General features: G+C 44.7%; 3 protein-coding genes and 1 long non-coding RNA gene across 8 annotated transcripts; 2 read left to right on the forward strand and 2 right to left on the reverse strand.

The window, feature by feature from the left end:
* The first annotated feature begins 7,557 nt into the window (after window positions 1-7,557).
* On the forward strand, window positions 7,558-46,781 carry Zdhhc13 (zinc finger DHHC-type palmitoyltransferase 13). 3 transcript variants are annotated; one of them, XM_041659606.1, is made up of 17 exons: window positions 7,558-7,676; window positions 13,261-13,406; window positions 16,748-16,870; window positions 18,620-18,697; window positions 20,235-20,379; window positions 21,849-21,913; window positions 24,063-24,225; window positions 24,454-24,579; window positions 25,814-25,947; window positions 28,958-29,058; window positions 35,002-35,126; window positions 35,947-36,009; window positions 36,624-36,717; window positions 38,336-38,419; window positions 42,396-42,553; window positions 44,619-44,716; window positions 46,219-46,781. In XM_041659606.1, the coding sequence occupies exons 1-17, from the start codon at window positions 7,650-7,652 to the stop codon at window positions 46,355-46,357; spliced, it is 1,869 nt and encodes a 622-aa protein (XP_041515540.1). In that variant the 5' UTR covers window positions 7,558-7,649; the 3' UTR covers window positions 46,358-46,781. The 3 variants fall into 3 exon arrangements, with proteins under 3 accessions (XP_041515540.1, XP_041515550.1, XP_041515556.1); XM_041659616.1 differs by lacking the exons at window positions 7,558-7,676; window positions 13,261-13,406 and adding an exon at window positions 16,949-17,057 and having other exon boundaries at window positions 16,773-16,870; XM_041659622.1 differs by lacking the exons at window positions 7,558-7,676; window positions 13,261-13,406 and having other exon boundaries at window positions 16,855-16,870; window positions 18,637-18,697.
* A 6,215-nt stretch (window positions 46,782-52,996) lies between these two features.
* Window positions 52,997-70,593, reverse strand: Csrp3 (cysteine and glycine rich protein 3). Its single transcript, XM_041654984.1, has 6 exons — window positions 70,505-70,593; window positions 62,442-62,578; window positions 57,702-57,870; window positions 56,054-56,186; window positions 54,900-54,993; window positions 52,997-53,302 (listed from the first exon to the last, which is right to left on the reverse strand). The coding sequence occupies exons 2-6, from the start codon at window positions 62,551-62,553 to the stop codon at window positions 53,226-53,228; spliced, it is 585 nt and encodes a 194-aa protein (XP_041510918.1). The 5' UTR covers window positions 62,554-62,578; window positions 70,505-70,593; the 3' UTR covers window positions 52,997-53,225.
* A 22,578-nt stretch (window positions 70,594-93,171) lies between these two features.
* Window positions 93,172-108,949, reverse strand: E2f8 (E2F transcription factor 8). 3 transcript variants are annotated; one of them, XM_041652155.1, is made up of 13 exons: window positions 108,812-108,949; window positions 107,657-107,785; window positions 106,136-106,411; window positions 105,630-105,786; window positions 103,148-103,462; window positions 102,700-102,861; window positions 101,119-101,256; window positions 99,723-99,926; window positions 99,326-99,413; window positions 98,177-98,708; window positions 94,874-95,006; window positions 94,360-94,760; window positions 93,172-93,975 (listed from the first exon to the last, which is right to left on the reverse strand). In XM_041652155.1, the coding sequence occupies exons 2-13, from the start codon at window positions 107,669-107,671 to the stop codon at window positions 93,793-93,795; spliced, it is 2,604 nt and encodes an 867-aa protein (XP_041508089.1). In that variant the 5' UTR covers window positions 107,672-107,785; window positions 108,812-108,949; the 3' UTR covers window positions 93,172-93,792. The 3 variants fall into 3 exon arrangements, with proteins under 3 accessions (XP_041508089.1, XP_041508078.1, XP_041508099.1); XM_041652144.1 differs by lacking the exon at window positions 108,812-108,949 and adding an exon at window positions 108,065-108,409; XM_041652165.1 differs by lacking the exon at window positions 108,812-108,949 and adding an exon at window positions 107,485-107,585 and having other exon boundaries at window positions 107,657-107,677.
* A 10,229-nt stretch (window positions 108,950-119,178) lies between these two features.
* Window positions 119,179-132,200, forward strand: LOC121448286. Its single transcript, XR_005974360.1, has 3 exons — window positions 119,179-119,373; window positions 127,745-127,846; window positions 132,158-132,200. It is a non-coding gene; the product is annotated as an uncharacterized LOC121448286 (long non-coding RNA).
* The last annotated feature ends 10,731 nt before the right edge of the window (window positions 132,201-142,931 follow it).

A 142,931-nucleotide genomic window follows, 5' to 3' on the forward strand; every position in this document is an offset into this window, starting at 1 on the left:
ATGTTCTGTGTCCACAGATCCATTTTACAGGGCAGGAAACTAAGACTAGAGACTGACTCTCTTGTCGGAGACTGTGTGCCAGTGATGGCTGTGTAGACTTAAAGGGCATAGGGAATCTTGCCCAGTGTTCCTTCACCTGCCGCACACAGCTCCATCACCAGGTTCAATTGCTGCATCTCTAATTGAGGAGGAAACTGACCTAGGAACAGGCACACTGTGGTTCTGTGAGGTGGCCCAGCTCTGATCACAGCTTGAAGACTGGCCTCTAGTACCCTCCATCCAGGTAACCTCGTGACACAACCTTTCTGTTCTACCCTGGGGACATATTAGTTGTGTGACCTCTTCATGGTTCTGTTGCATGACACTTCCAGACATTTGAGTTCTTCGTGTGACTGGTTCTGGCACCTGTACAGTGGGCTTCCACCAGAAGTCTGCAGCTCCCTGAAGAAAGGGGAAGGTGGACTATTCTTCTCCTGACTCAGCCCTGAGGGGGCAAGGACCTATGCAGAATTTGAAAGTGAGTCATGTGACTATCTGAGTTGGGAGTTCTGGGTTAACTTCTACTTTCTCTTTGCCCACTCTGCCTCTTCAACCACGTCTTTAGGATAGAGTTGCTGACCAGTTGTATCCGCTTCACCCAGCAAGCATTTGTGAGACCTAGGCTTTCCCAGTCACACGTTGGAGGCAGTGATAAGACACAATACAGTGAGATAAGCCCATTGCAAGAGTGCCTAGCTATGGGGCAGAGGCAATGGCGATCCAGGCCCCAGCTAACTCTTCCTCCCTTTCAATCTTTCTTTCCCTTTCCCTGTCTCACTCATTCTTCCCTTCTCCATTTTGCTCTCTTCCCTGAGTACTTACTATTTCCATTCTCCTGCACGGGGTGAGATATTTACTCTGGATTCTTGTGACTCATATAGTCAAGAATCCATTTTCTCCCAATTTCCTAACATTTTCGTTTCCTCCCCCTCTCACCCCCACCACCAGGATCCCAATGGCCTTTACTGTCTCTCAGGTATCCAGAGCCCGTCATGATCTCATTATCTCGGCCTCTGTCTCTAGAAAGCACTTCTTATCTCGTCTGACTTCTAACTCATTTCTCTCTACTCCGTCATCAAACATGATGCTATTTTAGAACCTCTCAGATGGATATGAATTGGGTGAGATCTCACTTCCTCCCCTCACTTTCTGATGTGGGTTGAATTGTGCCCTCCAAACACAGGTGTTCAAGGCTTAAGTCCTGGCACCTGTGACTATGACTATATTTGAAAATGGGGTTTTATAGAAATAATCAAATAAAGATGAGTTCACAATGGGTAAGGGTGGAATTTACACCAGTGACCCCTGCCCTTGCCAGAAGGGAAGAACAGTGCAGAGACAGGAACCATGGGTATATGGCATGGAAGAAGCAGCCATTGAAAGGATACACCTACAGACACAGTGTGCAAGGATTGCTAGTGACCACCAGACACGAGGAAGGGTCAAGGGGGCCCTAGAGCTTCAGGAGACCATAGACCTCTTCACATTTTAGTTTAGGGCTTCTAGCCTATAAAACTATGAGGAAATGATTATATGTTCTTTAAAGTCACCTGTTGTATTATTTTTCTCTGGTGGCCCTAGAACATTGATAAATGATCCTGAATGTGTTTAGATATGAGTGGGGGGGTGACTTTTTTAGGACTTGAAATTTCTAATGCTGTAGGTTCCCTTTCCTGGAAATTGTTCTTTCCTAAAGCCCTGGGAGATCCTAGCAGAAACAAGATACCCCAGCACAGCTGTGTAGACAAGATGGATAAGTAACTGGAGAACTCAGAAGTCACTGAATAAATAACTACAAAGTCGCTTCTCTCTTTGAAGAGTCTGAATAAAGATACATAGTAGATTCAGGGATGAGCAAGCAATATGTCATGGCCTCATGAGATGCTACAAAGTCAGAGCTGTTCCCTGTGTTCTAAGAGAAAGTATACTGTCTTCATTTTATCCTCTGTGAAGTGGGTACTATTGGTATTCCCACCTTACAAATTAGAACATAGAAACCCAGAGTTGCAGGGCTTTTCTAGAGTGAAGCAAAGAATAGGCTCTAAACCCATTTCTCATCTTCATTCTCCAGAGGAACTGGGAGCTTGAGAATGTCGCTGAAAGCACCTGGATAAAGTTCTGAAAGGCTCTGACCTTGGAGCTAATTCCTGGATTCTGAATTTAATTCTCCCCAGTGATTGTGCTGCCAAAGCCACAAGCAGGAAACTGTGCTGCTCAAGCCATTGGATATTCTGTCAGAGACCAGCTCTGACAGAAATACCATTTATCAGGGAAGGGGCATGGGGATCAGAAAAGTTGTAAAGAGGATGAAGACATGAATGAAAATAATAAAACAGGAAACATAGGATAGTATCTAGAGGGAGCTCCAGTGAAATCCACTGTGTTTAATTTTCCATATACTTGTATACCCCAATACAACAGGGAAGAAGGCAAAAGACCGCTTTAACAGGCTACAAAGGACAATTAGAACAGTTACTTCAGTACTTTGAGATATCAAGTCATTAGCATTCTGTTGTTTAGGCAGTGAACCCACCCTCGACTAAATCCTGAAGACATCCACTCCCAAGGTCAAAACTCCATTATCAAAAGAGGAGCAGAAGTAGGCTTGCACAGCCTGACCATTTGTCAGGGTGGAGTGGATCTACCTGTGTGGGCCATCTTAAAGAACAAAGAACCAAGCAGCCACATCCTGGGTCAGGACGGACAGCTCTGGTTGTTGTCAACAATTTTGAGCAACCTCAAACTCTGACCTTCAGACTAGGTGGAAAAGGCTCACATTTTTGGACCTCCACAGTATTTTTGGACCTTAGCTTTTTGATATTATCTTGCTTGATGCTCTTAGATACCTGATTATCCTTCTGAGGCACATAACAACTCTAAGTCTATTGTGGGGGAGGCTGATCCCTGCTCTGCCTGTTCCACAGTCTTGTTGGAGCCTCAACCCAAGTGGCAGTCAAGTAGTTTGCAAACTGTACAGAGGGTTCTTTAATGTAGATCAATGTTTTTGAGTACTTGGTAATTGTGCTAGCTTCCAGAGATATAAATGAAAATGACATCCTCGTTAGTATAGTGGTGCTTAGTATAGTGGTGAGTATCCCCGCCTGTCACGCGGGAGACCGGGGTTCGATTCCCCGACGGGGAGCCAAAAAAAAAAAAAAAAAAAGAAAATGACAGCTATCTGATTTTGCACTCAACAGCTGAAGGTTGAGCAGTTCCCATTGGCCCTGTACTATGATGTATGTTGGGAATAAGTTTATATTGAGACAATTCAGGTCTTGTGCTCACGAAAACTGTTCATGTTGTGTAGGAAATGTTAGGTTCAGGGGGCGTCGTGCAAAAATGGGACAGACCACCAAAGTCTAATAAACCAGAAGCAAACTTTATTCCAGAAACAGATTCCAGAAAAAAAAATTAAAAAATTTTAAAAACTCTCCATGGGGCACAAAAAGCTTATCAGCTAGCTGAGAATACAGCCAGAGACGGATTTTGTAAGGCTGTGGCAAAGGTTGGTTTTTGAACCCACCTTTTTATACTAGGGGCAGCAGGCATTAGGTCTGAACAAAAGATGTTTTACAATCTCGAGGTAAAACTCAGATACAGATTGCCTTTCTTTACAATCTCCATTAACAGAGTTTTTCAGTTAAACTAGTGTTTGTACTTAATCTATTATCTTCCTTGGTACTTCCAGGTAGTGCTTACTGAAGCCTTGTGCTCTCCCTGTGCTGTACCCTTTGGAGCTGTCACTCTCACATAGCAGAGAAAATGTGTAGCCCTGTCTCCTAAAAGTTAACTCAGCTCGTATCTGTTGTTTATCAAGGATGGCCGGGGGTGTTAGGCTCTCAATTTGTAGAGAGATGCTTCAGCCTTGTAAAGTAGAGCTATGATTGTAAAGCCGAGTAACCCACTGTTGATAGTTAATCCTTAAACTGCTGAGAAAGTCGCTGACAGTCTGCTCTCATTCTTTTAGGCTTACAACTTTATATTTTTTTTTATTTCTACATTCTTGTTTTTGGAATCTACATAGTCTTATTCTTGGACCCTTCAGGGAAGATAGATGTTCTAAATGTGAACGCAATGTAGCCATAATGTTCCATGGATGCTGTGATAGAAGTATTAGGATTCCAGGATCTCTAAGACAGATCTCTTAATGTTTGCTGTCTGCTGTGACGAAAAAAAAAAAAAAAAGCCACCATGACCAAAAAGCAAGTTGGCGAGGGAACGGTTTGTTTGGCTTACACTTCCACATTGCTGTTCATCACCAAAGGAAGTCAGGACAGAAACTCAAGCAGGGCAGAAGCCTGAAGGTAAGAGTTGATGCAGAGGCCATGAAAGAGTGTTTCTTACTGGTTTGCTTTGCCTACATTTTTTAGAACCAGGACCACATGTCCAGGGTTGGCACCACCCACTATTGGCTGGGCCTTCCCCCACTGATCACTAATTGACTCTGGCTTGTCAAGCTGACACACAAAATCAGCCAGTACAAAATCCTAATATGAATTCTCAATTCAAATAATTTCTCAATATGGTGAAATCAGCACTTAGTACGATTTGTGGATCTGAGCCACTTTTGATGTCACCCTTTACAGACCACTTTTTACATATGGTTGTTTGTATGTTTGAACACTTCTTGTTATCTTTCAACACTTGTCAGATGTACAAAGCATGATAGAGGTGGGGGAAATATGGACGTTCACCAACAGCCCATGGCCATGAAGAAAAGTAATGATCTACTCAACAATTACCCCAACTATAAGAGGGGAGTCCTGGTGAGTTGGTTATAGAGTCTTTCTCTTTGTGCTAGACAGTAAGCCATGGGGATCAAGAGAACAATACTCTTGCTTAGGAAAGTTACATAATCAAAACTAAGAGGAACCATAAAAACCTCAGCTTCGAGGCAACTTACATATGAGGACACTTAACAGAAAGGGGAAATGGTTTGCTCAGAATCACACAGGGTTGTGGGCAGAAGAATGCCCTGCCTCTGTCCCTCCATATCTGAAATCTTAAACTCCAGTGCTTCAAAATGGAACTGTATTTGTCTATATGGTTTCTTTTACATAAGAATAGTAAAATAGGGTCAGGGTGGGCTCTAATTCAATTTAACTCCTGCCCATACAAGAAGAGCGAATTAGGATACAATACACGCAAAGGCAATCACGTGAAGGCACATGGAAAACATGACCATCTCCAAGCTAACAAGATCAGCCTCAGAAGAAGCCAAGCTTGCTCCAGACTTGTCCTTAGGCTCCAGACTTCAGATCTATATGACAATAATTCCCTGGCACCTTAGCCACTCAGTCAATACTGTCTTTTTCTGTGGCAACCCTGGGAATCTAATACACACAGAAAGTGTAAACTAGAAGCCAGGCTTGCTGGATCTCTATCCTTCCCCCTTTACACAACAGCACCCAGCTGGTCCCATCCAACGCTCTCCCAGTCCCATTGCTGAGGAAGAGCATGGAAATTATAATAAGCAGTCCATTGACAAGTTTAGAGTTTAGAATGTACCAAAGCAGTTTTGGTAGCATGCACACGCATTTATGCTTTTCTACTGAGCCAAGTCTACAGTCATTTCAAAGGTGAGAGACAGTGACAGCACTCAGCAGCATCCCTAGGCTCGCTGCCATAGAGGAACTAGACACGAATATGCTTATCTTAATCTGAAGTAGCTTGTTGGGGGCGGGGGGGGGGGGGGCGTTGAAGCTAATGGCAGAGTGGAATCAGGAGCCTGGCTAAGAAATGGGGCATTAAAATGTATTCGGTACAGACTCTTCCAGTATTGTAGGTCATCAAAACAAAAGCATGGAATAGAAGATTTCAAGGCACCCTCAAGTTCAACAGCACCTTGTTAACTCCTTAAAGATGAAAGAACCAAACCACATTGGCCATAGCACCAACTAATAAAAGAAATGGGATTGAATCCTCTTTCTTCCACTCAGTAGCCAAATGACTTGGAATTTATGGAATCAGTCAGAAGCAACTCATGGATTAGATATAATGTATGCAGAACACTGGCACAGTTGCCAACACACACTAGACAATCAATAACTAAATAAATCATTACCTGGTTAGGTAATGAGTGGGAAGGACCACACCAAAAGGTTCTCTCCTCTTTAGAACCCTCCCCACGCTTCGTCCTCCCAGCTCTGAAGGAAGTCCCTTGCCCTTCCTTCTCTTTGTCATTCAGTTTGTTCTGCATGCCGTCTTAAAAGTTGATGACACATTCGTACATCCACCCATCTACTCATTGTAATTATGGTAAATAATTTCGAAGTCTCAGTGATGTTCTTTGCAGTGGGAGTTCCAAGACAAATACAATATGCTTCCTATCTTCACTGGGTGTAGGTTTTGCGGGCATGCCCAATAAGTAGGGCCATTGACAATAACAACAATACACTTACAATCTTACTGTTTCAAAGTAATACTTTCCTCCTGGGTAAACCCAGCACTTTATTTCCAGACACTTATTTCATGCTTTATAGGATTCTGAACTAGCTTCTAAGGATCTAAGTCAGCTGACTTAGCAGGAGACACGTTGAGGAATTATTACAAAGCACTGTGTTGAGTGCTGGCCCAGGAAAGCCCTATTGTTTTCTGAATGCTGAGGAAGGAGAGCTCGCCACCGGTAGGATCCAAGAGTTGTCTTGTTTCATAACCCATCAATCTTTGTAAGCCTTACACGCTAGCTCCTCCCTGCAGTCCACCAAAAGCGGCAGGGTAAGACTTGTCCAGTTTATCTGCACCTTCCCTGTGGAATTCATATATCTTCTACTATAAAACAACAACTTGTTTTGTTGCATTTATTAATTTATTTGTGGGGGTTCTGGTAAGAGAGCTTCTCTGCGTGCGTGCGTGCGTGCGTGCATGCGTGCGTGCGTTCGTGTGTGTGTGTGTAGATGAGGACAATTTTGAGACTTTTTCCTTTCTGCCATGAAAGGGAAACACACCCGGGGACCACACTTGGGTTGTGAGACTTGTTGGTAAGCGCCTTTGCCCACTGAGCCATGAGGAAATAGGTCGTGATGGTAGAAGTGCCTCCCTTAGAGCACATGGCTCAAGAGCAGCAGATATTTTAACAGTTAACATCCGTGAGCCTGTCCATGAGACAGAATGCACTTCATTCGCCAAACCTCAGCTGAGGGACGGTGCATAATTTTCCTCAGTTCATCCTCCAAACGCTTAGATGAAGTTGTTCTTGACTCCATTTCACAGTTGGGGAGACTGAGGTGAGGTAGAGATTTCCACAAGTACATCTAGGTTTGGGGTAGCCCACTCGTGGACATTGAAATAACAGCCTGCACAGAAACCCATAGGGCCACCAGAATGGGAACCTAAGGTTTGCCAAGGGTAGGGCTGAAGGAAATAGCATAGCGGGGGCGGGGCGGAGAGTGGGGCAGGACCGGCCGTTCCCTAGAGACGAGAAAGCCCCGCCTCCGTGCGAGAGAGGGCGGGGATTGGCTCGGCGTCGCGGATTGGCAGCGCGGGGACGCGCGCAGCTACGGGGGCGGGGCGCGATCCGGAAGTGAGCGAGAGGCGGCGAGGCGTGCTGGCGGGCAGAGCCGCGGACGCCACTCTGCGGAGGAGCCGCTGCGGGGCGGGCGCCGGGCGTGATGGAGGGCCCCGGGCTGGGCTCGCAGGTGAGCGCGGCATGGCCGGGCGGGGACGGCGGGCGGTGGGGATCCGAGCGGTGGCCAGGTGAGGTGGCTCCGCGAGGGTGGCGGGGCCCGATGCTGCTTGTCCTCTGCTGTGGCCGCGAAGCGAGGGCGGCCGCGCCTGCCGCTTCCATTCGGCTGCAGGGCGTCACGCACCGGCCCCTGGGTCGACTGGGAACGGGAGGGTTTCAGGTGGCACACCTCGGGCGGCCCCGTCAGCCTGAGACCTCGGCCAGCAGTCTGAGAGATTCTGATGAGTAGTTTTCAGCCTAGGCTGCCGCCTTCCCTCCACCCTGTGCTGTCTTAGCTCTCGTTCCCACCCACATCCTTCCTACTCCTGGGAAGGGAAGCCTTGAGGCTGTGGGCGCAGGAGGAAGGGAGCTCCTTGGTGCGGTGTACAAAATCCCAAAAGACTTCCCAAGCTAGGTCAGCCCCAGGGGCCACGGGGGAAGCTGTCAAAGCCGAGAGAACTAAGAATTTGTCCCTTTGGGTTGTGACCTCTAAAAACTAATAACTGGCCTTCAGTAGATGCTCACTGAGTATCTCCAGGCTTATTCAGTCCAAGAGCGTCCTTCACATCTCTCTTTTTTTCTTCTTCAACCAGTTTGGTGTAGGTTTGGATAGAAAATAACATGCTGACGTGTTTTTATTGGGAATCCTTGCATTTTTAAAAGAAAAAATGCTGTGCAGGGAGACTGGATTTTATAAAAGGGTGTAGACTCTACATAAAATTGTCTCATTATTTTCCTCAGACTCCAAAGTTGGCAAGAGTAGCCATCGTTTCTTAATTGCCGTCACTCTATAATAAAAGCCCGTAAGGGCTAAAAGTTTACTCCTGCCTGTTGAAGGGAAAATGACCCTGCCCAAGGCCTGTGACTTCAGAAGGGGGAGGATGATTTTAGAGGTTGGAGTTGGCAAGAGAGATTGTTGTTAGTAATAATTGCTTCTGGTACTTTCTTCGTGAAGAGCTTAGACTTTGTAGAAATTCCCAATACCTGGTCCTCACTACCCACTTGTTGGCCAGGAAAGAGTAATTATTTCTAATTTTAAATGTGAGAACTGAGACTCAAGAAAGTGAACTCACAGCTATAAGAGCAGCTGCCACCAAGATTCCATTCATTTTGCAAACGTGTTTTGAATGTCCTCCAGAAGCTCGGCTCTGCACTTCATGAACAAAACAGACAAAAAACCATCCCTTTTATTGAATTTGCTTCTTAGTGGTGATAGGTTTTTGCCAAATTTTTTCTACCCAAGATTTTTCTGGTTCTCGGTTACATTTAAGACTTCATATGTTAGATTTGTTTGTTCAGTAAACTCCCAGCTACACTGGGCTCCAGGCTGTTGTATTTGTTTGCTCTGTATATCCAGTGCATTTCTGTGCCTTATTCCTCCATCTCTATAATGTCTTCAGACAAATCTCACCTCCATGTAGCATTTTTCATCCCTCTTACTTAAAACTGCAAGCCTTTCCATTGTCATCACTAGCAACAGCACGCCCTGCCCTCCTTCCTGGTTTCATATTTCACCCAGCATTTAATACCATGCGATAGATAGAGTCACTGATCCTGAAGATGCTCTCTTTCCTCTCTGACAGAAATAAGTGCTATGTGGCCAGTGAGTTGTATCAGATGCTTTCATTACTTTGTGTCAAGCAGAGAAATGAGAGTCTAACACTGGTATTGTTCAACCACTAGTGAAGTTAGAAACTTAACTCTGATACTTCTGTTAATATTGTGACAAATTTTAATGGTTTTCTGTCATGGCTCCCTATCCCATTTTATTTATTAGTGAGGACAATGACCCTCACCAGAGTTTTCCAGATCATGGTTTTCTCTTAAAGCCCATTATAACGTCAAGAGTACTTACTGTTTTTAAAATAGTTTGATTGCATGGTGAGTTCCCTGTAGCTTAAAGATGCTCTAATTATGTGCTGTGGTATAACAAACCACTCAGAAGCATAATGGTATGAAGAACGGCCTTTGTTAACTCATGGATCTGTGTGTCAGAAGTTTGAGAATACTGCTCAGGTGTTTGTCTTTGTGTTCCATTGTGTCTAGAGACTAGCTAGGGCTGGTATCCAGGAGTGTCTTCACTCACAGATCTGGCATTTCATGCTGACTCTCAACAGACATTTCTGTGTGGCATGTGACCTGGTCTACACAGTATGGTAGCTGGACTCTAAAAGAAGTGTGTCTTAAAAGAGACAGAAAGAGGAAGGTACCAGTTTCTAAGGCATAGACTTGCAAACTGGCACGGTATTATTTCTGCAATATTTTATTAGTGAAGCAGTTCATAGAGCTTGACGTCAAGAGGAAGTGGCATAGACCACTCTTGATCTTGAAAATAAGAAAACTTGGGAGCCTATATTATAAAGATTGCCACAGATGTACTGTATGCCTCTTATATAGTGTTCCTATTTCAGCCCCTTTCTTTCCCGTGAAAAAGTAATCAGCTAATTACATCTTTCTTGTTATTCCTTTCCTTCCATTTCTCCCCAACAACCCATGTATCTTATAAAAACAAGAAACAAAACATGTTATCCTGGTACCTTGAGTCATTTGCGAAGTGGAATCCTAATGAATCAAAATCATAGACTGCTTAGAGCCAGAGATTTTCTAGCTTTCGTCCAGTTATATAGATTATAATTACTGATTGACAAAGAATCCTAAAAGGTTCTTACTTTCATTTTACTGTAGCTAAGTACATGTTGCTTTTGGCTATGTATGACTTTGTGTTTGATTTTTTTTTTCTTTTTTAGCAGAGAGCCAAACAGACCTATTAAAAAGATCATTATGGTTCTGGTTCTGGGTAAAATGAACGGGTGGAAAACACACCTTTCTCTTCTACATCTTCAGGACTCTGGAAAAGTAAATGGTAGAAAGCAGATTGAAATGACCAAAAGTCAGACTCTACCAACCCACCAGATAATTTACGGTTTTTTGCTTCTGGTTTACCCCTGGTGTAGACTTGGGCCTTGAGAGAGGGCATCTGGGTAGACAGAACTCCATAAGCAATTCGGTTCACTCAAGAGGCAAGAAAAGAATATTCTGGCGGCATGGGTGTCAGAACATTCTTCAGTTGCCGGAAGAATTGTGATTTCAAGAGTATTTCCTGGAACTGAACACAAAATAAACATTCATCTGTGAAATAGCAAGTTGAAAAACTAGACATGAAAATGTAAAACTTACCCCATGAATGATTCTAGGGAACATATTTGCAAGTCACATATCTCCAGTACCATATCTAGATAGTTTAAAGTCAAGAACTCTTAAAACTAACAGTAAGAAACAAATAGCACAAATGGAAAATGGAAGCTAATCATGTTAGCACATGCCTGAAATCATAGTTCTTAGGAAGCTGAAGCAGGGGGATCACCACAAGTTAGAGCTGAATTGTATGTAATGGGACCCTGTATCTAAAAAGGGAGGGTGGCAAAGACATGAACAGAAACTTCATTCAAGATACGCAGAAGACAGATTGTGATTTGTGGGCTGGTTTTCTTTGTTTTATGTTTAAAAACCACTTATGAGTGAGTACCTATGATAATTATCTTTCTGGATCTGGGTTACCTCACTCAATATGATGTTTTCTAGATCCATCCATTTGCCTGCAAATTTCAAGATGTCATTTTTTTCTGCTATGTAGTACTCGTGTAAATGTACCACATTTTCCTTATCCATTCTTCAGTTGAGGTGTAGTGATGAGGCGAGCAGACCTGCTTTTCGTCTCATCCGGCTCTCGCACGGCTAGCTTAATACCCGAAATAACAACACACAAATTGTATTCTTTTAAACACTGCCTGGCCCATTAGTTCCAGCCTCTTAATGGCTAATTCTCATACAGTTGAGGGGCATTTAGGTTGTCTCCAGGTTCTGGCTATGAGAAACAAAGCTGCTATGAACATAGTTGAACACATGTCCTTGTGGCACGATTGAGCATTCTTTGGACATATACCCAAAAGTAATATTGCTGGGTCTTGAGGAAGGTTGTTTCCTAATTTTCTGAGAAATCGCCAAACTGATATCCAAAGGGGCTGTACCAGCTTGCACTCCCACCAGCAATACAGGAGTCTTCCCTTTACCCCACATCCTCTCCAGCATAAGTTGTCATCAGTGTTTTTGATCTTGGCCTTCAATGTCATTTCTTAGCATAAGCAATAATACATTTATTGACATTGAATACTTTATTTCTACTTGAGAATTTGAACAGTTTAAGAGATTGATTAGATTGGTTATCTTACTAATGAATGCTGTACATTTAGAATCTTTTTTTAATTTTAGAATACATACAAATAATATCTTTGTTGTCAAGAAGCATTGAGAAATGTTGAAAAGTGTCTGTAATCTTCAGCTGTTAAGAGTCTTTCTCTCAAATAAAATTAGATCTTTGCTTTGGGGACATTACAGTGACTAAGTGAGCCTCATTTGATTTTAACCCATTTCCAATCTCTACCCTGATGCTTGGGCATCTGATATTTTAATAAAGTTGTTGGCAATTGTCAAGTGTGCCACCACCTAGCTCATAGGCCAATCTTGATTGTTAACTTGACTACACCTGTAATCAACTAAAATCCAAGCAGCTAGTCATTCCTGTGAGAGGTTTCTATTTTTATAATTGTTAATGACTTATCCACTGATGTTTTGCTTGCATGTATGTCTCTGTGAAAGATCGGTCAAGTCCCTTGGAACTGGAATTACTAGGCCTGAGCTCAGGCCTGGCTGATGGGACTCCTTCCCTGAACTCTGTGGTCACTTCTGTACTGGCTATCTGTTGCTGTACAACAAATGACCACACCTGTAATAGCTTAAAGTGTTTATTAGCTCAGTGTTTCTGCTTGTCAGAGGTCCACATACAGCTTAGCTGGATCCTTTTTTCAGGGTGTCACAAGCTGGTGTCATGGTGGAGCTGTGTTCCCTTATGGAACTTAAAGAGTTCTTTCTCAAGCTCATGTGGTTAGTAATGCAAGTTAGCTCTTTGTGGATGCTTGATAATTGCTTTCATTTTCTTGATGTATGTCACCAGGGGCACTTTCAGTTCTGGAAGCTACCCCCCAACCTTGCCACTTGGGCTTCTTGCCATCCCTTTTGTTTTATAGCAGCCTGCTTTTGCAAAACCATTAGGAAGGAGCCTCTGCTAAGACTCTCATATCAACATTGTCATAGAAGGCATTGTCCCGCCACCTTTGCCATGTTCCTTGCCACAGGGTGTTTCCATCTTCAAAAAAAGGGGAAAACACAAGATCTTGATTCTTGAGGAAGTGGGGAGAATATTTTTAGGGTGTACCTACAACTCTTAAAAATAGATCCTCATAGTGTCCCTACAGTGTCAGTAGCCATGATCCTCTATTGCTACAACTACCAAGGCACATCCTTGCCTTTTCTGATAACCTGTTCTTTGACAACATTTATAATGTGGGTTTTTCCAATAGTAAGTATCTAAGATGAAATCTTTTCCAAGATACTCCTGTAAGAGATTAAAGCACAGGTATTGATAGTTGAATGCTTCGCTACAAAATTGAATTATGACATTGATTCTTTTACATGCTTTGTCAATTGCTCTTACTCTTCAGTGCAGGAATCACAGCCATGGCTCCCACTTTCAGGGATTTGGTCGACCCAACGTCTGTGCACACGAAAACCAAGAACTTGCGAAGGCAAAAGAAATTCTTCCTCTTATAGAGGACTCGAGTAACTGTGACATTGTCAAGGCTACACAGTGAGTCTACTAGATGCTCTGTTTTATCTGTACAGCCTGTTCAGTTCTGATCACGTGTGTGTAGTTGATGGTACTTGATGGGCACTTCCCTACTGTATCCTACAGCTCAGCGCCAGCACCGGTGTATCTGCCATTTCAGCATCAGAGTACTCAGTGCAGTGTACAGGCTGTGCATCAGGCACTTCCATTCGATAGTGAGCAGCTTTTTAGCAAAACTAAATCTCCTTTATATTTGTAGCCCCATCCGTCTTTTATTCGGTGCCTGATAAAATTGTTTACTGAATGAATGAGTGAATGAATGAATGAATGATTTGGGACAAGACTAAAACCAGACTCTAAATTTGAATTTAAAGCATGCTGTAACCTAATACAGGAGTGGGATGGGAAATACCAGCTCATGTTTATAGATATTAATTGTCAATTATTATGTATTTCCTATTTTTTTTGTTTGCTGGCACCAGAGGACAAGATAGTTAGAAGTATACTCTTGATCACTTGAAGCAAATAATGGGTCTGAAAATAGAAATGCATCTGAGATATTTCTGCTTGCGTGGACATCTCTGACATCGGTTATTGCCAGTGTTTTCATCTTCGTAGAGCCTGTTCGTTTCAGTAGCTGTCTCACCTCTTGCATTTGAGCATATTTTGAAATACATTGTCTATCAGACAGAATTCAGTAGTTATTTATATTGAGGTAATCAAGTATAAACATTATAATGTTCATTTAACATAAGTCACACTCATCAAATCATCATTAAAAAAAAAAACTAGTATTACCAGACTATCTTGGTATGATTTCTGTTAAATCTCTGGTTGGCCTTAACACTGACTAAAGTTTATATTCACAATTCATATATTGACAATTACTTGAGTATCCTAATTACCAGTGTTTATAAAGTTTAGAGGCCCTGGGCCCACTACATTGGGTGAATATGATTTAGTAGTTTGTATTGCTATGAAGACAAGAGTGTTCGTAAGGGGAATATTGGCTTTAATCAGAATGGGAATACTGAAATGTCTCTGTCACCTGGAAAACTCTGTTGTAACAAATGCTAGATAGATACCCGCTGCATTCACGAGGAAGCTCAGTGAGAATTCATCTCTGATGTCCCGTTAGGTCTTGGACCTTCTCAAATGACTGTGGAGACATCTTTAGTTAGTTGTTTTGGAAGGAGAAATGAGCAGAGAGAAAGACTTTCTAAACCACCAACAATGTTTCTCAAATAAAAGGAATATTCTTTTCCAGTAAAATAACCCAGGTGACCTTCAAAAGATGAAGCACACAACTGTGACGCTGTGCCATTATCAGAAGCCTCCACATACTGTTCTCACTTTGTATTGACAAACATGTGCCTCCGCTCTTGAAAATGCTACGAAGGCTTGTGCACATTTTCATTTAACAGTGTGGAAAAGTGAGATCATCTGCCAGTTCGTTTGATTTTTGACCTCTGAGAGCCTGTTGATGTTTTCAGGTCCCTTCTAGATAGAAATGAGTTTCAGAGAAAGTGCCAAAGATAAATGCTGTGCTTAGTTTCTGTGGGAGAGAAATGTTGTGCGGGTGGTGATAGCACATGCCTTTAATCTCAGCACTCAGGAGGCAGAGGCGGGTGGATCTCTAAGTTCAAGGCCAGTCTGGCCTGCAGAGCAAGTTCCAGCCAGAGCTACAGAGAAACTGAGGCAGGGGGAGTTGCTAATGAATAATTTTTGAAGTTATGAAAGTATTAGAAGAAATACCTCAGTAGGTTGACTATCTCCTAGGTGCACCTTTTGCATTCCTGTTGTCTGCCTCACACTTTAGGTTCTCTGCCATCACCCCTTTGTTGGTCTCTGAACTCTGTTCTTAAGCTGATCTGAGTAGCTTCCATATTGCCACTAATGTAATCGTTCTTAAAACTTAAATTCCCGGGACTTTTCTTTTCAAGTTACTCTCTTGGTTTCCCACTGAACTGTAGAGTCTTATCTTCTTCTACCTTGAGTGGTCTTGCCTCTTGCCCTTCCTACTCTTCTCTTCCTCCTCTACTGTATTGTTTGTGCTCAGCATTGCTGAGTTGCTTCTGTTCCATTGAACATGTGTATAATATTTCACATCTCAGTTTTTATACATGCTGTTTCTCCTGTCCAGAATGTCCCCTTTCTTAAAATACAGCATGTCTTTCATCTTTTAGTTTCTCCAGGAAGGACTCCTCATTCCGTCCTTGCCTAGATCTATATTTTGGTCATTTCTTGTTGAATTTATTCCATTCCAAGTTTGATTTTAGGGTTTTGTCTGCATTGTGAGGTAGTTGCATAGGTGCACTTTGCTTCAGAGATAAGTCAGGAGGATGCTGTAAAATCACCACAGTCTTTAGCCGTGCACAAACAGAGGTCTTGTGTGTCGGCTGCTCCACTGCCCTCTGTCAGCCAACAGGTGGAAAAGCAAGGCTGACAGAAGGATGTTCCTTTAGGAGGAAGCAGCACTTAAAAACATCTGATTCGAGATGAGTGGGAACCATCCCAATAAACACATTTTGGATTAAAAAAAAAAAGATTAAGTCAGGAGCCAACACGATATATACTTAGACAAGTGCAATTATTGAAGGGGGCAGGTGTGAGCACTAAAGTTTAAGAAAGTCTGTTTCAGCTCCACATGGATTAATCCATCAGATCATACACTGAACTTACTTTGGCTTTGCATTATGTTCTTTTTGTGCATTAATTAGATTTGGACCGTATCAAACAATTCTCCATTGTGAAGTTAAGTAAGCATAGTTTCAACCAATCTTGAGTTAAAAATGTTTTCAAGAGCCGGGCGGTGGTGGCGCACGCCTTTAATCCCAGCACTTGGGAGGCAGAGGCAGGCGGATCTCTGTGAGTTCGAGACCAGCCTGGTCTACAGAGCTAGTTCCAGGACAGGCTCCAAAGCTACAGAGAAACCCTGTCTCGAAAAACCAAAAAAAAAAAAAAAAATGTTTTCAAGAAATACTGCACCAGCACTCGTCCTGTACATTCATAAAATTGTAAAGCTTCGTCTTGGTCACCTATACAATATTACCATATGACATGACAGCTGTTTACATGGCATCTATATTGTGTGAGTAACCTATAATTGACTTAAGTATGTAGGAAGATATGCATAATTATTATATATGACACTGTTTTATGTAAGGTACTTAAATATGCACAGATGTTGGCATCTGCGGGGATTCCTCTAAGGATACTGAGAGACTTTGTATTTACATTTGATTAGAGAGTTGTGTAGATTTAAAATAAAAATAAAAAACAAAGGTCATGATAAAGGGAAGAAATTTTACACATAAAATTATTATAATGTATTAACTATACTTTGCTTTTTCTTATTTAAGATATGGAATTTTTGAACGATGTAAAGAGTTGGTAGAAGCAGGATATGATGTCAGACAACCAGACAGAGAAAATGTGTCTCTTCTTCACTGGGCTGCCATTAACAACAGACTGGAGCTTGTAAAGTAAGATGGGGGTTTGTGCGCATGTAAACTGGTCTTTGTGGTTCTAGAACTCACTCTTGTCTTGTTTTTTTGTATGAGTTGGGCCACCTATGGTCTTCTATTGTAAATGAATACCTGGAGTATGCAGTCTTACTATAGAGTTGAAGACGACCATCATAAAGGGGATCCATCATAAAGATAAAGGCTAGTAAGTAAAAGCAGATGTGTTTTGAAAAAAAGGACTAGCATTACATCAGTCTCAGGAGAGAAGCTGATTCTGGAAAAAGCATTGAAACGTTTTGTGTTCTAGCAGCAGGAGGAATAGATAGGTAGAGAATTAAACTTTGAGAAAAGTTAAATGTGGAATACATTTGAAGTGAGCATGGAATGGTTTATATAGTTCTTTATAAAGAATGCTCTGCTGCCTACCTGTTGTTTGTGAAAGGTTTTTAATCTGAGCAAAACAATCCCGAGTGGTCCCAGGGGAAGAACTGAAACCATGAGGGGAAACCACGAGGAGGGGGCTTTGAATGCCCTCTGGGGATGGAGCCACCATTTGTGGACTTTCTCAGGGACAGACAGGGTCTGGAATGGGAGGAGAGGGGCTGGGTGGAGCTTCCTAACAGTTTGGTATAACAATTTCTACTTTAGTGTGTAAAATGGCAGTGGGTAGTGAGTATTTGAGTGTACATGGTCTTATCAGAGGACTATATGTATAAAATCCTTGAGGCCTAAAGAACTAAATTTATTAGTTTAAAATCTTCTAACAGATCATACCAACAGACAAACTCATGGTATATTCTTTAGATAATGTGATATTAAAAGCATATCTTTGAAGTAAGAAAATAAACTTCTCTAAACTAGAGATTAAAATTGTTTTTATTACCTTATAGGTTCAATGTAGCAGTACCCCATATTCTGTGTTCTCAAAAATGGAACATTCATGCCAGGCGGTGGTGGCTCATGCCTTTAATCCCAGCACTTGGGAGGCAGAGGCAGGCGGATCTCTGGGAGTTCGAGGCCAGCCTGGTCTACAAGAGCTAGTTCCGGGACAGGCACCAAAGCTACAGAGAAACCCTGTCTCGAAAAACAAAACAAAAAATGGAACATTCATAATTTATCTAAACATTTCTAATTTGTCTAAAATGATTTTAAATTCATTTTTTGCTACTTTAAAAAAATCCTTCTCACATGCTGCTTCTAATTATGAACTGCTAAAAATGATAAAATCTCACCATTCTCTTTCCACTTTTGAAGCTATAAGAGTACTATAGTCATTAAGATGTTCAGGGAAGTTATTATGTGTTGTAACTATGTGGGTGATAGTGGAATGCTATTTATAGCAGAAATAATTATACATGGACTATTGTTTCACCAGAGAATTGTCTGCTGCTGTCCTACATATTTTTGAGACTTCTGTAGATTTGGGCCCTTCAGGAGAGTTACTCTAATTTCTGTTTTATAACATAGTGCTGAGAAAAAGTTAGACTGGGTTGGTAGAGTACTTGCCTAGCAGACACAGAGCCCTGGGTTGGATCCCAGTGTCACATGCAAACTGGATGTGGTGATGCACACCTCTAATCCCAGCACCCAGGAGGTGGAGACAGGAGGATCAGAAGTTAGTTCAGGTCATCTTTACAACGTAGCGAGTTTGAGGCTCGGCTGGGATACATGAGACCTTGTCTTAGGCAGGTGGGGAGATAGAGGAAGGACTTTTCTTTCTCAGTATGAATCTTAAGTTTCATGTCTTGTTGTTGTTGCTTTTAACAGGTTTTATATTTCCAAAGGTGCTGTGATAGATCAGTTGGGTGGTGATTTAAATTCAACTCCTCTTCACTGGGCCATCCGGTAAGATGTCTTTCCAAGCTGACATTAAGCTGTGTGGCTTGTGGGGGCAGGTCTCAACCTCAGCTGCAGGTGGGAGAATGGTTTTCTTTTCTTTTATTTCCTCTTTTCAAAATGAAGTACTGTTTTAACGTTTCCAGAAGAGTTGTTTAGTATTTGGCCCTGTGTTACAGTATGGTTATCATACTCAAATGTATTAGAATTTCTGTTTCGAAACTGGAATGAACATCTCTTCTATTTGGTTTGTGTGAATTAAAGCAGTAATTCAACTGTAAACTCACTCTACAGCCTTTCAGACTAATTTTGCTAGTCAGTAGTGGTGCAGGCCTTTATTCCCAGCACTCAATAGGCAGATGGATCCCTTGAGTTCAAGGCCAGCGTGGTTACAGAGTGAGTTTCTGTTCAGCCAGGGCTACACAGAGAAACCCTGTCTTGAAAACACAAAAATGATAGATAGATAGATAGATAGATAGATAGATAGATAGATAGATAGAATAAAGAGATTTATTTTTCACAGAATAGAAGTAAAGTATATTTAAGATCAAATGGGTAAACGCCTTTGAAGTTAATGCATGATGATCTTGAGTAGGCTGGCTGACCGTGACAGTTATGATATCTAGCCTCCCCGTTTGCTGTGTGATCCACTGATCCTATGACGCTGAGGGAATGAGTCTCTCTGCCTGACCACTCTGTTTGGTGAGGTTGGAACTGAAGTGAACAGTTAGTTGTTACTGCAAAGCAGAGCACTGGATCTGTTCTCCACAGGCAAGAGTTTTGAAGAACCCAAGGGTTACTCTTCTACTTCAACCTGCGGATGTTGTTAGTTTACATGAAAATGAGTTACATTTGGAGATATACGTACATATATGTATCTATGTGTGTATCATATACAAATATGGTTCTTTTTATGTATATGGTTTTTAATATGGTTTATAAACATATATATGGTTCTTAACATTTTCACAATTACACTGATAATTATACTTAATTTCATATTTCTAGCGTATGATTCTGTTTTAGTTTCTGAACCAGCTCCACTGTTGGCATTAGTCATTTGCTGTTGTTGTTTACACATGCTTTAGCAGCATAACATTTGATTTAAAATGTAAGGTTATCAAGTTTATCATTTGCCCCGAGCATGATCATGTAATTCTGAATCTGGAGTATTTAAGTAAAAGATATTTGGGGCTGGACAGATGGCTCAGTGCCTAAGAGCCCCTGCTGCTCTTACAGAAGACCAGACCAGAGTTCTGGCTTAGAACCCACTGTAGAGTGGTTTACAACTGCCTGCAACTCCAGCTCCAGGGAATCAGACACCCTGCTCTGGCCTCCTCTGGCTTGCACACATGTGTGTATACACACCTAAACATAAATAAAGATGTACAACTGCCAGTATTTAAAACATCTTCCTATTGGAGAGCATTCTTTCATCCAGCCAGAATCCCTCATGTAGAAATGTAGCTTCTTCCTGGATATTTTTTTTTCTGCATTAATTCTACTTCCTCAGAACGCAGTACATTTAAAATTGTTCTATTTACAGACAAGGGCATTTGCCTATGGTCATATTATTACTCCAGCATGGTGCAGACCCCACTCTAATTGATGGGGAGGGGTTCAGCAGCATTCATCTGGCTGTCCTGTTTCAGCACATGCCGATCATAGCATATCTCATCTCGAAGGGACAGGTACGTTTTGAAATGTTCCTATATTCCAGGTAGTGTGGTATGAAGGTATCGGGAAGGTTATTGGCCCTAATCTATTCTGACTTTTAAACTATAAGTTAATGGATGTTCACATAATCAGTCAGAATTAACCTTGGTAAGCCAACCTAGCTGTTCAGCACTGGGTTTTCGACTGCATTAAGGGGGAAAGACAGGTTATTTTAGCTCAGCATCATTTAATGTTTCTGAAACTTGTAAGCCTGTAATGGTTTTTCTGACGAGACCAGTAATTTTCAGGGTTTTTCAGAAACATGACCTCAAAGCCTGTATTTTTCTTTTGCTTGAGTGTAGAAATGGTAGTCAGATCACTATTAACCCATCGTTTGCTTTCATTATTTGGACTCACATGGGAGGCCAGTTTGAATGTTTGCATCTTATTTATTGCTCTCTGAGTAATTCCATGAAAATGATGTCCTTCAGAGCACAGGTTAAATTATAGGCTGTCAGCAGTGGGAGTTTCGCTGTGAGCTGTCCTTGCTGGATGGAGTGTGCTCTCTGACAGCAAGGTGGTTTATGTGTTAGCAGTCTTGTCTGGAATGGGTGTGAAAGCGTGTTTGCACAAATGCCATTGGATTGATTGTTCTCCCTCTATAAGCACTTTCTCTCAGACAGCCCAGGGAAGTAGAATAATTATAGCCTCCTCCCGTGCTTCGTATTGGGAAGATGTAGGAGGAGGAGACCTTTGTGCTTCTCCCAAGTTCTGGTTCTCCAGGGCCTTGAGAACCCTCAGTACTTTAGACTCTTCGACGTGATGAGAGCCACTGTGTGTGAAAGGACTGTGTGTCCTTACTGGGATATGATTTCCCTTTTCCTTCTCTTCCAGAAAATATAAAGAGCTTTGAATTTTTCTTGTTTAACTGTTTGAAGCAAGTGCAAAAAAAAAAAAAACAAAAAAAAAGTGACTCTGAAGATAGGTAATTAACTATTATTGGATGAATGTTAGTGTGAATCCATGTGTCAAGGTTTAAATCATATGTCATCTAGATCTCTGTGTCATATTTGATGGTGACTGTCAGCTGTCCTTTCTTCCTTTTGCATCATAGAACACTTTATATCATATATTCAGATTCTCCCTTGTTTTTTTATTTATATATTATGTATACAATATTCTGTCTGTGTGTATGCCTGAAGGCCAGATGTGGGCACCAGATCTCATTACAGGTGGTTGTGAGGCACCATGTGGTTGCTGGGAATTGAACTCAGGACCTTTGGAAAAGCAGGCAATGCTCTCAACCGTTGAGCCATCTCTCCAGCCCTTCTTCTATGGGTTTTTACCCTGTAAAAGCAATCTTTTTTTTGTTTTTAACTTAAATGATATTTGAACTATTTTTGTAGAGCAGTGAAGGGCTGAATGTGTTAAAGTATTTATTTACTAAGAAATGCAACTTTTTATACTATATTCACAGTTTTGCTAATTGATTCCTTTTGACTAGAGTGTGAATATGACAGATGTCAATGGCCAGACGCCTCTCATGCTATCAGCTTACAAAGTCATTGGGTGAGTGTTACTGGATCCCTTCATTCTGCTTCTTGGTCCTTATAAGTTTTCTGTAAATATAATCTCAAGTATCTTGGTCTGTGAGTTGCTAGTACATGCTGAAGATTTTACACATGGTCATGACTGTCTATACTTAAAATGCACCGTTGAAGGACATTGTGTTCTCTTGGTAGCTCTGATGAAAAGTTTGAAAGTTTACAGAGTTGATATTCCTTAGCATATGCTTATTAATTGACTGATTTCTTCTTTTGTACCTGAAAAGATGACAAATTTAAATGTTCTCATAATCATAAATCTCTATGATAAGCTCACTTTTCTGACAGCAGTGAAACTGAGTTTCTCTGCTATTGCTGACTACACTGAAGACTCTGATAGAGCTGGCGTGTGACAAGAGTCTGTTACAGGATGTGATCGGATACGTATTCATAAACAGATTTACTTAATGCCCGCCATGTGGTCCAGCTGTCATCATTCCTTGTACACACATGCGTGTTATAGTTTTCTCCTTATCAATTTGTTTCCAGCGTTGTACTGAATCCCCAGGTCTGCTTATCCTCGACACAGCTCTTGCTGTAGCTGGCCTTGTTAAAGGACCATTCTTCTTCTTTTTAGGGAGCAGTGGGGTCACAGGTAGCATTTGACTAGAAATATTCTTAAAGCTAATAGAGTAATTAAAGTCAGATCTTATTCTTACTGGGTAGATCTCCTGAAAGAAGGGAAAGTACTGATGATTAAAAAAGAGAGAAAAGGAAAAAATATTTCATTGAATTGTTTGCTTGAGTATCACTTTCTTTTTCATTTGTTTGCATGTATGTATGTTTTGAGGCAGGGTTTCTCTTTGTAGCCCTAGCTGTCTTGGAACTCACTTTGTAGACCAGGCTGGCTTGAACTCAGAAATCTGCCTACCTCTGCCTCCAAGTGCTGGAAATAAAGGCATGCACCACCACTGATTGGCTTAGCTTATCACTTCCTAAAATATTATTAGTAATATTTTAGGAAGTAAAAGGTGAACATTCCTAATCTCAGAATCCTAAGTCCTAAATGTTTAAAATCTTATTTTTTTAGACAATATAATGTCTGTATAAGTTGAGCATTACTAATTTTGGAATTCTAAGTCCTAAATATTCAAAATCTGAATTATTTAGACAACATGATCCCTTATTATACCATACATAATGCAAAGAATCATTAAAAATATAACTTTAGATTATAAGATGTATATGAAGCAAATGAATTTCAGTTTAGATTTGTTGCATATCCTTAAGGACTCACGGATATCCTAAAATACTATTCCTTAAGGATGAGCAGCAAAAAGAAAATACAAGATACCCTTCTGGTTCCAAGTATTTTGGGAAAGGAATATCCGGCCTATGTTTGCACCTATTTTCCCTAGTAGGTAATAGAAAGAGAGTATAAAGGTAGCTTTTAGTTTATCTGCTCAAGTAAGACATGCAATTAGTGTTCTGTTGTACACCATTTAATAATAGCCAAGGTTAAATTGACAGTTTTAAAAATACTAATCACTAAATAGAACAAAAACATGAAGAGAATTTTCCTTATCTTCTGGATTGCTAACTAAATTATGTCATTGATACAGCAGGCTGCCATTCAAGAGCTGTCTTGTTTGTTTCCTCTTCTCTGCTAGTAACTAGAACAGAACTGGTCATTTGCTATTACTGTTTGCACATGCTATAGCAGCATAAGGTTTAATTTAGATCGTGAGGTTATCAAGTTTATCATTTGCCCCGAGCATGATCATGTAATTCTGAATCTGGAGTATTTAAGTAAAAGATATTTGGGACTAGAGAGATGGCTCAATGCCTAAGAGCTCCTGCTGCTCTTACAGAAGACCAGACTAGAGTTCTGGCTTAGAACCCACTGTAGAGTGGTTTACAACTGCCTGCAACTCCAGCTCCAGGGAATCAGACACCCTGCTCTGGCCTCCTCTGGCTTGCACACATGTGTGTATACACACCTAAACATAAATAAAAATAGCCCCCTTTTTTAGGAGGAAAAGATACTTGTACAACTGCCAAAATTGTTCTTCAGAATGCTTGCTTGTTACTTGATACACTACCTTAAAATTTCTCTGTTTGCATTTTCTCCTCACATCTTCCTCCCTACTAATGCCTTTATTGTCTTGACACAGGCCAGAACCAACTGGATTTCTTTTAAAGTTTAATCCTTCTCTCAGTGTTGTTGACAAAACACATCAGAACACTGCGCTTCATTGGGCAGTTGCGTCAGGAAATGTCAGTGCAGTTGATAAGCTATTGGAAGCTGGTTCTAGCCTGGACATCCGAAATGCTAAGGTATGACCTGGTGTTCGCTTTTCTAGTTCATTACCTCTTCAGCCAAAGATGGAGGATATTTAATGCACTGGTAGCTATTCATTTGGATTTTAGATACCATAATATAAATATTAACAATAATAGCTACACTTAGAATAAATGTATTGAATATATGAAGCTAATGAAAAAGTGTTTTATTACCCGTACTATATCCAAAAATGAAAATATAATTGATTTTTTTTTTTAAAGGGAGAAACACCTCTTGATATGGCTGTACAAAATAAAAACCAGCTCATTATTCACATGCTGAAAACAGAAGCCAAGAGGAGAGTGAACAAAAAGTTTAGACTTTGGAGATGGCTACATAAATGCGAGGTATACTGTGTGATAAAAGTTTTTGTTAGTTTTTGTTTCTAGGGCCACAGAAGAGGCTGGAGATTAAACTTTGATGGTATTGCTATGGATCTGCTAATGACATCTTTGCCATAACATTAATTCTCAGGTGGATGGCACCCAAACTATGAGTTACCTGATGGATATTTGCTAATTACCTAAGGAATGAATTGAAATGCAAAATGGGGTTGATTCTTAGAGTGGCACCTACTTGACCCCCCAGTTCAGTGTCTAGTAGACATTTGCAATGCGAGGTCTCAGAACTGGCCTCCTGCTCCTGCCCACCTGTGACTAAGCCTTCTGATCTCCTTAGGTAGTATGTGCTATCAGTCATACCCCATACCCGTGGTGATGTGCTTCTGGTTGGTCCTGTTGTCAGTTTGTCTCTAGAACGTGACCTCATCACATCACTAATGGCCACATTCGTCCAGCCCCGTTAGTCTTTATGTAGATTTATTTTCCTACTGAAAATAACTTTTTTTAACTTAACAATTCTTCTATATAGTGTTCTGAACTTAAAGTAAGCAAAACAGTAAAAAATGGTTTAGGAACTTCAGCTTTCTCTCTGATGGCTAAGAAAACTAAGCCATAGTTGTGAATATAACTCACGATGATAAAAATGGGTATTGGGTTGATTAATTTTTTTCTCAAATATGATAGTGTCTTTTCAAGCAATGTTAGTAATTACAATTGCAGGATAATTCTAACAGATGCAAGATTTTTACATAGAAAATCCCTGTGAGTACTATGCTTAGTTTTCAGTTGGGGTGAAGAAAGGGGCTGTTACTCTCCAACTTCTTAGGAGTAGAGATGCCAAGATTCTGTCCTAGAAAACTTTTCTACCCCTTCATCCGTCCATTAAATGATATTTGCATCTTGACTGCCCCCAAATTTCTCTCCAGCATAGACCATCTCGATTACTAAACTAAATCGCCTGTTTGGCCCATCCCGTCAATGTTCAGTTATTTTTGAAACTTTTAATTTTTATTATCACTTTCCTTTTAAACATGCCATTTTTTAAGGAAAAGAAAAAGGAAAATGTCATTAAGCAAAATTTATAAGGTGTATGAATGAATCATATTTTTAAATTTGACAACTATTTGAAGAAAATCTGCTAGTTCGGTTATTTGTTCTGTACTTAGGAAGCAGTTCTTGTACTGAACTAATTCTTGTTAGGAGGTGTGATCCACAGTTGTAAAATCTAATCTCTCAATAGCTCTTCCTGCTGCTGATCCTCTCTGTGGTTACCCTGTGGGCCGTTGGATACATCCTGGACTTCAATTCAGATTCTTGGCTTTTGAAAGGATGTCTTCTAGTAGCATTGTTTTTTCTGACATCTCTGTTTCCAAGGTGTGTATGTTAGTCTTTGCAAGGCTGTTCTAAGTCAACTGGAATCTCCGATTGATGTTGAGCTATAAATATTACTGAATCATGTGACAACATCCTCAGGATGGTAGGAAGAACGAGATTTGGTGGTACAGCTTTGGGCTGAAAGCAGACAATTGTGAAAAATAAATATTGTGGGTCACACACTGTATCGTTCAGTTTGTCAGTGATAAAGTTCTGTTACCATTTTATGTCCTGAATCATTTTACCCATTTTTCACATTTTTTTCTCTTTTAACTGCTAAATTCATTTTATACTAATTATTTTTCCGCATGATGGTTTTAGTTGAAGCAACCTTAATATAATGGGGGGGGGGGGGGAGATAATGAAAGTAAATACATTGTAGTTCTCTTTAAAAATAATCCACAGAGAAATATGCAGGATTGTACTAGTGAGTCAGTCATTGTCTGGATCCAGATTCGGTTTTAATGTATACCAGTCTGATCTAAAACAACTTGTTCTTCCTCTCTGTGCCTCAGTTTCTTTATCTCTAAATGAAGATAATTGTGATGATGCCCACTTCATGACTAATGCATGTGAATGCTCAGAACATTGTCTGGTACACTTTCTGTACTTGGAATTAATCATGTCACATCCCAGTCTCTTCCCCATTCCCCACCTTAGTGGAAAGATGTCAATTCTCACACGGATGGGGGTGTCATCCTTGAGTTCCTTGCATCCTTGGTTCTTCCCTTGCCTTCGGTCCTAACATTTAGCCCTTCGTAAATAATTCCTGCCAAGCCTCCCAGCTGTTCTCCTGCCTTCATCCCTACAGGGTGCCCCCACTTAACAGTCAAGGCAGATCCATTTCTGCCTGGTTTTCTTGTTAAAATCTCCCTTAATACTTAACTGTTATGCTCAGAAAAAAAACAGACCAGATTCCCTCCCTGCTGCTTTCATCCCTTGTCCATCCCCACACTGCCCTTCACCTTCTTTCTACTTCTGGAACACAAGCTTGTTCCCTGAGCCTTGCTGGTGTCCCTCAGCCCTGGATTCAGACCCCACCCCTTGTGAGGCTGTCCTGACACAGGTCTGCTGCATCACCATCTTACTGTCTCCCTAGCACCTCCCTATAATGTAAAGCCCACGAAAGTAGAAGCTTGTCTCTGCTGCTGAACATTTCATTCTGTGAATGAGACAAGCTGTAAAGATAAGGATCCATAGGGAAGAACTGGAAGCCAGTGCAGCCTGCCGGCAGAGACTAATGTGCTCTCCAAGACCTTTTGCTCCCTCCACCTTCTAGAATAAGCATGCACTGCTTTCTGTCATAAGAAAGTCAGTGTTACAGAAATCTTTACTTAGTCACCCAAAGACCAGGATAGTTAGATGGAAACAAACTAGAATTTAAATGTGAAAGCTCAAATTTCTAAAATATAGCAAAATACCTAAAATTGTCGGATTCAGAAAACATGACCTAAAAATACTCATTTTTCACTATATGTTTGAATACACTTTATGCCACACTAGCAGGAATCAGTCATTAGTTTGTTTTTTTTTTTTAAGACTCAGCAAGGGCTTACCTAGCAATCCATACTCTCAACAGGAACATTTTGTTTAATTATTTGAATGTTTATTAAAATCCAAATTATTAAAAAATAATTGTGTGAATAGCTTTGGTTTGATAACTTCAGCCGCCATGATTGTCATGGGAATACATTTCAGATAGGAGTCAAGTGCACCTGACAGGTTGGTCCACTGCCTTAGTTAGTTTTCTCGTATTCCTCTAGAGTTTACGTTTCACGCAGGTAAGCAGCTGCACGCTTCTGTTGTTATTTGGCTCGAGGGGCGATTGCTTCTTGGTCCAGACTTCTATGTCACCTGTCAGAAATAACAAGTTCTTGTGGATTTGGCAGTTCATTGCACTGTTTTATTAGACCAAGTGCACTTTTTATCCCCTGTAAAATCTTAGTTCAGACAAGGAGGTTACAGTAGATTCCATTTTTACCAGACATATACCTGGTGCCAGAGGTTGAGGTCTTTGGTTCTTCTCAGATAGGCTTTTATCCTAATTATGGCTGTGGTCATTGTGGCATTTTTTTTTCCTTTTAACTAACCAAAATTTCAGGTGTTTCTATCATAGGCCTCAGTTCCCAACCCTTGCTTCCACCTCTCCCCCCTTTTTTTTTTTTAAATATTTATTTATTTATTATGTGTACAATATTCTGTCTGTGTGTACGTCTCCAGGCCAGAAGAGGGCACCAGACCTCATTACAGATGGTTGTGAGCCACCATGTGTTTGCTGGGAATTGAACTCAGGACCTTTGGAAGAGCAGGCAATGCTCTTAACCACTGAGCCATCTCTCCAGCCCCCTCTCCCCCCTTTTTTAACCCAGCACTAGTCATTTCCAGTAGAAATTCTGAGATGTATCTAGGTAAAGTATATTTGTTTATAAGATAACTATATTGAACTTGATGTTTCAAGCGTATATTTGATAAGCGTTTTTATGTTTTTCTTTTGAAACTACAGTATTCACCTTTTAAACAAATTACACAAGAGCATTAGCTGCCTGCTGTAGGAATGAGATTGTTGGTGTTATGGTGACATTTTAGCTGATGTGTATTTTCGTGTTGTGACTGCTCCTCACGCTAGTTCATGCATCAGCTTGTACAACTGCTGTTTTATAAGCATAGGGCAGCCCACTTGACAAAAGCTTGCTTAGACTCGAAGGTGAATTTCCACGTATTTCAATGTCTGTGTCTTGGTATAGTTCAAAATTACATGAAAAAATACAGTATTGCAATAGAAATACCGAATATTCACTGGAAAAGTATTGTTATAAATGAAATAATTTTGCGATAGCTTAGAAGAACTGGGATGTGTGCTTTTGGAAGGTTATCGTACAGTTTTCTTGTGTGAAAGATTGAACTGACATTTAAACAGGGGCAACTTATTGTTGGGGAGTTAGAACTGAATTGACATGAAACCACACCAATTCCTTACTTCACTAACGTCTTATGTTTCCTTTTTTTCCAGGTTTTTGGTTGGCTATAAGAACCTTGTGTACTTACCAACAGTCTTTCTGCTAAGTTCCATTTTTTGGATATTTATGACTTGGTTCGTCCTATTCTTTCCTGATATCCTTTAAGCTTAAATGAAACACATATCACGTTTTACTTTCAAAATCAGTAATGCCATTATTAGCACTTTAGATATTAGAAAAAATCTAGGGGCTATAACTTGTGTCTGCACTCACATATTAATTTTGACTGAGCTTAATGTTGAATATAGTTGCTTCTGTTAAATCTGCTTGGTGCTGTGCAGACATTAGTCTCCTGTGTCCTTCCTTCCTCGAGAATGGCAATAGAATGCATAGTGCCTTACCTGAGCCCATAACAATGTGTTGGGTATTTTGAGATTCTTCAAGGTCAGATGGTTCTTTTAACTCAGTCAGCAGTTGCGTTGATGAGTAAGTCTTCTGAGTACCAAAATTGGCTGTGTGGGAGAGATTGGGGAATATGGCTTTCTCAGTAATGCTGAGCAATTCAGAGCTAGTGGCTCGGGCAAGGATTCTCAGAAACATTAAGTGCGCTTTGAATGGGTGTGAGGCAGGTGTCAGAAAACTACCCCTCATGTGTGCTTTACTTTGCTTCATCCTTGGTCCTCTTAAAATTTTAAGTCATGGCCCACGTTATTCTTTCATGGCCTACTCGTGTGGTTTCAATAGATCTTCTGTCTAGTGAGTATGTTTATTCCATGAAGACAGGGACCCAGGTCCTCTTGATGATGATCAGATTCAGCCACCTAAAACCTGAAGGGGGGTTGCTCTTTGGATGATATCCATTTTTAACATTGTAAACATGTCCAGGCTTCTGTCTCTTTCCAGACTTCCTTTTCTCCTCCCTATGAGACCATTTTATTACTGCTTATGTGCCGGGGAAGTGTGGGGGGAAGAGATGTGCTTTTTAGTTTATTGCCTTACTTTCTGTGTCTGTATTTCTTTCTGGTAATATTTCTGAAAGGAAAAAAAGAGGCTATTTATCGAGGTAATGCAAAAGGGAAATTTAAGAATCTTTCCCACAGGAATAAATGGGGTGGGCATATGAGTTCTCAGAGTGCATAGGTCTATAGCCGTCATGCCATGTTTCTCCTTTAATGCTGTTTCATTATTTTTAACATGGTTTGTTTTCGTTTAACCTAAATGAAAAGCATAAATACCATAGATGTAACTGGGCTTTTAAAAGAATTGCCTCTAACCTTTGTCTTGTAATTACTGATTTGATGAGGGTTTTAATTAACACTGGCTTTCGTATCACCACCTAGGACAACATTGTTTCTACTACGTCATTCACAGATGACCCAGTGCTCTTAGATGTTGGGACAGTGGGCATTATACTAAAAAGGAATGATTCATACTTTTGTGTCAATGAGCAATTTTTGAAATGGTGGTTTTTGAATAATTTTTAAAACATAAGCAATTTCAGTTATTCCAGATTTTGCACACCAGATTATTTTGGTTTTGCAGAATCAAAAATTAGCAAAACATATAATCCCAGTGTAATCTATTAACCTCATTTGCAGAAATTCTCACTTGACTGTATCTAAGAACTACTTGGTACTTGTGAAGGTATATTATGTTAGGGGAATTGATTTTCACACTAGATAGAATCTGGGGATATCAGCATGCACACAATGGAATATGTCACATGCTGAACCTTGAAGCACCACTTTGACCATACTGCTATGAAATCATGTGAACCAGTAGGTGGCACACTTCACCCAAGGGTAGTGTTTTCCAAGATGAATGCTACATGCTGCTGGAACTGCCCTGTGGGTTTGCTGCTGTTTTTTCTTGTAGAGACCTCAACTAAATATTTAAACTTGTCTTGCTCAGGCTGCCAGTTAGGATTTACCAAGGGCTTCTTCCTATAGCCAGTGTGTTATCAGGCAGCGTGCTTCTGAATTTCAGGACCTTTTTCTTGTTTTGTTTATTTCAGATGAGGTCTCACTTTGTAGTCCTAGCTGCCCTACTTGGCTGTCATGACAAGGCTGGCCTCAAACTCGCTGAGATGTTACATCTCCTGAGTGCTCCAGCGTAAAGGCTGGCTTTCCTCCCACAAGATAGGCAAGGACACTCACCACTGTACTAACAAGAATTACCTTTTCTTTTTATTAATATGTATCATTGGACAAGTTACTTGACTTCAGGTTTATGTTTGTTGAGGACAGCAGTTCCAAGCTCTTGGAATGGCTGCAAGAATTCCTATACTGTTGATGTCTAAAGGCTGTGCAGAGTCCCCATTACATAATTGGTATTTTTAAATAATACGTTGTGTCTTAGGGACAACTCAGTGATCTTTTTCTGTTGGTCTCTTTTATGTGTTCAGTTTGCTTTTATGAGAGGGACTGGATGAAAGGAAAGAAAACTTTAATAATGATTCAAGCTACAATTAGGACTTGGTAAAGAAATGATAAACCACTGAGTGTTTCCTTTACGATGCTGGCTGTACTAAAGTCTGTTCTGGGTACGTGAAAAGCCCTCGTGGTTTCAGTCAGCTGTCGGTATGACTTAGTTTTTAAGTCAAGTAGCAGAAAGTCAGGAGCTTGCTGTGCTGATGCATGCATGCCTGTCTGTGACTCCAGCGCTTGGGAGATGGGTAGGAGAATGGAAAGCTTGAGGCTGACCTGGGCTATACATTGAATTCAGATCCAGCACAAACCCTGGGTTTGATACTTAGCACCAGAAGAAGAAAAGAGGGAAGAGAGACTTGGGAACTTTGAGTGGCTACACTGAACTGTGTGACTGGGTGACTGAGCTCTGGTGTAGTAGTACGAGGACTTGAGTCCCCAGGCAAAGGACAACAGCTTTTCTCTGAAATGATCAATACAGACCCAAAGTGTGATGCCCTCTTGAATTCTATTTTTTTATTTATTTATTTTTTTTTGGAGAAAATGGTAAGTAATGCAAGCATTTTATTTACAGGAGCATAGCCAGTAAACTGGTATGTGAGAAATAGCCTTGCTGCTACCCTAGAGATGGCATCACTCCTCCCAGTTTCACATGCTGGGAGATGTCATTTGGAATGACATTGTCACTCTGGAGCCATTAAGAAATGCATGGTCTGTCTGTTATGCTAGGCCTTGGCCAAAGTTGGTTGCTTCAATGTTGCAAATGAGACTCTTGGTGATTGCTCAGGCAGCCAATTGTCTCTGTCAGATACTACTCACTTTGGAAGCTGCTTGATTGCATGTCCTGCCTACTTAAGTAATGTTATCTCCCTTCTCAGGCCTTTGATGAGGTTGAAAATTAGATAGTCATAGTTACCTTCCTCTTATAATTTAGCCAAGCTTATTTCTGATGCAAGACTTAGACTCCTTAGGATAGAATGTTTATTAAAACATTTAGCATATATTCCTTGCTTAATATTGTTTATACTAGTTGTAATCTAGTAATATCTAACTTTATACTTGATACTTGTTCCTATTGTATATAGTTTGACATTGGGTTTGGATCACTCTTGTTTAGACAAAAGGGGGAAGTGATGGGGAAGCCTTGTTAACCAATTATCTTTAAGAGGTGGGACCAAGTTAGGGTGTGGCTTTCTGGGACCTGAAGAAAAATGGCCCAGGTACTATCTCTGTGGTTTCCTCACCAAACAGATGAGTTTTGACTTCTTGTTCCAGTTTCGTGATGTTTCCCCTTATAATAAATAAAAATATAATTGTTTATCTTTAAAAAAAAAGAAATGCATGTATTGAGCAAATGCGGGAATAAGCTGATGTCAGGTAACGCTAAAGGAGAGCAGTAGTGTGGACTACAGGCAGGGAGTCTAAGGGATGAAGCCAGGTGGTCATGTTGTAGGGGAGCAGGTTTTAGCCCTGCATCTTCAGTAGTGCCACCAGCTTACAAGGGAAGCCAACACATCTCCAGATACTGTATTTGAAATTCTGAAAGCCATAGAGAGCATTCCTGGGTTCAGGAAAAGGTGAAGTCTTTCAACAAATCTGAAAAGACAAGCAAGAGAGATAACGAAGTTGAGTCTTGAACATTTTGTAATTGTGGCTTTAAAAATAAGATGGTGGGGAATATTCATGGTTAACACAGAAATGAGGAATCTGTCTGCCTTCCATGTGAGGGGTTAAAGTGCAGATCCCTTTATTTCGGAGAGGGAAGCCAGTGATGCTTCTAGGGCTTGTCTTAAAGTTATTTATAGTGGAAACACCAGGTTCAGTCAACTTACCCTGCAGGACTACCCCAAGCCTGAACCAAAGGAATTTTGAGGCTATAACATGTAAGTTATTAGGACTTAGTAGAGGAAAACTGCATCTAATTTTAATAAAAATTCATTTTGTGTATCATTTAAAAGTGTTCCTCTTCATTCAGTGTAACCTTTGTTAAACTTCCATTTCATAGAATTTATTTAGCCTCTATATCTTTCTTAAAAGTAGTCTCACATATATATTAACTGTGATAAACTAAATGTCTTGGTTACGGCTTTTATTGCTGTGATACAGCACCATGGTCAAAAGCAACGTAGGAAAGAAAGGGCTTTTTCAGCTTTTAGCTTGTTGTCCATCTTCCACAGAAGTCAGGGCAGGAACCTGGGGTGAGGAACTGCTCCCAGAAGCCATAGAGGGGAGCTATTTATTATCTTGCTCAGCCTACTTTCTTATAACACCAGGACCTGCCTCTCCTCTGGGTAACACCATAGAGGGCTCCCACATCAATCATCAATCAAGAAAATGCACCACAGGTCAGTCTGGTGGGGATACTTTCTCAATTGAGGGTCTCTCTCTCTTTCCAAATGATTAAACTGGCTCAAGTTGACATAAAACTAGCTAGCACAGTCAGCCAGCAGGATTCATTCTGTCTGTCTGAACCAGGCATGTTTGTGCTAGTCTCTGGATTAGATCAGTGTTTCTCAAACTTCAGTGTGGGATGAAGCCTGTGGAGAGCTCCATAAATCCAGTCTCGGGTGGTTGGTGTGGTCTGTTTAGAAGTTGACCTTAGCTGCCTGACTGTCTGCTTATGTTCTTCCCTTCCTGTTCTTCATTTTTTTTGCTGTTGTTCCTCTTCCTTCTTTCTCTCCCTCCCTTCCCACTTTCTTCCCATTTAGTTTCATTTCTGTTAGATCTTTGAGATAGTGTCTTACTCAGTAGCCCAGACTAACCTAGAACTGCCTCTGTAGCCTAGGTTGGCCTCTACTCAAAAGCCTCCTGCCTGAGCACTCCTTGTCTTGGCATTCAGCTCAAAGTTCATTGCTGGTTGGTTGGTGGACCACACTTTGAATAGCAAGAATTGAACATCTGTTTTATGGCCTCCTTTTCTGTTCTGAAGTTAGCACAAGGTGGCTTGGTAACACCTTGTAAGGCAGTAGTTACTGTGCTAAACCAATAATATTTACACTGGGCACGGCCAGGCTTATTGCTGTCTCGTTGACTTATTACTGCATACTTGTTTCTTCTCTGTAGCAAAATAGTACTTAGTATTTTTTTTTAAGTACCGCTTTAAAAACATTTTAAAGTGGACAGTTTTTAGTCCTTGTAATCTTTTTCAGCATAAACTTACTCCTATTTCCAGTAGTGTGTAATTTGTCCTCATTTTGCAAGAAGGGCGATTATTAATTCAGAGCAGTTAAAAGGACAGGTTACTAAACTCTCCAGTAGTTAACACATGCAGTCAGTTCTGTACTTTATAGGAAAGTGCATTGAAATCTCTGACCCAAGGATTATGAAAGTGGCTTGGAGAATATTTTTCTCGATGATCTGAGGAAATCTGCAGTTACACCTTGAGAAGTTAATTTGGGGAGGCCTAGATATTTCCCAGTCTCCAGAATGATTGCAGCTTTTGTTAGTATTCAAAATGGGCTTCAACAGTGAAGAAGCAATGGTTTTGACTAACTAGGAACAAACTTGTGTAGGATTAGAACCTGGAACAGGGCCACTTTGGGTGGGTGGTGGGTGTCCATGGGGAAGTTGGGAGCAGGTTGCATGAAAGAGAGGTTCAGAGGGACAGTGATAACATTGCTCACGTCACACACTGATGCTTTCCTCAGTATGTTCCTTAACATGACTTTAACATGTAGCAGGCAGCCCTTTCTATGTTGCTTTCATTTTCAGCATCATAGCCTTTCTCTATTTTTTCTACAAGACTTGGGCAACGGATCCAGGCTTCACTAAGGCTTCTGAGGAAGAGAGGAAAGTGGTGAGTCTTTTTTTTTAAAATGTCTTTTTCTGAAAGTCATGGCCGTATTGGCCTTTGGTGCAGCTGCATCTATAGTGCCTGCCACTGAACAGTGTCAGTGTGGGCTGATGAGAGATCCGTCCAAATGGGATTCCTACACAGTTACAGTTAAGTTTTAGAAATGCCTATTTTCTGTAAAAGTGACACCCTACCATACTTTTCTAGAGTTGATTTTTGTTCTTGGATCTCCCCCTTCATTACAGTTTTGGATTAGTGCCTTTTGTCTAGAATGCCTAGCTCCATGAAGGAGTGATGATGCTGGAGTGTAGTGGGTTCCCCCTTCCTAGTAGCTGAGAAGATACCCCCTTTCTTCCTCAAGTATGAAGTGCCCAGAGACATTTGCTCCTGGGGTTTAGAAGTAGGGGAGAACGTTGTCTTCTACTACCTAATACCTGTCCGAAAGACCCAGGCCTCCTGCTTGTAGCCATAAGTTTGGGCTTTTATCCATGAATTTTGCTTTTTTAATGAGTAGGGTGTGTGTGTGTGTGTGTGTGTGTGTGTGTGTGTTTCTTTGTCCCAGCAGGCTATAACTGCCATTTGAGAGAAGGTAGTAAAGGGTGTGGGAGTATAATTTTTATGCAGTCAGATTTCTTGGCTGCTGCCTGAAAGAACACCTTGAAAAGTCACGTTATTTCAGGAACAGAATGGTTGGGTGGGGAGTATTCCAGATTGTGGTGCTGGCTGCTTTTGAAGCTGGAAGTGAAGTGAGAGCTGTGAAAAGTGCGTACCATGTATGACTGCCCAGGCAAACGCACCCTAAGGCCAGACTTGTGTCTTTCAGAGTATTGTCACCCTCGCAGAGACTGGCTGTCTGGACTTCAGATCATTTTGCACATCATGTCTTGTGAGTCTCTTCTGTTACTACTTTGTGTTCCATAATTCTTAGTAGCGTTGCTTATGTAAGCATTTGTCAGTTTTTCATAGCATGTGTATACACTTTTGTTTTTCTCCCTGGCTCTCATTTTGTATTACTGTCAGATCAGTTTTCTGCCATGAGCCTATGAAAGAATATTTATAATCTCATGAAGCTCCCTGTGGTTAACTCTTCGTAAATTATCTGTAGTGCTTTTATTTGCTTTTCCTATCATGAAGTGTATGTTAGAAATCACTGTAAGTCAGAGGCACCTCATCATCTCAAACTGCAAACGGGAACCTCCTATTTTGCAGTTGACTTGAGGCTTAGAAGAAGAGAGCAAATGGTCGGAAGAGCCTGGAAGGGAACTGAGGTTTCCGTTTTTCTTACTCCAGTGCTCATGCTGACTGTGTCACTGCTTGAGCTTCCCTTAGCCTCCTGGAGGTGCAGAAGTAAATACTAGTAAGGCCTCTCGGGGCTTCTGTGCGAGTGAGTCATCTAGTTAGGATTACTTATGCCAGTCTTCTCTGACATAAGATTAAAGGTTTGCTTATGCTCTGTTACCAAAGACTGTTTTTGCTTAGGCCTCTCTTAATTTCCCTCAGATAAGGAAGCCTTTAAGGTCACTGCATTGCCATGTATGCAACTCTTGTGTGGCCCGATTTGATCAGCACTGCTTCTGGACTGGACGCTGCATAGGTGAGAGACTTCATTTTTTCCTTAACCTCTTTGGTGAAGTTAAGTGTATTTAGTTATACGTGTGGCTCAAAAAGAAATGGAAGGCTTTCCAAGGTCTCCATTTTGTAGCTGCTCCTCAAGAATCTCTATGGTTAAGACTTGGGAAAATGATTAACAGGTTGCTGATGACAGTTGCTGTCATTTGTGTAGCATTTTAGAGTTTATGAAATACTTTCATAGGTGGTGTCCAGTTTGGTCATCTGAGCGTACCTGTGAGGTTGTTATTACTATTTCTATTTCAGGGCAGAAGGTGTAAACAGTTGAGATTATTTTGTAGTATTCATTTTCCACTGCAAATGTCACACTCTTTTCTTATGTTGTGACTTACCTTCTTCACCTGCCTCCTTCAGTGCTCAGGTGGGAGACAGAAGCAGAGATGACAGAAGGGGCTATGAGGGATTTCAGTAGGGATTTTCTTTTATCCCCCTAAGGAACTTGAGGCTTCAGGTCAGGCAGATTCCTGTGATATATTCTGATGTTCTCTTTGCTTCCTGTGAAAGGTAGCTGGGTGATTCCTGGGGTCCCAATCTTCCCAGGCCCCATTCTCTCATAAAGATTAGATGATTGGCGTTATGCCAGTCAGATTGAATGGCAGCAAGAAAGCAGTTCTATGTTTACCAAACTGCATTTGATAGTGTTTCCACATGCAGAGTCCTGTTTGCTTACCACAGGCCAATGAAGTGAGAGAGGTCTTATCTCCTCTTGTTATTATAAATGAGACTGCAGGATCAGAAAATCCAGTGGTGTTAGCTACAGTAATACAGCTGATAATCATAAGCAAGGGTCGCTTGTTGCAGTGGGTACATTCAGATGCTATGAATATTGCTGCTTCACAGGAAAATGACACTGAGGAACATTCATGTTGTTAGCACCAAAATGTTCCCACCTCTACCATCAAGCAACTAACACATTGTAGGAAGAGCTTTGGTTGCCTGGAGCCCCTTACCCCTTCCTTCTACAGCCTGTTTTAGGCCGTGTTCCCCCACTTTGCTATGTAGTCCACCAAGGTAGGTTATGTACTTGCTGCTCTTCAGTTTTGCTGTTTCTGTTCCCTTTCACGTTAGTCTTTGATGCCCATAGGTTGTTCTTACCTAAACACATTCTGTGAGAAAGGAACCAGATGTGATTTCACCTGTTCACCTCCCACTAGTAGTGTACAGCGGTTCAAAGGTAGTTTTGCCTAGTTAACTTTGCCCTATGCAAAGTGTCTTCTTTTAGGCTAGTGGGAAGTTTTTTTCTTTTTTTCATTTTTGATTTTTTGAGACAAGGTTTCTCTTTAGCTTTGGAGCTTGTCCTGGAACTAGCTCTTGGAGACCAGGCTGGCCTCCAACTCACAGAGATCTGCCTGCCTCTGCCTCCTGGATGCTGGGATTAAAGGCATGCACTATCACTGCCCAGCGAGAAATATTATTTAACACAAACACCTGACTGTCCTATCAGAGCTGTCTGGTTTAGTAGTATTCAAAAGCATAGCAAGCCTGTTTCTTCTGTTTGCTTTGAAGATATTTCACAGAAGAGTAGTCTGGGGAGTCATTAGGAAAGGAAAATATTAAGTATGGTTTCTTTCTTTCTGACTCAGGTTTTGGCAACCATCATCATTACATCTTCTTCTTGCTTTCTCTTTCCATGGTATGTGACTGGATCATTTATGGATCTTTCGTCTGTAAGTATAAATGTTTCTTACAAGCTCGTGCACCTGTACCCCGTTCTCTTCCTTATGAACCCTTGTCTGCCACACTCTGGCCAGTGTGTAAACCTTACCCCTACTGAAAGAATGAAGTCGGGCCTTTAAAACTTTCACACTGGAAAGCTGCAAGAGCTGTAAGAAGGAGGTAGTAGCTCTGCCATACTTGGGAGAGTGCCTGGGTGAATCAGAGTGATCAGAAAGACACCGATTATGTCGCGTGTAGACATGTCCTCCTGGAAGAGAGACCTGGCACCCGAGTGCAGAGCAGCAGGTGGGGAGTAAATGAGGCAGAAAGAAGAGGCTGGTGGTGAGAGGTTGAAGGACGTGGCCACAGCAAATCAAAGAAAAGATTCTGAGAGTACAGGCCATTTGAGAAGAATCACACTGAAATTGAGAACAGAGGGGAAACTGTCACCCAGGAGAAATTGGGAAGAAAATGCTAGCTCACTTGTTCTGCAGTCCTGGATGAGAAAATAACCTTCAGTAGCATGTTTTAAAGATGCCTAGGTGTGCCGTGCAGGGCTGTTCTGGGGTGACTATTAAGGTCAGGGTTTAATCTGAAGCATACAGGACATTTTGGTGAGCTCTTAAGAATTGAGTACCTGCACTCTTCACACCCTGAAAGAGGTCGTCTAAGGGAAGAACCTGTAGTGCTAGTATTTCTTATCTATGTATTTATTTGAACTTTGGCTTTTAACTATTCGTTGTTTATATATTTTGAAGACTGGGAAAATTTAGACATGGTCTTGACTGTTAATTTTTTCACACCTGGTGTCCTCCTCCTTACTGTTGCCGCTAACGTCCTAGCTTGTTGCTCTGCGTGAATGTCTTCAGAAACACAGTGTTTTCTTTTTCCTCCACATCCCAAGCCCGAGCACTCCTGTCCTCTCAGGCTGTCTCCTCTTTGCATCATCCTCACTTCTATCCCCACTTCCTTGTTTAAGTTTAGAGGGTTTGGGCGGGGGGATTGTCTTACATTTATTTATTTGTGTTTGGAGGACAATTTGCAGGAATCATTTCTCTCCTGAGATCTTCAGGGATCAAACTCAGGTCAGCAGGCTGGCAGCAACAGCCTTAAGCAACTAAGACAGCTCTTTGTGTGTGTGTCTTCCCTCCTGCAAACAGCCATGGTTAGGTTCTGTTGTGTTTGAGTTTTCTTGTTTGGAGGTTGGAGGAAACCAGGGCTGGGTTGCCTCTTGCCCCGGCACAGGCATAGTATAGGCTTCAGCCACTATCAGACCTTTCCCTCCTGACATGGTGGGTGTCTGTTCTCTAGAGAAGGCTTTATAAAATATAACCATGGCCAATTCAGACAGGCTTAGTTCTTGTCCAAATCTATAGCAGCCCTGAGTGTTTCAAACCGTCTTGTAACAAAAAGCCTTCAAGATCTTCACAGAGCTTCTCTGACAGCGGCCTTCTAAGGCTCGACAATGAAACCTGTTCTTGGAAACCTTCTAAGTCAGCCCATGGGCCAGCTTGTCTCTTGGACTTGATCCTAGCAGAAAGGAGCCAGACTTTGCACCACCCCGTCTCTCCTTCACTAAAAATAACCACGTTATTTGGTGTTGAGGTCCAGCACAACACCATGTTGATAAGGACAGCAGCAATTTCCATCGTATTCAGTCTTTTCAAGTTGGTTTTATGACACATATTTATTCTTTCCCTTCATTGTTTTCTTTTTCTGACTTTGACCAGTTTTCCTATGGTTTTTGTTTGTGAGGAGTCACATTGTCTTAAATTCTGTAGACTAGCTGAGCATGCTTTGTGATTGATGAAGATATTGTCTCATTTGTCTTTTTGTCCATACAGCAAGCACAAGCTTGTGCTCCATTTCTCTTAGCAAGAGAGAAATGCCCCTTCCTTGCCACCCACTCCTTGGTTTGCCATTCGTTTGTTATCACTAGAGTTACGTCACACACCCTCTTCCTTGTCACACAGCCTCTTCCTACGTCACACAGCCTCTTCCTACGTCACACACCCTCTCCTATGTCACACAGCCTCTTCCTGTGTCACACACCCTCTCCTATGTCACACAGCCTCTTCCTACGTCACACACCCTCTTCCTACGTCACACACCCTCTTCCTACGTCACACACCCTCTTCCTACATCACACACCCTCTTCCTATGGCCCACTGCCTGCCGCTGCTGCTTCAGCACAGACTCTGTCCACTGCTCTTAGAGAGTAGAAAGAGGTGAATCAGAAAGTCAGCATCCTACAGGGTGTTGGGAGAAAGCATTACATCATATCAGGAAGGGCCGTGTAACTGTCAGAGCTACCTAAAGATGACTGCCCTGGAACAATAAGAATTTGCTGTCAGGAAAGGGGCTGGATTTAGGTGGAGGGGAGGTGGGGAAGAATTGGGAGGAGTAAAGGGAGGGGAAACCATAATCAAGATATATTGTGTGAGAGGACTAAATCTGTTTTCAGACTACCTATAGGAAGGCTGCATTTGCATGGATTAAATTGTTACCTTGCATAAGATAATATAGATGACCACTTGCAGCCATATCTTTGATAAATCCAAAGTCAGTGTGAGCGCTTCACTGTAGGTCATGCTGTTATATTTAAAAAAAGAAAAAGAAAAAGAAAATCCCAGGAGGAAGCAGTAGAAATTCATGAAGACGCTAGATAGACTCCCCTTCTACCTGCTGTGGAAATTATATTCCTTCTTTTTCCTCTTTCCGTCCAGCACACAGGATGCCTCTTCCTTTGCTAACGGAATGAGAAGCTCTAAAATGTGGCGTTTGCTTTGATGTGTTGCCTTGATTGTTACTCGGCTCTTAGGTGCTTTAGGCATGTGTTCATGAAAGATGGTTAGGAATCAAAATGGGGGAAATTAGATGTTCAAGACTGAAATGAACGGCCTCGAGCTCATTTTCTTCCTGTCTCAGGAGATGCTCATGCTTCTTTGGGTAAATGTCTGAAACTGCTTACAGATTGTCAGAGGGCTTTGCAAAACACCAACGTGCAAATCTACAGAATTCTCTCTTCAGAAGTGATCTACCTTTTACCTGCTGTCATGGCACCTGTGAGCCTCATGACCTTGATTTGTTTTCTTGTTTCTGCTGCTTCCTACCTGTTTTCTCCTTGCTGCTGCTCTCAGTTTATGGGCTAGGGGTTAGAATCATGGCCACAGCGAAAGCCTCTTTTAATTGGAATTAGACACCCTGGAGGAGAAAATGATCAGTGACCATTTAAATCTTGCTCTGTATTGTTGTGCTGGACTGGTATATCTGTGCGGCCCTTCACCCTGGCCTTTCTTGAGAACATTATGAATCAGGCTGAAGGCAGAGGTATAACAGACCTGGCTCCCTATCACAGGTTGTGTCCTGGAGGTATCTGAATGCTTGTCTTATGTGTGGTGTTCTATATGGGCAATCCTGCTCATCTGAACCTTTAGTAAGTGTGTATATTCAGTCCTGTACTCAATCTAACTTCCCTTTAAGTGAAGATAACGTTCTTAAATTATTACATTTTATTAGATATCATTATCCTCACTTGTCAAACCCTTTAAAAAAAAAAAAACTCTGGCCGGTGTATTTTATATGCCAAGTGTGCTGTTTTTAGTGAGGGTTTTTCTGGGCCCTTTTTATTTTCACTCCCTCCTCTGTCGGCTGCTGGTGTGGTACCATCAAAGCCTCTCTACAGCTCGGGCCCCATTCACATCTCCAGCCCTGAGCTGGCTTGTAGAGAGTGAACTCCTGAACTTTAATCTGCTTTTGTTTTTTATTTGATTTGTTTTACTTTTGATGCTTGGAGCTTGGACCAAGGACCATATACCCATTAAGGATACTCTCCACCCTGAGCTACTCTTCCCATTCCTAAAGTTAAATTCTAATCTATTCTGTTGTCTGTCATTTCTCCCTAACTGTATAATTTTGTCTTTTTAGAGGATAGCTAGTTTTTTGTCATTGTAATAATGCTTTTTTTTTCCCCTTGTGGATTTACAGACTGGTCAAACCATTGTGCCACCACATTCAAGGAAGACGGACTGTGGACCTACCTCAGTCAGATAGTGGCCTGCTCTCCCTGGGTTTTATACATCTTCATGTTAGCAGCTTTCCACTTCTCATGGTCAACATTTTTATTAATAAATCAACTTTTTCAGGTATTCTCATTATGGCTCTGAGTGAAATTTCCAGGGACTCATAGTTGGGTAGAAAGACTTGACTTTAAAATTAGAAGACAAGCATCCAGCTCGTCCGGGGCACCCTCTGCGGGTCTAGCATGTCATCTCTCACTCTCTTTAATTTTAGTTTCCTTATCTGTGAGCTGAGGACAAGAAAGTCCATCTGTTCTCACGGGCAGCTTAAAGGTTAGAATAATAGATTGCTTGCTGAACTGTACCCACTCGGGAGTGGCCTAATCTGGCCTTTTACTTTATGTACAGAGAAGTGCAGTGAGTTGCTCAGCGTCACTCAGTGAGCGGCAGAATCAGAAATGGAGACGTCATTCTTCCAACAGTCCCATTCAGTGTTCTTTTCATGTTATATTTAAGCTGTGTAATATGTGAAAACATGATAGAAACTGTAAAAGTATTGCACAAATGCAAAGCAATTAATTCCATCAGTTCTTCCAGTTCTGTTACCTTATACAGTTCTTAGATAGATGCAAGAAGGGGGAAGATGAAAGTCGGGCCACTGACCAGTGGACTGGGTGACCACCTGTTGAGGAAGTTCACATGCCAGGGCAGTAGCAGCTTCAGCTTTCTGCAGAGCTTCCTTCCTGTGCTGTGCCCTGTTGCTGCAGCCTGTCTACGTGAAGTAGACAACAGTGATCAGTATAAGGCAGTATTATAAGACTAGGGTTTAGAGTATAGTATTACTCCGCAAAAGCAGAGCAGATCCCACTTTTGTGAGGAAAATCGTGATAGAAGTAAGAGGACAGGTGAAGGGAGTCAGGAAATGCTAAGGAAGAGGCCAACACTGATGAAACTGAGCATCTGTCCCTTCCTGACATCAGCCACTCAGTAGTGAGCATCAGTATTACCAGTGGATGCTCACCTGTTAATATTTAATTTATAAGCACACTTTGCAAAGCGTTTACACATCTAGTTCATCATAAACGCCTGAGGTAGGGAACATACCAGAGGAGTAGCTCAATTCATTAGGTGGGGAAATGAACTCTAACAAAGGTGGAGGGCCGGAAGCCTAATGATAAGGTGATATATGAGGTTCAGATACCCCTAGTAGTTAAGGTGGGCTTGGAGTCATAACGGCTCTAATGCAAGCTGCCAAGAGTTTAAAACATGAGAATTAGAAATTAAAGGCCAGCTTGGGCTATATAGCAAGACCTGGCTCTAAACCAGATGGTAGCATTAATATTTAAAGAAAGATTCATATATTTGTCTGCACTAAAGAAGAAAAATAAAGATTCCAGATAATTTTCACAAACAAGAATCTCACAATTGTTTATTTAAGGAACAAAACAATCCAGTTCTTTGAAAACTTTGATTTCCTAAATCCCGCAATAGAAGATGACTTTAACTGCATTAAATCAAGCTGAGTATGCGGGCTGATGGTTGGGAGCAGAAGCCAGTCCCAGCTCTGCCTCTCTCTCAGCTCTGTGCCTTGGACCACTTACTTCACCTCTCTGAGCCTCAGCATGTGTCTTAGATGTGTTAGCTCAGATCCTCAGCATAGGCTGATGAGGATGAGGTGATCACTCCATTCACAGATTGGGAATTGACACACAGGTTTAGACGAGGTAACCATGTGAACTGTTGTGGTCTCTAACGATTTAAGAATCTCTTAATCATCTTAGTTCTAACTCTTCAAATTTATGAGTTGGTTATTCCCTTTAGTGTAAACTCTTTTCTTTGCAACTTTTAAAGAAAAGTTCAGAACTCAGAAACTGATATTTGTGCTGATATTACCTTATACCCTGTTTCATTTCTTCAACAGATATATGTTTCTATATTGAAATCTAAATATGGCCACAAGACATGGCTGTAGTAAAAAATCATTTCATAATTCTGAGTCAATATATAGTGCTTTCTTGAATATTTGTAAGATTCAGATAATAAGTCTAGCTATTGTGTTTACAAGGGGAAATGCAGTTTAAGGTTGTGAAGTCTGGGGGCTGTAGTCTTGGTAGAGTACCAAATGTTTACCACTATTCTATAATGCGCTTTTAAGATGCAGTAATTTCTGATGTACCTCCATCTTTTTCAGATTGCATTTCTGGGCCTAACCTCCCATGAGAGAATCAACCTGATAAAGCAGAGCAGGCACATGAAACAGGCATTGTCCCTCAGGAAGACACCATATAAGTAAGTGAATTCTGGTCTGGTCACCAGTCCTTGGAAGATTCCCAGCCACTGATTTCTTGACCTAGTTCCATTCTCTAACTTACTATCTGCTAGAGCTAAGCCTGTCTTTCTTGGAAGCCTCAGTGTTAGGTTTTAAGTGATAAGGTCATATGCCCAGTGGGGTCAGGAATTTAGTCTGCTGGACACAGCACAAATATTATACTTTGAAGTTTTGCCAGAATGGGGACTCTCCAGTTGAACCAAGTGATCACAAGGTTGTGTGTTGCTGGCATGGAGTCAGCATGAGATAGTTAAACATGTGACTGACAGGCCAGCCACAAGGTGCTGCAGAAACCATTGGCTGGTGTGCCTTTCCAGAACCTGAGCGTGGCTTTCCAGGTACAGCCATTCTTTTAGTTCTGTTCAATGTGCCCACTTGTGTTGGGGAGAAGCTAGATTTTTAGACTGGGATGTGCCCCCTAGAGCACTGGCTCTGTGAAACCTGCCCTCAGTTTTAAAGTTAGAGCGCTTTCAGGGCTCTGGTCTCCTGGTGTGAAAGGCAAGGCTTTGAAGCCTATCTTCCCTGAAACCTACAGCAGTGTCTCGGAGGCTGGGAGTGTGGCAGAGGTGACCCAGAGCCCTCAAGGGATTTATGCACTCAGTGCTTATCTCAGTGGCAGTCTGTTTCAAAGCCTGCTCCTGGTGTTAGGCTGATAGACAAAGGAACCAGGGACTGATGTTTCAGTGTGTATTTATGGAGGAGAGAAGAGGTGACTACAGAGAGGACTGGAGAGACTTTAAAGCTGGTGATGCAGTCCATATCTTGGTAGTTTTGCTTGAGGAATGAATATTTACTCCATTGAAGTCTAGAAACAGGACAGAGGTGATAGTGTTGACTGAGGTTTCTGACCTGCCTGGTCCCCAGTCATTAAGTCCCAAAGAAATCACACAGAGTTCTACATTAGTTATAAACTGATTGACCCATTAGCTCAGGCTTCTTATTAACTCTTATAACTTATATTAGACTATTATTCTTGCCTGTTAGCCACATGGCTCGGTACCTTATTCAGTGAGGCAGTCACATCTTGCTTCTTCTGTGGCTGGGTCAGGACTGCAGAAAACAGAATCCTCTTCCCAGAATTCTCCCGTTCTCATTGCCCCGCCTCTACTTTCTACCTGGTTGTCCCGCCTGTGCTTCCTGCCTGGCTACTAGCCAATCAGCATTTATTTAAAACATACCTGACAGAATACAGACCATTGTCCCACACCAGTGATGAAGAAAGGTATACTCAAGTTGCTTACCTGGTGTCAGAGTCTCACAATAGTAATTCAGGTCCACAAATGGAGCTAGGTTTCAACTTTAGGGTTCCATACAGGGAGCTGCCACTTACCTCTCAATTTTCCAGAAGGTCCTCAGAGAGAGTGTATTGCAGTTGCTCAGGGATTACCTACAGTCTGGGTGAATGCTTGTCAGGAGCAACACAGGAAGCATAGTAAGCCATCTTCTCTTCTTTTCTTGACAGCCTTGGATTCACACAGAACCTGGCAGATTTCTTTCAGTGTGGCTGCTTTGGCTTAGTGAAGCCCTGCATGATAGACTGGACATCCCAGTACACCATGGTTTTCCACCCAGCCAAAGAGAAAGTTCTTCGCTCTGTATGAAGAAAAGCACCTCCGAACACACCTTGACTTGTTTTTGTTTCTGTTGGTGCTGGGAGGTCTGAAAGTGAAGTGAGATGCTGAGCTCACCATAGTTCAAAACTCTGGGCACACAGTCCTCAGGAGCGCGTACCCTCTGTCAGACCTCGGAAGAAGGCATGTTACTGAGCAGTCTGACAGACATACTTCAAAATCTTCCATATTTTCCCCAAGAATATGAGTTACTTTTTAAAAAACAGAATAGTCACTGATGATGGATTAAAATAGAGTATTTTCAGATACTGTATTGGCTTTCTAAAAATCGTACTCTTTAAACTTTTAATTTTTAATAAGTTATTTGTCCTTATTGTTCCTATAAATATGTAAAGAGTATTTAAATAGATGTACCTGTTTTACTTTCGCACTTAATAAAAATATTTTTTTTATACTTGAGACTTATTTCTGAAGCTTAACTTCTGTAGAATCTTGAGAAAACAGGTTGCCAGACATAGGGAAACTAATTTATGATTTTAGGAATGGGTGGAAATTGCTGTTGATGCCAGTAAGCAATGTTTTGCTTAATTTTCCTCTTAGAATTTGAATACATGAAGTCTTAAATATTTATATCAATTTTTACCCAGTGCCATTCAAATATTAGTTGCCTGGTGATTGTACTTACTGATCTCCCTTGTTCTAAAGGAAACGCTGATTCTGCCTAAGTATCGTTTGCACAGCTCTCCCAGTTAATCTCTCACTGAATCCTCCCATGGGTTCTCGTCATGGCCTGTCAGCCACCAAATGATGCTCTTTTATTGTACCAGTGTCGCTCTAGACCACTGCTCAGTCTTCAAGGATCCTTGCTCCTTCCTCCAGGAAGGACCTAAATGCAAAAGAAGCATCTTCTCCAGGGTCATATGGGTGTTGAGTGTGGATGCCCCGTAGAGTGTCAATCACCTAGAATATTGCCTAGTACAGTGTTCATGCAATAAATATTTGAATTAATGAGTTGAATGAAATAAAGAATTTTTAAGTAAGTTATGATATATGTGATCAGGATCACGAATGGTGGACAGGACTTTCCCAAGCTCTATCCTCTCCCTTCCTCACCAGCCCCTGTCTCAGTATTCTTTCGCTGTGAAGAGATACCGTGACCATAGCAGCTGTTAATGGAGGAAAGCATTTAATCAGGGATGACTTACAGTTCAGAGCTTTAGTCCATTATTGTCGTGGTTGGAAGCATGGTGGCACTCAGGCAGACATGGTGCTGGAGAGTACTAGATCTAGATCCATAGGCAGCAGGAAGAGAGTGTGAACCACTGGGCCTGCCTTGAGCTTCTGAGACCTCAAAACCCACCCCCAATGACACGCTTACTCCAACAAGGCCACATTTAATAGTGCCATTTCCTATATGCCTGTGGGGGCCATGCCGTTTTCACTCAAAGCACACCTACCAAGTCAGTTTAATCAGATTGTCCACAGAACATTTAGATCAGAATGAAGGAAACTAGGTAAGAGTCCTGGACTCAGATTCAAACTCCCTACCTGAGACCTTCAGAACAACCATATGTAGAATGAATTCTAATTGGTCTTAATATTAAAACACGGAGTCAGATATTAGGGGGTGAACGCTGAAAGATCAGAAAAGAAGCAGTCAGCCACTAGCTCTTATCTCTATGAAATCCTCAGACTGAAAGGGATATCCTTTCTCTACAAGTCCTCAGACTGAATGCTTTGACCATATGTCTCCTCACGCCTTATCCTTATATTATTCTCTCCACCTAGCCTTATCCCTTCCTGTCTCCACCTCCCTAGGGCTGGAATTAAAGGTGTGCGCCACCACTGCCTGGCCTCTGACTAACTAGTGGCTTACCTCTACGCTCTGATCTAAAGGCAAGCTTTATTTGTTAGATCACAAACAAAATATCACCGCAACTATATTCCAGGTCTTTATAGATAGAAAGTGCATTTTGTGTATTTAGGTTACTCCACACTGGTATATTGACCTGTTATAATCATGGAGCTTTGTAAGACAGAGGAAATGGCACTTTAAATGAAACTAGTATTAGGTAGCGAACATTAAAAGGGGTTCAGAGTAATGCAAATGAGACATAAGAATTGAGAGGCTAAGGAGAGACTCGGTACTATCAAGGGATTGTTTATAAATGGTGATGTGGGATTCCCCTCTGTATGCTATGAATACCTTTGGTTAATAAAGAACTGTCTTGGGCCTATGCAGGGAATAGAGTTAGGTGGGGAAAACTAAACTGAATGCTGGGAAAAAGGAAGAGTTAGAAGCCATGAAGCCCCGCCGGAGACAGATGCCTGAACTTTACCCAGTAAGCCACAGCCACATGGCAATACACAGATTTATGGAGATGGGTTAAATTAATATGTAAGAACTAGTTAATAAGAAGCTAGAGCTAATGGGCCAAGCAGTGTTTTAAATATCACAGTCTGTGTGTGGTTATTTCAAACAAGTGGCCTTCCTCCAACAAATTGGTACCCAACATGGCCAACTAAAATCCACTTAAAACCTGAGAGGGCTTGAAAAGGAATTCTAGACAAAAAATACAGAATTTAACACAGGTTTTTGCTGTTTGCTGGTGGTGTGCCACAGCTCCTTTAAGAGAGGTTTTCCTGTAGTAGGTGGAAAAAGCCACGTCATTTTGAAATGGTGGCTTTCTGGACAATGCTACCAGTGTGACCTCTGGTTTTTTCAGGAGGCCGAGCATTTAAATGGGGTTTATAAGCAGCATGTTACAAACTGCTTAATGGCTCAACGTAGACCCACTACATACATGGAACTGGGGCAATGTGCATGGATTGCAGAGGCAGTAAACAGACTTCTATCATGTTGGACTGTGCAGAGCAAGCAGACAGGGCCATATAAACCCTAGTAATGCCACAGCTTAAGTTTTTAAGACATGCTTAGCATTTTAAGAAGTGTTCCTGGATAGTAAAGAATTACAGATACACAATAAGGACAGATTCTAAATGGATCACAGTGTTGGATAAATGTATGTAGGCTTGGGAGAGAGAAGAAAAAGAGTATAGGGAGTTATAAAAATAAATTGTTAAATAAAACAGTCTTTAAAGAGACAGTACAGATAATCATAGATTAAAGGAGTAAAGATAATAAAAATAATAAGCCATGTAAAGATAGAATATTCACAGAGAGTCTGGTTTATGTATATTGTATTTTCTTTGAATTTTTTGACTGTAAAGGAGCTAAGTAACCAACATACATTAAAGTTGTTGTCTTCAAAATTTGGGTCTAAGTATATGTTGCTTTGGAAAAGAGGTTCTTCTTTTGTTTCCACAGAGGATGAGAACCTGTGGATTGCTTCTAGATTAATATGGATTGATGGACCAAGACCCCCTGAAAGGTCACCGTGAACCCCTCAAAAACTTACTTTACCCAATAAACAGCAGGAAGCAGTTTGAAGAGAAATATGGCCATATTCCCAAATATTATTTGTAAATGTTTTTTTACATTTTAAAGGAGGATATGCTATAGAGATTTGCATTGGTATGGATCTTGGCCTATTGATACAAATTTAAGGTCAATTTTGTTTTATATGTATATTTCTGCTCTTGATTAAGGTATTGTGTTTGTGCAGTTCATTTTAAAATGTAATACATAATTAAGAAATATAGGTTAATAGTCATCTATAATAGTCAAACTTGTAGTCATGTTAGCTAGATTTTCTAGATGTATAGAGATATATTTTAGTTAGATAGGTAGTCTTCAAATTTTTCAGAGACCTTCAGAATATTGCATTTAAAATGTTTTAAGAAGTTAGGACTTTTCATGACATGAAACACATCTGCTCAGGCAGCATCAATCTACTTCAAGAGGAAGATGGGCATTGAAGAGGCTACTTATAGAGTTGGTTAGCCATTTGAGCAAGAAACTGCTCTTGCCTGGACTGCTTGATGAACTGGACATGCAGGATCCACAGAGAAATGACTGCTGAACTTGCCTAAAGATGAGACTATCCTTTGGGGTTCCTGCTTCATGGAAGAGTCTGCCAGACATTCTTAAGGACACAGAAGACAGTGACTGACAAACTGCCAATATAGGCAGAACTATCTTTGCAATATCTTGCTTCATGGAAAAGTCTGCTGGATACTATAGGCCTATAGACTGAAGATGGATGCCCCAGCAGTACAGATATCTCTGTCAATTCTAGAGTTTTGAAAGTTGCTTACAATGCACTTCATGCTGTGAATACCATTGGTTAATAAAGTATTAAACTGTCTTGAGCCTGCAGAGGGAAAACTAAACTGAATGCTGGAAGAAAGAAGGAGTTAGAAGCCATGTAGCCCTACCAGAGACAGATGCCGGAATTTTACCCTGTAAGTCACGTGGATATACACAGATTTATGGAGATGGGTTAAATTACTATGTAAGAGTTAACCAATAAGAAGCTAAAGCTAATGGGTCAAGCAGTGTTTTAAATAATAAAGTCTTTGTAATTATTTCGGTTCTGGGTGGCCAGGACAGAACAAGCAGCCTCCCTCCAACAGAATGGTAGCATTTACAAAAAACAGGGTAGGCCGCCAAAGCAACAAGAAGGATAACTTGGTTGTAGTAAATTTGGTACTTCAAGGGAAGTCAAGGGAACTAATGTGATAGTAACTATCTCCTCAATGGCTTTAAGTATCCTCAGTATTTGTGTCTAAACACAACATAAGACTCATTTCTTCCTTCTGTTGTGGTCCAGATGTCAGCAGGTATCCTTCCATTCAGAGACACACCATTACTGAATGTTTTCACATCTAAGGCACTTTCTGTGTGGAGAGAACATAAATACTCATCCAAGAAACTTTGGCCAACAGGGCTTCATTGGCCAAACCCCATCATCTGTCCCAGAGAGCTACAAAAGCATCTAGGAAATGGAGTGCATCCAAGTGCCTGAGATTGTCCACCATGAGGTTCTCTGATGTTCTTAACTTTCTTCATTGCATATCTTCTCAATGTTGGTGCATTCTGTTCTGTCTGGCTTCTGTTCTTTTCTACTGCACTCAACAGATATTTATAAAGTGCTTTGATTTGTGCCTTTGTTGTTAAATGAAAGGGCATCCCATTCTAACAAGGATGCAAGGAAATTCAAAATTCGAGGCAAGGAGGTCGTACACCAGCTGTGGGAGTGCAAAGCTGAGCTCATCTGCTCAGATACTTGAAAAAGTACTTTGAAAGCATTTGACTTGTGCCTGAAGGAGTCAGGTTAAGGAATAAAGAGGGAGGGAGTCTCCATTTTCCAGGAATTCAAAGCAGAAAGAAGAGCATCAGCAAAGGCATGGTGAGCAGAGAGTACAGGGCATGTTAGGACAGATTTAAATCTGAGTGTAGCCTGAACTTGTGTGGAGGATAAGTTATGTGATAGACTTTTACTGGTGGTAGTGCCTCCCCAGAATTTATGATAAGTCCTCAAATCTCGTCCCTCAGAATACAACTATATTTGGAGATAAAACCTTTAGAGAAATAATTAAGGTTGGAGCAGATTACATGGATAGGCCTTGATTAGCTCTGGTGTTCTTATTGAAAGCCAGGACATAGACACACTTAGCGGGCAGACCGTGTAAAGACAAGATAATGAGACTTACAAGAAGCCAATCACGTTGACCCTTGATCATGGATTTTCAGCCTCCAAGAATGGGAGAGATTTTCTATTGGTTAAGCCACCCAGTCTGTGGTGCTTTATTGCAACAGCCCTAGTAGACCAATATGTAAACCAAATGGGAATGGAAAGTTGTCTTTTAGAAGTCCCCTTGAGTCAGAAGCAAAGGTATTAGGAGTGGGGCAAGAAGATGAAGGACAGATCAAAACCACTGGGTGACAGTTTTAGCTTGGGTGCTTCCTCGGTGGGGCTGGCATCTGAAATGCAGCGGAGGAGGAGGCTGCATTGTTCTGCAGTCATGGCACACACGTGTCTTTGACTTCTAAGCAAGCCTGGCGTCTATTACAAGGCAAAATAGCGTATTGCTCTTAAAATCCACCTAGGACCTTGTCCAAGGCAACACGGAAGCAGTGCTAAATGACTGCTTGTTTTAAAGATAGCCTTTCTTGGGGCTTGTTTTCATAGCTTTTATCCAAGAGATTTATATTTGTATTCCAAGTAGTTAAGGAATCGCAGAGAGATGGGGAAAACGAAACAGTGTGGTTGCTTTAAGAAGATACATATACTCAAGCCACGGAAGAGGCAGAGAAAGACATGTCTAATTGGCTGTGTTTCATTGGTGAAGCTAGAAATTTGATGTAAGAGGGGTGTCAAGAAAATTACTAAACCCCAAAGAACCACAGAGTAAGAGAAAATCCTGTCATTTGTAACACGGAGCCACATCTCAAGTCTTGTTGTCTTTTCCCAGGTCCCATAGTTTTGCAAAGCCCATGCTAGGACAAAGGATCAACCTTTCATTCATTCTATTAGTTCTGATTTTCCTCTTAGCATCAGCTTTCACGTTCTCTGTTTCCTCGGACCGCCTGTTTTCTTCTCTACTCTCGGTGATGAGGGAGATGCTTCCATAGAGACACTGGGACACTGTCTTCCTTTACCTCTTTTCCCAGTCTCTTTTCATGGCTGATACAGAAACTCATAAACCAGTTCTCTCCCGCTCTCTTTAAAGCCTTGCCCTCTCTGCAAACAAGACAGACACAGGGCCACTAAAACATTTATTGCCTCTCCCGCCCCAGGAATAGTGAATAATGAAACATCTGTTACAGATTACATCCCGGGGTTTTCTTCCAAATGACTTTGGTGCAGCCTATACCTGCTCCTGAGGAGAAATGCCGCCCAGCTACAAAGGAGGCAGTTTGGGGCAAACTCTGTGTCTGCGGGGTTACTTGGCCCTGCTGTTGGCTGGCAGGGTTGTGAGAACGCATGCCATTTCACTCTTTCTTTTCCACTTGCTGTGTGAGGCCGCCAAACCCAATGCCTGTGGGGCCAAAATTTTTGGCGTAGCAAACTGTGAACCAAAAGATAAGAAAGAATATATGTTAGCATTGCTATTTTAGGTCCTGTCTAAATATCATCCTTTTTACCTGCCAGTAGTAGCCTTTTGGCAAATTTTACTTTTAAAGAAACAAAGCTCCACTTAGATTTGCTAGTAATCTTTTTTTTTTTATGTCTTTGCACTTCACAGTGTTACTGAAACTTCCTTATATGATAGTCCACAAAAGCCAACTTGAATTGCCTGCTCAGCCTTCTGCTCAGCTGCTGCCCAGGGCCCTCCCTGCTGTGTCCACCAAGCACTCGGAAGTGCTTACAGTTTCTGCAATGTACTGTAAAGTCCTTCCTGTCACTGTTCCCTGTTCCTGGGGTGCCCCCTCCCAGGCCCACATCACCCTTCAAGCCCAGAGGACTGTCTTCAGAATCGCACCTACTCTGCGGATGCTGCTGCACTCTGAACACTCTCCACTACGGCTCCACTTTTATTCATTTATGTTTTTCACTTTGAAAATTTTTTTTTTTACATGCTGGGTTTTTTTATGGCTACAGCGAGATGCTAGGGTCTTATGGCCTATACATCTCTTCTGCCTATTAGACAGCAAATGAATTTCCATCTGTGTCATCATGGGGAATGCTCTGGGCAATCTGTGGTCTTTGGCTCTGTTTGACACAGTCCCACAACCCATCCTGGCTTTGAATTCCCATATCTACTTGCTTTTGCTTGCCAGGTGTAGGGATTTTTGGTTTTGTTTTGTTTGTTGTTGTTGTTGTCTCAAGGCAGGATTTCATCACGTTGCCTTGGCTGTCCTGGAACTCGCTCTGTAGTTCAGGCTGGCCTTGAACTCACAGAGATCCCCCTGCCTCTGCCTCCCAAGGGCTGAGATAAAAGGCACGTGTCACTACACCCGAAGGCGTGGGATTTATTACAAATGTACATGCTGCCACACCTGGTTCCTAGTCTCAATTAGCAATTTCTCTTCAAGCCACCCCGATTCCCTCTTCTCCACCACACACATTCAAAGCTCCTGGAACACCATCATTAGGTGATGATGTTCCTCTGAACTTCAGACTATGCCTTAGAGGTGCTGTAGGGTTGAGGACATATTGCCTTTGCTCCCTAGTGTGTCCTTTCTTTTCCCACTGTCAGGCAGGAGCTGGGCCTCACCATCTACACACATGACCAAAGGATTATGGAAGCAGTTAGCAAAGCTGGAAGGACCAACACTAAAGACAGCTCTCTCTCTGTGGTTGCTAAGTGGCTTGCAACATGAGGAGCAAATGTCAGGAGTGTAGAAAGATTGTGAGAGAGGTATACACAGGAGGCCAGAATGATCTGTCACTCAGCAAGACACCCTTTCTGCTTCCCACTGGAAGAGAGTTGCTTGAGTTTTACCGTTCTTCCTTATCTCCTTCCCAGATACCTTTGGTCCTAAACCCCTAAGCTGGAGCCCAAACCCCTGAGCTGGGGACAGGGGCTGCCCCATTTCTATTGTGTGGTTTTACTACCTTCCAAGAGCCCAAACTGCCAAGCTGAGCAGCCTAATTCCTGGCAGACATAGGTAGCCCTCTGAGCACGGCACAACTTCCACCCAGAAGGTCTCCACACCACTTACCTTTGCAATAAAGCTCTCCATCCTTGTCTGTGACATTTGTGGACTCCAGGCTCTTCCCACAGATGGCGCAGCGGAAGCAGGTCTTATGCCAAGGCTGGGAATCATGAGAAGGTTATTTATCCGGGAGGCAAGCATCACATTGTGGTCTTACTGGAAGTGCCCTGATACTACTGCCCTGATCTTTCTCTTAAGAAAGAAGGCCCTCAACTAATAATGCCAAGGGTTTCAAGAAAATAAGATGAATAAGATGCCATGGTTTTGACCAGCAATTCTTAGAACCCTGCTAATGGATTTATCATAATAATTTGCATGTGTATTTCTTCAGAATAAACTCAGCAGGAAAGGGCTTCCCCAGAGTGATAAGATCAGGGGAGAAACTGGCAGGAAAGAATGAGGCAATGGCAATGTTTATGTTACATATAATGTTCAAGAAACTGAAAGGGGAGGAACTAGGCAATTATCCAGGCAAGCCATTTGTTTTTACTCTGTAACTATGATGGCAGAGAGGTGTATGGCTTGGCTTCCAGTAGACTACCTCTGTCCTGCACATCTTTGTCTGCCAGGCATGGCCTGAAGGTCTTGTATGTCTGAAAATGGCTTGTCTTCGTGGGACGTCAGCCCTAAGCTTCAAGCCCTTCAAGTCTCCCCTTCTCCTTATACAGAATGAACATAATTTTTCTTTCCCCAGGTCCAGTTCTTTTGGTGAACACCCTGGGTTTGGACTTAAAGGGCAGTGCACATTCTGAGATCAACTTGATGACTTTCCCCAAACCAGGATATGTGCGAGTGTGTGCTAACAGAATCAAGCCGAGTTGCACAGGGCTGATGGGGTTCCAGGGTTGACACACAACCATGGGGGCAGGAAGAGGGTCTTGTGCACCTTTGTATCCATGAAGCTTTGCTGCATGCCTTCTTCCCAGTATGTTCTTATTGCGACAAACTCGATAGTTGTAGTTGCCAAAGGGCACTATGTACAGTCACAAAATTTGGAAATGGCTGGGCTGGGGAGGGGGTGCGTGTGAGGCTTCTAAACAGCTGTGGAAGCTAAGGAGCGCGAAGGGTCTGGCACCACCCACAGTCCCCACAGATTTCATTTCTCCCACGGATCCAGTAGAGATGAGAAGCCGCTGTTTGGCTCACCCGGACATCCTCACCTTGCCACCTCCCATGACCTTCTCAGCAGCGTACACTGACTTCCCGCATCGGGGGCACTTCTCTGATTCTCCGAACTTCGCAGAGAACTTGGAAGGGTTGCTCGTAGTGGCTGCGCGTGCTGGCTTCGGGGACCTGGTGGAAACGGCAAGTGGAATGAAGACCGCTCTCGGCACACAGTTGGAAAATTGTGCCTCGCGTGATGTACCTCACTCCACTGTGCCTCTTTCTCATCATCTACAATAGGCATAATGACAGGACGTGTCTCAGTTGTTGAGGGTGATGGTTATGTTAAAGCCCTGAAGACAGCGCCTGTTGGTGTGGATGGGCTAACGTGTGTTAGCTCTAATGATTTTACATCTTCCCTTTGACACTTTAGTGAGTATTCCATGCATGCCCATGTGCTGCCATTGCTGTTGTTACTTTGCTTTTGTTCTTTTGATTTCTTTTTTGTACTATCACGAAGCCAGGTGAAAACTACAGGCCACGATGATGCGCACTTTTCCCAAGATGGAGGCAAGGACTCAGCTCCTTGCAGTTTTAGTCTTTGATGTTCTGTTATATGTGGTATCTCTTGAGTCTCACCAGTGACTGAAGTAGATATGGACAGTGGGAAGAGAGGGAGGACCCAACAGGAGCAAGACTAGGCATCTCCTGGCAGCTGGAGCTAGGAAGAAACCCAGGTCTCCAAAGGCTTTGCACTGTTTCCCCAATGTCAAAAAGTAGGCTTTAGATGATGCAAGACGGCACATGCAGTTGCCATCACCTCGTCATCTTTAACCGAAGGCCACTAGCTAGGATGGCGAGTAATGAGAAAAATAAGAAAAGGCCTCTAGTGAGCACACATCCCTCCACGTTTCCAGGCTCTACAGTGGGTGCCCCTCTTCTCAAGAGACAAAATGACAAACTGCTCTCTGAGGTAGGTACTCAGTTCAGCTAGCTGTTTCTGGCCAATCGCCACAGGGCTAAGCCCAGATAGATACCAGCTGGCCAGCCGGCAGCTGTGGACTAACCACCATCAGATTGTTTTTGAGTCTGGCTAGTGATGGTCAACAGGAAAAGTGGGGAAACGGATTGAGCTGGCAGTGGCCACTGTGATATCCCACACCCTCAGGATTGTGTTGGGGGATGTTAGTACTATACAGGTATGGCCACAGGCAGCCAAGGAGGCCCACAAAACCATCATATTGGTGTTTCCACCCGGGGGTCAGCTCTAGACCCATATTCTTGCATTGCAGACATTACTCATCTTACAACCTAAGAAATAAATCTTCACCAACAAGCACACAGAGAATGACCAAGACTTTCCTGCTCTATTTATACGATTTACACAGAAGCTCACAAAGGAGAAGAAAAGAGACTCCATGCAGTTTGCAAAGATCAAATAATGAAACATCTGTACATTCTGGGTTCTCTCTTGACACGCAAACTGAGAACCACCGTGTAAAAGTAATTGCCCTTTAGAAAAGCAGATAATTTAAAGAGAGACAACACATTGTGAGGACTTGGTCAGAGTGAGTATTCCTATTGTTGGCAAGCCAACAATAGAATCCATTCTCCCACTTCCAGAAAATGTTGCTATGGGAACGGAATGAACTGTCTTGATCATTGGAGACTGACAGAGAGAAAAGAAGCATGGCAGCAACTTACTGTTGGAACTGCAGGCCAAGATGCTCGCCTGTGTCCGTGCTGAGGCAGCCAGCGCCTTGTCCAAACCCGATCCCCTTGGGGCCGTACTTGCGCCCGTAGCAGACCTTACAGTAGATCTCTGATTCATGAGCTGCCACTGTGGTGCTGTCCAGAGCCTTCCTGCAGGCCACTGCAGAGGGCGGGAAGAGTCAAGGAGTAAGGGTTGACCTCCCCACCTCTCTCTTCTGCACCCAGAGCCCCAGGCCAAGAATACATCTGTGACTCCCGGCACATCTAGATCATCTGTCTATTCTGAGTCACTTTCAAGACAAACCTGGTCTGGCAGACAAGGAAAGAGGCTCAGAGAAGAGAAACAGATGTTTGGTATACGCAGCGGGAAAGGGGGTAGAAGTCAGCATTGCAACCGAGTATGGAGTCTTGGATCTGCTCGTAACAGTGATCCTGGTGAACTAATGAATCCTACTGAATGACATCAGGGAACTTGTGGGGTGGGGCAGCTTACTTACACCTGAGTCAAATAGGAGCAGTTTCTGTACCCATCAAGGTTTTGTTATCTATTTGTTTGTTTATTTATCTATCTATTTATTTTATTTGGTTTTTCGAAACAGGGTTTGTTCGTTTAGCTTTGGCTGTCCTAAAACTAGCTCTGTAGACCTCACAGAGATACGCCTGCTTCTGCCTCCAGAGTGCTTGGATTAAAGGCATGTGCCACCACTGCCAGCCTTCATCATGCTTTTTGAAGAACACTGTGATATTGTGTCCAGTTCTGGAATCAGGGGTGGGACAGAAGGGACACAAGTGACCCACTGGTCCCTTTCATCACCCATTGCCTCAAGCCATTATCTATCACTTACCTTATGTCATTTGTCTCCAAATATAAGGTAACTAAATCCAAAGACAAAGATTGCAGAAGGAGTTCATTTTTAAGCTTGAAAAGACTTTGTGTGTGTGTGTGTGTGTGTGTGTGTGTGTGTGTGTTGCTAGAAATTTAACCCAGGGGCTCAGGTATTCTAACCAAGCTCTCTCCTACTAAGTTATGCAGGCAATCCTGAGAGTGGGACTTTTAAATATGTGGATGAAAATGTTATGTCATCTTATAATATTTAATAACATACATGAAGAATATACTGGAAATGCTGTTTTTCCTAGTTTCACACGAACTCAAGGATCCCATTCTTTCTTGCCATCCTCATCCGGCACACTCTCTTTGGGGACAGCTGATTGTAGCTAGCTGCCCTGCACAGCTCACGTTCACTTAGATCTCTGTCTGAGCCTTTGTCAGGCAGCCCTTGTTTGACCCTTGACCAGGAGGCTAAAGCATGAAAATGACCTCAACGCACAGAGCCTATTACCTACCATAGTTGCTAGGCAGCTGTTAGGGGTAAAGCATTTCCACAACTTAACAAAACACTGCAGTGCTTTGCAATAATGACCATTAAGGGTTTATAGTAATAATCCTTATATGAGTATAACCTTAGAAATAATAAAACATGGGCATTCAATGTATTTGTTTCTTTAAAAGACAAAACCGTTCCACCAAATGATCTTTATAAGGAACCTGGCATGGATGAGATCATCGCAGGTTAATATGCCTTTCCGAAATGACATTTTGTTAAAAATAGAATAATTAAAACAAGAATAAAAGAAAAAGATTATGAATGAAGTAGGATGGGCCAGAGGTTAATGGTTGGGGAGTTTGGAAGATAGGAATATAGGAGAGAATTTATTCAAGTATCTATTGGTGTGGGAGGTCCTTCTGTTATATGTTGCTTTTATTGGTTAATGAATAAATAAATTGCCCTGTGCGAGGGCAAAAGAACAGAGCTAGGTGGGGAAAACTAAAGTGAATGCTGGGAGAAAGGAGGCAGGGTCACAGAGAAGCCATGTAGCCCCACTGGAGCTGGACGGAACTTTGTCAGGTAAGCCACGACCACATGGTGATACAAAAATTACTAGAAATGGGTTGAATTCAGATGTAAGAGTTAGCCAATAAGAAGCTAGAGCGAATGGGCCAAGCAGTGATATAATTAATACAGTATCTGTGTGGTTACTTAGGGGCTAAGCAGCCAACAAGCGGCCTCCTCCTTACTACAATTGATAGGTTAAAAATTCTTTGCTCAAGAAAAAAGATTTAAATCATTGAGAGAATGTCCAATCGTATGGGAGACTTTAAAAGGCTTTGAATAAAAAAAAATTCTTTGAAGAACAATTTAAGAGACATGCCTTCCACTGGGATGTAGAAAGCAGATACCCGAGTCTACCCTGTTAGCATTAGTTACTGCCCTCCACTCTGCTCACAGGGGACAGGGCCTGTTCTACCTGAGTATCTCCAGAATACAAGAGAGGGTCCAGAGCTGCACATGTTGGATGAGTGGCTGGCTGAGTGAAAGTCCTTGTCATTAGAGATCATTGAGTTCCTGTTGTACAACAGTGAGGTCCAGGGCTGTTCCTGACCTCCATTCCTGTGGCTTACCCAGTTCCCACTCTCAGCTCTCCGTGACACCTTGTGAAGAGCACCTCTCAAGGTTGGTCCAAGTCTGGGACTCCAAAAAGCTCTTTTAAAATATTATATTCTGGTGTGTGTGTGTGTGTGTGTGTGTGTGTGTGTGTGTGTGTGTGTTAGCATGTGTGTGGAAGTCAGAGGATAACCTACAGGAATTATTTCTCTCCCTCTACCATATGGGTTCCAGGGATTGAACTCAGGTCATTAAGTTTGGCAACAAATACCTTTCCCCACTGAGCTACCCTGCTGCCCCCCCCCCGAATAGATTTTGTACATAGCAGTAGAGAACTGTGCTGCCCGGTACCATGGCAACCATCCATACAGGATGTGCTGATAGGCTCACAAAATCATACTCAGCTTCAGGTGAGTGTGAACGCTAAAAATATAAAATATCTCACGAGTCATGAAACATATATATTTGACTTACAGCTCATATATTGAGATATTTCAAAACAGATTTTCCCTAGTCTCATTGGTATATCTATAAAATGATGACTACTGTGGAATGATTATGCTTATATATGTGGCTTACATACATTTCTCCTAGGTAGACTGTTCTGGAGTTTATCTAGAACTCAGGACCACACTAGTAGGCTAAAGTGCAGTAGAGCTTCCTCTCTGAGCAGTAGAGCTTCCTCTCTGAGCCCTGTTCCTTGCCAGCAGAGGCTTGGCTTGAGTCTGGTAAGTCTCTTAGATGTAATATAGAAAAGTGTGCCCTCCCCAGAGGCCCCTGCCCCTACGGCTGAAACCCACATGGCTGAGCTCTCATCCCACCCATGGGGTATGCTCCCAAGTGTTCAAACCCTTCTCCTATGTCTCCACTGAGCACAGGCAGTGTCATCCGCTGGGAAATCAAGACAACACCCCCCCCCAATACACACAGTGGGAAGCTTCTGTCCACTCTACTTACTACACAGCATCAAAGTTAATACAAGCAGGACAGAGCCTAGAAGGCCAGATTTCCAGGTGTAGGACCCCAGTTTTCTCCTAATAAATCAGTTCTTATCTTGTGGGTAGAGAGATGGTAAAACAGCTCCCTTCTACCCCCAAAGTTACTCAGTTAGTGAATCGAAAAGCCTCAGTGTGAAGTTTACCTCCTCTTTGGTTCCAGTTCTCCTTCTGGTTCTGGTCACTTAAAGGACACTGGCTATTTTTAGAGAGCCATTGAAGGCTTGGAGAAGGGATAACAAGGTCCAGATAGTGAACACTAGTGAGTATGAGGGATATATAAGATGACTTAAAAGACAATTGCCCATCTTTAAAATCCAAAGCATTAGTAAGTGTGTCAACTTAATCACCCAGAACAGTCATCTTTTTCCTCTATAAACACAGTTGCTGAGGAGGGGAGGACCATGGACCTGCAGCTGACAACACAGCCGGACACTATTTCTGGCTGATACAGGTGGAGTATGTATCTCTCGGCCCTAACATTTAGAACTTAGACTTTGAAGTTCATCTGGAGCTCCATCAATGGATGCCTTGCAGCCACCTGAGTGGGGCGTGGAGCGAAAACTGAGCTGGCTAACAGATCCTGCCAGATACTGAACAAAGCTAGCCTGTGAGTCGTTGCTTTGGCCTAGAAGCAGGGAAGGTGGGTAGCCTTCCCTCAAAGCCATGGCCCATTTGTCCCAGAAAAGGAACTGCAGAATGTGATGTCAAAGAGCACTGGGCAGGGGTCTGACGGTGCAGGGGTTAGCCCTCACTCTGTTGCAGGTGCCTACCACCTCCTTAACCAAAGTCATGTGACAGAGCCTCGAGTATGTCACAGTAGCTCAGAGCTCCCTCGGTTTGGGCATTTGTAAATCTGACAGCTAAAGAGTTCCTTCATTCTGATGCCTAAGCCTGACATGTGCTGCCCACTGCCTTCCCTTTCTCAGGGAAGACTAGCCACAGCTGGCTTCGGTGACAGCTGACCAGGGCCACACAAAAACCCAAATCTAGTTTGGCTCCAGACAACTGCTAGTTTCCTTTCTCTGCCAAGTCATACTTTGCAAATGTCACCGAGAGCAGGGCCAACACTGCTTGTCCTGACTCTTGAGCTAGGTGAAACCGCCTCTGAGCTGATGCCTGGCTAGGGAAAGTGCTCAAGTGAGCACTCTGCCTCCTAATGGAGCCCACAGGCAGGGTTTCTCAGAGCTTCCTGCTCCTGCATGCTGCTGCCGCACTGGGACAATCACAGTAGGATTCAATGAGGGCTCAGAGCCCACAGCAAACCCCTGGGGCTCTCTCCAACTCACTGCAAAGGAAACAGGTCTTGTGGAAGCTCCTCCCATTGCACTGGATCTCTTCCGCATGGTAAACCGTCTTTTCGCAGGCTCCACATTTTGCACCTCCGCCCCAGTTTGGCATGGTGAAGACTCTGAGCAAGGTCAACCTAAGAGGATATAAAGCAAATGCCTTATGTTTAGATGGCATTGAGGGTAAACTGACCTAGAAATACAGTGACCTGAGGGCCCCTGTACAGCCCGATTCAGTCAGTCAGTCACTCATTCCACAAATGACTACCTTCTACAAGCAGCCCAGACCCTGCAGGCTTTGAGGCATCTGCTTATTGAGCCATCTCAGTCCCCTCTTCTGTTAAATTTTAGCAACATCGGTCCTTATGTATCTCACAGGGCTCCTAGAAGGAATAGGCAACTAATTTTTGTGTGCATAAAATTGTATTCTAATACTATTTTCTTGTCCTCCAAAGTTTGAAAGTTATCTCATCAAAAGTGGGATTAACTTTCTGAACGTGATGTGTTTTTGCCTGTCTACCTTAGATCTCAATATAGCGAAGGGTCGGGCTTGGTGTACCTCAGAGCAGGCAGTATTGATGCTGTTGCGGATAGCAGCTTGTGGTCTTGGCTTGTCCAGCTGGCAATAAATATAGAATATGAAAACTGTCTTGTCGAGTGTTGCTTCTCGTGTCTGTTGAAGAATGCCATTGCCAGGCACACTATAGTGGCTCAGCAATCTGTGCTCTCAGCTGCCCTCAGCACGCTCTGCATCTTGAGGGGTTGCAGGGCTTTTCTCTATCTCACCACCCAACACTTCTCTCTGGGGTTGTTTAGGGGACCAGAAGATTCAGTGTGTGGGAAGGGATGTAAGAGCTCACAGGCTCAGTGGGAGATGGTACCGACCTGTCCCCTGCACCTTAGAAACACACTCTGCCTAGAGCCGTACCTCTCGTCTCTCTCAGCTGATTTCCCCAGAGGATGATGTTTAAGAGATGTTCATAAAAGGGACGGTAAGCCAGAATTTGCAGGCCCTTAAGTGTGAACCCAAGGTTTTAGTTTCCTTGGAGCAAAGCTGAATTAAGCTGTCGATATTCAGTAGACTTCTGAAGCCCTACATCTGCTCAAGGAGCTGGATTTTCCCCAGGAACCTTTGGCTTCCTAGAAGCTTGGTGTACCACCAAATCATGGACACTAAGCACCATCAGGCACTCTGCGAGGCAGTTCTGCCCAGTTCCTTCCTATGATAGTTGCGATTAGCACTAAGCCCTCTTGGGTCACCTCTCTGGGTTGTGTCTCACAGTCTTACAACACTGGCAGTTTTTGCTAAGAAACAGAAGGTAAACAGAAAACAGACCGCTGAACCTGACACTGGACTGAAGGGAATGTCTCCACTGAGCGTCTCTGAGATGCCATCCCTTTAGAAGTCATCTTAAACACCCCATGCTTCCTCTCTGTATCTTCTCTGTTTATTTAGAAGAAAAAAAACTAGGAAACAACTTCCAAATAGGAAACATTTTGTAGGCGTTTCTATTCAGTTTATCCGGATGAGGGGAAAGAGTGAAAGGAATGGCTGGAATCAAGTCTGTATTCACTCATTCTCCCACTGGGGGCTTACTACCCGCCTGCCTGGTACTGAACTAGGTCCCAAGTGGTGGGTCAAGGAGGAAACATAGAAGAATGAGTGGGTTGTGTCCCCGGCATTGAGAAGCCCACACTGAGAAAAGAAGACAAGAGCCAGAACACCTTGGACCAGAGTGCTGTGGTAACCCATGTGAGAGAACTTCAGGGATTGCGGTCCCACTAGAGACCACATTCAGATAGTGACTAGGAGTCCAGCAGATACAGAAAAAGGCCAGGACAGTTCATGGAGACTTAGGAATTAGCAAAAAGCCGTAATGACTTCATATCTCCAAAACAGAGCCTAAGTAGTTCTATTGACTCCGTTGAAACAGTAGACTCTTGAGTTGAAATGAATTTTGGAAATTGTCTGGCATACTCATTTCCAGCCAAGAAGGCTACATAGAAAGCAAACAATTAGGGTCATTTCTTAGCTAACTTCTTTTTCCCAGATCCATATGAAAGAACACGTTTTCTGGAAAAGAGCAGAATCACATAATTGTGTTCATGTTCATTTTGATCCCGGGTTTCAACATAATTCAAACAGGGGAGGGATAGTATGTTTTATCTGAGAACATGACAGTGACCCTTGTAGAGTTAATGGCATGGAAACTTTCTGTGAAAACCACCTCAGGTCAGATTTCTCATTTCCTATTGTCAGTGATTTCGTCGGCATGGCCAGCAAGTTTAATGGAAGACTGAGAGACTGATATGCCTCCGGGGAAAGTCCACACACACACACACACACACACACACACACACACACATTTGCCTTGGCATACTTTTCAAAATGAGGGTAAAATTACATACAATACCTCCTCGTCAGCTAATGCATTTCAACAACCTGTTTGTAAGCGATCATAACTCTATGCCTTACATACATCAGAGCTCAAAACCCAAAATAGTAACACATAAAGATTCGCTTAATAGTGAATCCCATTCCTGAGGAAGGGAGCACAGCAAGGGAAGCTACACAAGGAAAATGGCTTTGATTTCTTCTTCTAGTGCTCACAAAAGGTATAAAGGTATCATAACATGTTCTGAATCAGAAAGCATGGACTCTGATTGTCATTTGTCACTTGACCCCGAGGAAAATAAATGTTAGTGTCTTCTTGTGCATGGGACAGTTGTGAAGGTCATGAAAATGTGGTGGAAATTTAAAGCAATACTGGGCTTTTCCAAGGCAAATGTGATTCTTTGTTTTCTTTATTACAGGCTATTCAAACGCCACCAATGTTCTAGTTAAGCCACTACGACTTGAGAGTACATTTTGGTCTTGGCTTACAGGTGGCCTTTTTGGCTTCTGCATTGCTTTGGAATAGCTGTGTTTCAACACCCAGAGCTGGGATCCGGATGAGCATTTACCTTGGCACAGTGCCAAGAGATGGGCCATTTGTTTATCAGCGTTGCTTGGAACTGGCAAGGGTCATTGAAGGTAGGATACCAAATATAGGTTTGCCTGTCAGTCGGCACTGTTTATCGCCTGGGTCACCGTCACACCACCTGGCACTGCTTTCTGGAACTATTATTGAGGTTGCCATTGTCAGAGACAAGTCATAGGTCAGGGTCAAAAGGGAGACAAGAGTTTATAAGGGTGAGGTAGAGAGTGAAGCCTACTGTACCAGCTGGGAACAGACTGGTTACTCTGATCCCACTCAGAAACGGCCTTCAACGGGCTTCTTAAATATTGGCGCTGTGAAAGAGAATTGCCACTGACTGGGAATTCTCTTTAGTGAGTCAGGAATAGGGTCCAGGCCTATTCAAAGTCTAGTCCTTTCTAACCTCTTCAAAGCTGTGTGATCCAGGAAGCCAGTAACCTCTCTGACCTTTAGTGTTCTTCCCAAATGAGGACTCTTTGGGAACTGCTCCGAGAATTGCTTCTGCTCAGCTGCTGTCACACGCTCTGTAAACTGAGTGGTACTCAGTTATAAAATGTAGGTTTCGATTGGGTCTGGTACCGCTCTGAACTGCCGTGTGGCACCTGAACTTTCTAAAATAAACTCAAGTTGTTCGTTGAACAGTCCTCCAATTTTTGTTCCTCACTCCCTTCCTCCTTCCTCCTCCTTTCTCTTTCCACGCATTCCCTGCAACTATGAGGCTGAAAGATGATGTTTTAGGGCAAAGTGGAGTATACAAAAAGCTGCCACCTAGTAACCGTATTTCTTCTTAGAGGCCTGTTTAACAATCTGGGGGAGATAAGCTAAGTCAAGAAACCTCAGTAACTGTGTTCAACTTCCTCTTGGCTCACTTGCTTCTCCCAAGAGAAGCCACCACACGGTGAGTTGGTCTGTCTACACAAGCTGAGACAGAGTTCTGGACTCCATGGTAGAGTTAGTACTATCTCAGACATTGCCATGAAGTGAAACTTTCTAGGACACATCCCTTGGATCAGGTACTCAGGAACTCATGACCAGTATGCTATTGTTGAAACCATCTTTGCAGAGAAGGAAATGTGCATTTAGGAAAATTTACATCTCTGTCCTATATCACATAGTTAGACTGGAATTCCGATCTTTGACTCCAGAGCTGTGTTCACATGAATACATTTCATACATTATCTTGGACACGTAGAACAGTCAAACAAAGTGAATTGTGTTGTTCCCAAGTTGGGGATGAGAAAACTACATAGAGGCCTAGACAGCTTGACCAAGATCATACAGTCCGAAAATGGGAGAGCTGCATCTCAGAGGCAAGTTAACTTGTCCCATCTGCCACCTTCTGCTGCCTCCTATCTTCTGGGAGACGAACACCACCATGTTTTTCATCTGGTGGCAACTGAGATCTCACAGACCCATCATCTCTTCATGGGGTGTAGGAAGTATTCATGAAAGGAGTCCTGGGGACCCCAACTTGGTAACATAAGGGACCTCCCAGGAACCCGTGGTGTTCACACATGGATAGAACTCCACTAGTCTCTCTCACTGTTGGTTTTCATCTCCTGTAGGGATGGACATCTAAGAGGCTGCAACGCAGAGAAGCATCTTCTAGAGTCCTCCCAGCCCTGAGACCAATTTAAGGACCCGAACTGCCAGTGAGCGAAGACTCTCTTTGCAGAAACGCTGCTCAGTAGTGTTCCCTCTCAAGTGCCTCTCCTCTCACAGTTCAGCAAAAAAAGGCATCAAAGTGTGAGAAGACACCGGCTTGTGAAAGACCAGAGCCATGTTCAGAACATTAGCAGTCTGATCTGGGCACATGGCTCAGATTCCTGAGCACAGTCCCTATGCATGCCAAAGGAGTGGGTCAATCCCAGAAGGATAAGGGCAATAAGTTAGTGTACTCCATATTCATCCATGCTGCACACAGGGATCCAGGGACTTGCGTTGCCTATATATTATTATGATGGTTGGTTGGTGTGGTTTACTCTATAGTTTAATCTATTTTTGCAAAACAAACAAAGCTCTCTGTCTTTTCTCTCTGTGGAACTTCATTTTAGACCACAAATCAACTGTGTTTCCCTGTCTTCAGAATCTCAGAGGTTGCCACCCATGTGTGGCCAGCACAGGGGTGGGGGATCTGCTCCCATCTCAGACTGCCAGTACCATTGACTGAGTTGGCCTTCGGCCTACCCTGCCTCTCCGAAGCTCTCGCTGAGCTTGCCTTGCCAGTCACGGGGCTTTGAAGGGAAGCAAGCCCACCTGGAGTCACTGTGGCTGAGGGGTGTCACCTCCTTTTAGCTCCTAGAACAGGAGTCAAGGTCAGAAGACAGTTCCCTCCTGATGTTACAGATCAGGTGTATATAGGACATCTTTCCACCGTCTCCTGTCACGAAACCTCGGAAGGACTCCGTGCTTAGAAATAACGATGAATGTTTCCTCTCGGGCATGGTGGACATGAGCTTAGAGAGACTAACGCACAATCACAGTAACCCTGCTCTGAATTATCTCTGTAGTGCGGCTGACTTCTGCTCCTGGCAGCCATTCTTGGTTCTGCTTTGACCTTTGGGCTTTAAAGACCACATTGTACCTCAATCCCATCCTGGTTCTGCTGCTTCCTGGCCATGTGACCCCCGTGTGGTTGCTGCAGTCCCTTGAAGTTTAGTTTCTCCCCCTAAAGAATAATTTTTCCAGGACTTTCTGTGACTCAAAAGAAGCCCGTGCTTAGTCTGAAACGGCAAAAGGGCAGCTTGGTAGCATCAGGTGCCCTTCACTGTGTCCAGCCATGTCCTCAGGCTCCACACTCCGCAGCTCCTAGACAATCCCTGCATCCCTCAGTGCAGGATCCTTCCCCGGGAGGGACACTCAGTTTCCACCTAGGCAGATCATATTTCTCTTTGGACATGACTCCCAACCCTCTATACAGTAAGCACTCCCAGACATCTGGGCAGCATGCTTGAGCTTGGAAGGCTGCCTGCCTGGAGTTGTATTTCCTGCGAACGATACCCCAAAGCCTGTATCCTGCCTCTTGACAAACGTGTCCATAACCTTTTCACTCCTGGCTAGCTTGTTAGCCACTCTGACTGCTGGACTTCTGTCATCATCTTGTACTTCACAGGACATCTTTCCTAACTCAGAGACAGCCCTGTGCCCCTTCTAAAAGGCTTCGTTTACTCATAGTCGTGTGAAATTTGGAAAGTGTTTCTCCGAGTCTTACTCAGTGCACACACATCCCCTAGAGGTAGGTGCTCACCCTTGCATGTTCCTGTTCCAGAAGTGAAAACTGGGAAGCTAAGGGATATGCAGAGCTCTGAGTTGAACCTTTGACATCGTTTGCTTTGCTTTTTCTTCTCACAGCTTTGCAAAACAAAGCTCTCTGTCTTTTCTCTCTGTGGATCTTCATTTCACATCTACCGTGTGAAATGAAGGATTTGCATCTACCGTGGTTCTGTCCCACTTTCTGGGTAAGGCTCTTGTGGTTCACCTGTTGGTTGCTGCTGCTTGCTCTTCTCACCCTGCCCCCATCCTACCTCTCACCCCATCTAGGCTCTTTCTGGTATACTTGCTCTCTTGCCTCTGACAGATATGACCAGGCTATCGAGTACCCATTGGCCCAACCTGGGAGCAAGCAACAAGCCCTGGCTGGGGTATAGCTCCTCCTAACAGTGGAGTTGCTGACACTCACTGAGCACACATAAGAGATGAACCAAAGACAAATCAGGAAAATCTCCACAGGTTCTGGGAGATAAAACAGTTCTGCACACATTGTAATGACCTGGTTGGAGGATGAAGCATTTTATAGTTGAGAGAGGTGTGGTAATTTCATACAGATGGCCATAGTGTTGACTCATAGGGGATACTCCTGGTCTTTGTTTTGTAGAAAACAGCATAGCATTTTCATCTTATACCATTTCCTTTGACACTCAGTCTGCAAAGTAAATTGAGGACACAGACTCTCTCCTTTCATGGCTTATGCCTCTACCTGCCCTAATTCTGAGATAGGAGGCAGGTCTTAGGGCCTATAAACTGGCATTGCACCACACTGGAGTTAGACAAGCCCCTTGGATGGCTACCGGGTTCCTCTATTGAGGGTTCACCACCCTGGCTAAGGGCCAGAACAGAAATTAGAAGCAGCATCTTTGATCTGCACAGCATATCTGCCCAAGCCACTGCTTAGAACCGCTCTCATCCTCATTCACTGGACAGCAAAAAGAAATCTTTGACCGAAACTTATAGGAAACACTGGGGATCACCCTTGCCACTGGCAGTGAATTAATCTCCCCATTAAATAAGAGCTTTTAATGGATTTTCAGCGTCACGGTGTCTTTTAAAGACCAATTTTGATTAATCTTACGTGGCTAAAAGCATGCCCGCCACTGAGTATCTTTGATGTGTATCTATTTTAAAACAACAGACCTGGAATCTCTTTGTCTACCCGCACCGCGTGAGTAGCAAAGTTTGGTGATTTGTGCTGAGAAAGACTCTCTTCTGTGCCATCGGAGCTAGGATACCTGCTTTGGAACTGTGTAGTTCTTTAGAGTTCAGAATAAAAAGTCACCCTATTTGTATCAAACCCTCGAAGGACAAGAGACCAAGACCCCAAGGGCAGAGACTTCCTTAGAGCTACTCATCTGCTTCTTCGGTGGCAGTTCTGAGACCACAATGCAGGGCTCTTGAGCTCCATGTTTTTCTCTGCTCTCCTGCCATCTGGGTCAGAGGACCGAAGCTGTCCCTCTGTGACGGTGGCTTTTAGACCCAGATAAATCCCACGCCCGTTGCTCTGTCTGAGAGGTTCCCTTGAATTTCCAACTTTTTTTTTTTTTTAGGATATCAGAAAATCAAACCCAGACCTTCACAAACACTCCCCCACACTCCCCCCCCCCAATATTAATCATGCTTTTAAGAAGTTTAAAATAACTGCTAGATTCACATGTGGATCAAGTATATAATTTGACCCTCCTCATGTGTAGCCAGAGTAGCTACTAGGACGTGTTTGTAAAATATACCTCGACTCTATAGAACTCTATATAGTCCCATCGGTCACCCAGTTAGTCAATCACCCCAGTCCAATGCCTGGTTCAATCCACTTACCTGCCTGTGTGGTCTCTGTCAGCTCAACTGAGTAAGGGGACTCTTGTCCTCTTTAAATATATCGAGGCTGTCACCAGGCTTGGCTTGCTGAGGGAAGGGCAGGGGGGAGGCTGAGGGGAGGGGGTGAATAAGACATGAGTAACACAACTGCCCAAAATAGCCCATGACCAAAGCTGTGTTCCCCAGCCCCCACACCCCACACCAGCCGGGAGCCTCCTAGAGAACAATATTAGTTGAGTTCTATTTTAATTGCCATTTGCCTAAGGCACCAAGGGATACATTTGTGAAGTATACAGTTTCTGACTAAAGACTTGACTTGGAAGAAGAGTAAAGGGTTTTAATCTAACATCACTTCTGTGGCGCCCCTCCCCCACACCCAGCCTGTTCTGGAAATCAGTGCAGAGTACCTGCAAATGAACCATGAGCCATGCCTAGGAGCCCTCTGGAATTCCGAGACCCAGGTCACCGCACTTGTGAGGAGAACGCGGAGCTAAAAATAAGAGTGATGGGGGTCTGGCACACACTTAGCTAATCTCCTCAAGGAGGCTTCAGGAGAGGTGGGGTTGACATCAGCTAATCATCAGAGGCCTGTTTATCCCAAGAAGAAAAGGTTTCTCTCAAGGTTTGAGTTTCAAGTATTGATTACCAGACTATTTCGTGGTTTAGACTAGGGTTTTTGGTGATCTCACAAAGATGGGCATAACATTGCTTTAAATGAAATATACTCAGTTTGTGTTATCATAGAAACAGCATAACTTGCTCGTCTGAGAAATAAGGCAATGATGAATGCCCGGCAAGGTTAAAGGATCTTTTTTTTTTTATTTTTTTATTTTTTTATTATTATTTAATTTATTTATTTATTAAAGATTTCTGCCTCCTCCCTACCACCGCCTCCCATTTCCCTCCCCCTCCCCCGATCAAGTCCCCCTCCCTCATCAGCTCGAAGAGCAATCAGGGTTCCCTGACCTGTGGGAAGTCCAAGGACCACCCACCTCCATCCAGGTCTAGTAAGGTGAGCATCCAAACTGCCTAGGCTCCTCTAAAGCCAGTACGTGCAGTAGGATCAAAAACCCATTGCCATTGTTCTTGAGTTCTCAGTAGTCCTCATTGTCCGCTATGTTCAGCAAGTCTGGTTTAAATAAAATAAAAAACACCAATGATAGCCTTTGCTGGAGAGGTTGTGGAGAAAGGGGTACACTCATCCATTGCTGGTGGGAATGCAAACTTGTGCAACCATTCTGGAAAGCAGTGTGGCGGTTTCTCAGGAAATTCGGGATCAACCTACCCCTGGACCCAGCAATACCACTCTTGGGAATATATCCAAGAGAGGCCTTATCATACAACAAAAGTATATGCTCAACTATGTTCATAGCAGCATTGTTTGTAATAGCCAGAACCTGGAAACAACCTAGATGCCCTTCAATGGAAGAATGGATGAAGAAAATAAGGTTAAAGGATCTTAAGAATTCTTATAGGAGCCGGTCAATGTGGCCCAAGCTTTTAATCCCAACACCCAGAAGCGTAGGTAGGCGAAGCTCTCTGAGTTCGAGGCCATACTGGTCTAACAGAGCAAGTTCCAGGATATCCAGGACTACACTGAGAAATCTTGTCTCGAAACCTACCCCCAAAAGAAAAATTTTGTCACAGCTGAGGCCCTTTCGGTTATGTAAGGATTGTACGACCTCATAGGATCGCAACATTTAAAGTCGTATGCATGTGTGTGTGCGTGCGAGTGTAGGTGTGTGTGTGTGTGTGTGTGTGTGTGTTTAGTCCTCAACCTGTGTAAACCAGTGGAATTGGTACATTCCAGTAATTCCAGCATTTGGGAGTTGGAAGCCAGAGGATCAGAAGTTACCATTCTCAGACCCATAACAAAGTTAAAGCAAGCCTGCGCTGCATAAGACTGTCTCAAAAAACAAACAAATAAACAAAACACACACACACACAAAAGAAAACCCAAAACCTTTGAATAATAATAGTGAGTTTTGACACCAATATTTTTTAATTTAGCGAATGTTAAATGAGGCATCAGTGCACGAAGCCAATAAAACTAGAGCTCCACACTGCTTCTTGTAAGCTCTTTAACGTTGCGGGGTTTTTTTTGTTTGTTTGTTTTTTTGGTTTTTCGAGACAGGGTTTCTCTGTGGCTTTGGAGCCTGTCAAAGTCTGGGGTGAGAATACATTCCTGAGAGAGAGAGAGAGAGAGAGAGAGAGAGAGAGAGAGAGAGAGAAAGAGCCTGTAATGACTTCACTGAATCCTTACCTAACCAAAAGAGCCTCAGATGTAACAAAGTTATGTGTCACAGGTCTTGATTCCTCAGGATGAGTTTCTCTGAAGCCACACTCGTTGGCATGTACGCGAGTCCTGTCTCATGTCTTCCTGTGATCTTCCTTCAGTGTTTGTGTGGCCCCGTGTTTTCTTACAAGGAAACCAGGTATATTGATTAGTGTCTTCTTTGAAATCCCTGTCTCCAAGTGCAACAGCACATTCTGAGATTCTGGGGTTAGTTGGGATGTAAATGTGGATTTCAGAGGGAGCCAATTCAACCTTCATCTTGCATTCCTCTTGGGCAATTGTCATGCTTACACCTGAGAATCTATATTCAAGGTGAATATAGATTTATTTCTTTATTTATATGACTATATTCTTTAGTCAGAATTTAGACAGAACTGTCTATAATTGCCCAGTAGTGTTGTGGTGGGTGGTGATATCAGTTTTTTCTTGTTCCTGTATTAATTTGATTTGTTTCCTCTGGAAACTAGATTTCTTAAATCTCATGATTTTTTTTTTTGTCCTTTAAAGCTTATATCACTTGTAATTTAGTGGGTCATTTCAGCCAGAAAACTCCTGTTTTCTTTTCTTTTGTGTGTTTTGTTTTTAGCTTTGGAAAATTTTAATTTTTTAAATTAATGCCTTCCCTCTAATACCTATTAAAAATCAAAACGTTGTCTTTTTGTGTTTATGCAAAGATCCCTTAGCTCAACATTGTCTAGAACAGTGGTTCTCAACCTGTGAGTGGCAACCCCTTTGGGCAGAGGGGGAGTACAGTGTTGAATGAATCTTTCACAGACCATTGGAAAACACAGATAATTACATCATGATTCATAACAGTAGCAAAATTACAAAGTAACAATAAAAATAATTTTATGTTTGGACATCACCACGACAAGAGAAACTATGTTAAAAAGGTCACAGCATTAGGAAGGTTGGGAACCACTGGCCTAGAATGAATTTGCATTACATCCAAGTATATTTAGCCACTTACTCATTCACTAATTTAATAATAATTTCATTTACAATTTTTTTCTATTTTTTTTCTGGGATTACAGGTGTGTACCACCACACTTGATTCTGTATAATTTTAAGCACATGTAATTTTTTTGCCCAGCCCATTCTTGCTTTCTGGTTGGCATATATCCTGAGCTTCTGCACAGATTAATCACACTAACTGAGGAGAGAGAGGTCTGTTTTCTCTATTCTATTTTCTTGGTTGTTGGTTCTTTTGTGCATTGACTTTTGGGTTCCTGGTAGTGCTGGTTTTTACAATGTATTCAGGATTCTTGGCTGTCTTTTGTAATTCTGAGAATTCCTGCTTGTTTGCCTCCTGGCTTGTTTCCAATTGGAAAATGTTCCTTTGAATTGTGAGCCAGGGATTGATTAGGCTGAACTGTAGTGTGCTGTGTCTACTTGGGCTGGAGTGGGAATTTTCGGCCCCTTTCACTAGGTCTCTAGGAATCTTTCTGGGCTGCTTCTTCTCCTCCTCCTCCTCCTCCTGCTCCTGCTCCGCCTCCTCCTTCTTCTCCTCCTCCTCCTTCTTGTTTGTTTGGTTTTTGTTTTGTTTTTTGAGACACAGTTTCTTGGTGAAACAGCTCTGGCCTGGCTGTCTTGGTACAGTCCTCTGTAGACCAGGCTGGCCTTGAACTCACAGAGATCTGCCTGCCTCCTTCTCCCTGGGATTAAAGGCGTGAGCCAGCACCACCCTGCTACTCTAGGGTTCTTGACACTAGAGACTTGAAGCACTCTCGCCCTGGGTCTGCTTCCTTGCTTATTATCATGGTGGCCTTCACAGTCTCTTCCACATATTTCATTTAGAGTGTCCCCAGAGCAGCCCCCACCTCATCACAGGGATCCTCCATGTGCCCAGGGCCCTCTCTGTATTTCTTCAAATTTCCTTACCTAATGATGGATACTCTCTGTTCTTCACTATTATTTAGGGTTTTTTTTTTTCCCCTAATACATCTCTCTCTGGAGTCCCTTAGTCTTATAGCAATCTTTGTTCTTCCACCAAGTCATCAGTAGCCACACTTGGCTATTCAGATCGAAATGATTTATAGTTGAATAAGTTGTGATTTCTTGGTCATTGAAGGTGTTTAATAGTCATGTGTCCAGTGCCAACACAGAGCATAGCATAGACAGAAAAGGCCCAGCACTATAGAAAGTTCTGTGGGGCTGCCCTCCCATAAAGCTTCCCTGTGTGTGAAAAATGCAGAAGGTACCCACATCCTGTCTGGGGCGTTGTGAAAGAAAGGATAGGCAGCATGCCCGGGGTGTACAGCAGGACCCCTGGACAGCAGGAACTGGAAGCTCACTCAGTGGGAAATGAGTGGCAATGCTAAGACCTGAGCCCATTGCTCCTGCAGCATTGCTCCTCCAGAGTCACTGGAAGTGAGTGAGCCATCAAGAGACAAGCTGTGATGGACAGCAGGTCAGAGAGAGGATGAGACCATCTAGGACACACATCTGAAACAATACTTTTGAACTTGAAATCAGAAAGGAAAGACACTATGCTATAAGGTCTTTACTTAATCCTCACAGTAACTTTGCCAAGATGGTTTTTATTATTACTCCCATTGTATTAGTGAGCGGTGAAGAGGCCGCTCCTTAAAGCAGTCGGTCCTCCATCACACACGCGAGTCAGGCAGCCTTTGGCTGAGAACTCACATGTTCCCCTCCTCGCTGCTCTGGGAGTAGCAAGTCAATCAGCCACACAGGTCACAAAGGGACAAGGCATTCAAATGCCACTCTAACTCCAAAACCTTTACACAGTGGTCCTTAGGTTAGCTTGACCGTGGTCCACTGGCAAACATTTTTGAGCAATCTACTATACGTGTGTGTGCACTCTCATATTTACATAGATATTATGTATATCTAACTTCTTATCATATTCTTGCAGTATGCATATAATGAAGCACATTCAAACTATGCTCTGAAAAGGAAAAAAAATATAATGAAAGTTCTAATTCTTTTTCTCTTGCTCCATTATCTCCCATGCTCCCCTGGTTGCTGCTCACCATTCCTGGCTTTCAAAATCACTGCTCTGCACTGAGTCGCACAAAAGAAGGCATATTTTAAAAAAAGAATCTGCAGCCTAGGAATCTTTGCTTCCATCTGCTCATCCCAACGCCTCTGAAAAGAAACATAATTGGGCCCTGATGTATTCAATGTCAACCACATTCTTGAAGTAACTAGGGCTTTCTGCTATTTCTATGCACCAGTGGTCTGACATTTGTCTTCAGTTCTTATTTCAAAGAAGAGAATTAACTCTAACCTCCCGGTCAAAAGTTGAGCCTGGCCCTGTGTCCTGTCTGTGAAAGGCACAGAAATGGACAGATGGACACCTGAGTGTGTCACAATGGGTGTTTCTACCTAAGCTGGGTGATAATAGTGGCACTTTTTCTGAAAGGAGCTGAGACTGGAAAAAGCAAATGGCGCACTTCTTCCCAGTATCTAGGCATTTTTAATTGGTCACTTCCATGACAACAGCGTTCTTACACAATACTCCTCAGTTTGAGAGCACTCGGATGCACTTGATTCTCTTGGGTTCATCTCTGTCTCTGTCCATTTACCTCTGTTTTTCTCTCTCTGAAGCAGAGGGAGAACAGAGGTGCACTTACCCCTTTTCTACTGATGAAGAAGCTGGCTTGAGAAATTAAATCATACGGCTAGTCAACGGCAAAGTCTAGGCTCGGACCTAGTCAGGTCTCCACACCAAAGGCCATGGCTTGGTGGAAATTTTCACTACAGTGGTTTTATACGGATGTCAGAGAAGACTCTGTGTCGGATGCCTGCACAGAGAAAGTACAAACACAACTTCATCTTACACCAAGAGATTGGCAAGGCTTTATAGAATTAGTCCCTTGGAATCAGGAGAGGCTGCTCTTATATTTTATGCCCCTAAGAGTATCCTTGAGCAGTATCGTTCCTGAAGTGGCTACCACAGGCCAGCAAACTGATCAGGGCAAGTCAAGTGAACACCATTCATTCTGTGAGACTGTCTTAGGAGTCTGGTTACTGGTCATCTATGTCAACAATATGTTCAACGTCTTTAGAATCCATCCCTTCTTTCTCTTCCTGTAGTTTCTCTTCTTGTCCTCATTCAGACATCTTGCTAGATTGTTCTAGAAGCCCTCACCAAGCTTCCCCACCTCTCTCTCATTTGGCACATCCACCAGAGTCATTTGAAGCATTTCTGACGATGGCAGCCCCAAGCTCAAAGGCCTCTGCTAAGTGCCCCACTGCTATGAGATCATGTTCAAAAATTGAACACGGCATTTGAGTTTCTTCATCTTACTCCAAACCAGCTTTCCAGCTTCTCCTCAGCCCTTCCTTTATCCTATCTTTCAGCCTCTCCAGTTTAATCTCTGTTCTCCAAAAATAGCCAAGGCAGTCATGCCTCTCGGCTTCGTTCATGTTCTGTGCTCTGCCTGGAATGTCCTCCACCTTCACGTCCGCCCTGGTAGAATCTTCCTCATCCCTTGGAAAACAGCTCACATGATGCTTCTTCCCCAGGGCGCTCATGCCTCCCCTTTCCAGGTGGGATGTGCCTCTCTGGGTACCGGGTCCCCAGAATATTCTGTTTTTCGCTATGGGAATCTTTTAACGCATAAGATTTTGAGCTTGTTAGGGGCTAAGAGAGTCTTGGTGATCTATGAGTCCTTGGTTTTGATACCTAGCATGTATTCAGAACTTTCTGTTTGAATTCTTTTGTTATAATCCCAGCATTCAGGAGGCCAAAGCAGAAGGATCAGGAACTTGAGGCTAGTCTGGGCTATTACATACAAAGACTTTGTGCCTTCCCGACAAAAAGGCACAACAAATGTATTCATATAATTGAATGATTTTGATAATTTTTAAAGAGTTGATTGATTATTATTTGTATGTGTGAGATGAGTGGAGGTCAGAGAACTTTTGTGGAGTCAATTTTCTCCTTCCACCATTATGCAAGGTTTGGGGACAGAACTCAGCTTACAAGTTTTTTCAGCAAACCCTTTACCTATGGCGCGGTCTCACTGGTCAGACTTTGAGCGATCTGAAGGAGCCAAATGCCCATTATATCTAAGATAATCAGCAACTGATAACGTAGAAATTCAGTAAAAACATTACTTGTTTAGGGGTGGAGTCAGCTTATTCGCAGCATCACAAGGCTCATTAAATGAGCTTCCATGACAGCTGAAGGTCTCTCACTGGCTTTGCTTAGATTTGTGCTCTACCGACGGTGCAAAGACACTGGATTAGAGTGGGCAGTTACTTTGTGCACTCTTCCCATGCTGGGAACAGAAGCTAGAGCCTTGTACACATTAGGCAAGTGCTCTACCACTGAGCCAAACCCCTAGCCCTTCTGGGATGGGTTTCTAGCTACAGCTTTGCTACTAACTAGCTGTGCCCCTTTCTCTGTGCAGTGTTCACACTAGACCAATAGACTTCTGAGGCTTCTTCTTAGTCTATAATTTGATGATCCTTATTTTCCAGGCAAACCAAGACTTCATTTCCCTCTGAGTGTGAATGACCTTTCTTAACAGGAGTGGTCCGTCTACGTTGTCATTAAAACACCTTTATCTTTGGTGGCCCTATTAATAAGACACAGTATTAGGAAAGGCTCTGGATAGCTTTTGGAGTGGGAGTTCTTGATATGGAGGGAAGTAAAAGCAAGAGCGCCGGACAAACAGGAATTTCCTGTTAGTGCTAGAGCAGCCTCTTCCCCTTCAAATGGTGACAACTTAAAGAGAAGGGAAAGACTTCAGAGGCTGCTCGCCTAAGCTGAGTGTGTGGCTCACACCAGCACCTGAGGGGAGAGACAGAAGGATTGCCATACGTTTGATGCCATCCAAATCTGCAAGGGAAGTTCCAGGCCAGTGAGAGATTCCTAGTAAAAGGAAGGAAGAAAGAAAGAAAGAAAGAAAGAAAGAAAGAAAGAAAGAAGGAATAACAATAAATAAACAAATAATAGGTGATCAGTGAGGAGCTGGAAATGGAGGCTAGAACACATCTGACAAGACTTGAAGATGAAACAGAAGATTACTGGATGATGAGTTTAAACTTCCAGTCTTTCTGAAAGCTGTCCAAAAGTGACACAGGCCCAGTTAAAGTAACATTTGTTCAGAGTGGTATGTGTCACTGTGTCTCAGGCTCCAAATGGACACCACGACAGCCTTGCCATCTTTTTGAAAGCAGTCCTTGTGTTTTAGTAAGTATTGAGATTCATGGCAGAACTGGGTAGAAGTCACAAAGTTTCCATATACAGGCTGTCTCGTAGTGGATACATAGTCATGCTTTTTTTTCCCTTGTTGTGGGTAGTGAGGGAAGAGACAGGAGACATAATACAAACCCTGTGACTTCCTTTCGATTCTGCTGTGAACCCCATTATTATCGCATCATACAGGAAGAGTTTGTTGAGTTTAAAATCCTCTCTCTGTTAATCCCAACCCCACTAACCCACGAAAGCCACCAACCTCTGTACTGTTCTCATAGCTCTTCCTTCTCCCTGATGTCTTGTGGTGGCCACATGACATGTCGCCTGTCCATCCAGGCCTCCTCTACTTGGCACTGCACTTTGAATGCTCTCTGCGTCTTCTTAGGCTGTGATAGCTCTTTTCTTCTAAATGCTGAATAATGTTCTACTCTCTGGATGGGCTTCAGATTATTTATCAATTAAATGACTGCAGGACATCTTGGTTGTGTCTATGTTTTGGCGCTTATGAGAAAAAGTCTCTAGAAACACTCATTGTATGTGTGTGTATATACATAAGTTTCTGGGTCAACATAACTCATTTGGGTAAATATAAAGAAGCTCATACTGGATCATATGGTAAGAATATGCTATTCTTTTTAGCTTTGTGAGGAACTGCCAATCTGTCTTCAGAATGGTTAGAATATTCTGCATTCCTACCATCAATAAAAGATGTTATTGCCCATATCCTTGAGGTTGTCAGCATTTTAGCTTGTGTCCATTCTAACAGCTGTGTAGTGGATCCCATGTTGTTTCCTTTCAACTTCCCTAAGAACATGGGATGCTGGGCCTCTCTTAATCTGCTCGTGTCTCACTCAGTCTCTGGTGAAGAGCCTGTTCCAGCCTCTTGCCTGTTCTTTCTTATCTGACTGTTCGTTTGCTTATTGTTGAGCCTTGGGAGTTCTTTGTGCATCTTGGATTTATCACAGGTGTGCTTTGAAAACATTGTCTCCTAGACTCTAGCTGTCTTCATATTCTCCTGAGTGTCCTTTGGAAAACATGCTAACACTATCCACCTTCAGTAGACCCACCCAGGCGTCCTTTGGAGAACACGCTAACACTGTACACCTTCAGTCAACCTACCCATGCAAAATCCCACTTCATATCACTTTAGCATATGTCTCATAACCTATAAAAAGTGGTTTTGTTTTTTTTTTGTTTTGTTGGTTTTCCTTTGGATACAGGGTTTTATGTAGCCAAGGCTATCCTGGAATTCACTATATAGCTTAAAATAACCTTAAATGTCTAATTCAAAAATCCTGGGATAATCTGCATATGCCACCATTCCTAGTTTTAGTCTAAGGATGAAACCCAAGACCCCTTGCATGCTAGGTAAGTACTCTTCCAATCGAACCACATCTCCAGCCCTTGTTTTGTTGTTGTTCTGTTTTATTTTAGAAACAAAGTTTTTCTCTGTAGCTCAGGCTTTCTTCAAACATAGCTCAGGGGGGGCCATGACTTGATTGTAATCCCTCTACTTTGGCCTCCTGGATGCTAGGACTACAGGCATGAGCCACCACTCCTAGTAAAAGTAGGCTATGTTTTATTTATATTTCCTTGACTTAATGATTAGAAGACATAAAAGAAATCACTTTTGATCAAATTTAATTATGATTTATAACGTGTCTCCAAAGTTTGTTGAAGATCAGAAATCTTGGGGATGGCCAACTTCAACCCTGTTTCTGAAATATTTTGCTGTATATGATGTCACAGGTCAAAGAATTTCAACTGATGTTCCATAACCCAACAAAGGAAAGTGCATTTCTTAGTAAGTATGTATACTGTAGAGTCTATCTGCTGTGATGTGACTGCCGAGACAGCCAGAAACTGATGTGGGGTGTTCTATTACAAGAAACTCTGTGAGTGAGGAACACCATTCTGAGATTAGCGGTACATAAAGATGCCCCAATTCCTGGAAGATAGGAGGAGTTTGCCTTTCATTGGAGGGTACTTGAGAGGAAGTCGTCATGGCGATCATAGGATCAGCAGTGCTGGGAAGAGGCTGAGCGTGGTGTGAACTGCAGATCTTTTTATAGCTGTGGATTCTTTTACAGCTGCTGAGATACGGTGATAGGAACTGAGTGATAGTCATTGTTGATTTGCTTAGTAACGTTTCACGTCTCTGAATTCCTTTGGGTTGTGGATTGTCTCCAAATCCTAGACTTTCAAAGCTCTCTAAGAACTCCCAGAGGCTATGCAGGCAGACAGAGCAGGCCAGTCACAAAAATAGATAGCAATGTTGGCTTCTGCAAAGAAGGATTGTATTATGCATTATTTGCTGGATTGTGAAATCAGGAACTATGGGATCCATTTCAATAACAAAACCTATCTTTGTAGCATCTAAGCTAGTTAGAAATTAAATATGATATTCTGTTATGGTGATTGAGGAAAAGTATTGAAAATGAAGGCAATACTCTGGAAAACGATATTCTTAGACACTTGTCATGAGAAAAAGCCCAAAGAACCAGACACATACACTTAGAAGACCTGGAGATGATGGGGATAGGAGAGCCTACAGAAAATCTCCAAATATTTAATGAACCATCATATATAAGGAAGGAATCAATTTCTTTCAAGAAAAAAAAATCAGCTGGTGAGAATTAGCTGGAATAAAACAATGGACTGGTTAAGAGCACTGACTGCTCTTCCAGAGGTCCTGAGTCCGATTCTCAGTAACCATGTGATGGCTCACAGTCATCTATAATGGGATTTGATGCCCTATTCTGGTGTGCAGGTATACATGCAGACAAAGCTCTCATACATAAAGTAGATAAGCAGAGAGAGAGAGAGAGAGAGAGAGAGAGAGAGAGAGAGAGAGAGAGGGAGGGAGAGAGAAGAAACGGGTAGGCAGTGGTGGCACATGCCTTTAATCCCAACATGCAACCTGGAGTACAGAGCAAGTTCCAGGACAGCCAGGACTATACAGAGAAACCTGTCTTGGAAAAAAAGAGAGAAAAAGAAAAAAAGAAAGAACAAAGCCTGAAACCACTAAGTGTAGAGTAGCAGACGACCTGATTTTATTTCAACGTAAAAGAAAAAATTAAGTTATTCTACAGGGTAATGGTTCATTTTCCAGTCTGTAACAGTGATAGAAGAGGGAGCCTGTCTTACGGCCCACTCTGGGAGAGCAGTGCTGTGACTCCCATCTGCCTGAGGCAGAGGACAGCTTGGGACCTGTAACCCACTTCCATCAATGTGATTTAGAAGGAAGACCTATTGTAGGGGAATCAATGATCTTCAAAAGCAGTGAATTCTTTATCTTCGGGTAAGGTCTGGCAACAACCCAGATAGAGTGTGAAGCAGCAGTTTAAAAAATATTCCTAGGAGCTGGAGAGATGGCTCAGAGGTTAAGAGCATTGCCTGCTCTTCTAAAGGTCCTAAGTTCAATTCCCAGCAACCACATGGTGGCTCACAACCATCTGTAATGAGGTCTGGTGCCCTCTTTGGGCCTGCAGGCATACACACAGACAGAATATTGTATACATAATAAATAAATAAATATAAAACAATATTTCTAGCTGCATATGCTTTTTGATGTATTGTTTGATGGGTTCAAATGGATGCCTAGACTCAAATGACTCCCTGCGGTGACAATGCACTTTGTCAACTTTACTACATCTTGAATCAGCTAAAACACAAGCTGCCAAAAACAGCTATGAAGAATTTTCTAGATCCGATTATTTGAAGCGAGAAGACCTACCCTAAATATGAGTGGTCCCTTCTGCCAGATAAAAGGGAGATGGAACCAGAAAACTTTGCTTTTTGCCTGTTTGTCTTCTTCACTCTTTCTGTCACCTTCCTCCATCCTGCTGACCACCAAAGCCACATTCCTTTACTGATATCATTATAACATTATATTATAGTAAAGACGGTAGCTCTCCAAGAAATCTCCAAGCCTTCAGCACCAGATTGAGAGTGCCGAGGCAGCCAGAACTGTGGACTGAGAAACTACAGCACTCTTGGTCTCTAGAGTGAGGCAGCCATTGTTGGACAGCCCAGACCATTAAGCTAATCTAACAAACTCTCCTTAAATATGTACACTTACTCTATCAGTTCTGTTCCTCTAATGAACCCCAACTAATACAGCCCCAGAATGTCTAGGGCTTTCCTTTAGAGCCATATCTCCTTTAGTTCCTAATCACTTGTAACCACTAATCTGTTTTCCATCCCAAACGTTTGACCTTTGCAGATTGTCATATAAATCAAATTATACAACAGCCTGGCCTTTTGGGTCAGATTTCTTCCACGGAAGGTAGTGCATGGAGATTTACCCACGTTGTCGGCTCATCTCCAGTAAGCGGCTCCTTACTGCTCAGTAGCTGAGATCGTGTGGATCCTCCATAGTCATAGTGCGTGGCTGTTGGTTTTCTACCCTGACAGTTAAGAAACCTGGAAATCAGCACTCCATCTTAACCTCATATAAAAAGCTGGGCAACTTGAATTAAACATCTTGCTTTCCATTCCCCTGAAAACTGAGATCTGCCCCCAAATTGGGGAAAGAGGCAGGTAGATTAAAACAACACCACAATTTAGCCAAGCAAACACAAAACAAAAAACAAAAAAAACAAACAAAAACAACAAAAGCATGAATAGAAACTCCCATGGAAATCAGAATGTAATAATTTTGCAAGAATACATCAAATTAGGCTTGTAAAAAATGCAAAAAAGCAAGGAATATTATATTCATAGGAAAAACAGATTTGAAGAGACAGAGCAAGCAAGCATCAGACCCCAGCAGGAATACAGCCAGTGTTTGGAGTGATCAGACTAGGAATGTTAAATAATTTGACTCACGTGGAATAATTAAATAATTTGATTCACATAGACAGCAAGGAAGAGTGGGCAGGCTGTGTGACCGGAGGGATGGAACTCTAAGAAGCACAGAGGGAAAGGTGCTGTTAGAAAACAAATGCTGCCTTTGGTAGGACCATTAGTCCACAAGGCGCAGGAGGGAGAGTCAGTGAGCTTCAGCATATGTTTACAGACTCCCCAGACCCACAGCAAAGAAGAAAAAAGCCTGGGAATCAGTGGGGTAGAACAACTGAACACTGTGGGTCAGCCAGGAGAGTTGCTAAGCCACAGAACACCAGGAGGAGGAGAGCGAAGGACAAGAGAAATGTTTGGAGCACTGATGACTGAAAATATCCCCAAATTAATGTCAGACACCAGAGGACACATCATCCATAGTAAATGAAGAGCTACTTGGTGGGATTTTTCTAGTAGGTGACAGTTATGAATAAATATACCAAGAACACAGGATTTTATAAAATGTTTTTTTTTAAGTTCTTAACTCTTCATTTTTAAAGGTAATGTCTGAGTAGATATTCTGAGTAGTTGGGTATATCAGTGTTGAGCTTCACAAGAAATAAATAGCCAAGATACTTTCCATTGACTTTATTAGTACTCTGTGATCATCTTCATAAGCACTGTGTGAGTGGAGAATGTTCCAGCTGTGAGCATCCACACCAGCATTGTGTGAGTGGAGAGTGGTCCAGCTGTGGACATCCTCATAAGCACTGTGAGAGTGGAGAATGTTCCAGCTGTGGGCATCCCCACCAGCACTGTGAGTAGAGAGGGTTTAGTTGGGGGCATCCTCACCAGCTCTGTGTGAGTGGAGGATGTTCCAGCTGTGGGCATCCTCACCAGCACTGTGTGAGTGGAGAGTGTTCCAGCTGTGGGCATCCTCACCAGCACTGTGAGTGGAGAGTGGTCCAGCTGTGGGCATCCCCACCAGCACTGTGTGAGTGGAGAGTGGTCCAGCTAGGGGCATCCACACCAGCACTGTGTGAGTGGAGAGTGGTCCAGCTGTGGACATCCCACCAGTACTTGGTAGAGCACTTCATTTGCCTCCTAAGTGTTAGTAATTATAACAGTAATATAGCAGTGCTTTAGCATAATTTTAGTCTCAATTCCCCAGTAAGTAGTAGCATGGCACCTCTGTTCTGTCTCCCTTTTTCATATGCTTATTGTCATAATATTTCTTCTATAATGAGTCAACTGTTCAAACATGTTGCTTATTTAATGTATTGGGATTGTTTTCTTAGCTTTGAGAGGTTTTTTGTGTTTTGTTTTTGTCTGAACGCTGGTCCTTTGCCAGATGTGTGATCTGCAAATATTTTCTCCATCTATGACTAGCATTTCATTTTAAACAATATCTTTTATAAGCATATTTTTTTTATTTTGAAGTCCAGTTTAGCAGTCTTTTTCTTTCATAGGTGATATTTTTGAGGTGTTACACAAAAAAAGGTTTTTACTTAATCCAAGGTAGCTTTTCTCCTAAATGTTTGTTAAGCTGAGGCCTATATCTATATAAAAATAATTTTTTTTGTAGTTACGGTGTGGATTGGGGGTCATATTTTCATGTGTGTGTCTACTTGATGGAAAGCGCTGTCCTTCCTCCCCTGAAGCACAACAGCAGCTGACCAACTGACCACAGTCACTGTGAATTAAGCCATTCTATTGGCTCCTTGCCTTACTAAAATCTCTGGAAAGTAAGGCATTACTTTGTCCTATTGAGACCATTCGGTCAGTTTCTTTTCTTCGGGGGTATTTTAAGGTCTAAAATCCCCACTGTCCTTTTCTTAGAGTTAGGACTCTTCTGATGAGCACCTTTGTTTTTATGCATTTCCAGAGAATTCATCTTTATTCATGAAGGCATCGCCATAGCAGTCACTTTAAAAAAGTTTTTTGTGGGGCTGGAGAGATGGCTCAGAGGTTGAGAGCATTGCCTGCTCTTCCAAAGGTCCTAAGTTCAATTCCCAGCAACCACATGGTGGCTCACAACCATCTGTAATGGGGTCTGGTGCCCTCTTCTGGCCTGCAGGCATACACACAGACAGAATATTGTATACATAATAAATAAATAAATATTTTAAAAAAAGTTTTTTGTAATTGTTCGCTGTCTGTTGATTCTCTTCCCCTCAGAGCTGATAAGATCTCCAAGATCCAAGATGGCCACTTTCCTTTCCTTTTGCTTCTCTTCCACCATTATATTGGCCAACTAACTTTCAAACACACCCAACAACTCTGAATAGTGGGTACGAAATCCTTGATCCCTGTTACAATCCTCTAGTGGACATTGTTTTTGTTCGTTGTTTGTTTTGGCAGCCATCACCCTGATGTGTCACCTTCTGAGGGCGGAGGTGTCAGTGTCACCATTGAGAGATTGGGGGAACCAGGCGCCCAGCTCACTGCCACACTGCTCACTCTTGAGCCTGTGACGGGTTACTCTGTCTTGACTAATGTCAGAAGTTTTCAATGAAAATCTGGATACTGGAAGATTTCCCTAGATCATTAATCTTCATAGGTAGCAACTGAAAACATTGCTCCAAGAACCCTACCCTGTGCTGGGCTAGGGAAATAGAAACCCAAAATCTGTGGGCCACACCTTACTGATGCCCTCTGAGTGTTTTTGATACAGCCAACCTAGCACTGGTTTGGGGGCCCAACGTTAAGATTGGAATAGAAAGATCTTCAAGGTAAGATCTCCAAGATCCAAGATGCCACATGTCCCAGGATAACCACTCACACAGCTTCTCGTTAGCTAGATGCCAGTCTACTGACCTCCTCCGAACTCCATTGCAAGCTCTAGGTCACATGGGTCACCACACAGAAGACGTTCTCAAGAGGACAGAACCGTTCTAGAACTGAGAAGTAAAGTGAAGGCATTAAACCCACCAGGAGAATGAAAGGGACCCAGTGCTAAGATTCCTTTCTTACAAGTAACCGCTTCCTGAAATAGTAACAGCGGTCAATTCTAGATCTGCATTACATGGTGTTCACCCAGAGGGAGGCCCAGTGGGTTGAGGTCTGAGGATCAGTGGTTTCTCCGAAGCCCCCACCCTCACTCCCGTTCCTCCTTAGGACCAGCCCTTTCCTGTATGCTTGACAGACTGCTGAACGCCCTTTCTGCTTATGTGCTCTGAATCACTAGTGAATTTGAATGAGTTTGCCTCTCATAAGGAACCTCAAAAACAACTCCTTGGGATCATTTTTAAAAACTTAATATAATTTTTTTTCATTTTCCAAAAGTTTTGCTAGCACATATTAATCATATGTAATAGTGAGTTTTGTTATATTTTCACACACGTGTATAGTGTTTTTGCCTATCCAACACCCCAATCATACTCTCCAGCTCCACCGAGGCCCTGCCTCTTCTTTACTAGTCACCCTTTTACTTTCATGCAGGGGGGCAGTGAACTTTGCTGGAGCTGCTCACAAAGGAGAAAATCAGTTCTGAGAGGCTAAGTGCCTTTTCTAGGGCACCGGAGCAGCATTAGAAACCAGACTTCAGCTCCTAGGCTCCAGTGAGCTGAGTGAGTGCTCCAGGCATTTTGACCAGCTGGGGCAGAGGCTGCTGGGAGGTGGCTGGCCTCCAGGTGATGCATTCAAAAGGGGGACTTTGATCTAAGAACACTTCAGCTCTTGGATTTGCAGCTTTGAAAGTACTGGCCGGTAAAATGGCCCACAGCTTGCCAAGTTGTGTGTTAGGACATCCTATTCTCTGGGCTGTGGGAAGTGATGGCCTCTGGCTGTCTCTCTCCCCCACCCGAATCCCTGGCCCCATCCTCTGTAAGTCCTACATGATATGTTTGTGGTTTAATAAGGAAAGCAGAACTCCGATGAGTTAGGAATAACTTTTAAAGGAAGTAGACCATAACACATTTTGGGGAGGAGAGAGGGAAGTGGAGGTTTAAAATGGCGGATTGCTTGGTCAGTAAAGCCATAGATCAGTCAGCCTAAGAAGCAGGTGCAACTAAGAGAGCTGCCAAGGCAGCTGGTACTAGGAAAGCAACAAAGTTTCTTTCAACAAAGAAATTGGCACCTTGAGGGAGTGCCTGTGGGCACCTTGTTTGTGTCTGTCCCTGAATTAAATGTCAGTGACTTTCAGAGAGTAGCAGTAACTTTGTCTCTGCTTCCAACAAATTGTGCAAATTCCTACTTGGACCAACTCAAACCTCAGTCACAGAGTAAAAAAAAATTTAAAAAAAATTACGTCATGCTCTGAAGTGAGCTACTTGATAGAATCAATCAGCTCTAATATGAAGCCTGAGACAACAGCAACAGCTCCCACACGTTAGAATTAATACAAGTGAAGCGCCGTTCTCTTTGTTCACGAGCATCTTGGAGTCAGCCTGTTTCTCCACAGTCTGAACGTGTGTGACAGATGGAGGAAGCCTGATCTCTGGAGTGTGATATGCAGTGCAGTGTTGTCACCAGGCACATCTGCATTTACACAATGGCCCTGCAGACATACTGTGGGGGGGACACTTGCACCTTTAGCTTTCTGAAATTAGCCTCCTCAAAGCAGGTTTGATAGTCATTACTTTGTATGCTGCTAACAAAAGTCCAACAATGCTTATTCCATATAACTTGCAGGCCTTGCCAGTTGTCTCCCCCAACCCAAGCTTCTAGAAGATTGTTTCCCAGAATATCTCTGTGTAGAAATGAACGTCTTGTCCAAGGTTTGAACTGATAGTGAATATAGACACAATTAATATTTGGCATTCTTCCAGTACTATCATGGTTTAGAGCTCTCCAGCGTTAACATGTCTGGACCCAAGGGGATAGTGAGGAAGAACACTAATTGTCAGGGGGAAATCTGACCAAAGCTATGTCCCTGTTCCCCATCAGAGAGGAAAGAAACCTCACTCAGTAAGTGGTCAGAAAGGAATCTACTGACTCGGGATGGTTTATAAAGGCAAGGTTGGAGACATGAGTTCCCTGGGAAGCCTTCAGATTTTCTGGGTCAGGAAAGACATCCATCATGAGGGAAGGCAGACAAAGCAATTAGAGACCAAGAACTATAAAACGTGGACCAATGGGCCAGGAGATGGCTTAGCAGGTAAAGGCACTGACACCAGGCCCAATAACCTGAGTTAAATCCCTAAGGAAGAAGAGAATTGATTCTGCAGGTTGTCCTCTGACCACAGGTATGCCCTAGCGAGGACACACAGACACAGTAAGGAAAGGAATTAGTAAGTAAACAAACACAATAAAAATTTAAAATACAGGGCTATAAACATAAAATTCTGGGCCATTGATTTCAGAAGGATGATGGTTTACCTAATTAATAACTTCTGAAGCACAACTGTATTTTCAGTTGCCTAAGTGGTGTCCATTGTGTTATATTCAGAAATAGTAGTTAGGAGCTGGGAAGAGGAGGTTAAACTGTGGTACCGCCCTGCTTAGGAGTCCAGGAGCCACATTATCGCTTATGAAAGATCCTGATATATTGTATCTAAAACAAAAAATGTTTTTCTTTTCCTTCTCATTCGCTGAAGGTGGTCTCAAATTCACTATGTACCCTTGAACTTCTGATCCTTCTGCCTCTACTTCTTAAGTGTTGGGGTTACAGGCATGGTACCACCATGTCTTTTTAAAGCAGGACTGGGGATCAAACCCAGAGCTTTGTGCATACTAGCTAAGCATACTACGAAGGAACATCCCTGGTCCTAAACATATTTTCATTCAGGGTAAAATCTGAGAAGATTTTCACACAATGAATATTGTAGGGAGCATAGAAGAGCGGCACAATGCTCTGTGGAAAAGCATCCGGTTTCTCACAACCCCATGAGTCTCACAGCCAGAGACCATGGCAATGCATGTCGCTAGCCCAGGACATGATTACAATTCAAAATCCAAAGTGATGAATGCCTATCACTTTTATACTATAATAAACCCCTGTAGTCATAAAGCGAAGCATAAACCAGGGACCGTCTGTAGTCTCTAAGCATGTTGCAGATGGCTTGACTGGAAGATGATGCTAGTACTTCCTACCTGCTGTTCTACAGTTGACCATTGTGATGAGCCCTCTTTCAGTGTCTGGTCCCATCAACGATTCCTGATAGCTTCCCAGAGTAGAACATGGAGGTATAAACTTCTTCTTTAAGTAGATTATGGACCGATAACATTTTAACCTAGAATGATGTTTTCTTTGAGAACCACACGGCTACCGGTGGTGAATATGAAGGATCTACAGTTAGCCCACCCTATCACGCAGTTAATAGGTAAACTCTGCCATAAATTCAAGTCTCTTTCTCCAACATCTTGGGAACCTTAACCACTTGAAAAGGACAAGGTTGGGGAAACTGGCTTTACAGCGGGTTTTAAGTGGGCCTTCTTTGCTGTTGTAGTTTGTTGTTATTGTTGTTGTTGCTTGTTTTCTTGCGTCAACTGTATTGCTCTGGTTCCTTCTATCTCATACCACATATTTCAACTCAAGTCTTTGAGTTGCCATTTGTACTCGAGTGAGCCACTTATTTTCTCTGGTGAGACGGGTATTCTGAAGGCCTTGGTTGTGCTTTTGGTGACTTTTGGTTTTACAGCCACAGAAACAGCTGGCTGCTCTGAGCAAGAGAAACTCAATGGAGAAATAACAAAGGCTCCGGGGACCAGCAGACAGCTGTGCTCAGATTTACACATAGGTGGGCACCTATGCAGAGGCTAGGAAACTAGAGCCGAGGTGCAGAAAGGAGTCAGAGTGGCCAGGCAACTGGTAGAATAAAGTACGCACTGCTCCAGGAGTTCAGGCAAGGTTGGACGTCTGATCTACTCCTAGTAGGCATGAAGTGGCCTCCAGCTATGATCCGCAGGGCTTCATCCCCATGGAAACAAAATTTCCCAAGAAGGGATGAGCTGAGGATATAGTTCTGTTGGCAGAATGCTGGTTTAGCATCCACAAGGCCCTGCTTCGGTCTCTAGTACTGCATATGCCAGGACTGCACACATTGGCCCGTAATTGAAGCACTCGGGAATTAGAAATAGGAGGATCACAGTTCAAAATCATCTTCATCTACTCTGAGTTTGAGGCCAGCATAGGCTTTATTAAACCTTGTCTCACAAAGGGGGCTGGGGAGGGATATGGGAGAGCCATGTGGGAAAAGAAATTGCTCAGGTGAGTGTTCGCTGCGGTCGTGCCTAGCGCCTTGACAGTTGATCCCAGCTGAGGAAACGGAGCACAATTCTAGAAAAGTCCATGGAGTCACGTTTCCTTCTCTGGACACCATCAAACAATGAACCATACTATGACAGACAGGAGGAGAATATTTATAAACCCCGGTGGTCTATGTGGGTGCGCATATCTACCGCTGTTCAACAGAATTACCACAAAGTTAGTATCTTAAAACAGCACCCATCTGCTTGCTGTTTGGGGCTTCAGACAAGGTGGCCAGTTGGGGCTGTGATCCCTTTGAGGCTCCCCAATGGAATGATCTTGCCAGCTTTCTATTGCTGTGGCAAAAATATCTCAGAAAAGAAAAAATCTAAAGGAAGAAAGCTGTTTTGACTAACAGCTACAGAGGTCCCCGGACATGGCCATTTGACTGTTGTTAGGGGGCTGTCTGATGCCAAGCTGTTCACGGCATGGTAGCCCCGAGGGATGGCTGGAGGGGCCAGGGCCAGAAGTCCCTTTCAAGGACTGCATTTGTCCACGGTGAGGCTACTTTCTCTAACCAGGCCCCACCTCTGAAGGTTTCAACCACTTCCTCGTATTGCATCAAATTATGAATTTGTCAATGGTTTAATTCTTCATGCTCTTGCTCACCTGCTAGAGGTCCCTACTTCTTAATACTGGGGACCAACACATGAGCCTTTGGGGCCCTTCACACTCTGATCTCTAGTTAGGTGCTGGCGGGATTCAGTTCTCTGTGGCTATAGGTGGAACTCAAGTTGTTTCTTCCTGACTGTGTTAGTTGTTGGCTACCTGTAGTTCCAAAAGGCAGCCCACTTCCTTGGACTCTTGTAGCTAAATCCTCAAAACCAGCAAGAAGACTCAAGAGAAGATGTGAACTAGTCTGATAAAATCATACAAACACACAATATCACACATACCCCATTCTTTTACAGAGTCTTATCGATTGGAAGCAAGGCATAGGACCTTCCCATACTCAAGAAGGGTGGAAAACACCAGGAGGTGGTGATCAAGGGGGTAGCTTCACAATTCTGTGAGCTGCACAACCAAGAGATTCAGTTTGCAGAGCTGTCCTGACATCTAATGTACCAGTAACATTTCTTCCTGGGCATCTAATTTTCCCAGGGAGGTTCTTCACATGGAGGATTGAGAACAAGAACAGAACACTGTTTTCTACCCTGTCCACAGGGGCTGCCAAGGCAATTTAAGGAGACCCACCTCCCAAGAGCTCGTGGCTGTGCTGTGTGTGCAGTTAAGTCTAGTGGCTTCTGTGCAACTATTCCCTCCATATCTGCCAGAGGGAACTCTAGTGCATGGAAATGCCTTATGGATTTATATCTTCCCCAAGTATGAACTCAGGTTCTTTAAAAGCAGGGGCCGTTTTTGACAGCATCGTTTCCTCTGCATTTGTTTCCAAAAGGTTTGCAGCTAGATAAACAGAAGTGGAGTTCCTTGGAGGAAATTCCTTACACTGGTTCTCTGGTGCAGAGGAAGAAGGCTAAAGTCAACCAGAAAATCTGCCGTCTTGCCTGTGCTTAGCCACACAAAGAGAATGCGTGTTCCCAGGGGGTGACCTTGAATGTGCACAGCAGCTCAGAGCCTCCCACTGTTGGACGGGAAGGTCGAGTCCTCACAGTTCCCTCGGATTTGTTGCCTTATTCTGTCTCAGTGGCCTTGTGGTCCTCGCTCATAACATGCAACTCAAGCGTCCTGTAGCTTGTGACATCAGCACATAGGAAGAAGATACGATGTTCTGGGGAGATCCAGGCCAGAGGAGGCCCTTAACTTCTCAGCATGCAGCTTCTCCCCTAACGGCTCACCAAGATGCACGCTGGACACACCCTAGCTCAGTCCTTTTCCTGGAGCTCACTGCGGGTGCCGGTGCATGGTGGTTCCCTACCTAGAGGGAAGTAGAATCCTTACTGTTGTTTCTTCTCTGGAGCTGGATCACAGAGAAGGCGTAGGACAGTGTAGAGTAGGCCTGGGATGGGTGCGGGGCAGAGCCAGGGCTGCCGAAGCTCCTCCTGCCTTCCATCTGCTCATTTGGCCTCTCCACACCATGTTGTCACTATCCTAGCAAGGCTCAGGACCATGTGTGTGTGTGTGGGGGGGGGGGGGGGGAGCTGGGAGAATGTGGACACTTCCTATGAACTCCAAGTATCCGAGGAAGCCTTTCCCAAGAAACTGTCCCTGAGATCAGGCAAGTGCCCAACAGTGAGTGCCCTAAGAGGCCCAGTGAAAACATTAACTACATTTTAGAAGACTTTTAATTTTAACAACTTATGATTAAAAATACATTTTATAAATAATTTTTCCAGACTTGATTGAGGAGGGTCGTAAACTCTACAAAAAGACAGACTGCAACAGCAAAGGATTAAAGAAATTACAAAAAAAAAAATAATAATAAAGCTATCTCCTCCCTAGGTAAAAATACATTATACGTCACACAGCATTTCCTTTGTGCAAAAAGTCTGAGCAGGAGCTGTGTTAGGTAAGCCGAACATTTACTGAAAGGGTAGTAAAGTGTAAATTGCATAATAATACAGGCACAGGTGAAAAAAAAATGAGTCTTTCTGACCTAGAAGTTAATGTACCTTAGGTCATCATTTTACTTTATAGTACAGAAGGCTGAATTTGGCCTTGTACAAATTTGTGTGTGCATGTGTATATATATCTATATACACATCTATATAGATATATATACACATGCACACACATGCGTAAGCATGACAAATATCGCGGTGATATTGAGTAAAACCCCCAAAGTATTTACAGTATTTTCAAAGGTGGTATTCTCTCAATCCGTATGTGTATATCATCTCATTAAATAGCTCTTTAGGAAATTAAATTAAACCACCGTCTTCGGTCAATCAGTGGACATCCTCAGTTGAGACTTCCAGTTTACGCTGTGGGACAAAGAGGGTTCCAAAGGAGGTTTTGTTAGCACCATCAAAATCCATGTAGGGTGAGCTGGTAGGTTTGGTTGGTCCACCTGGGGTACGGAAGAAACTCTCAGCCACCAACTGGGAGCCTTTGGGTGTCACAGGAACAGACTGGTTGGAGAGAGCAAAGGAAAAACGGCGTTAGACTAACGGTGACTAACACTCCCCAGAAGACTCAAGACAGGGCTGGATGATTGGTCTGTGGCATTCTGGGAGACTAATACATCCTGATATCCGCATGGAAAGCCCCTAGTTCCTTTGAATTATTGTCACTAAGAGGAGACAAAATCTCATGGGTGCCTTGGGCATTCTTCTTGGGGCTGGAAGAACACTTCCCTCTCCAAAGAGGGGAACACGAGCCTCCTGATACAGATGATTCAATAATTAAATTAAATGGCAATACCAGCACTCGGGAGGCAGAAGCAGGAGGATCAAAACATCAAGGCCATCTTCAAGTTTTAGGCCTATCTTTAAATTAAATGCAAATACTCTTACCTGTTGTGGTCCTGCCCCAGCAACTGATTGTCCATTTAGTTGGCTCTGGCCCAGCACTGGCGAGTCATGGTTGGTTGCCCTCCCTTGCCGAAAGCTCAAGTTATCTGGTATGACACTAGCTGCTTCAACACGAGGGGACACAGGGACTGTGCTAGCTCCAGGCCCGGGGCTGGCAGACATCTGCACACTAGGGGAGATGAGTCCAAGGTGCTGCAGGGTGAAGTTGACAATGGCTGAGCTTGGGTTCTGGGCAGGGCCAGGGTGGCTTGAGTTGAGAGCTGGGCTGTTCCCAACAGGTACGGCTGCCACAGATGTTGGGGAGACCATAAGTTTCAAAGGTGTCACATGAAAAGGGGGAAAATTCACAGCAGTGAGTTCAGATGATGCCACCGGGATAACACCTGGAAAAGGGGGGGAAGGGCTAAGTCTTAAGATCAGACATTTACTTGTTCAGGAAGATGATAAGGGGACTGCAGGCCAGCTCAGCTCTGAATGGCATCTGGCATATACTCACCTGCAATCGGGGAGCCGTAGATCCTGTGGTTTGGGGAAAGTGTACCTGAGTTTTCTGTGCTAGACAGCACGGATTCTGCCCCCAGGGACGGGCACTGGGTGAGAGGGATTAGGTACCCTGATGGGAACAGGGTCTACAAAATAAGGAGAAAGAATTGATTTCACACACGTACCAAAAGAAGAACAGGGTCAGGTACCGTCCCCTTCCGGAACCATCTCTTGGCTGCTTTTCTAGAGCAGTTTAGGCCATCAGTGTAGCCACCCAGATAGCCCAGGCTGGCCTTGAACCCTGGGTCCTCCTGCTTCAGTCTCCCCAGGGCTGGGACGACCCTTGGGTACCACCATTTTCAACTCAGAAGATACCACTTGAGGCTACTTAAGGGTAGGCTCAGCCAGTACATCATCTTTACACTGGCATCCCAACTCCTGTAATCAGATATCCCTGCCGGAGCCAAGTTTAACAGTGACAAACGCCACATATGACCCTGCTGGGTCACTCCTGGATTGATCTTTAATTCTGAAGACTTGGTATTCCCCTGAGAGTATTCCGAGGGACACTGTTTCTAGGAGATTTAAACAGGAAATATTGAATCACAGCCCAAACAGGCTTTGGAAAAACTTAACACAAAACGTCTTTACTGAGGGACTCTGAAACTGATGGATGCCTGTTAGCAACCCAATGGGGAACACGGCGTGCAGCCTTTCCAGTCCATTAGGCAACTAAGTTTTTAGTGGGCCATTGAGGAGGACTAATATACAAAAAAAAAAAAAAAAAAAAAAAGTTTCTAGCAATACTGATTTAGTGAAAGGAGTGGCTGAACTATAGTCCTAAACCATGCCCAACCTTTTTTTTTTTTTTTTTTTTTTTTTTTGAGAAGGCTTCATTGGAATGTGCCTCACCCTTTGTGCAGGGACCGTTGGACCTCAACAGGGACGGTGGAGTGGGTGCAACAGAGACCCTATGGCCCAGCGAATGGCCCTCTGGGTTTTCTGACTCCTGACTTAGAACTAAGGAACTGCACTGGTAGACAGTTTCCTTGTAATTTTATTCTGACGAAACCTCGCAGCCTGCTCACACGCAAAGCAAACCGGCAGGCAGAAAAGAGCGCCAACTGGTCCTATTAGAGACCCAGATGCCAAAAGGCACAAGCTCCTACTGCGGTTGGGATGACGGTTGGGGTGATGTAGCTCCCACCCTATTAGGTCGCTGAGCTTTTCCAAACACAAAGAGTGTGTGGATACCCCCACCCCCACCCCCAAGTCTGCTTTCCCCTCCTGGTGCTGACTGACTGGAGAACCTAAAGCAGCTCTTAGAAGCAGGGGCCTCTTTTCAACCTTCTTCAGACTTCTTTTCTCTCTGTTGTCAAAACAACAGCCCACACTTTGATCCCTGGCTCTTGATCGGTCTCCTGGAGAACTGGGGAACTCAGAATCCGTAGAGCTGAGAGATTTAAATTGTTTCTCAGGGGCCTGGAACTGTTCACATTGGGAATTGGTGCCTTGAAAGCTGCAAGAATAGAGAGCCCTTAACCACTGGGTTTGGGCGTTGTACATGGGGCTGCTGATGTCGATCGTCATCCATCCTGGCTGGCTTGACTCACTTGAATCTTTAGTAAAGCCTGTATTACCCCTGAAATAGCTATGCCTCAATCTCAACAAATTACATCTACGACAATTCTTTTAGCCGATAGTAATTCCACTTTTTGAAGTTAGCAAGATGAATGAATTTGATGTTTCTTCCCTTGAATGTCACCTCGTCTAGTCTTCTGAGCCCCTAGCTTCTGATCATCTATCCTGTTGTTTTCTCAGCCCTTATGAGCTACTATCAGATACGTTTGCATTTATTTGAATACTGCCTTCTCTCCGTCCCTACATGCCCGGGGTTCTCAGAACATATTTATTGAATGAACTTTGCACATGAATCATTTTCTTCGTACTGTTTGGTCCAAGCTAAAGGAGAATCAAAATGAACTCAACAGAGATGAGAGCTAGGGGACACGAGAAATCTAAAACCTCTAATCTGGGGTACCCAGGGAACACCAGGAAACCACTGAAAAAAATCAAGCATGCTGGCCCACAGATGTTGTGGCCCTCACAGAACACTGAGTCAAGCCAGGGTCTTGTGATCCCCTACCCCCGGTATGTACATCAAGTGCAAGGGAATACTCCATGAGACAGTGGGTGACATGAATAGTTCCCACGAGGCCATCCTCAGGGAAGATTACACAGACTCAAGCTGCCTTAACAAGCCCAGTGCCAGATAACGCCATTGGGCCGATACGGGGGCCCCGGCCCTTTAGGCATATCCTCGTGTAATACAATCGCTTAAGCCCACAAAAACTGTAAGGTGGCCATCGGGTGAGCACAGAGAAGCAACTGCCATCAAAGGTGGGTGCTGAAAAAAAAAAAAAAAAAAAGGTGGGTGCTGGCTTAGACCTGATCTAGGTCAGTCTTTTCTGAGGGGAGAGGGGATGGGGACCGGGGGAATGACATCACGACAAAGAAAAGAGGTGGAGAACTAAAGTAACAGCACAGGAAAAGGACGGATTAACTTCTGCTTCTGGGTTTAGGTGCATCTGCTAATGACACTGTGCTTCACGTGCGTGCACCGCTGTCCTGCAAATCAAGTCCTGCAAATCTGGGCAAAAGATCCTCGAGTCTGATACCTGAAGAGTGGCTAGCTGTCCAATAAACATTCAATTCATTCTTTCCCGATCTAATCTTACCTAAGAAAAGAAATCACCTCGAGGGCCAACACCTTTAGAAGCCAATGCGTATTCGCTGTACCCACACGTCGACAAGATCAGCTTGGCTTTTCCACTTACGCAAAAAAGACTGTGGTAAGTTTGAGGTAGGTTGTAAAAACGGGGGGTGGGGTGGGGTGGGGTGGGCAGATTCTCTTCCAGGCAACAGATGCCAGGTACATGACATCAAGCAAACCTTGAGGAATGACTCAGAAGGCACGAGTTAAAGGAAGCCCTTGTATGCCTCCGGTGACAACTGCTTTGAAACTATTTATGACTCTCATGACAGGTGCATGTGTTCCAGTATGGGGTGGCCACCTGTGACGCTTTAAAAGAGACCAAGTCAGCCCCTCCTCTGTAGGTTTAAAAATGGCCCTGCCGTCATCCCTACGTGAGGATTAGCTGTCTGGGCCTTCATTTGGATACAGGGACGTTAAGGGACAACTCTTTGTCTTCTGAGAAGCTGCTCTTTGCTTTGGCAAACGTTACAAGCCACCCGTTCTTGTGGAGTCGGCCATGGGATTGCTAAAACTTCCAGACACCATCGAGGCTGTACTCACCGTGGGGACATTCTCAAGCGCCTTCAGGTCCTCCTTGGGTTTCTTTATGGAGCCACTGTCCTCCGAGGAGCCTGCCCTCTTTGTGCCTCGCTCTCCAGTTGTCTCCTTGCTTCGGTTCTTTGCACCCTGTCTTTCCGGTGCTGGCTGCAGGCTTCCGGGTCTGCAGGAGGCGCTGGACATGGTGGCATCTGTGGTGGTCCTCTCAGTGGGGGCATCTGTTGGGTCTTTGGATCCAGTAGCATTAGAGGAGTGGGTGGGGCAGACTGTTGGGCTCAGGCAATGGGGTGGTGTCAGCATTTGGGCTTGGGCAGGTTGCAAGTAGATGGCATAGGATGGGCCCGAAGGGGCCTGAGGTAGGATCACAGGCACTGCAGATGACAATGGACTAGGGATCAGGGGGACCACCCCCAGGGGCTGGATGAGGGAGGGTGCGGGCAGCTCCAGCTCGGTGTTCACTGCAGGGTCCAGAGGGGCCAGTGGTTTGTAGTGCCCAGATCTTGCTAGCTTTACTTTCACTTTCTTCCTGGGTTCACTGGGAGAAAAAGAGATAGATAGGGAACATCACGGAACTGCATGGCTCCTAAGCGTTGTGTCTGCATCTGTGTGCACACGCGTACACGCGGAGGTCAGAGGCTGACGGGAGCTGTCTTCCTCAGTGATTTCCACCATTTCAGTGAGCCTGGAGTTCATTAGTTAGGTCAGCCGGCCAATGAGCTCTAGGGATCCTACCGTGGCCATAACGCCACACTGGGATTAAAGATAGGTGCTGCGAACAAGTGAGCTGAGGTGGCCAGCCAATGAGCCTCCAGTGCCACACCTTCACTTTGGGATTACAAATGGTTGCTGCCATACCTGGCCTTTTATATGAGTATAGGAATCTAGATGCAGGTCCTCACCTCTGAGCCGTAGGCACCTTATCCACCAAACCATCCCCCAACCCCTGCACTCTACCACTTTTTGCCCAGGTCACAGCCATACTTTTATGAAAACAGAGGCAGTGTTTTTGTTTTCTTAAATGACTGAGGGCAGGTATTTTAAAGGCTATCTCTCCAGTTTCCATAGGTGATGCCCACCCTTGAGTAAAGCGATCGGTTCTAACAACACACCAAGACAGCAGCCCATCTTGTTTCTAGCTGTCAGCCAGCCTACCTTGACTGCTCTTCCAACTGCATCTTGCATATAGCAGCGAGTTGAGCCATCTTGTTTGGGAGAGGTGGAGAATTTTGAGAACTCTCAGCTGGCAAAAAGAAAGTAGAGGGAAGATGGTCCAAGCTAAAGATTAAGTATTCATATGGAAGAAAACGCAGGTGTCAGAGGAACAGAAAGTATCTATCTGCTAACTAGTTGCACAGCAATTAAACACTAAACCCCACAAACTGCTTTTAATCTTGATAAGTTATATAAATATATAAGTCATATATATTATATATATATTTATATAATATATATTCATTTATAAGTTAGACTTATGAGGGATGAAATAGGCTAAAAGAAAGCAGATCAAAAGTAATTCTGTGAAGAGCCCTGACCTCCCAGGAAAACATACCTTTGCTGCTCTTGGCAGGGCTGCTGGGGGCAGAACTGATCTTTCTCCGATCACTTTCTATACTTTTTACCAATTTGATAAGGGATGGGTGTCGCGTGAAGCTGGGTTTCCCCCGTGTAGAAAAGAGGTTTTTGGCACAGTTCTCTTTTGCAGACTGCTCCGCCTCTAAGAAGGAGGTGGTAAGAGGCATGACTGGGCTGGAGCCTGAAAGGGAAAAGGCCAGTATATTAAAGTCCAGTTGATCCTGCTTCCTTCTAACAGAGTAAATCAAAATGCAGCTCTAAAACCATGTCAGGGACAGGGGCTGGAGAGATGGCTCAGTGGTTAAGAGCGCTGGCTATTCTTCCAGAGGACCTGGGTTCAATTCCCAGCACCCACAGGGCAGCTCCTAACTGTTTGGAACTCTGTTTCCTGAGGAACTGATACCCCCACACAGACATACATGCAGACAAAACACCAATGCACAAAAGTAAAAATAAATAAAACCACGTCAGGGACAAAGGGTTTTTGTCTGTGAGCACCTGCTCTAAACACTGGAACCTCATCAGATCTCCTTCAGTGACTTCATAGATAGTATTTCAGTGCTTCATCTCTGATGCCACAGGGCACAGCTGGCATTCCACATCTGAGGAGGACTTGCTCCAGAATCCCTCTTACGTGCCCAAAGCTGCAGAAGCTCAAGTGCCTTGCACACAATGGCATATGCACGCACAGAAGCGAAACACATCCTCCTGTCTATGCTCCAATCATCTCTTGGTGACTTGAAATACCTAATAGAATGCCCATGGCTGTCACATATCATTGTTTAGGAGATAGTGACCAGAAAACATTTGGACATATTTGGTGCAGACCAAAAAATATTTCCAACTTATGGTTGAACCCTTCAATATGAAAATCGTGGATCTGGAGAGTGGACCGTATCTCACAACCAGAGGAATGCGGTGTGTATTCACTGTTGGTTTTCCTCTTTGGGTGATGTATAAAATCTTGCTTATTTCCCCTTAGGGGAGTGTTAGAGTGGGTGGAAGGCGGAGACCCTCCTGCCTCCTCCAGTTGGACAGGCCTTCTCAAGAAATGCATTCCGTGGTGGATTTGAGAGCATGGTCACAGAAGACACTGGCTAAGGACACTAATAAATATCGTGGGCCCGGGGTTATGCAGCTGTCACCACAGCTCCAGGGCCTCCATTCCAAATTCTTGCACCAAAGGACCTCTCCCCGAGAGTGTCCAATGTCAGAGCATCCAACTTTCTTTATGAGCAAACTGCTTTTCCAGTCATCTACAGATGGTCTTCCCATGGGTGGGGCTGCATGCAGGATGGAGGGGAAGGAATCCGTCTAGATTAAAAACACACACAAGCAATGAAAGAAAATCAGCAACAAAACCCCATACGCACCACTAGTATTTGGGCTGATTTCTGGGCCTGTCCATTTAAAAGCTGGCTTCCGACCTCTTTCTTCCGTGACGTGGACTTTCTTGATGAGATCCAGGCTACTCAGAACATTAGCAATGTCATACAACCTCCTAATTTTTGCTGTGGGGAAAAAGGCATGAATAGCATTAAATAGAATAATGAAAGATGACAAGGATTTTGCCTCCTAAGAAAGTCAGACGTGTTCAAGAGCTATCCTGCCAGCATTGGGCAGGGACTCCCTCCTGACTCCTTTCAAGTTATTCTAACAACACTGCTTGGATTAAAACCAAAAAAAAAAAAAAAAAATGAGCTTTATGTATTTCAGGAGTCACTGCTGGTCCTGAATTTGGAAAGGACAGTTGGAAGTGACTCAATGAGATGACCCTGCTTTATAAAAAGTCACGTTCCTGGGTGTCAAGCCATGTGGCTAAACATAGACAAACATTACGGGTTAATTTAAGTGGTAAGTGCTAGTTAGTAAAAAGTCTAAACTAGTAGGCCAAATAATTTATTATTGATACAGGCCTCTGTGTGTTTCTTTGGGACTGAAGAGCTGTAAGACCTGGTGGGGCAGAAACTTCAGTCTACAGTACAGAGTTACAAACTGACTCTCCCTCTTTACAGCCCTGCTAGAAGTTTCTGTGGTCCCCAAGGATTCAGCAAGTGACACATTCCACTTTTACTAGAATAGTTTCCAAGGGTATGACTGACCAATAAGCAGTGTTGAGCTGAAGAGCACCTGGTGACTCAGAAAATCATCGACCAAGTGGCAGTATCAGGATGCGTTTTTCTCAAATTGTACTTTCCCCAAGAACTGTCAGAATTACTGCCTTACTCTCTCCTTGATCCTGTCTTGTAGATGTACTGTCAACCCAGGAATATCTGGACTGAACTTCCGCAGACTGGTACAGCTTTACAGAACATGTCATCTTGAGGCCAGGGACCACACAAATCTACAAATGCTGGCCTCTCAGGGCAGCTATGTTTTATATACAGCTAGTCGCCCAGCAGCTCACATCTGGGTTATCTTCCAGGGGAGGCGAGAGTGTGGAAGGTTGCTCTTGCCTGCTTGGCTCTTTCCTCCACACCTTTCCCTACAATGTCTGGCATAGCCATGGGAACAGAGCTGGTTAGGAACCAGCTAAATCCACAGCAGCCATCTGGCTAAAACTGTTTCAAAGCAGCAGGCCATCTGTGTTGCAGGGCCATCGGGGGACAATTTAGTGGGAATTATTTATGCCATCAATGATCAGTAGTAGTGGAGAGATGAGATCTAGGAGCTGGACCTACCTTACAACTGATTGTTCATTTAAGCCCTGGGAGTATTTACCATGTAAAACGGGGAGAGAGCTACCGTATCAGATGACACCATAGTGTCGGACCGGTAAGAAGGTTATACGTCTTGCTGAATTCCGCCAGTTAGTGAAAGCAGCATCCACCACTGTGGGGGAGGGTGAACACAGACACATACCCAGAGATCTGCTCAGTGCCTGGTCAAAGGGAAGATGACGCTTTGTTGTTCATGAATGGATGCCAAACCTCCTGGGTAGTTGTGACACTTACTTTTAAACTTGCTTTTATCCAGATCTTCCACATGGTCCTCCCCAATTAAAATCTTGGCAGCGATTTCCAGGCTCACTATCTGCGGCGTGGACACCAAGAACAGCATCACAAACTTCTGGCTCATCACTCGTAAGGACTTGTCTTTGCGGCTGTTCACGGAAGCTGCAGAGAAGGACTGGGATTAGGGAATTCACAAGAAGGGAAAGCATCAAGCCTTAAAAATAGCACCTTTGGACCAGACAGCCCACAGCCGTGGCGTGTGCCCAAAACCTCAGTGCTAGGCAAGTGGAGACAAGAGGACGGACGATCAGGGACGTGAGGCCAGGGTGGGCCAGAGACCTCGACTCCCCAGCCCTAACCCCACCCAACCCCCAAACAAGTGACAGCAGCTGCAGAGCAGCAGGCTCCATGGCGTTTTTCACAGGCACCACGCGACATCACCTCTCACCTGCCCGGAACTCCACTCCGGGGAGTTCGACAAAACACATGTCTGAATGCCCATTCTGGCCAGTGTTTGACTTGATCACGTGGTCCTCTATGGCACAGCTCTTAATGAAGTCAAACTCTTGTTCGTATTCTTTCCTCTTGATCATCATGATCTGCTCAGCATACTTGTTCTCCTCCCCGACGCTCTTCAGAGTCCCGAGGGTTTTGGTGAGATTGTGTCGACCGTGCCAAGTGTACCGGTTTTTGGCAAGGCGGCTCACCATGTGCAAGCTCTCTAGTACATTCACAATGTCATAAATCCGCCGCCGTTCAACATCTGCAAAGAACGTGTGGCGGTGTGTTAGCGGGATCAGGCTTTCGCTGTGTGTTCCAAGTGGAATAAGGCTTTTCCTGTCTGTCAGCAGGTGCATCTGAACAACACAGTAATGTAATACACATAACAAACACTACGGAGGCCAGAAAGACATGGCTCCCTCCCAGGGGAAATGAGCCTGTTTAAATTAGTCACCATCTTCCCAGGGGTGCAAATTGCATCATTCAGGGCAATTGTGTTCTAATGTGTGTGGTGGCCATTGTCACCAGCACCTTACTGGTGAGGATATAGTTGAGACCTTGCTGCAGTGATAGAGAGGAAGTGGCATGCCCAAGCCTCTAAATAGTCTAACTGTTGCAATTCTGAGCCCATTCCTTTATTCCCCTCCTCGTACCCACACCTGTCTGCCATAATCATATCACAGGCACGTAGTGCTTAGACCTGGGGCTGGAGAGATGGCTCAGTGGTTAAGAGCACCTGTGTTCTACCAGAGGACCAGAGTTCAGTTCCCAGCACCCATACTGGGTGACTCACAACCACCTGCAACTCGAGCTACAAGGACTTCAGCATTCTTTTCTGTCTGGTCTTCAAGACCACACACACACACACACACACAGACACACACACACAGAGAGAGAGACACACACACACTTTCACACTCCTTTTTAAAGTGCTGAGGTTTCAGAAAAAATATAAAATCCATGATGTCGTTTCTCAAAAACCTACATTAAAAAGCAGAAAGGCCTATCTCTTGGGGTCTAATTTGGCCCATGTTCTGCCTACCATCAGTGATGGTAAGACTAGCAATTCTGTGGCTCTTAAATCCACAAGGGGATTCAGTGTTCTGCATGATGGGATTCTCCTTGTTTCAGAAATTTTATCTTCACTGTTGATTTCAACTTCAGTACTGGACAGAATAACATATCCTTTCTGGATAGAGCACCCCCTAGTGGCCACTGCCGGGTGAGAAGGAGCATAAAAAGCTCTACCCTGGGCTGATCCTTCACCCAGGAGCCTTTCTCCCTGATGTCCTCCCAGACCTCTGCTTCTCTTTCAAGCCCTGGACATCAGCTTGATCTGAGCCCTTAGTTTATGGCCAGAAAGCACAGCTCCCACACACCTGGTCCTTTCACCATTTTCTAGATATCCCCCTCCTTTTCTGTAGCATGAATTGTCTGTCACACACAGTGAGTTCCTGCCATGTCCTTTGCTCTGTAGTCGCTGCTCCACTGAAGACAGGTTCCAGGGAAAAGGGAATTTTGCCCTTTTTGTTCATGGAGCTATAGAAGCTCCTCTGATGAGTCAAAGAGTCCGCATGCGCGCACGCATGCATGCATGAGAGCCAGACGGAGCGCATGTGAAGAGCAGATGGACCCAAACAGCATAGTCTTAAACCATGAATTAATGTTCCTGCTTAGAAAGGCCATCTTTTCTTCTTTTTAAATGGGGTGATAGCGACGTATTAAAACACTATCCTGAGCATACTTCTTCAAGTTTTAGATTAAGATGCATTCAGGCTGGGGAAATGGCTCCATTGGGAAAGCGCTAGCCTGAGTCAGACCCCAGCACCCAGAGGAAAAGCCAACTTCATTTAATTGGTGAGCCCCCGATCCCAGTGAGACTCATTCCCAGAAGGAAAGGTGGCTGGCTCCTGAGGAATGACACCCAAAGCTGACCTCTGACCCTTTGCACACGAGAACAAACATGTACACCCATACTCTCTCTCTGTCTCTCTCATAAACACTCACACACACACACACACACACACACACACACACACGCATGCATGCGCACAAAGATATTTAATGACTTCAAAGATATCCTGTATCTCCCAGACTCCTTTTTGGCTCTAGAATCAGGTCTACACTAATCTCAAATGGCTGAGAGGCGGAGTCTCAGAAGCCATCCCTCTGTGTAGCTATGGATACGCTGGCTCCTCAAGGCCCAAGGCCAAGGTGAGGGTCAGAGTCACAACTATTTGTAAAGCAAGTTATGAAACTCTACTTCCTTCCTGTACAGCTCTGGAGACAACCTGAACCCGGAAATCACTCTCCATCACCTTTTGTGAGACTTCTAAATTCCACATGGCCTTATTTAAATCTGTGGTGCCGTGAGTTAAGTCCCCGGACTTGCTGTCATTCCTAGCCATGCCGACGACTGGCATACTCACTGAGCTCCTCGGCCACCTCATCCAGGCAGATGTCATTATTCACAGCAGGGTTGGGGTACCTAGGGTACCGCGCTAGGAATTTGTGGCACAGCAACCCCAAGCTTTTCTCTTTTCGACTTGGCTGAGATTTCTCAAACTCATCTCCAGATAAGTGTTCCTACAGAGGAAAAGACAAACAATGTCTCATCCTGAAATAAAGTTTGACAGACTTATTGGGGACATCTGGGCTAGATGACTAACACTTCTTACCCCCGACCTCCCACTCCCACACAGTTTGGATCACTGCAGGGTTGGGAGTGGAATTAGAATGGTCTTAAAAGGAAGCCTGGGATGAAGGCCACTCATAAGGTCCAGGATTTCCAGTGTTGTGCTCCAAGGGTACAAACTTTTCCATGCTCAGCAGGTCAACAGCAGCCTTCCACGGGCTCCTGATTGCTTGACTCTCTGTATTCACCTCCCTTCCCTCAACAAGCCCCCAGCTGACATGAAATCCCTCGCAAACCTACATGCAAACAGTCTCTAGCTTCAGGTAATCCACGGTTGTCAGACAGGCCCCTCTTCTGATCTCGGCTTCTGATCTCTGGGCTCACAGCACTGATAAGCATTTTCAGGTTGGCTGTGGGTGTCCATGGCTCTCCTTGGCAAACTTCCTTGGGCTTGGTCGGCGTGGTTAAAGGACCCAAGTCAGGCTGGATCTCAGCCAATACTATGTTGGCCTTCGAGGACTCTTGCAAGGGGCTTTTCATCAGTCCCCTTTTATGTGGCTCAGAAAAGAGGTTTTCCTGGTTTAGAAGGAAGTCACAGCTGAGTTCATCGCAAAAGAGAACCTACCAGAGAGTTTTCTATCTTTAAAATGGACTCACCCCGTGATCCAAGAATCAAATCAATAAATAACTTTAATTACAGGCTCTGTCTTTTAATTTTATTTTCAGATAGGAGAGCTGTAAAGACAGCTTGGAGCTCACACCCTTTCTTACTAGAACTGATCTCTCTAAGTGACCTGCATTCCTAGAGGCAGCCTCTACTCATGTCAAGCAAAGGCCTTCAGGACCAAAGCCATCCTCCACCTGCTGTGTGCAGTGGGGGCTCACTAACACCCTGCTGACCAGGAAGAGAACCAAGCAGCCAAGCTGAGGGTGCCCTTATGGTTAGACTTATCAGGTAGGGCTTCATGCCTACCAGCGAGACTTTTGACCAGAAAAAAAAAATCTGCTTTCAACATCAACTTTTGAGGCACAGATACAGAAAATAGCCAAGGGAAGTAGCCATTTAAGGCCTCAGGGACAGTCCCTGCTTGGGAGACACAGTGGTAAGCTAGCACTCCATAAGGCTAGTGGGGACTGGGATTTTCACTTTGGGGAGGGCACCATTCTTAAAAAAGAATTACTTGGGAGACAACAGCTCAGAGAACAGACACCCACTGTTTCCTCGGTAACTTTAGGAACATGGGTTAACAATCCTGTATTACATGACTATTATCAAGCACCTTCCAGTGTGTATTTCTGCTGAAGTTGGCATTGCTACTTAGCCGAAGAGGACACCAAGCTGAGAGGTCTCATAGGGCTAGCACCTGAATTTGCTCAGCCCAGTTCTCCCTCAGGAGGTGCTGACCCAAGGGTGGCAGGTTCAGTGAAAACTGCCAGGCACAGGATTTAACTAACATCTAAAATCGATGGGGAAAAACATCTAAAAACGATGGGGAAATTTATATAAGTTCACTTGAAAAAAAAAAAGCAAAACAAAACGAAACAATCCACACAATCCCATTGTCAAAGTCTTTTGTAATTTTTACAAAATACTTGCCATAAGTATTAAAAAATAACAACATACCTCCCCTTGTGTATGTGAAACTTACACTAAACTATTGAAACAGAGAGATTACTATTCCTCTTCAAAAATAGAATTTCCTTCTCAATTTCTGTAACAACAGTCAACCAAAAAGGGACATCAATGGCCCTATTAAAGGAAAAACTTTAGCTGTTACTCAGGAAAATACAGCAACGGTGTAAACTTAACTTTAAATATACCTTTTGGTTCTCCATTTTGTCAATTTCTCATACATTTAGTGTGTCTTTAAAAACGAAAAATCTTAAACTCCTTCCCAAATTCGAGTGGTTCAAGAAGTCCAATCGATCCTATTAAAGTTTTTTAGTATCCTTAAAAGAAAAAAAAAGAACAGAAAGAGAGAAATAAGATCTGCTGAAAATGCATTCACGGACACAGGAGGACCCCTGAAACAAAGAAACGAAAAATGACAAATCGGGGTTATATTTGCCCCCCCCCTCGAGGAAACGCCGCTGCTCTAGGCAGATCGCGCCAACAGACAGCAGTAAATTCCTCCATCAAACCCATCTCCTGTCACGAGACTCCAAGTTAACACAATCTGCAGTGACAGTCCTCTCTCACGTTCAAAGACAGCTGTAGCAAGCACCCACCTGTGTACTGATCCGGGCTGCGGATGGAGCGTACGAGCCCGGGTACCGATTGGGCACACACCGAGCTTGCATCTGGGGAGATGCTGAAGTTTTTCGCCTGACACACACGTGCACAGGCTCAGAAGGAAAAACTTGGGGAAACGGCCTGAGAGCAACCCTCCAATTCAGCCTTTGCGCTCTAAACGCGCGATGGGGCATTTACAGAGCGCTTCAGGATTTGGACCCCTTCTTTTAGACTTGTTTCAATATAAGCAGTAATGCGCGGCTATGGAGGGGTCTCCCTCGGTGCCTAGGCCACTGCGATGCACAGTAGGTTGCGCTCCCGGCCAGGTACAGTACCCTGCGGTCGCCTGCTTCCCGCCGGGTGCACGCACTGGCTCCTCCTCCCCGAAACTACACCGCCCCCGGGGGCCGCCAGACAGCATCTCACGGTTTCCAGGGCGACGGCTCCCAGCCAATCAGAACGTCCGCTTCAGGCCTGCGATTGGCTAGAGGTCCCCGGGGCGGGGCCGGACCTTCCGCCTTCGATTTAAAAATTTGGCGCGGAAAGCAGGACCGTGGCTGGCACCGCCCCCGAGTGCGCGGGGCTGGAGCGCGAACGAGTCCCTCCCCCGCCCTCTGCGCGGGAGCTCGGCTCCTCCCCACGGGCCCCGGCTGGGCGGGAGGCGGGAGGCGGGAAACGGCCGCCTTCACCCTACCCCGCTTGAGATCCCGCAGCCCCGCCGCGCCAGTCAGCTCCCCGCTCACCTGTCAATCCTCCTCCGGGGCTGGCGGCTCCGGGCGGCCCGGGCTCCTGGCTACGCGTTTCCACCGGTCCCGGGAGCCCGCGCGTCTCAGGGAGACTCGCTCAGCCCCGCCGCGCAGAGGTGGGTGCCCGGGGGCGGCACCGGGGCCGAGGCTGGGGGGTGCGGCGGGCGGGCCGTGGGAGCGTGGCCGTCCCGGAGCAGTCCAGCCCCCGATTTGAAATTAACCCGCTCCCGGCGCGAGCCGCTCCCGCGGGCGCGGAGCCTCCCCTCCCCCCACGCCCGCTCTCCCGGCCCGGGACCCCGCGCGCCAATCGGCGCCTCTGGACCGCTGCCGCGGCGAATCAGGCTGTAGGCACCTCCCTCCGACCCCGCCTCCAGCCAGACTTGGGGAAAAGTCCTCAAAAACTTTTCCTTTTTTTTTTTTTTCTTTTTGCAAACACCCTTTATCCGAGATCGAAGTTGGGGGATGAAATTTGGCTCGTCCAGGTCTAGCTAGCAAGGGCACGCGGGCTCCCTGCCATCCTCAGCTTGGGGCCATATCAACCGGTGCACAGCCCGGAGTCTGCTCACCTGCCCTTCGGTCCCCAGCGGGGCCCTTTCCCATGCCACCCTTTGCATGAACGTGCTCAGCTTCTGCCCTACGGCTTCCAGAACGTGTGAGAAAGAAGGAGCTTCGGTGTCCGAAGTTGACGGGCTCCGGGCGTTGGCGGATCTCTGAACACGCAGGTGTGGGAGTAGGCGGCGTAACGCGGGAAACGCGCCAAGCTTGTCCCCAGCGTCCCGCGTCTTCCTTTCCCTTCCTTTGCTCTTCTCTCGCTTTTCCCGCTTTTCCTTTACGAGCCCCGGCTTCGGCCTGGTGTATCGTACAGGTTTAGGGAACTTCAAAGTTAGGAGACCCTCTCGTCCGTAATCCTCATTTTGCCGAAGTGGAAACCGAAGCCCGGCGACCCAGCGCTGCCTTTCCGTGCCCGAATCTTTTTGCGCCCGCCTTAGCCTTACAACGTTTCCCCTTTTCTGATCACTCCCGGGGTCTCCGGAACCGCAAGTTGCCTAACCCGCTTCCATCTAAGACTGTGTTTTGGGCTCTTCTCACTTTTTATTTTGGTCTTCAGGCTCCAGAGGAGCTCGGGACCATTCTGCCTAAATTCCGTCACTGAGCTTAGCCATCAGTGAAAACCATCCATTGCTGACTCCAAGCAAAATACCGTGTTTTTCTTTAGTGGTTAGGGTGGGGATGTAGTAACACCGCTGCGGGATCCAGGTGCGCAGGAAATACACCCTGGGCCAAGGTCTAGGTAGCGAGCCCGGACCTCTGTTCAATTCTAGTAACTATCAGAAGTGCGGGCGCCAGGGATCACCCGAGTAACTCCAAGACCAGGATTGGACCTGAAAGCTCAGATGCTGTGCAGAACGGGCTGGCTGCCTGTAGTCACGGATGTGGATGTAAAATAAAGCCCTGTTTAGGAGGCAGGGCTGGAGGCTCACAGGACAAATAAATCTTACTGAGCCCAGCTACACCTTTTTAGAGCAAAGATGAAGTTTAAACACATCACCAAGAAGAAGTGTGTGAGCTTCTACCGAGGCCACTGCTGCCAGGTTACCTCTCAAACCTGTCACCGTCAGTGTTTAGAGCCCCAAAAGGGTTAAGTGATGTCCAATTTATATCTAGAGCCAGAAGCAAAACTCAGGTCTCCCTGTTGTCACTTCATATACCCCAGTACATTATCTCAGAAAATTCTCAGGACAGAGAAGTCAGTGACTTGGAGGCCGGGTCCCAGCCATTTCAAGCCCTCCCTCAGCACAGGAGGAAAAGGCAAGATAATGTAATTTTTGTTTAATGATGGCTGCCGTGTCAGTTAAACCAAACTCATGAAACAGGATGAGGAAAGTCTTGAAGTCGTGATGACCCCGTCATGAGACTTTGAGAAGGAAGCGAGAATCTGGAGATTTAGCTCACGGCAGAGCGATGACTTAACACGCTCCAGGCCCCAGGGTTCAATCTTCAGTGTCAAGCGCACACGTCCAGTGTGTCAATTTGAAGCTAGGCCTGGCTCTAAAGGAAAGAGGACTACGAAAAGCCTTCATGCTTATTGCTCGAATAGAAAGAGTCAGAGGACAAGCTGGAAGTAATTTTTCTTACTTTCCCTTCAAGTATGTTTTCTAGTTATCGATTATATAATCCAAGAAGCTTTTCGTGCTTTTGTGTCTGGTCATCCGCGTTGCATAATAGCCCATATCTCGCTGAGTGCGGCCAGTTTTTCCACTTTGCTGCCTGCCATCCTTCTGGATTACACAACTGAGAGAGTTGTGTAACATATTCAACGATAAATAAGGTATTATGAAAAAAAGATACCAGAGGTGGGGGGGGGGTGAGAGGCATCCTCCGAGGTACCGAGATTCAAAGGCAGCCTATGGAATCTCTAAGTCATGTCCCTCTGGACGGTCAGAGGGTGTAAGAGGAGCAGCCAAGTCCTTCCTTCATGACCAGGATAGGATGGAGGCCTAAGTTCTGACTCTCACAGCCCCCTCCTCCCAGGTGCTTTTTGTGACTAGCTGGCTCTGTGTGGAGACTCCTGTGAATTGGCATGACCGCTCCTAACCAGCTGTTGGGAACATTAAACTAAACAAATCATCACAGATGTTCACAAGCAGATCTCAGCCCTCCCTTGTCCCTTGAACAAGATAGTTATTCTGTGAGTAAATGGTGTTTCAGAGACCAGGAGCAAGGGACTTAGGAGAGCTGGCACTGGTCAGAACTTGCCCTAGGAAGGGCTGAAATCCTGCTTGTTAGACTTGCTCTGGGCAGCTGCTCCTGAGGCCTGGGCACAGATCTGCGGCTAGGGACTCAGTGGCAGCAGCTGCCGTTGCTGCTGTGTATCGAGCAATTACTGCCCCTACATTTTTAAAATACCTCGAGGAAACATCAAAAATACTAAGGGCCCCTTTCCAGAGCGGGTGTCTGAATTCTGTCATTGTATGAGTGTGCCGAGAATCTGAAACTGTTAGAGAGCCGAGGTCACGTCCTCTTGTGCTTATCAGGAGGTTGGAAGGACAGTTTTCCCTGTTCCAGGACACCGCAGACACTGTCCTGGTTCTGGGGATTAGAGGCGGGGATTGACCACACACACCAAAAAAGTCTAAACCAAAGCAGGACCCTGTAGCCTCCCTGAGGAGCCCTTGCTGCTTTTTCTCAAAGCCTGTGGGGGTGGAACATCTGTGTGGATCCCCTCCAGGCAGATGCCTCACATCCTGTATGAGTGAGAATCTCTAACCCTATACTTGCCTTTCTGCCATGGACTCCTCCCTCTGACCCCACTGTGTCTTCCCAGGGAGCAAGGAAGATGACTCTGTTCTCCCTTGGACTTCCCAGCATCTAGCCTGGAGCCAGGCCCACGAAAAGGGCGTGGTGAGTGTTGGCTGGTTAAGGTTCTGCCTTAGAATGTTATCCCACCAAGGAGGGAGGGATTTTCTTTTTATCTCATTACCTGCAGCTTCAAGTCCAGATGTGAACACACACTGAGCGCTCTATAAAAAGAGAGAAGTGGCTCTCATAACAACCTCCTCTGATTGATAGAGGGCGCATGCCCTCGCTCATAGACAGCTTAGCCAGATGCTTCTCACTCATTCACTAAAGCGTGTCTGAATGTCAGCCTCTTGCTCTGAACCTGGGGTTGTGTTCAGCGTGAGGTTCAGGATGAACTGGCTCTCCTGGAATCCCAGCACTAAGGGCAGCTCCACTGACTCATGGCCTCCTCCCAGACTTGTGAAACTGTTTTGTACCAATGGACCGCTTGTTTGAGTTCTTCAAACTTGCGGCTTCTGAGTCACTGGAGGTGGCTCTGCCCCTACCCCTCCTGAAGTGGTTGCTGACTTTGGTATAAATGGGGCTGTTGAATATTGGCATGTTCTCTGGCCTTGGAGCAGGGTGCTGCAGAGGGAGAGCAGGCTCTGATGCTCATGCCTTTCCCAAATGAGGTTTTGGACAGTCACTAAGAGCTTTAGCAACCCATGCCCAGGCCCTTCTGAACACCCTTTAGTTAGGAATTTGAAGATCTGATTTGACGATCAGCCCCGAAAATGCTCAGGTCTGTTGTGGTTGAGTTTTACTCTTTATTGTATACCTTTGTCATAGCATAAACAGCTGCATCTTCCTAACTTGTGTAGACAGAACAGTCACAGTCATTCCCGCTGAAAATGGCCAGGGAAAGCTCAAAACGTCTCTCAGTGTGGAAAGGATTGGAGTAAAATGATGGTCTCACGGCCACAGCGAGGGATGAACTGCGTCTGGGTTTCCCCGTGTGCTTTTGGAATGGGCTGCACTTTATTACAGATTTAGTCTTTGGAATCAGCCGTCACCGTTTTAATGTTAGTTGATGTATACACCCCACCAATACTGGAGTGGGAGAGAACTCACGGGCAGAGTGCTTGCCTAGCATTCATGAGGCTGTATGTGGGTTCAGCCACCAGCACCAAAATGATTTTATTGAGAAAGAGAATGATGTTTGCTGGCCTGGCTTACAGTCAATTGTGCTAGCCAGGCCCTACCTGGGTCCCACTGTGGATGGCTGCTTTAGGGGGACTCACATTTGGAAAGCAAGCACCTTCTAGTCATCTCTCTTTGAGGTAGTGGGTCTGGAGTGATGGCTCAGCAGTGAAGAGCACATACTGCTCTTGAGGATCTAGGTTCAAATCCCAGCAGCTCCAACTCCAGAGTATCAAATACTTCTGCTTCTGAGGACACAGGCACTAGCATGGGCAATACCCCCTCCCCCCCATATTCCCTCCCACACACATACACGATTAGAAAACAAAACAGTACCTAGGATTTGGAGTAAAACAGACCTTGCTTTTAAAACCCCATATTGTTATTTCAACTTTGTAGGCTTAAGCAAACACTTTCTCAGCAACTCCTCCCCCCCACCCACTCACATACAGATACACTAAAAGGGGAATCAGAATGTACCCCTGGCAGGGCCTGGCGAGGAATAGGCGAGTTCCTGCATGAAAACCAGTACAGTGTTTAGCATATGCTAAGTGCTCAAAGAAAGCTAATATATATTGTCATACGTGATCAAATCCAAAGGAATCTGCACACATGCATATCTGAACTTGTTTTTATTTTCACACATTCTAACCCCCACAGTGAACTTCCTAGTAGCCAGATAGAAATGGTTTCTTCTGGTCAACTGCCTCTGCATCCTCTGTCCCTTCCCCACCTCCCTGTTTTGTCCGCTGTCTTAAGGACAGTATCCAGAGTTGTGTGAAAAAGAGACCCTGGGTAACACTTGGAGATGATGTGTTCTTACTAGAGTTAGTGATTGTAACTTGCCTGGCTTGTCTGCATGCTGGTCAGGATCCTCCCCCTGAGTTTTCTTCTGCCCTTGCTCCCAGAACACAGATAGCGCTAGAAGCACAAACCTGGCCAGGGAGTTTGAGTCGGTGACTACTCGCCAAATGGCTTAGAATCCAGAGAGCTCCCGCTCTGACCCTTCTTCTCTCTATCAGGAAGTATCCAATCACTCTGCAACCCAGCCCCCTCCTCCGTGAAAGGGGCTTCCTTGGTAGTGTGGGAGCCAAGCTGGCACGTGGGTGAACCACCGTACAGAAGTCTTAGTTGCCATTTGATGGTAAGAAAATGACCGTAGCGATCTGATCAAGCTCCTTCCTAGCTCACTCGTTCCATCCAGAAAGCTACCATTCACGTGATCTTAGATCCCTTCCAGCTGAGCTTGTCTCCCTGTGACATCAGGAGGCCTGATGACTTAAATATCTGGACCCTGGCCGGGCGGTGGTGGTATACACCTTTAATCCCAGCACTTGGGAGGCAGAGGCAGGCGGATCTCTGTGAGTTCGAGACCAGCCTGGTCTACAAGAGCTAGTTCCAGGACAGGCTCCAAAACCACAGAGAAACCCTGTCTCGAAAAACCGAAAAAAAAAAAAATCTCTGGACCCTGTTCAGTTCTGCGCTGGTGTCAGGCTCCCTTGGAAACCAGAACTCGCTAGGCTTTGAAGCCTAACGACCGGGGCCCATCCCTTCTTTGTAGGGGCACAGCTTTCTGGGCCTTAGATAACTGACTCAGAGTGTTCATGACATTTCTTGTTGGCTTATTTTTGAGATTATCGTTATATATCTTCTCTCCAAGCCTTCCCATATCGCTACTCCTTGATGTCCTTCAAATTAATGCTCTCTTTTCTACCAGTTGTTGCTACATGCATATTGGTATTTGTATATACCTATATATTCCCAAGTATAGCCTGATGCATACAAGTAACATCTAATGTTACTTGTATGCATGTTTCAGGGCTGACCATTTGGCAGGCAACCAATTGTGCCCTTTCCTGAGGAGGCCCATATCTCTCTCAGCTTTCCTCAGTTGTTCGTACTTCTTTGTGCAGGGTTGAGGCAGTCTGGCATGCCCACTGGTGTCAGGACATTTTTTTTTTAAATGGCAGTTGTTTGGCTCAGATGGGTATAATTGCCTGCAGTGAGACATCAGCTGGGAACTGATGTCTCCAATGACGAAGGAAATAAAAAAGGATCTGATTGAGATTCTTCTCTCTACAAATTCCAGTGTCCTGTGAGGTAGGTCACTGGCATGGCATTCCCGGTGACTAAGCCAGAGTGCTTTGAGCTGGGGTAGAGCCCTGGTCCCCTTGGGTGGGCTTTCAGGGAGTGGCAGCAGCCACCTCTCAGGCTGCCCCCCCCCCCCCCCCCCCCCCCGCCTCAGGGGTGTGCAGCTGTGTCAACAGGCCTTTGAAGTCCACAGTCACCGGATGACTGGTCCGCAGACCCCAGGACTGTCACCGCACACACACACTAGGTCACAAGAGATCGCAGAAGGCTTGTGGGAGGAAGCTCTGCCAGAGGGAGAGGGAGGACCCTCCCCAGATTCGCAAATGTATTCATTCCACAGGGGTGGCTGCCACCTCCCCAGGCTTTGCCTGCAGGTCCACACAGTCGTCTGGTTTATTTCTGGTTTATTTCGCTCTGACCTGAGGAAGCCCTTCCATAAGGCTTAAGCAGGATGACAGTGCTGAGGGGCGGCGGGATCCCGGAAAGGCTCCTGAGTCATCAAGACATGAAGGGACGTGAGCAGGACAGCTTCAGCTGTTAGACTTTTTTGGTATTCTGCGTTTTTAAGGCTTTCTCTTCTGTTTCCTGAGCAGTCTCCCTTGTGGCAGGCACTGCCGCAGGCAGGTCCCACCAGCACCAGGGGGCTGGCTCCTTGGGGCTCATGTGTTCCGAAGAAGGTGGAGGTTCAATCCCCATGTTGCAGAAGCAACGGAAGCGCTGGAGGGGGGTTAGAAACTGGGAGGGAGCAGCTAGCCACCTCCTCCTGTAGGAAGAAAAGAGAGCTAAGTTCAAAACCACGTAGTCATCTCTCTCTTTTTTTCTCCTTTTAAAGACAGGACCTTACTGCCCCTTCCTCCTCCCAGGAAGTGTCTACAGAATTTCTTGTAGGTCCAGTGGTTTTCTTCTGGGTAGCTCAGCCTGGCCTCAAACTCACAGCACCCCTCCTTCCTTAGATTCCTGAATACTGGACTTATAGGTACACATCACTATGCTGGGCTGTCTTTCTTGCTCTGTGCAGCCATCTGGTCACTGAGTCACATCCGCTTGTCTCTGTGTCCCCGTATCCTGTCTTCGTTCTTATCCCTCACCAGCACACATTTGCAAAGTACAGCAGCCTGTCTGCCCACGCTGGCTAGATCTATCTTCCTTTAATGTGGTCAAGCACACTGCATTGGATGAGGTCTGGACATGGGCTCTCCCTTCCCAGTCCTTGTGTCCTCTGAGCTCTTTTCCAGGCTTGCCCATCCCTATATTTAAAGTTGTCTTGGTTTTGTTGTTGTTGTTTAACTCTGCAATCTTTGCTTATGAAGTATCCTTTCCTAAAAGGTGTTACACGCCCGCCTACCCTACTTCCTTCTCTGTTTGGAATCTCCCAGCCAGGCTTTAGAGCAACTGATTCTCAGCCTGTGGATCGTGACCCCTTTGGTGGTTGACTGACATTTTCACAGGGGCCGCATATCAGCCCTCCTGCATGTCTGGTATTTGCATTACAATTCATAACAGCAGTAAAATTGCAATTCTAAAGCAGCAAAGAAAATAGTCTTACGGTTGGGGGTGGCCACAGCCTGAGGAACTGTGTTAAGGGTTGCTGCATTAGGAAGGCTGAGAACCACTGCTGTAGGGAAGCTTCCTCTTGCTGCGTTTCCTGGAATGATCTTCCTCCACCATTTTGTAGTATTTAAGCGGTGCACCTCACAAGCTGCTTCGGTGTAATTATTATTACTTTTTTTAGTTTAATGTATTTTAATAGCAAACTTACAGGAACAGCACAGGACAACATTAAAAGCATGTACTTGCATGAAGGACAACTTAGAAGAGTATAGTGAACCGATGGAATCTTCTGGTGAAAGAAATGCTACAGTCACCATTTAGTTGCCATCCATAAGAAATCTACTTTTTTTTTAGTAGATTTGTCCAGAAAATTGTAACAGCTTTGTTTATAATTGTTCTAGTGTTGAACTGTTGGAATGTGTTCACGGAAACATCTTGCTTGCATTGAGGCTTTACTTATTGCATTTATATTAAAAATTCACACACAAATGAAAATAACAAAAGTTTCAACATCTGATTTCTGCCCCCTACTTTTTTGCTCTCAACCATATACTTAGGTACCTTTTGACCCCACTGAAAAAAAAATCTCTGAAACTACTGATAACAGGAAGAAGAGGGAAAAAGAATTTTTTGAGAATGAAATGTTTCCCCTCATGGTAGATTCTTAAGCCGGTTCTCCACGTATGCGGCGTGATAGCCGGGTATCTTTTGGCATAATTGTTAACGTTTGGCATGGATAGCACACAGGTTGGTATCTTCAAAAAGGTCAGTCCGATAGACCTCACTTGCCTCCTGCAAAGTACCAATAGCTGCACTCTGGAAGCGTAGATCTGTTTTGAAATCCTGAGCAATTTCTCACACCAGACGCTGGAAGAGGAGCTTGTGAATCACAAGTTCAGTGGATTTCTGATAGCGTTTGATTTCACGGAGTGCCACAGTGCCAGGCCTGTAACGATGAGGTTTCTTCACGCCTCCAGGAGAGGGCGCACTCTTGTGAGCGGCTTTTGTAGCCAGTTGTTTCCTGGGTGCTTTACCACGAGTGGATTTGCGGGCTATCTGCTTTGTTCAAGCCGTGGTATGGGCACCTCCTTACTGACCCCCTTTCTTCTTCAGCTGGAGCTCAGCAAGCGAGAGTCGGCATTGGCTTTAGAGAGCAGTGTGCAGCGACCGCTTCCAACAATCAGTGCAATGATTTGTATGCATGTAATGTATGAGTTTATGCATACATTACAGAATTTATGCATGCCAGTTACTTTGTCTCAAAATGAATATGAAGTGTGTGTCCCAGTCTGTGTGTATATGTCCCAGGGTGTGTGTCCTGTTTGTGTGTTCCAGTGTATATATGTTCCCCGGTTTTTGTGTATTTCAGGTTTGTGTGTATGAGTGCACACACGCGCGTGTGCACCGGTGTGTGTGTGCCTACCAGTCTGAATGTATGTGCCCCAGTGTATATGTGTTCCCCAGATTTTGTGTATTTTAGGTTTGTGTGTGTGTGTGCACACACACGCGTGTGCCCCGGTGTGTGTGTCCCAGAGTGTGTGTCCTGTTAGCGTGTCCCAGTGTATATGTGTTCCCCAGATTTTGTGTACTTCAGGTTTGTGTGTATATGTGTGCTCACGCCCATGTGCCGCAGTGCGTGAGTACCTGTTTGATCACTGGCAAAGTGCAGTGAACCTGGTGGGTCCTTTTGAAGTGGTTGAACTAATTACTGGAGAAAACACAGTAGTGAGGAACAATCACAATACGACGTGTGTTTACTGTGGCTGGCAGTTCCTTAGTCCTAGCAGAAGGCGTCCCTTCTGTAAGCCTTGCAACCACCTTGTCAAACTACACTTGACAGGTAGGTGACCCTGTGTCTCTGTGGCAGATAAAGGGCTAATGATTGGTTTGGGATTCCAGTCCAGGTCTTAGCATCCACTGTGGCCACTTCTGTTACTTTTCTCGTTACTGTAACCAAGCGCTTGACTAGAGAAAATTGAAGGGAGGAAGGCATTATTTTGGCTCACAGTTTGGGGGAATAGTCCAAGGCAGGAATGGCAGGGGACATGAGCAGCTAGTCACATGCTGTGTGTAGTTAGGGAGCAGAGAGGAGGAATGCTGGCTTTCTCTCCTTCTCCATAGGACGTCAGTCTGTGACTGTGCTGCCCACATTCAGAGTGAGTTTTCCTGTCACAAACCACACCCAGAGGTGTGTCTTCTAGATGGTTCCAAACCTAGTGAAGTTGACTGTGAAGATTAAACATCTCACCTGACCCTTCCCGGGGCTCTTTGCCTCTGCATGGAGGGGGCTGGCAGGTTGATTGGCGTGCACTTGGAACAGCTACTTCACAGCAACAAGCACTTGGCAAATTGGGACATTGTAACAAATGGACAAGATCAAGGACTTGTGCAGAGTGGGACTAAGGACCACCACGGAATGGCTGCATAACTGAACTTGGGTAAGAAGGGAAGAAAACAAGTGTGCTGAGCAGCGAGAGAGGCGCTTTATTTGTGAGCAAGTTGGTGAGCCAATATAGGCAGCTTGCAAGTGCGGACGCTCCTGGGTGGCAGGTGCTGTGTGAAAAGGAAGCATGTTTTCCACGTCCTAGAAAATGTGCTATCTTCATTATGCACTAGTCAGACTGCGGGCTTGGGATTTCTCTAATTCTCCACCTTTGGCGTGAGATGATTGCTTGGTTAATAATCCTAATCTGCCCAGTGCATGTGTGTACCCTGTGCTTATCGCTCCTGTCTTATAATTAACTTTTATATTTTCCTTAACTTTACAACTCAATCTGCGCGCCAGAGTGACTGCAACCCCGTCTTTATCTAATTTAGCAAGCGTTTGCCTGCACTGCAATTAGACTCACATGTTGTATGATCAACGTCCTTTGCTAATTGCATAATTCCTTTTGAGCTTAATCATCACATGGCAGCCTTCATTTTTTTTTTTTAACTGTCTGTGTGGTTTGCTGTCGGTTGTGAGCTGTGTGTGATGTAGAATCTCAGTTGGAGGCATCTGCACTCCCACGGCTAGAGGTCTTCCAGAGTCAAAGATAAGGGAGGAACTGTCTTCCTGCACTGTGGAGAAACGGACACAAGGATGTCAAAGGGACCTGCCTCTCCAAACGGCTCCCTTCGTTAGCAGTTCCGGAAGAAGCTGGAGGATGAACACGTCTGCAGAGGAGCACTTGCTCTACCCCAGTGAATAATTCACTCATGAATAATACTCATGAATAATTCTCATGAATAATTCAAACGGGGCCTGACCATAACCGGGGAGCTTAAGTTTGGACAAAACTAGTCAGGGTCTGAAAGAAACCAGGTGATGGGGCAGGAGGGTCCCAGGATAGTCTGAAATTGTATCCTTCAGTAACTGTTTAAGGCTCTTCATCCTCTTCATCTCAATCAGATGTATCATTGGTAGGGAGGCAGGCTGTGTTCTCTCTCCTTCCTGCCTGCCTCTGGGAGTTTTTGTTGTTACTCTGAAGGTAGGTTAGAAGAAAGTAGAAACTGCCCTCAGGATCTGCCGGTCCACAAGGAAAGAATCAGAATATTCTGCTGAAGTGAGTCTGAGGTGCAGCTTCCTCAGTTTGCTTGTTTATTGGACCCTTTAGCAATAGGCTCAGAAGGGTTTATCCGAAATGACAGAGTTGGGGTCCATGCTTCTTAACTCCAGGCTTGGGTCACCACAGTGACCTAATGGACAGTCCAGCGGCCGACGTTTTCCCTGACTCCTCTGGGACTCAGCACCTTGTCAGGACTTTGGAGTGCCCAGTACTGAGCCAGGAGTGGAAAGACGCAGAGGCTCCAACCTTGATCTTGGCTGAGATACAAGGGTCGGGGTGGAGGGTCAGATAGAGAAGGCACCACTCCCTGGGGAAGAGATTCTCAACTCAGGTTTTAAGAAAATGCCATGGAGCCTGTTATAGAACCTGGCCTATTGTAGGGACATTACATTCTCGGTGACCATGTGCCCTAGCCAGGGAGGACTTGTTAGGCAAAAACGATGTAATATTTTAATTAAAGTTTTGTTTTGTTTTAATGACATCAACAAACTAGCTGCTGGCTCCTGAAGTTCTTGAGCCTGGGAAGATATGAGACACCCTCTGCTATGGACTTGGTTTTTGTTTTTGTTTTCTGTCTGCCCAGAAAGACCTGGTCAGCAAGGGAAACATTAAGAACCACTGTGTCCAGAAAAATGCAGTCTAGTGGTGTACTTAGAAAGAAAGGGTGCAGGGGCCGGGAGACAAACAGTAAAGCACTTACCTTGCAGGCACGAGGGCCAGAGTTTGATCCGCAGACCTCCTGCAAAAAAGTCAGGCATGATAGCAAGTGTTTCCTATCCCAGTGTCGGGTAGGTGGAGACGGACAGATCCACAGGGCTGGCTGAGCAGCCAGCAGAGCCTACCTGACAAGTTCCGTGCCAATGAGAGCCACTGGCTTAGAAAGACAAGGTGGACCACCTCTGAGAAAGGATAATCAAGGAGCCTCTGGCCCACTATGCATATGCAGTTGCATGCACACAAATTGTGTGCTCACATATACAAGATTGCAAAGCTTGATTTTCGCCTCTGCCACGTCTCCTGAGCTGGAAAGCCTGCGTGCCTGCTGTGTGCAGCCCGCTCTCCTATTAGCAGTCAGGGCATGCCTCTGTCAAGGTCCTCACCATCCTTTCAGATAGACACGCCATTGGCATCTCCTGACTTCTCACACAGCATCTAGTCCAGGGGGTGGTAGATTTAGGATAGGGAATACATCCTCGGTGAGTTGGATGCTGTTGAGTTGCTTGTACCTCACCACATCTGCTGGGTAAGGCTACACATGGACCAGACAAAGAAGCTTTCAATGTTCTGATAGCTGGGTGTGTATTCTAACACCAGGGAGACAGAGGCAGTTGGACAAAAGTTCAAGGTCGGCCTGGTCTACAGTGTAACATAATGAAACTGCCTCATCAAAAAACAAAAGGGAAAAATATATAGATGGAAAACAAAACAAAATCTAGTGTAAATGTAACCTAAAGTCTACATTTAAGCTAAACACAAACCAAAGAGCAGATGAAACATGAAGGGGTAAGCCTGTTGAAAAAGCACACGGGGAAGGCCAGTGTGGGCCATGGTTGAATTCTCCACACAGCCACAGAACAAGGCTGGATCCCATAAGAAAGCAGATGCTTGCCCATGACGGGACCTCCCTGTAGCCGTTGCGTGGGGGTCAGGTCATGCTCCAGCATGATGTCTGCTTGGGGAACTGGTAGCTATATCTTCTCCCGAATCCCAAGCTTTATTTCACAAAGGATTTTCATGGTCATTTTCTTGTCCCAGCATCCTCATGAGATGGTTTGTGTATGGTCAAGGGCAAGTTGACTTGTCCAAGGTCACCCGGGCAGCGAACCCAGCCTTCTGCCCCCCCCCCCCCGTCAGCACCCCTCTAGCACAGGCTTGCCGCCTTTGTGCAGCCCACAGCTCCTGCTGGCAGCGTCTAAAGCCAAGCTGGTGTGACACTTGTCAGGCGTGTCGACGGTGGACACGCTCAGATGGGCACCTCACCACTAGCCTGGCTGACAGTCATGGTTCAAAGAACACTTTTCCTAACTCGGGGGTGGGGCACATGATGGGCCAGCTCACATCCCGGAGTACAGTGACTTTGTCTTTTCAGAACTGCACATCACTTTCCCTCTGAGCGAGCTGGGCTGAAGTGGGGAAGAGCAGAGGACCCAGGTGCCTGCTGAAAACATGGCTGGGAAGTCTGCACATTTGTCTGTGTTTCTTATGTTTAGCATAGACCTCTGGGTAGCCTCCTGCTTGTCCTGGCCATTTGACTCTGGTACATACGCACATTGTTCGCCTTAATATTATGTCATAAGGTCTCTACCAGTGATAAATATTCATTCATCCTGGAAAACCGTAAAGCAAGGAGGGCAAGAATTTGTCCCTTATTTTTCCTGAGGAACAATGCTGTCTGTCCGTCCATCCATCAACATCCATCCATCCATCCACTCATCCATATATACACACACCTTGTTTTCATTCAGATAACCGTTATTAATGCACTCCTGTGTTCGAGGAACTGTGAAATGCAGGGGAAATAGGAGGGTTTGGAAAGCTCCAGGGAGAATATACAAATCCATTGGGGGAGGTGGAGAGAAGGGGCAGACTGGAATGAGAAGATGGCATGTCATTGCACGTTGTGGCCAGTAGGTGGCACCCAGGGTTCCAGGAGGCTCAAGAGTACGCAGGCCAAAGCTTTCATTTCATATCCATTACTGGGCTTAAAATCAAATTCTAAGACATATTGAAAGGCTGCATTCAATTTGATTTTAATTCCATTTATTTGCCATTAATTGTTCCATGCTTTTCTAAAGAGTGGTCACATTTAATCTGGTTGTGTTGCGGCTTCCTGGTAAGTGAAAGGCATGGCCAAGGAAGTTTGCCTCTTAAATACGTTAGCACCTCCAGTCAATGGTATTAGCAAATGCTTGTGAAGAGCTAATGCTGTCAGGGAAAGATCTGGAAGGATATACACAAAGATGTTAGATATCGCTCAGTGCAGAACTCCTCCAGATGGCTTTAATTTATATATATATATATATATATATATACACTTGTCGACATTAGGGGGAAAAAAGTGCACTTTAGCACTTTATTTTGCCTGGGTGTTTGCCTGCCTGCATGTATGTCTACGCACCATATGCACGTCTGGTGGCCACAGATGGTAGAAAACGGACACCCTGGAACTGGAGTTACACTGTTGTGAGCCACCATGTGGGAGCTGGGAATCACACCTGGGCCCTCTGAAAGGGCAGCCAGCGCTCTCAAGCACTGAGCCGTGGCTCTAGCCTTGCAAATTAGTATTTTTTATAAACAAGTGCTAAAGCGACTAAATATGTGGCAAGCCCTCTGTTGCTGGAGGCCAGGGCATCAGAGGGTGTTCAGGGTGTGGTACTAGTCACCGTGGTGGGATTGGCTTAGGCGCAGCAGCACGGGGCCTTTGAAAAAAGAATAGAACAGCAAGGGGCAGGTGTACAGACACACAAGCTTTAACTGCACTACTCGACAGCTGGTGGGACTTGTCCACACCCTCTGGTTATGTTTTGGGGTCTCCCTCTCTGTGCTTTGGGGCAGATTTGGGTTTTGTTTGTTTGTTGTTCTCAGCAGCCCAGTTTTTTTATCTTAAACTCAGGGTTACCAGAACTGGAGGAAATAGGCAAGAGAAAAAAACAAAGCAAAAGACTCAGATCCCTTCTGGTTTCAGACGATCCCCAGGTCGAATTCTCTGCATAGCATAACCCAGCGTGCCCATTGCTCCCTTTCATAAGCAGTGGGTTCATTTCTCTGCATAACCCAGCATGCCCATCGGCCCCTTCCATGACCCGCTCCTCCACATCTCCCTGGCAATCTTAGGAGCAGGTGTCCTCCCGCTCACAGGGCAGCAGAGCCACGTGAGAATGTTTGTGCAGGAAAGGGTGCAGGTGCCAAGAAAGGGCTGGGAGGCAGGAAAGGGGACCAAGCATGTCTGCAGTTGAGCCCTGGGACCCACAGGTGGGGAGGATCGCTCTCCATCTACCCAGCCACCAGCTCAGCGACTGAGTAGGGGTAGTGGTGCCCACCACATCTGCTGAGGGGTTGAATGGGTTTGGCATCCAGCAAGCGCCCTTTTGCTGTGCTGGTCTCAGGCCAGTTGCCCCCCCCCCCCCCCCCCCCCCCCGCCTTACTCCTCAGCTTTCTCCAGCAATCTTCCACCCAGTCCTGCAGAAAGTCAATGTGGTCCCAGATGTTAGAAGAGGAGACACAATGAGTGGGGGAAGAAAGTCCACAAGTAAAACCCAACAGAAGTATCTTTACCTGGGATGCAGCTCAGCTGCAGAGAGCTTGCCTAGCAAGGGAGAGGCCCTGCAGTTGCTGACGATGCTCATGTGGATATGCACGCATGTGCATGCATATGAGTGAGCATATGCGCACGCACAAGCACGCATGCACGCACACACACAGAGTTTCCGTGTCTATTAGAGATGAGTGACATGGTGGTAACAGGCTGGTGGTGTCATTTCATAGGCTGCTTTGGGGGGTCACTATAGGAGAAAACCCCATAGCTGACTAGGAGTCATTCCATGAGGTACCCAGGAAGCCACACTCTAGACCAAGGAAAAGCACATTTTCTTGCTTCAAAATGAAGAGAGGAGACCTATCTGTCTCCTACAGCAGTAAGAGTCGGATAAAGAGATTTCAAGCTCTCCCAAACTTTTCTCATGGCTCATCAGCTTCAATCCCAGATGACCCAGGCCAGTTTGTTGCTTTAGATTTAGGGTAGAGCTATGCCACAAGGCCTGTGCCCCGAGTAGCTCCCACCTGATTGGGACAGTCATAAAGACTCCTGTTTGAGGTTGTTGTAACAACTGAGCTTGCATCTCATTCTGGAATGTTCCTCTTCTTTATTTTTTTCTTTCACCAATCTCAATTGCCAGAAGAGGAGTAGGAGAAGAGGGGTGAAGAGGAAGAGAAAGAGAATGCTCTATAGGTTTACCACGATAAAGAGACCTGGATAGAGGTGGGCAGTCCTTGGGCTTCCCACAGGTCAGGGAACCCTGATTGCTCTTCGAGCAGATGAGGGAGGGGGACTTGATCAGGGGAGGGGGAGGGAAATGGGAAGCGGTTGTGGGGACGAGGCAGAAATCCTTAATAAATAAATAAATTTAAAAAAAAAAAAGAACGGGGCTCAGGGCTTTCGAGCAAGAAAAGGCTGGGTGGGCGGGCTGAAGTTCAGTCTCCTTATAGGTGCTTGACCCTAAGTTGCACAGCATACCACCCTGTTCCCTGGTCTCCTCACCTGCAATGGGCTTGGCAGTACCACCTGTTAGGAGCTTTGAGAATTCACTGAAGTGAGAGCACCGGACACAGGAGCTGTGCGGAAAATCAGTTCTCCTTTATTACTTTGAGTTTTTAAGCTTCATTCATTTGATTGATCAATAATTATTGAGAGCCTACTGTGTGCTAGGTTTTCTTCTAGGGCTAAGGGAAACAACACAAAACTCCCTCCCCCATTTGCACAGGGAAGATGATAAATGAACAAAGTGATACTATAACAGGTAATCATCACTGCTATGGAGACAAAGCAGGGAAGAGGGAGGTGTGAGTGGGGGTGGGGCGGAGAGGAAGGCACCTACATTCTATACATGCTCTCAGCAGAGCAGACAGGAGGTGTGAATGCCCAGACGTGGGATCATCCTCGCTTGTGTGTTTCAGGGAACAGCCAGGAGGTCAGCACGGCAGAGCTAGTCAGACAGGGGGAAGAGTGGCAGAGAGGACACAGAACACAGGGGCCTCCATCTCCCCCGCTGTCTCCAGAGCCAGGGCTCAGCAGACACTTGAGAATGGCTTGGATTTGGTAGTACTGACTCTCAAGTGGCTGGCAGGGTCCTGGAGCTGAGGCTCAGGGGTGATTTCCACCCAAGCCTGAGTATGGGGCCTTTAACTTTCCTTCCCACAGTGCTTAGCGTGAGATGTACATTCCCACAGTGCTTAGCGTGAGATGTACAGTGGCTCTGAGACTGTCAGGCTTGGATGTGTCGTTTCCAGCAAAACCAGAATTCCTTCAGTCTTATGAAACCAACCCCGTCTTTTCAACGTGAGTGACTGTCGAGGGCCCTACACATACGCAGTGGACCCTTGTTTGCCATCGCTTCCGAATCTGGGCGTTGCCTCACTTGCTAGAGTGAATTTGTAACCCATAAATCAAAGTGCATTGTGCTTGCTGATCAGTTTTAGACAAGTGTACAGCAGGGGAAACCTTGAGCCACTCTTCAGGAGCATTCCCGGGGTGGGGGTGGGGTGAGGGAAGCCAGGCCGCGGCTTCCTTTGTGTGTCCCTTGTCACAAACAAGTGCCTTTTGTGTGAGCGACTTAGCGCGGTGCTGTTTGGATGTTTTCCATGCGTGCGCATTCATGATTCTGCCGCTTGAAACATTCCCAAGCAGGCTGCATGCTCTCCAGTGTTCCTAAGCGCAGCAAGCTGCAGGGTGGTGGCTTTACCGACGAGCGTCGTGTTTGACAGGTTCTGCTCAGCTCTGCACTACAAGGCTGTCTGTTGGTGGAGAATCGACGTTAATGAGTAAGTACGTGGAATAAGGTGTCTTGAACAGAAACGCATCCAACAGGGTTGGTTATCGACTGACAGGTGAAAATATCATCAGAGGCTGAGAAGATGAAAAGATCCTAACCCTGCACTTCAACAGTGGTTCTGAATTACAGTTGGTGACTTCATAGAAAACAGAGACCTGGGATAAAGAAAACTGACAACATGGGGCCAATTGCTTCCCCACAGAAGTGCACTGGGAATGACTGTATAAGCACATTAGATCTACTCCATGCCTGTCAGCGTCAGCCATCAGAATTTGAAAGAGTCCCTTCTAATTGGGTATACAAAAGGGCTATCTCACTCTGTCAAGAGTTTCATGACTCCAGGTAAGGGTGGATGCGTGTGGTAGTTTGAATGAGAATGTTCCCCTTAAACTCAGGCATTTCAACACATGCTCTTCAAAGGTGCTTAGGAGATGCCGCATTTCCAGGACATCGTGGGGGTAGACGTTAAGATTATAAAAATCCTTGCCCTACTTCCAGTTTGCTTTCTCGGCTTCATGCTATGGTTGAAGCTGTGAGCTCTCGGCTCCTTGCCCCTGCTGCCATGCCTACAGCTTGCTGCCCCACCACGATTCATTCACACCCCTCTAGGACAGTGAGCTAAAGAAAACCTTCCCTCTGTAAGTTGCTTCGGTTCTGGTGTTTCATCATAACAGCAGAAAGGTAACTAGCATCATGTGTCTTCTTGTTTCCAGGACAAAATTTGGTGACACTTTCGAAGAGGAAGAAAGGACCAAAGCGCTATTGGACGACACAGAATAGATCACAGGGTTTGCTTCAAACCAACGGAAACCACGGTATGTGTAAGCAAAGGCCAAGCTTCCTCTACACCTCTTCCCTGGGGAAACAGAGCCAGCTCTGTTTTCTGAGCCGTTGACTCAGAAAAGTTAGAGCTCAATTCTCAACCAGACGTTTCCCATCAGGAGACAGCAACTGCTCACTGGATATGTGGGCTCGGGCAGCTTTCAGTGTCCTCCTTTGTAGAGATCAGGACAGCAACCTCATTTCCTTGTCTCAAACACTTGCCACGTGGGTAAAACAAGTCGGTAGATGAAGAGAACTGAGAACAAAGCTTGGCAGAGTGTACTGGCTTTGTGCGTCTTCCCAGCATCTCCACGACAGCCCAATGGCTGCTGTTCTGCTCACTCAGTGCTCTTCTCCGTGGGGAGTATGGCTTAGCAGACAAAACTCAGAAGAGCAGATAGGAGTTCTAGTGCTGTTTGCAGTTTGTTGGACTCTTGGGACCTTATCTTTACCTGTTCAAAATAGAAGCAATAGCTGGGCAGTGCTGGTGTATGCCTTTAATCCCAGTACTTGGGAGGCAAAGGCAGGCAGATTGCTGTGGGTTTGAGGCCAACCTCACCTACAGAGCGAGTTTCAGGACAGCCAGGGCTATGCAGAGAGACTCTGTCTTGAAAAAAAAAAAGACAACAACCACAAGCTAGAAGCAACTGTGGCATCATCCACGACATTCTCACATCTGTTACAGGCCTTCTAAGTATTCTGCAGCATCCCATGGTTACTAAGTGCCAGCAAGATTCACACCCAAGAAATTTTTAAACTGTACATGACATGCAGCAATGACATAAAGGACAACTGGAATGTCCCCACAGTATAGAGAAGGAAACAGCAGCTTGGAGGCCAAGGGCATTTTTCTGAGATCCTGGGGCTTCTGAGAGAATGACCATTTGGACAGATAGTGTTCTTCCCGTGGGGTAGGAGGGGCTTGGTTTGGGTTCTCCACCTCCTGTCTGCAGGAAGTCTACGATCATTGTGGGTTGGGGAACGGAACTTACTTTGTAGGAGCAATTGGCTTCATCTTGATATGGGTGCTAGGGCGCAGACAGTGCTACAGTGTACACAGAGGACATTACTACATTGCAACATTGTACTCACCACTTTTCATTGAACCAGGTTTTGGAGGGGCAGTGCCCACACATGCTCCACCATTGAGCCTATCTTCTGCTTCCCTCCCCATTATTTTTACTTCCTTTTTTTGAGGCAGGGCTTTGCTGAGTTTCCCAGGCTGCTCTTGAACATACTCTGTAGCCCAAATGGGCACTGAATTGCTATCCTCCTTCCTGACCCTCTCAATTAGATGAGATTGCAGGTGTGCACCGCCAGGCTCGGCTATGCACTGCCTCTTCCGACTGTCCCCTCTCCCTTCTCATGAAGTAACTGCCTGAGTCACTTCCATCATGTTTCCAGAGGAGGCTGCTCTGGCCTGAGCGTGTGGACAGAGCCCACGTGGGCCTACCCTTCTTTCTGACTTTTTCCGAAGCCATAGTAAACAAGTCTTCTGTAGGAGAGTTGTGCAAATCTGAATTCTTTTTATTCACAGCCACCTGGGCAACTGGCTGGTGAGTGCGCTGCCTGCCACCCAGGCACGGCTGGACAAAAAGATTTAAAACCCCTCTGAAGCATGAGTCTAATTAGTCTTAATCAATAAAATCCTGGCGTTAGATATTAGGGTAGAAGTTCAAAGATCAGTGAAGCAGAGCAGCCAGAGCAGCCAGCCACCAGAAACCTCTTACCACTACTAAATCTCAGACCAAATAGGGACTCCGGTCTCTATGAATCCTCAGACTGAATGGTCCTTAGATTCTGTCTCCACCTCCCTGGTGCTGGGATTAAAGGCATGTGCCTCCCAAGTCCTGGGATCAAAGGCATGAGATCCCAAGTGCTGGGATCAAAGGTGTGAGCCACCACCATGGGGTACTGTTTCTCATGTATCCCAGAGTGACTTTGAACTCCATATCTTCCTGCTTCTTCCTCCCAAGTGCTGGGTGGGATTATAGGTGTGTGTGTGTGACACCAATGTTTGGCCTCTATGGTTAACTAGTGTTAGTTTGGCTCTCTGATCTCCAGGCAAGCTTTATTTGTCAGAACACACACAAAATCTCATACAACACTCCTCCCTGGCTCTTTCATCCTGAGCACAGCAAGTTCGCTGTGGCCTCTTTCTTGCAGCATGACTCTTGGCTATTAGACACATGGAGCTTCAAGGCCCCACCGCTTTTCCCATGCAGGTCACAGGCGTGATATTGAGACTTCAGTTTCTGTTTTCCCTCGGTCTTGGCTATTTAGCTGTAGAGGATTCTGGTCCTATCCTTTCAGAGTTTGAAATGAATTTCATGGCCTCGTGTCACTACCAGTTCAGTAAGAATGGCATCCCGAGGTCTGTGCTGTCGCTGGAGCCCGTTTCAGGGCCTGGGTCTGTCTGGGGAGGAGGGGCTGTGGAATTAATGTTGCCTTTGTGCCCTGTTTCTCTGTTGAGTTTAGCAGCGAAGCAGACATGGTTAATAATGGCGTGTCTGTGTGTGGAGACAACCAAATCCAAGTGCAGAAGTAAATGCATCTACTAGTAAACAAAAAAGACCGAGACTGCAGGGAGAGTCCCCATGAAGATACTTCCTGCAGGGAGTCATCCCTAGTGCACACGTGGAGGCTCTGTCTGCCTGCTGCTGGTCCAGCCATGACTGTCGCTCTTAGTATTGTGATGCGGTGCTCTTGTTTCTCAGCAGACCAGGGGGCTCCCTGAGGCATTTTCACGACTGCCGATTGATGTGGGAGGGGCCATCCCTGGACAGGTGCTTTTGGGGTATCTAAGGAAGCAGGCTGAGCCAAACATGAGAGCCCAGAAGCAGGCTCCTCTGTGGTTTCTGCTTGCCTTCCTGCTAGTTCCTGCCCTGCCTTCCCTCACTGAAGGACTGTGACCTGGATGTGTTAGCCAAATAAACCTTTGCCCCTCCATTTTGCTCATTGTCTCTGTGCGTCCCCACCCTGCCACAGCTCTGGGATCTCAGATGAGGGCCTTTAAGCGGGTGTTGGGAACCCAAACTCAGGTCCTCACGGTGTTTTACTCACCGGATTTCATACCATGGCTGTTATGACTAGCGCTGGGGCAAACATGGGAGTGTAGGTGTCTCCTACACACCGCTTCCAATTCCTTCGGCTGCACAGTGGTTGGGTACCAGAGTCATGTGACCAGTTTATTTTTCAGTCTCCTGAGGGCTGCCCATACTGCTCTCTATTACAGGAGCACTGACATCCCCCACCCAAGGCGCATGAGTGTTTACCACTCGCTGTCTCCTCCTCAGAGCCTTCTAGCTGCTGTGGGCAGAGGAGGTCGAGGTCCCCATTGTGGAGACAAGGTCTGATGGGCTTTGGGGGAGAATCCCTGGCCCAAGACTGGTCACTCTGTGTTTCTCCTTAGTTCTCCTGTGTCTTAGCACCACATGCAGGTGTGCATGTGCACACACACACACACACATACACACACACACACACACCACACACACACATCTCTGAAGAGAAACACTCTAGCTGTCTGTGTCCGCTCTCACACTGAAAAGAAAGGATATGTTCTAGTCCAGAGTTGGGAGATCTAGAGAAAACCTTCCTGCTTCCCTACCAGCCCTTTTTATGACACTAATTCAGAGTGAAAAAAAGTAATTTTAAACTATCAGTATTCATTTATGACTCCTATTAATCACAAGCTAATAGCCTCCCAATTATTAAATTATAGAGACATGTATTCCCTCACCCAAAGAGAATCATTATTTACTAAAATAAATTAACATATAGAAAAACCTTCATTCTATGGAGGCTGAAACTTAACATAATGAGTTTATCAGGCTTAGAAGAAACCAGTCAGGCGTTTTAGGGTGAAATAAATACAGTGATCTCAGTGAGCTTATCCCTGAATGCCCGAGTCACTTGCTGTTCCTCTAATAAACACAGATCAAGTTGTTTATCTGTCCCATATAATTTATCCAGAGGCTCTGCTTCACAATTAAAAGCCTGGGGTAGGGTGGGAGGAATTTATGTTCTTTCAGCTTCCTCTTTTTGCTCCCCAATTTTGCTCATTTTGAGCGCTCTTTGTTTTTTAATAGGCCTGCCAATCAGCATGCTACAGTGCACAGATCTGATCAACGCTGACAATGTTCTTGTCAGTAGGAAATGCATTTCCAGGACATCAGCCTTAGCGGGGTAGGGGGAGCCAGTCAAGGGGAAACGATTATGCAAATTTAAATTTTGTGCTCTCTGGAGCCCCTGCCACACAGCCTAGGAGAAGATAAAGGTCTACCATCTATTTCTTTCTCCAGGGGCAGCATTCTCTCCTGCATAGACAGATCTTCCAGGGGGATTCCGGAGATATTCAAGCTTCTCCAAAATGGCCCTGGACATATGGTTGGGAAATGGGATCAAGGGTAAGTTGCTCAAATGCTCTTGTTTTAGGGGCACTCACAAAGTCACTGAGCCACCCAAATGCTTAGAGATTGCATCAGCATTGACTGAAGGACATTCGTTCAACAAGCCTGTGATAACCTATGTGCTTCACAGCCTCTCTAAGAAGCAGGCTGCAGAGATAAACGGCTCGGCTGTTTGGAGTATTTACGACTCTCACAGAGGATCATAGTTCAGTACCCAGCCCTCACACAGGGTGGCACACAGCTGCCTGGAACTCCAGCTCTGGGGGTCCCAACCCCTTCTTCTGGCCTCCGTGGGCACCACGCTCACCTGCATGTACTCACACACAGCCATCCACACATACAGATACTTAAAAACAAAAATAGAATGTCTTTAAATGATAAGGAGGATTTGAAATGTTTTCACTGCCCCAAAAGTGTTGAGGCTGTGAGGTAATGGATAATTATCTTGATTTAATAATCCCATGATATGTGCATGCATTAAAACGTGGCATTTACCCCAGAAGTATATTTGATTATTTCTCAGTTAAAAATAAAAATAAAGAGGCCAAACACAAATTTTAGGATACAAGGATCTTATAGCTTATCTGTTTTCCTTAAATATGTGTATCAGACATCTTCTGCAGCAGGCCCTAGAGTGGGAAAGCGAGGGAGACATCATGAACTCACAGCAGCCCTGTTTGCAGGGCTTGTAAGAGCCACGGAAGAGCTTGAACTTGGGGATGCTGGGTATAGAGTGTGCAGATGCTGTAGCATGGACTGTGGAGAGCCATGGGTGTATTGGGACCACAATCTCATGTAACTCTCTGCTTTCGTGACTCACTAGGCACAGAGTGAGGGGTGCCTCTCCTGAGGAGGTGACATGGGGGTATACCTTCCCCTCTTAATGGCTTCCTTTGACTCTCCCTTGCTCCAATGAAGCACCTGGCATGTTGGGAGCACAATGGCCCCAGTCCGAATCTCCAGAGCGGCCTGTGAGACCCAGGTAGCTTCTCCGGGATTCTTGCTCCAGACACTGTGAGCATCTGAATGTCATCACCTGGGAATTAGGACTACCACGTGTGTCCATGATGTTTTCATGGCAATAGATAGGAATACAGGGATAGGGGAAGGAGAGAGAGATTATGGACCAATACACAAAGAAGGAAATGACAGTTGGTGACAAGCTGTTACTGATTGTTTTTTTTTTTCATTTATTTAGTTATTTTACATCCTGACCAAAGTTTCCCCTCCCTCCTCTCCTCCTATCTTTCCCCCTACTCTCTATACCCCCTCCATCCACTCCTCTTCTGTTTCTGTTCAGAAAGGGGCAGGCCTCCCATAGGGATATAAAGTTGCCATAAGACTAAGCACCGCCCCTTCTATTAAGGCTGGGCAAAACAGTCCAGTATGAGGAACAGGTTTCCAAGAACCAGCCAAAGTGTTAGGGACAGCCCTGCTCCCATTGTTAGGAGTCCACAAATAGACCAAGCTACACCAGTCACATATATGTAGAGAGCCTCGGTCAGTCCCACACAGGCTCCCTGGTTATTGGTTCAGACCTCTGTGTTCCCATGAACCAGCTTAGTTGTTTTTGTGGGTTTGCTCGTGACATCTATTGAACACCGTAGCTCCTACAATCCTCCCTCCCTCCCTCTCTTCAGCAGGAGTCTTTGAGTTTGGTGTAATGTTTGGCTGTGGTTCTCTGTATCCGTTTCCATCAGTTACTGGATGAAGGCTCTCTGATGACAATTGGAGTAGTGTCTAATCTGATCACAGGAGATGGCCAGTTCAGGCTACATAGTCACTATTTCTAGGAGTCTTAGCTGGGGGGGGGTCATCCTTGTAGACTCATGGGAGTTTCCCTTGCGTCAGGCGTCAGGTTTTTACCTGACTCTGAAAAGCGTCCCCCTTTCCAGCCATTCCTTTCAGTACTCTCCCCCCCCCCATCTCCCCAACCTGATCCCTCAAGGTCCCATCTCTACTCGCCCCTGTCCACACAGGAGACCTCTTCTATATCCCCGCCCAGGGAGATCCATGCATTCCCCGCTTTGGGCCTCCTTGTTGCCTGTGCTACTGATTGTTAATGGAGGGTGATAGATAACCAGAGTCAGGGTGCAGATTTACTAGGGTCAGCACTTCTCTCCCGGGTAGAAGATTCTTGGTGACAGCAACTCCATGTCTCTGTTATTCTGTCCTATATTTAGAAGAAAACGTTTGCTGCTGGACCACCAACTGTATCCCTTTGGCTGTATATCTTGGGTCCTGGTTCTTCCTTCTGGGCTGATGAGCATCTATATCCCAGACAGGTGCTCTCTCCAACCCCTCGTCACGCTGGTGGACCTACCGCATCATGCTGCGTCCTTCACTTGCATGACAAGCCCCTCTGGTAACTGAGAGTGGCTGTCAGAGACCATCTGAGCATCTTCATCCCCAGGCTACACATGCCCACCTCCCTAGCATCACACCCCACTCTGAGAATCTCCTCTCTGTCTCCACTGGCCTCAGTTATCACCTTTGTAGAGGGGTCCCCAGAGGATGGTTCCTAGAGCTGCTGCTAGATGTAGTTCTGTGAGGATGCTGTCAGTCCCTTGAGTGCGGCATGCCTTCTGCTTCCCTGCCTCTCATCTGCTTTCCCACCTCTGCCTTCTATCATGCTGAGACAAGGCCTGGGTCTTTTCCAGGCACCATCTTCTCCTGCTCTCCATCTGATGGCTCAGACTCTGATGTGAACCCAAATGCAGGCCCATCTGGAGCCGTTCTTTCTTCCCTACTTTCTAAACGAATCTGTCATCAATCTACAGAAGTTTTCTTCTCAGGGTATCTTTCCTCCTGTCACGTTCCAGAACCATGTTCTCATCAGATCACCCTTAACAATCCATCCCAGGGGACTGGCGACATCACTACGAGACAATGTCTAGAGGGAGCTAGACACAGAGCCATCCTCTGGGGACCCTGCTGCAGAGGTGATAATTGAAGCCAGTGGAGAGAGGAGAAGAAATCCCTAGAGCCGGCAAGGATACTGGGGAGGCAGGCATGTTTAGCCCAGAGATGGAGATGCTTAGTTGGCGTCTGATGGCTACTTTCAGCCAACAGAGTGAGAGAGAGGTGTGGCGTGATGCACTAGGGACATTAGCGACACAGGAGCAGGTGGAGACTATGGAGAGGGTCCAAATAAGAAGAGGAAGGGGAGTGTTATATAAGGGATAATGTCAGGCATCACGAGTATAGTGAAGGTAACTCAGACCTGGTCCTTCGTCATGGACTGTGAAGTTAGCAAGAGTGTGAACACCCACAATCATGGGCTCGTATTAGAACCTACAGTGTTACCTTGTCTGGTTAGGCTAGATCCATGACAATTGGAGACAAGTTCTTCCCAGATGAACTGGGTAGGGGAAGGGGGGCTTGGCAATGGCTTTGATAATTAGCAGCAGTAAATGAGAAGACTGTCTAGAAAATGACACTCTCTCACACACTATCTACCTGAGGAGCTAGAAAGCTTCTGGACTGGGACCTTATATGTGGGTCTAACTTCCATCCAGAAGTGCCATAGTAAGTCCAGAGCTAGGGAAGCCATGTCAGGGCTTACCCCTGTGCCCTTTGGATGCTGGAAATTCTCTCATCATGGCCTGTCTTATTCTTGTTACCGATAGCTGATCCACTTCAAGTATCTGTATCATCCTAGGTCACCTGGCCTTTGGGAGTAGGGCTATCCTGGCTGTCTGTGCAGGGAGCCAAGGCCATGTAGGCAGCATCCAAGAGGTCTGTGATCAGATGGCTGTCTGAAAGCACATGAGAAAGACCCTAGGCCAGGAAGAAATAGGGTGAACATGATGGTGATTCAGATGACCGCTGGTGAAGATGGGGGTGGGTTGCTCAAGCTCACTGGGACATGTTTGTAACAAAACAGAGTTAAGAATGTTCTGCAGTTCCTTCTACACGTTCTGAGCAAGCTGGGTGTAGTATATGACTGTAATCACAACACTTGGGAGGATCCGGAGTTCATGGTCAACTTGGCCTATGCAGAGAGTTCAAGGACAACCTGGGCTGCACAAGACCCTCAAAAAAGAAAAAAAAACACAAAGAAGAACATAAAAAGAAGGTGCTTATTTGTAGTGTTTTTGCCATTAGCTTGTTGCTCTCCATCTAGTGAGCTTTCTCTAAGTGCCATCTGTTCTTCGTCTCAAGCAGGACCAATATTTCCAACTTCAGAGGCTTTCCACAAGATAATGGAGGACATGTCGGGAGTGGGTGATTGATATGTGGTAGCTGCTCATTGCTGCTAAGATTGAGATGAGGACGGGCATAAGGAGCCACCAGATGGAAACCAGAGTAAGACCTCAGTGAGCACTGCCACACAGGCTGGGGCAACCTAGAAGACACAAGGATCATATCTGGAAATGGCTGTGGGGCAGAGTTCAGGTTAGAGAGGCAAGGGGTCAGAGATGAGGCAACATCCTTGGGCTGCAGCCTGGAGTTTTTCGGGATTCTCAACAGCTGTTTTGGTGAGCTATCTTTTAGGAGGTTGGAGTGAGCAGAAATTGGGTCGCTAGGCCAGGATGGTTTCCAGAGCAAAGAAGAAAGTCCAGATGACTCTAAGTAGCCCCCGGACAGTGGCAGCCACATGAAAATCTGGCCCTTGGCATGAGGGGCTCACAGGAGGAACTCCCTGTGGGCCCACTGGGATCTAGCACTCCCTTTCCCTGGTCCAGGTTGGCTGGAGATGTGCTCATCTATCTCATTGTTTCAAGAAAGCTTACCTGGCAAGTTGAGTGCCCAAAAATGGCCAGAGTGTTTCCAGGCTACCCTCAGCAACTCCTGTTTCCATAGCTCTGGCTTTGCTGCCTAATGTACTGTTGTGGTGACTTTTCCTAAAGCAGCCATGTGAGGTTTATGTTGTCCCTACTCTGATGTGGGGACATACAGAGATCCCCTCTGTATGCGTGATTACCATTAATGAATAAAGAAAACTGATTTGGCCTAATAGGGCAGATAGGCGGGAAAACTAAACTGAATGCTGGGAGAAAGAAGGGCAGAGTCAGAGAGAAGCCATGTAGCCCCTCCGGAGACAGACTCTGGGAAATTTATCAGGTACGCCACAGCCACGTGGTGATACACAGATTAGTAGAAATGGGTTAAATTAAGATGTAAGAGTTAGCCAATAAGAAGCTAGGGATAATGGGCCAAGCAGTGATTTAAATAATATGGTTTCTGTGTGATTATTTTGGGGCTGAGCAGTCAGGAACCAACAAGCGGTCTCATTGCAACATTTCTCTACAGAAAGGAATAGTGAGGCTTACACAGGTTAAGAACATCTGCTAGGACCTTACAGTTGGGAAGTGGCAGGGCCAGGATTTAAAAGCTGGTCTTTGAACTTTACAATGCCACCTTCGGTTCAAGAACCAAGATGTCCCAGCTCCTGCTGCTGATAACAAATTACCCCACAATGCAGGGGAATAGGCTCATAGACTCCCCTAGTTACAGACAGGGCACAGAAGGAACGACCTGTGTCCAGTTCCCAGAGACCAGTCTTTATAGTATCTAAGATACTTGACAGCTCATTCACTCCCATGTCCCGCGTCTGAGGCTGTCCTTCTCTATACAGGCTTTTGCAAGAAGCCTGTCTGCCTGAACTCATTTGTGCTTCCTCTCCACCTGTGAGTATGGGGATCCCCAAAGGAAAACAAGAGGAAGGAGTCCTGCCATCGACTGCTCAGCTCCAGAAGGTAGGAAGCATCAGCTCAGTGGGGCTCCACTCCTCAAGGCTGCCTGGAGCCAAACTGAGGGGAACAGGCTCCACATTTGGACAGAAGATTAGTAATGCTGTGTAAGAAGAGATATGGCCGGGACTCTTACCAGAGCTGGCTGCTTCTGGGAACTCTGTTACTCCACACAAAGGAACCTGAGGTTGGGGGGTGAGCTCATGAGGCCTGACTGGTCCTAACCTGATTTAGCACTCAGCCCGCTGGAACCCTTGTAGCATCTGTGGAAGCAAATGAATAGATGTAGACTACCCAAGGCTGACTGATCAAGGGCTCCCTGGTCATTCTTCCGATTTCTTACTTACTCTTTTCTCTTCTACCCTTGCAGATAGAACATCCATCTGTGTAAAAAGAGGGCTTGGATATCAGCGTTACCAAACAGGAATGACATTTCACCATCAGCGCCTGCTTCTTGTGTGACATGAGACTGTGAGAACATGCTAGAAGGTCTCTCAGGCATGTCCTAGAACCTCCATCAGAGTCAGAAGTTCTTAGGACAGTATTGCCCTCTCTGCTTTGCCTAGCTATGCTCAATGCTTGGTTTTTCAACTTTTTTCCTGGAACTTTCCAAGGACTCTTTGTGGAGCTTCAGAGGATCCTGAAACTAGATGTTGATGACGATGACGATGATGATGATGATGGTGGTGGTGGTGGTGATGACTGAGTGAGGAGACAGTTCTCACTATGTAACACTCATTGACTTCAATATCACAGAGATCTACCTACCTCTTTTTTCCAAGTTCTCAGATTAATGGCCTGCACCACCATACTGCATTAAACTGTATTATTTTTAATAATCCTCAATTAAAAGATCACTTTTGACTCCAAATTATTTAGGGACTCATGGGCAGAGCATCAATAGTGTCCTTTTGATTATGCATTTTCTGTTTCCTTCTTCTTCCCTTTTTTCTGCCCCCTTCACTTATAGTTCCATTCTTTATAGCTCAGCTTATCCCAGCTGTTCCTCAGTTGTGAGAGAAATTGCAGTTTTGACCTTGCTTCCTGCTGGGATTACTGCCTCAGGAACTCTGACCTGCCTCCCAGTTTGAGGGAGGAGCCCACTGAGTGCTGCAGCAGAGCTTGGTTAAAGACCTGCGTGGCACCTCTCTGAGCCTCTCTTAATATCACCCACATGTAGATTGCAGGGACAGCTCTCTCTCCCTCTCTCTGAGGGCTGTTGTGAAGACAGAACGAGACCCTAGGTAAGACAGGGTTTCTGTGACGCTCACTGGCTGTAGGATGCTCTGTGAAGTCAGAAACATGGAGGGGGAAGATAAACAGTCAGTCAACTTTGCCCTAATACATGGTCTAACTGACCACAGGGTCATGAGAATGAAGAGGAGTTGGGGGAAGAAGAGTGAGAAGAGAGAGAGAAGGGAAAGGAGAGATGTGGGGAGAGGAAGAAAGAAAGAGAAAGTATCTCAGGTAGGACTCTGCACTGACAATGGCAGATGGCAGACAACATCAGGACCAGATTCCAGAACAGGGGAAGAAGGGCATTGCTGGAAGGATGCTATGGGGAGTTCCTCAAGCTTTCTCATGTTTAAAGAAGTCTCCTTGACTGGCCAGCAGAATTCTGAAGACAGAGCTTGAGGCCAGGCAAGTAACATCCACATAAAGCAGGCCTGGAGAAGACAGCAACCACCTGGCCGTTTTAGAAGGGCTCAAGCCTCTTTCAGCAACACTCATATGCTGAAACCCATGTGTAGGTTCTCAAACCACAAAGAATATGCTCATTACATATACAAAAGTATTGAGTAAAAAGAGAAACCACACAAACAAAGAAGTAGACAACTAAAGAACAAACCAAAACTCCCTTCCAGGAAGTTTTCTCTGTATGTATGTATACAGGTAGAAAACATTTGACAAAATAAATGTGACCTGTGTTTTGGAAGCTGATAGCTGGCCAGCTGTGTGTCCCTCTTTAACCACGAAGAACACATTTTATCAGTAAACACCCCAGCTTGGCCGCGATGTGAGGGGCCGTTGCTCACTGTATGCCTTTCCTGTTTAGGACACTTGGATGGTTTCCTTGCTTTGGTTAGAGCCAGCAATATGATAAATATTGCTGCAGCTTGGTCTTTTCATAAGCTGTTTTTATTTCTTCAGTATGTACTTCTCAAACAATAAGGAATTAAAAAAAAACTTCTGGACATTTTTAAATTGTTCTCCGCCGATCTAGTTTCTTTAACTGCAGTCAGGTTTGCAGGGACCTAACAATCGCCAGACGCAGTGTTTGTAGTGTGATGCCTCGGAGGGGTGCAGCTGACACCACCCCATCTCTCCCCTGATTGACACCATGAGAGGGCGCTGTTGTTCCTGTTCTATACATGGGCATCTGGGGTTCAGTGAATCAGTTGCTCTTCTCATTGCTGGGACCAAATACCCAATGGAAGCAACTTAGAGAAGGATTTCTTTTCTCTCGCAGCTCAAGGGCATACAGGCTCATCACGGTGGAGGAGACGGCTGCTGGATCCGAAGGCGGATGGTCATAGTGCGTCTTCAGAGAGAGATGGAAGCCGGTGCTCCGTTCCCTTTCTCCGTTGTATTCAGTCCTAGAACTCCATGGGACGGTACTGCCTGCGTTCAGGGGAATCCTCCCGCCTTAGTCATAGCTCTCTAGAAACACCCTCACAAGCATGCCCAGACACGTGTTTCCATGGTAATTCTAAACCCAAATCAGCTGACCAGGAAGATTAACTACCAAAGATGGGCAACCAGACTTGCTCAAAGTCATGCGGCCAGGTATCGCCATCCAGGGGCTCCAGCCCATCTCAGGCAGGCTCAGGACACCGTCTTCCCGTCTCAGGCAGGCTCAGGACACCGTCTTCTCTGTAAGGTGCTCTGTTTCCACTAGGCATCCAGGGAATCTGATACCCTAGAACACACCTGCTTCATCTCCCTTTTTTTTTGTCAAGCTAAATGTTCATGTTCCCTTTTGGCTTCCGCTTCCACAGGCTAAAGAGGCTCCGAATGACTGAGAACCACTTTTGATTAATCAGATTTTTGTTGCCAAGGAATCAATTTGGTTCTCCATCCCCTCCTCCTGCTCAAACAGCACACAACAAAATGCTTTTAGCGGTGGGGATAATTGGGACAAAATGTGGTGTTCACTTGAAGGGAATACAAATATTTTAGAATTTTTATTGTTCTTAGGACGACCTGTGTAGAAAGAAAAGAGAGTAAGACCTAGCAAACCTCAGGAGATCAGACACCAACCTGGTCACTCATGGCCACTTCTATCTTTACCCTCTGGAAATAGAAGAGGGACAGCCTTGAGACTGAAACCGAGACTAGCTGAAGCTTGTTGGAAAGGCTGAGCCTCATGTACTGGGGCAGAGGCAGAGTGCGCACAGGCAAAGGCAGACGGGGCCTCTTCCTGAAAGCCTGCTCACAGGGTCGCCTGAACGTCCCTAAGCCCCAGCACAGGTTTACTCTTGCAGCTCTGGGGGGAAGCTGCAGAGCTAGGCCGCCGGACCCCCCCCACCCCCCACCCCATACAGCTCTTTTGCCCTATGCCTGTCCTCAACTTTGGATTTTACCCCTTGTGCTGGAACATCCCCGAGTTGCTTCCTGAGAGAAGATTTAATAAGATATTTGGCTCACGTTACTTTGAGACTCAGCATGCTTTCCTTCTACTCTGATCGATTCAAACCATAACTTGATTCCAGAGTTGTGGGCAGAGAACTAGAGTCTTGAAAGTGTCCTTAAAGGTGTTTCTGCTACCACGTGCTGCTCAGTGTGGCCCTGGCCCAGGCTCGCTCTGTAAGCTGGATGCCACCCACCTGCTGTGGGGAGCACAGAAGAGAAATGGTCGAATGTTTATGTTAATTTGATAGAGTCCCTTTCTGTCTATTGAGACTGATAGTAAAACCGTGCGGCTTTTAATTCACGCATCTTCTAGGAGCTTATTTTTGTAATCCTTTGTTGTTGCTCTTTAGTCTGTACTGTTTTGGAGCACTCTCTGGCAGACTGAGAGCAAAGGCTAGTCCTTGGCCATATCTTGGGATTGATGTTTGAGAAATAATGTCCCAAGATACAGCTTTGTCCTCAGGAGAGTCTGCCCATCTGAGCTTGGTTTATAAGTAGTTTCCTTCCAGGCTTTTTAGGGTTTGGTTTAAAAGTAGTTTCCTTTCAGGCGTTTTAGGGTTTGACTTTGAATACATGGTTCCAAGGTCTTGCTGGGATCTTTTGTTATCCCAGTGAGAGGTCCCTGTGGCTCCTTCATCCCAGTGGTCCATTCCCTCAGTGCCTTGTCCATCCTGCTCCCATCCCTCCTCTTCAGCACCTACTCCTCCTCAGTCCTTGCTGAGTCTTCTGCTTTATCCTCATATTTCTAGTCCTTTCTCTTCTTCTTAGACTTTTCCAACTTTATTCCCTAACTCTCTGTTTATATAGGTTGGCCTATTTTTAATTCAAATATCTTTCTCCTTTTCTGCAGTTTTCTGTTCCTTTGGGCATGCATTAACTGCTTTTTTGCTTGTTAGTTTTACTGGTTGTGTGAGACAAGATCTCACTGTGGTTGAGAGGTTGGCCTTTGCTGGGATTAGAAGTGTAAGCCTGGTTGCAATATTATTCTTTGAAAAGGAACAATTGCTAGGTGTGCTTTTCCATCCATGTCTTTGCCTCCTTCATGGTATTTGTTTCCTGCACTTTCTTTTCTGTTGGTCCAGTGTCACTTAAGCTCTTTCTGTTGATTGACAGCCACCTCTTTTCACATTGATTCTTTTCAAAGAGTTTTCACATCTAAGAAGGTGTTACAATTTGGATGGATGATTTTCTGTGTCTTCATGGTTTGTCTTGTGGCAGGTCTTGGTCGTGGGCAGCTGGCGAGGAGGCTGCTGTTTGGGGAAACCCAGCTTTCACTATGAGTCTTTTGTTTGGAGCTGTTCGGTTTCTTCAGAAAAGAATTTCCCTGGGGGCAGGTC

The sequence above is a fragment of the Microtus oregoni genome, unplaced genomic scaffold (assembly GCF_018167655.1).
Source record: "Microtus oregoni isolate MIOR12 unplaced genomic scaffold, Mior012 000000F_ref0000247, whole genome shotgun sequence".
NCBI classification, from domain to species: Eukaryota; Metazoa; Chordata; class Mammalia; order Rodentia; family Cricetidae; genus Microtus; species Microtus oregoni.

Coding starts and splice junctions, on each gene's coding strand:
- Zdhhc13 (XM_041659606.1), top strand. CDS start 7,650: ATGGAGGGCCCCGGGCTGGGCTCGCAG. Junction 29,059..35,001: donor GTTCGTCCTATTCTTTCCTG/ATATCCTTTAAG, acceptor CATGACTTTAAC/ATGTAGCAGGCAGCCCTTTC. Junction 44,717..46,218: donor CTCAGGAAGACACCATATAA/GTAAGTGAATTC, acceptor TTTTCTTGACAG/CCTTGGATTCACACAGAACC.
- Csrp3 (XM_041654984.1), bottom strand. CDS start 62,553: ATGCCAAACTGGGGCGGAGGTGCAAAATGTGGAGCCTGCGAAAAGACG. Junction 56,187..57,701: donor CTTGGCCTGCAGTTCCAACA/GTAAGTTGCTGC, acceptor CGTTTCCACCAG/GTCCCCGAAGCCAGCACGCG. Junction 53,303..54,899: donor TGGAGAGCTTTATTGCAAAG/GTAAGTGGTGTG, acceptor TTTGGTTCACAG/TTTGCTACGCCAAAAATTTT.
- E2f8 (XM_041652155.1), bottom strand. Junction 98,709..99,325: donor CAGTTGGAAGAGCAGTCAAG/GTAGGCTGGCTG, acceptor TTTTTCTCCCAG/TGAACCCAGGAAGAAAGTGA. Junction 95,007..98,176: donor CGCTTGAGAATGTCCCCACG/GTGAGTACAGCC, acceptor CTTATTTTGTAG/ACCCTGTTCCCATCAGGGTA.